General features: G+C 34.0%; 5 protein-coding genes across 11 annotated transcripts; 3 read left to right on the top strand and 2 right to left on the bottom strand.

Moving 5' to 3' along the window:
- The first annotated feature begins 17,492 nt into the window (after positions 1 to 17,492).
- Positions 17,493 to 56,788, top strand: LOC142225634 (uncharacterized). Of its 7 annotated transcripts, none has more exons than XM_075295444.1 (6): positions 17,493 to 17,713; positions 31,501 to 32,960; positions 51,043 to 51,162; positions 54,559 to 55,203; positions 55,831 to 55,875; positions 55,938 to 56,788. In XM_075295444.1, the coding sequence occupies exons 2-6, from the start codon at positions 32,913 to 32,915 to the stop codon at positions 56,466 to 56,468; spliced, it is 1,389 nt and encodes a 462-aa protein (XP_075151559.1). In that variant the 5' UTR covers positions 17,493 to 17,713; positions 31,501 to 32,912; the 3' UTR covers positions 56,469 to 56,788. The 7 variants fall into 7 exon arrangements, with proteins under 7 accessions (XP_075151559.1, XP_075151584.1, XP_075151567.1 ...); XM_075295469.1 differs by lacking the exon at positions 17,493 to 17,713 and adding an exon at positions 24,938 to 25,079; XM_075295452.1 differs by lacking the exon at positions 17,493 to 17,713 and adding an exon at positions 24,938 to 25,083.
- A 5-nt stretch (positions 56,789 to 56,793) lies between these two features.
- On the bottom strand, positions 56,794 to 59,736 carry Hpr1 (THO complex 1-like protein Hpr1). Its single transcript, XM_075295430.1, has 5 exons — positions 59,563 to 59,736; positions 58,820 to 59,488; positions 58,006 to 58,310; positions 57,651 to 57,944; positions 56,794 to 57,579 (listed from the first exon to the last, which is right to left on the bottom strand). The coding sequence occupies exons 1-5, from the start codon at positions 59,605 to 59,607 to the stop codon at positions 56,826 to 56,828; spliced, it is 2,067 nt and encodes a 688-aa protein (XP_075151545.1). The 5' UTR covers positions 59,608 to 59,736; the 3' UTR covers positions 56,794 to 56,825.
- A 2,240-nt stretch (positions 59,737 to 61,976) lies between these two features.
- Positions 61,977 to 63,232, top strand: LOC142225591 (integrator complex subunit 15). Its single transcript, XM_075295388.1, has 2 exons — positions 61,977 to 62,160; positions 62,217 to 63,232. Exons 1-2 carry the CDS (start codon positions 62,082 to 62,084, stop codon positions 63,218 to 63,220), a joined length of 1,083 nt encoding a protein of 360 aa, XP_075151503.1. The 5' UTR covers positions 61,977 to 62,081; the 3' UTR covers positions 63,221 to 63,232.
- A 577-nt stretch (positions 63,233 to 63,809) lies between these two features.
- Positions 63,810 to 64,884, bottom strand: LOC142225597 (ribosomal RNA-processing protein 7 homolog A). The gene is made up of 2 exons (XM_075295401.1): positions 64,751 to 64,884; positions 63,810 to 64,687 (listed from the first exon to the last, which is right to left on the bottom strand). Exons 1-2 carry the CDS (start codon positions 64,773 to 64,775, stop codon positions 63,915 to 63,917), a joined length of 798 nt encoding a protein of 265 aa, XP_075151516.1. The 5' UTR covers positions 64,776 to 64,884; the 3' UTR covers positions 63,810 to 63,914.
- Positions 64,885 to 67,790: 2,906 nt separating this feature from the next.
- On the top strand, positions 67,791 to 71,060 carry LOC142225587 (dipeptidase 3). Its single transcript, XM_075295378.1, has 4 exons — positions 67,791 to 68,614; positions 68,679 to 69,166; positions 70,090 to 70,265; positions 70,328 to 71,060. The coding sequence occupies exons 1-4, from the start codon at positions 68,248 to 68,250 to the stop codon at positions 70,671 to 70,673; spliced, it is 1,377 nt and encodes a 458-aa protein (XP_075151493.1). The 5' UTR covers positions 67,791 to 68,247; the 3' UTR covers positions 70,674 to 71,060.
- The last annotated feature ends 50,836 nt before the right edge of the window (positions 71,061 to 121,896 follow it).

The raw sequence follows: 121,896 nt of genomic DNA, 5'->3' as shown, positions 1-121,896 counted from the left end.
TATTGATTCCGAGCCAAAGAAGCTTTATTTTCCAAATTAGGACTCGACTTCCAGTAGAAATTATGCTATGTTTGAAGTAAAAAACTTCTTTAAAATAAAGTTTTGAAAAACATGTCCTATATTTGAACGATTTTTTGCTTTGTAGTCAAGATGCAAAAAGACAACAAATTTAAAGACAATTTCATTAAATTTAAAGAATTTTTCTGAATTATTAAAGTCAAGTTGACCTTAGCCTATAAATTATTTCTTTCATGTTAAGATACCCATTTTTAAGTGAAATCACTTAATTATAAGGACAATACGACTTCATTGAAAAGTTTATCGACTTTTGGACAAGGAAAATAACTTTATTTTAGAGAAATGCGTCTTCTATGCTAAGCAAAATTTGTATTCGTATTTTAAAGACATGAAATCTTTGACCTCACGACAATATTTTTTTTCAGTGCATAAATCATTTGAAGGCTTAAGAAAAAATTAATTTACATGTCGATGTCTCCATTTCAAAGTACGCTAAGTCTTAAAAGGGAATTTTGCAGGAAACAAGATCAAAGTTTTTTTTTAGGATTTCTCAAAAACTTTTTTCGATCTAAAAATCACGTTTATTTTACATTTTTTTAGTATGTACTAATTCAAAATAGTGATAATAAAAAATATCGATAAAAATGACTTAGACCACTTTATACCGAACAAAGCCTACTGCCCTTTTTGTATTGGAAATTTTTAAAACTTTATTCACAGGCTACGTACAATATTAACCATAAATTTTGATAAAAGTGTCCAATAAATTCGACCTTTGACAGGATGCAATTCACATCAATCCGAGTTAAAAACAACGAACTCCATGATAAGTCGACTTAGCATACTCTGGAATGAGGACATCGACATTTTATTATTTTTTTTTATATTTAACTTAGTCTGTTCTATATCGATGTGAGTCAAACCTAATTAGAGATAATACGAACCAAGCCCACCAAACTATTCCGATAATCGGAATCCAAAAATTTTCAATTGGCGATATTTTTTAATACTAAACCATTTTAATTTTAAATTTGGATTTATAGTTTTATTTAACGATACGTTGAAATTTAAATTGAATTGAAGTCTAGAAGTATCTCGACTTTTTAACGATGCAGTGAAAGAAGAGCTTTCTTTTCCGAGGAACAACATTTTAGACAAACAAAGTTTTCTTTTGAAGCTAGCAAATTTTCGTTAAAAGCAATCGTTCATCGTTTATTTGCTGTTTATCAGGTTTATTTGCTCTTAAGGTGGGTATTAAGTTCGAGTTTAGCCGCTAAAATCGCCATTTTTTCACGATTACTTTTCTTTAATAATGCATTTTAAGGAATACGAACTTTGTGAACATTTGCTTTAAGATATTCCCCATCAAGTTATAATTAAATCTGCAACAAATATGTATAATTTTATGACTTTTTTTTACTGCTTTAGTTTTCACTTTAGTGAAAATTAGAGGTTAAACTCGAACATAATACTCACCTTTACAGAAAATAATTTATATTAAAAGGGAATTTCGTTCCGGAGGAAAGTATTTTTTCTTTGGGTGGAACAATGCATATTGTTTCCATCTGTTTACATTTTTAATTTTCGTTTCATTTGTGAATGTTTTAATTAAAACAATTGCATATTTTTAGCTTTTCCTTTATGTTATGGCTATGATATTCTGGGGGTCAAGTTAAAAGACCATGTCTGCTATCCCTAAGGAACACGGACATCAGAGAAGAATCGAGTAATCAGTCACACATACATACACTCGCCAATTATTCATTAACAGCAAATTGAGTATCTTAGAAACAACAACAACAACAACAGAAGAAGAAGAAATACGGCCTGTAGTAATTTAGGAGAAATGAGAAAACCACCAAATATTTGTATGTAATTTTGTAAGTTTAGTCATCGTAGAAACATTTGGCACGAAGTCAGTGTCGTCACCGTTCGCCACCGCTGTCCCCTCATAACATCACACACCATTATAGTGGCATTGTAATCGTGTACTTGTTGTTTGTCGTCACCGTCAATGTATTTTTGCATGTCTTTGATATCGCATTATTGTTATGACTTTAAAATATATAAACGTGTAAGTGTGCAAATGTGTGTTTGTGTGTAAATTCTTGCAAATTTCCATACAAATTCACACATACACAATCCACACAATACCACCCCAGTATCTCACCCAAAAAAAAAAAAAAACTAACACTAGACTCGACTACCTTGAACCACCTTAGCTCAGAGTAAAAGAAATAAAAAAAATCAAAGAACAAGGAAACCCCAAAACAAAACAAAAACAAAGTAAATACGCTTATAAAACCAAAAATAGAAAATAGAAGAAAATCAAGCAAAAACACACGAATATTACCGGCCGGCAGCTAAGAGAATATTACACTGAATGTCAAAAGTATTCAAACATTTGTGAACAAGAAACATTTTTGGTGGAATAAATCAAAGTAAAACGTTCAAGATTTTAGTACAACATTCTAATAAACCCTATATGTTAATAACTAGTGAGTAATACACTGAATAAAAGGAGGGAATTTCTCATGTGCCAATAATCAGAATCACAAATCGCAAGGATTAATTTTTCTTATTACGAAAAAAATTATATTCTTTATTGGCCATTTTTATCCGTATATGTTTTATAATTAAGAGAATGTCGACAAACCAAAATTTTGAGATTTGCGATTCCGAATATTGGAACATGGAGAATATAAAATCATTTTAAACATAACATAAAGTTGTTAGAGGGTCATACAGGCTTGTATTATCTACCGAGATTATTGAAGCACATTTGCTATTCTTTTTCGGTTAGCATTTTAAGATGTTCGCAATGTCTTCAAGCCTAGCAATTTCCATCAACCTGATTATTGTTTGTAACTCTCTCATATGATAATCTGGGTAGAACATAAAGAACTCATTTCTTTTCCCATAGTCTGATGTTGGAAAATGTTGAAAAAGAAATAATGATAATACAAAACCATGCGAAAATAGCTGCAATACGAAATGTAGTGGTAATGTTACAAATAAAAAATAAATGCGATTATTTTGTGTTTCATTTAGTGAAAATCGTCGTGGTTTCATTTGCAAATCGTACAAATAAAATGAAAATATTTAAATTTAAACAAAACAACAAACAATTTGACATTTTATTATTGTTATTGTTATTCACATTTAGTTATCTTATGTTTCATTCATTCCTTATTCACACATTTGTGCATTGCATTTTATATGCAAAAATAATAAAAAAAAATAAAATAAATAGAAACGGAAATTAAAATAAGACGAATACCAAAAAATAAAATAAATATTGAAATTATAAAGACAAGAAAAAAATCTCATGTATGTATTGTATGTAATAAAATGTACTACGTATAGCGTTAAGTAGTTAATTTTAAGTAAAAATTGTATTAGTAAATTTGTAATTGATTTTTTTAGAGAATATTTTTTAAATAAATGTTATAGTTTAGTTTGTCATTGATTTATAGTACTTCCCCCCCAAATGAGTTTTATTTCTCTGGTCCAGTTTGGGTTACGAACTATTACTGAGCTAGCAGTAAAAAATGTAGATCATAATTTATAACAAGTTTTGAACTTCAATTTAGCTAATCGCACTTCTACCCAGTTAGTTCAAATTTCAAGAATTATTATTTTGAACTCGTTTGCAGTTCATGCGGCTACTTAAAATTATATAAAAATTTTACTTAAATTGGGGTACTCTGATATAGTTTGAAAAGATTTGGTCAGTTTTTCGTGTCAATAACAAAATTTTTACTTACACATATTACAAAATGATTTCCTACCAGTCAGTTCAATTTTATAAAGGGTGATTTGTTAAGAGCTTGATAACTTTTTTTTTTAAAAAAACGCATAAAATTTGCAAAATCTCATCGGTTCTTTATTTGAAACGTTAGATTGGTCCATGACATTTACTTTTTGAAGATAATTTCATTTAAATGTTGACCGCGGCTGCGTCTTAGGTGGTCCATTCGGAAAGTCCAATTTTGGGCAACTTTTTCGAGCATTTCGGCCGGAATAGCCCGAATTTCTTCGGAAATGTTGTCTTCCAAAGCTGGAATAGTTGCTGGCTTATTTCTGTAGACTTTAGACTTGACGTAGCCCCACAAAAAATAGTCTAAAGGCGTCAAATCGCATGATCTTGGTGGCCAACTTACCGGTCCATTTCTTGAGATGAATTGTTCTCCGAAGTTTTCCCTCAAAATGGCCATAGAATCGCGAGCTGTGTGGCATGTAGCGCCATCTTGTTGAAACCACATGTCAACCAAGTTCAGTTCTTCCATTTTTGGCAACAAAAAGTTTGTTAGCATCGAACGATAGCGATCGCCATTCACCGTAACGTTGCGTCCAACAGCATCTTTGAAAAAATACGGTCCAATGATTCCACCAGCGTACAAACCACACCAAACAGTGCATTTTTCGGGATGCATGCGCAGTTCTTGAACGGCTTCTGGTTGCTCTTCACTCCAAATGCGGCAATTTTGCTTATTTACGTAGCCATTCAACCAGAAATGAGCCTCATCGCTGAACAAAATTTGTCGATAAAAAAGCGGATTTTCTGCCAACTTTTCTAGGGCCCATTCACTGAAAATTCGACGTTGTGGCAGATCGTTCGTCTATTCATGATGAAATGTCAAAGCATACTGAGCATCTTTCTCTTTGACACCATGTCTGAAATCCCACGTGATCTGTCAAATACTAATGCATGAAAATCCTAACCTCAAAAGAATCACCCTTTAATAATTAAATGACTGTTTTTCTTAAATGGTAGTAACAATGACCATGAATTGGCCCTTAAGACAGTTGTACGGTCATTTTTTACTATGGTGCATGAAATGTCTACCAATTTTAAGGAAATTTTCTACGGTTAAGTAAAATCCTTAAAAATGTCCACAACACTTTCCTATTAAATATTATGATCCTGGCCATAACCTTCTGTCTTTTGGCCGTTTTGTTGTTCATACATCAGATGTTGCATAGAGTGGTTCTTTTATAACATCACTTGCCAATTTGAGAGTAGCCTTCAATCAATATTACACGCACAGAAAAAACATGTTTGCCGCATCCATTTAATGCTTATCCAGAGTAGGTAATTGTTGCGAAAACTATATATGTTGTCTTTGTAAAAAAAACTTTCGAGCGGAGAAAAATATATGTTGGCAATAAGCATTTAAATAGTTCTCAAATGCCGTAGATATGTTCTATTATTTAAATGATAGAATTTGAGACCATTACATGGTTGGGAAAATCATGTACCTGACAATTCAATTTGTTTACTTTTTTGCAAAGAAAAAAGTATTTTTATAGGTTACGTATAGACATGTCTAGAACCATTCCATGGCCATAAAGACCATGTACATTGTTTTCGTAACCATAAAATTTTTTAATTTTGTTGCAGCGAAAAGGATTTTATAAAAACATTGATCAGGTACACACGATTTTCATTTTGCGCGTCAGTTGTGTGTTGATTGTTTCTTGGAATGGTCGGAGAATACGGAATTACTGTGTTTTGTGTTAATTTATTTATTTAGAAGTGACACGTGGTTTTACGTCAACACAAAAAAGGAAAGTGTAATTGAAAAAATGTACCTGTTTTTTGTTCTGCATTTTGATATATGGTATAATTTATTATACCCTCCACCATAGGATGGGGGTATATTAACTTTGTCATTCCGTTTGTAACACATCGAAATATTGATCTAAGACCCCATAAAGTATATATATTCTGGGTCGTGGTGAAATTCTGAGTCGATCTGAGTATGTCCGTCCGTCCGTCCGTCCGTCCGTCTGTTGAAATCACGCTAACTTCCGAACGAAACAAGCTATCGACTTGAAACTTGGCACAAGTAGTTGTTATTGATGTAGGTCGGATGGTATTGCAAATGGGCCATATCGGTTCACTTTTACGTATAGCCCCCATATAAACGGACCCCCAAATTTGGCTTGCGAGGCCTCTAAGAGGAGCAAATTTCATCCGATCCGGCTGAACTTTAGTACATGGTGTTAGTATATGGTCTCTAACAACCATGCAAAAATTGGTCCCCATTGGTCCATAATTATATATAGCCCCCATATAAACCGATCCCCCGATTTGGCTTGCTGAGCCTCTAAGAGAAACAAATTTCATCCGATCCGGCTGAAATTTGGTACATGATGGTAGTATATGGTCCCTAACAACCATGCAAAAATTGGTCCACATCGGTTCATAATTATATATAGCCCCCATATAAACCGATCCCCCGATTTGGCTTGCTGAGCCTCTAAGAGAAACAAATTTCATCCGATCCGGCTGAAATTTGGTACATGATGGTAGTATATGGTTTCTAATGACCATGCAAAAATTGGTCCATATCGGTCCATAATTATATATAGCCCCATATAAACCGATCACCAGATTTGACCTCCGGAGCCTCTTGGAAGACCAAAATTCATCTGATTCAGTTGAAATTTGGTACGTGATGTTAATATATGGCCTTAAACACCCATGCAAAAATTGGTCGATATTGGTCCACAATTATATATAGGCCCCATATAAACCGATCCCCAGATTTGACCTCCGGAGCACCTTGGAAGAACAAAATTCTTCCCATTCGGTTGAAATTTGGTACGTGATGTTAGTATATGGTATCCAACAACCATGCAGGAATTGGTTTCTATCAGTCCATAATTATATATAGCTCCCATGTAAACCGATCGCCAGATTTGACCTCCGGTGCCTTTTGGAGAAGCAAAATTCATCCGATCTGGTTGAAATTTGGTACGTGGTGGTAGTATATGATATTTAACAACCATGCCAAAAGTGGTCCATATCAGTCTATAATCATTTATAGCCCCCATATAAAGCGATCCCGAGATTTGGTTTTGGAGACTCTTGGAGGAGCAAATTTCATCCGAGTTAGTTGAAATTTGTGGATGACAATCGGCCTGGCCGAACTTACGCCCGTATATACTTGTTTTTATTTGCAGTTACATGATGTCTGCGTTTGTACATTTGATGAGCACGAAGTAAACATGGAATGATTACTTATTGTTGAAATTGAACCAAAATAGAGTGTGTAAAAATATGTGAAGTTTGCTTGCACGACATTATAAATACAAATAAACAATGAATTAGTTTATAAATAAATAAAAACAAATAAATAAAGTTATTTTTGTGTTTTCTTTTCTCAAGTGGCGTCCATTTTTCGACGACGAAAAAAGTTTTTTTATAAAGATCAAAACATTTTAGGTTGTGACCATATTCTTTTAACTGGAAGAAAAAAACATTATTGACGAATACCATAACATTTTAGATCGTGACCATTGTCTTTTAATGGAAACTAAATTCTTTTTTTGATCAATATAATAATATTTTAGATGAGGACAATTTTATTTTTCTTAGAACCATGTTCATTGATCCAACATGGTTGAAGGTGAAAATGTTACATGGTCGCCGGAAAAATAGCTCCTATAATATTATTTTGCTCTTCGAATATGATTGTGACAATCTTGTTTCTTCTCTGCGTGTTGGGCTGATTACTTTTAGCACTGGGTACCCTAAGCCGTGACCAAAGACAATACACTTTAGAAGATGGGAAATTGGCTGCTGATAATATCAAACCATTGACGGCGCTAGGTCCCTACTTGTCGTTTACGTGTTTGGTTCGACACATTAAAATGCAAATAAAAAGAAATTAAGAGTTGGAAATATCTTGGAACAAATGGGAAAATATATTTTTTAATTTATTGCTCATTTATTACAAACATGTATGGACCTAGCGACGTCAATGCAACATTTGGTATGACGCAAGCCAATTTCCCATCACGTCACTTTATCAAAATGCAATCTGGCAACACCGGCGCGACTTGCGCTGATGAGATGTTCTGGATAGAAAACAGCCCTATTAGTAAAAGTCAGCCCATTCAGAATCTTAAGTAGCATAATGATAAGTACTAACGGCAGCCTAACAATTGTAGAAATGTCATTCCTAAGAAATTGTTCAGTAAATTTTAGTACAAATGTGACCATTTTGAACGTAGTATGACTCTAAAAACATTTTTGCAATTTTGAACTCAAAATTTTTCATTGGAACTACGAACAAAAGTAATTAGATCTATGGAATATGGTCGTGATATCGGCGTTTGTAATACAGTGTAGTTAAATTTAAAAACAAGTGTATACGGCCGTAAGTTCGGCCAGGCCAAAGCTTATGTACCCTCCACCATGGATTGCGTAGTAATTTTTTCTAAACACTGCCATCCACAATCGAATTACTTGGGTTGCGGTAAAGCTTGCCGATGGCAAGGTATCTTAAAACCTCGTAACACCGTCTTCTAAATTATAAGTAAGTCCATACGTGGTATATATTAAATTAAAAAAGACAGTTTGACAAAATTTTCCATAGAAATAAAATTTTGACAAAATTTTCTATGGAAATAAAGTTTTGACAAAATTTTCTGTAGAAATGAAATTTTAAGAAAATTTTCTATAAAAATAAAATTTTAACAAAATTTTCTGTAGAAATAAAGTTTTGACAAAATTTTCTATAGAAATAAAATGTTGACAAAATTTTCTATAGAAATAAAATTTTGGTAGATTATTTTTGGCTCGAGTGGCAACCATGATTATGAACCAATATGGACCAATTTTTGTGTGATTGGGGATTGGGGATATATAACTATAGACCGAAATGGACCCATTTTGGCATGGTTGTTAGCGGCCATTAGCGACCACCATGTACCAAATTTCAACCGGATCGAATGAATTAAGCTCCTCCAAGAGGCTCCGGAGGTCAAATCTGGGGGTCGGTTTATATGGGGGCTATACGTAAAGGCGGTCCGATATGGCCCATTTGAAATACCATCCGACCTACATTAATAACAACTACTTGTGCCAAGTTTCAAGTCGATAGCTTGTTTCGTTCGGAAGTTAGCGTGATTTCAACAGACGGACGGACATTCTTAGATCGACTCAGAATTTCACCACGACCCAGAATATATACTTTATGGGGTCTTAGAGCAATGTTTCGATGTGTTACAAACGGAATGACAAAGTTAATATACCCCCATCCTATGGTGGAGGGTATAAACAAATTAAACTACACTTTCCTCCATGGTGGGTTCACTTTTGTTGAGTTTAACAAATATCGGAAAATATTAGTTTCACTCTAGAAAAGAAAGTATATATTTTTTTCTTTGTGTAGCTTTCATGAGTATAGTTCCCATGGAGGACCCTTGCCTATTTCCAAATAATTAAGAAACTTGGCCTGCATTGACCATGAATCTAACTTTTAAAATTATAAAAAAAATAAGTTGTATTGTAAGTATTTTGAATAGGTATTATCATCTTCCACACCCAGTTAGCATCATATTTTATCACATTTACAACGTAATAGATTAATCCAATTATAATGCTAATCACATTGATCAAAGTTAATCATAGACCAGACCATGGAGACCACAATTCCAAGACAATGAATGCTCTTTGTAGCTCATCTTATAAATTATTATAATCCGTATCAGAGATATTTCTGTCGATGACAGCGATGCTCCACAATCGTTAGCCACCACACTCCAATAATGTGCAGTCAATCTGGTTCGAAAGAAGGTTAAAGAGATACATGAAGCGTAGCAAGTCAAGAAGTGTTCGTATTTCAAAATGAAAGCATTTCTTGTTGAAGTATGCAAATATTTTCACATTTCTATACAAAACGAGATCAAATCACACATATGGCACATTAGAAATGCCAAAGAAACTCACTAATGACAAAGACAAGATGGTTATTGTGATTCCGATATTTATTGATGCTGATCTAGAAAGTAAATATCTATGAATACATGAAGAAGACCCTCAAAAGCATAGGGGAATATATTATTATTTGTTATGCTACTATTGCATGAACATGAAGGAATGTGCTCATCTCAATCATGTTTAATTTTTCATGGACAATATGTGACATGCTTGTCGCAAAAATATTGTGATGATCTTAACATTTTATTGATTCTATTCCGAAGCAATTTACTTTTACGGTTGAATCACATCTAAGCTACTAAAGATGATGGGATCGATTTTCTAGATTGTTAACATATTTCTTATGGGTATACGAAAATTTCACATTAGTCAATTATTACAGTGCGGCTGATATACATTGCAACAAATGATAGCAACCAACTTCAGGTTGCTATCATTTCCAGTGACAGTTCATTTTATTGTTTATAAGATTAAAAATTTGTTTATCCGAGTAAAAATTGAGAGATCTAATTTGATATGATTAAATCCGAGCAGATCTGAAGATATGATATCTAATAGAACTGATCAGATCTTAATATTGGCCTAGATCTAATGTCTTAGATATAAGCTTATATAGATAGCCCTACATGCAAAGAAAAAAACGTTTGGAAAACGTGTACCGAAAACGTTTTTCTTTTGTTAGAGTTTTTTGAATTGCTTCGAAAGTTTTAAACTTTTATCACCAAAAAAATTCGTTTGTTACAAAATTTTTATTTTTTCAATAAAAAAAGTTATTTTTGAAACAACAACACAGTCCATTTCCTTTATATCAAACACTGTTCTTTTCTGACTTTAGGTCTTTAATAAGACACATTTTACAGTTCAAAATTTAATATAGTACAATGTAATGTTGAACATTTTTTCGGAATCTTCCGAACATAACTGGAATATATGTAAAAAAAAAAAAACAAAAAAAACTTGGGCGAAACAGGGATCGAACCCACGACCCTTGGCATGCAAGTCGGACGTAGCAAACACTGCTCCACGGTGCCAAACTAAATGTTTGTTTCTGTTAAATAAACCGTGTTTATTCGGTTCGTGGGCGCCGCAAGCTATGCTATATAAATATAACTTATATGGATAATTATCTATTGATGACCATAACAGGTACATAGCTCAGTGGTTAGTGTGTTGGCTTACAAAGTGCATGGTCCGCGGTTCGATTCTCCGTCCAGGCGAAAGGTAAAAAAAGTTTAAAAATGTATAAAATCGTATAATTTCTTCTACATTGTTGGTATTACAGGAAAAGGTGTTAAGAACTAAAAAACCTCGTGGATGTGAGAAAGATGTGAGGAAAAATGCAATTAGCAAGAAAACAATGTGTTTTTTTTTGAGTTAGTCTTTATGAAATTGTTTTTATATCCTGGAAAAGAATAAACGTTTATCACAAAAAGTATATACTTTTCTTCCAAATACACTTCCTAACAGCGAAAAGCAAATGAGAAACGAACTTTGTTTGTCTAAAATTTCGTTTGGGAGGAAAGAATTATTTTTTTGCGTGTATATGTAGTTAGATTTGATATTAGATCTTACCATATATGGGATTATATTTTATCTAATTATATTTCATCATATCTGGTTAGATCTAAAGGGTCAATTTTGACATCTAATCATATCTAATTAGATCCACCAATTTGTACACGGGTATTGAAACATCTACGGATCTCAATCTGTTTGAAATTTGTGTCGGGACACTTTGGAGAGTAAGGTTGGCACAAAAAATACCTAAGTGTCGATCATCTCTAGACGGCGATTTGCCTAAAATGAGCCAAAATATGGCAGAGCCATTTCGGCTGTTTGAAGGCCATGACTCGGTAGCTAATTCGAAAAATCAGAAATGATTCACAAATACGATTTCAAAAAAATAAAAAAATTGCGCTTTATGCGAAATATGTAGGAATCATATAAAAAATACTACTTGCATATTAATTATTATTCATACACAGAAAAAAATATTGTCGTGAGGTCAAAGATTTCATGTCTTTAAAATACGAATTTAAATTTTGCTTAGCATAGAAGACACATTTCTCTAATACAAAGTTTTTTTCCTTGTCCAAAAGTCGATAAACTTTGCAATGAAGTCGTATTGTCCTTATAATAAAGTGATTTCACTTAGAAATGGGTATCATAACATGAAAGAAAAATGTTTGGGCTAAGGTCAACATGACTTTAATAATTCAGAAAAATTCTTTAGATTTAATGAAATTGTTGTCTTTTTGCATCTTGACTACGAAGCAAAAAATCGTTCAAATGTAGGACATGTTTTTCAACACTTTATTTTAAAGGCGTTTTTTACTTGAAACATAGCATAATTTCTACTGGAAGTCGAGTCTTAATTTGGAAAATAAAGTTGTCGTTAACTCATTTTTGAAGGACTTTGATAGCATATGAAGAAAAAAAGCTGAAAAAGCGAAAAATTAAAATTTGCTTCCTAGAAGCAAGTACACAAAACCCAAATTTAAAAGAGAATTGTGTCTTAAAAGTATCCTTACTTGTATTCTCCGCTTTTTTGGCTCGGAATCAATACCAACATTTTTAAAGTAAAGACAAAATCTTTGGAACCGGGTATGATTTTTTTTCAGTGTAAGAATAAATAAATACGGAGTAAATGTCTATTTCAGATTCATATGTGCCAATTTGCAAATCGTTCCCCTATAAATCAATCGATTAGCGTAGACTGGAGCATCTTCAAAAGCATTAGCACTAGTAAAAGTGTTAATGATGAATATATGAATAAAAATAGCAATAAATAATCGAAAACAACAAAGACAAAATAGCATCAAAACAAAGACAATAACAGCAATGAGTAGTCGTTAAGCAAACAAACCGCAAACGATATTGAAAGACGACTAACGATGACTTTATGTCATTAAGTGAGAGTGACGATACATTCATTATGAGGTTGCCGAATAGCAGTTTATTGCGAAGATTTTAAAGTAGTGGTGCAACCAGTGTTGCCAAAAGAAAAAAATGTATTCCCGAAAATATTGCAAAAACAGCCACAAATTGCGATACTCTGCTAGCTTGGTTATTCCATTTACAATGCAATAATAATATTGTATATTTGAGCATGCTATTCCCAGAATGCAGTCCAAAAATTGGAAATCGTTCCTTTCTGTGCCGAATATAATGACCTGTCAAAGCCGAAAATTCGAAATTGTATTCATATTTTTTATTCTTATTACAATCCCTGTCCAATAAAAGCCTAGCCGCATTCGCGTCACTGGGGAAAATATCACGCTCAGCATACATATCAAGGAGCCCAAAAATTTCAATCTTCAACGCCCGACTACAGTCAGTAATACTTAATGGGAAATGCCGTGGTGCAATGGTTAGCATGCCCGCCTTACATACACTGGGTTCAAACCCAGTTTAGACCAAACACCAAAAAGTTTTTCAGCGGTGGATTACCCCACCTCAGTGGGAGCCACCGTGGTGCAATGGTTAGCATGCCCGTCTTGCATACACAAGGTCGTGGGTTCGATTCCTGATTCGACCAAACACCAAAAAGTTTTTCAGCGGTGGATTATCCCACCTCAGTAATGTTGGTGACATTTCTGAGGTTTTCAAAGCTTCTCTAAGTGGTTTCACTGCAATGTAGAACGGCGTTCGGACTCGGCTATAAAAAGGAAGTCCCTTGTCATTGAGGGACTTCCTTTTTATAGCCGTTCTTCCCTACTAGAGATATTTTAACAAATATTTTAACAAATGTGACAATTTCCGAGGATGTGAATGGCTACCTCGCCATCGAACTTAAAATCGATCAGAACTGAAGAAAGATGCAAAGACATAACAACATTTCAAGGTCCATGCGTGAGTCACGATCGGGTAATTGTGAGTGGAGCATCAGCAGTATCTGCATCATTTCCATTCAGTTTTTAATCTCTGTTGGGGTTTTGGGTACATTGGGGTACTGCCACTCAAATCGAATGACATATATAATCATGTAAGGCGTGTTCTATTAGACAAACTTTGCCAACAGAACACGATCAAAGGTACATTTTTTAACGTTAACGCAACTTTTTTATATTATGTCTGCTTTTCTTCCAGAAATTTAAAAAAATATATTTTGACCTCCTTGGACCTGAAAATTGTGTAGATTTCGCAACTCTTGCTATCTCATGGAGTTTCTTTTGCAGTTCATAAAAGGTTCTAAAGATGACGATGTTTTTTAGGTTAATAGTCAATAAAAATATTAATATGTATTAAAATTAAATACAGACTAAAATTAATTCACCAAATGGTTTCTTTAATTTCTCAAGCATTGGTTGTCCGAAAATAATAAATAGTTGTTTCAACAAACGAATAAAATCTTATTGGTTGGGATTACCAATTAGACTTATAATGTGCCCAAATTTTAGTTATCCAAACAATTTGATATACTGTTGTGCAAGACTTCAGTTGGTTGCTTTGACAAATTTTGTCAGTTATATTCTGGTAGTAGATGGGACCGAATAATTTGGTTGGCAAAAGAATTGGTTGGCACAACAAATTTGTTTTCTGTGTGCAGTAAATATAAAAATGTTGAAGATGGGTCGGCTTAATATTGATCTTCCACCTAATTTTATTACGTGAGTATTTAAAAGAACATTTTCGTTCATTAATATTTATTTATTTATTTACATCTACCGAGCTATGCTCTTACAGATTACATTAAATTTTCATAACAATGTTGAAATATGATTTATACATTGCAAACAAATTATACAAAATTTACGTTATCATTATCAAACAAAATTCTAAGCATTCTCTTGAAAATGTGCCGTTCTGTGTGATAATCTATTCGGTTTGGAATTTTTTATCCCGTAGCTTCACGCAGAGAAGAAACATGATTGTCACAATCATATTCGAAGAGCAAAATAATATGATAGGACCTATTTTTGCGGCGACCATGTAACATTTTAACCTGCAACCATGTTGTTCTAAGAAAAATATAATTGTCCTCATCTAAAATGTTATTATATTGATAAAAAGAATTTTGTTTGAATGAAAAGACAATGGTCACGATTTAAAATGTTATGGTATTCATTCAAAATGTTTTTCTTCTAGTTAAAAGAACATGGTCACAACCTAAAATGTTTTGATCTTTATGAAAAAACTTTTTTCATCGTCGAAAAAAGGACGCCACTTGAGAAAAGAAAACACAAAATTAACTTTATTTATTTGTTTTTATTTATTTATAAACTAATTCATTTTTTGTTTGTATATATAATGTCGTGCAAGCAAACATCACATATTTTTACACACACTATTTTATTTCAATTTCAACAATAAGTAAAATTCCATATTTACATCGTGTGCCCATCAAATGTACAAACGCAGACATCATGTAACTGCAAATAAAAATAAATGATCCATATAGCAAAATTCAGAACAAAAAACAGGTATATTTTTCAATTACACTTTCCTTTTTTGTGTTCACATAAAACCACGTGCCACTTATGAATAAATAAATTAACACAAAACACAGTAAATCCGTATTCTCCGTCCATCCCAAGAAACAATCAGCACATGACTGACGCGCAAAATGAAAATCGTGTGTACCTGCTCAATGTTTTTATAAAATTCTTTTCGCTGCAAAAAAGTTAAAAAACTAAATGGTCACGAAAAAATGTAAATGGTCTTTATGGCCATGTAATGGTTCTAGACATATCTATACTTAACCTATAAAAATACTGTTTTCCCTGTAAAAAAGTAAAAAAAAAATTGAATGGTCAGGTACATGATTTTCCCGACCATTTGGTCAAATTCTATCATTTAAATGATAGAACATGTTTGCGGTATTTGAGAACCATTAAAATGCTTATTGCCACCATACATTTTTCTCCGCTCGAAAACTAGTTTTACAAAGACAAAATACATGGTTTTCGCGGCATTTACATGCTCTAGATAAGCATTAAATGGATGCGGCAACCATGTCCAAACATGGTTTTTCTGTACGTGTTGTTCTATGAAAAGGAATATTAAATAAATGATATTACCTTAAAAATCGATTAGGAACGTTGAATGGCAAGAAAGACAATAAATCTGGGCAATCTATATTCGTATCCATAATATCTTTTATAAAAACAATACCTTGGAGCTTTCTCCTAAAATGAGGTTGCTGAATGCCAAGAATTCTATATCGTTCTATATATGATGGCATACTATCCCACGTATAAAGCATTCTTAAAGCAAATCTTGTAAAACGTTTTTGAACCTTTCATATTCTGTTTATGTCTTCGTTATAAAATGGATCCCAAATAATACACAAATATTCAATATGAGGTCGAACCAAACTCTCATAAAGTGTTTTTAGTGTATTACTGGAGAATTCCTTTGAATTTCTCTTCAAAAATCCAAATTGAGAATTGGATTTTGAGACAATATATTCAATATGATATTTAAATGAAAGTATGGGATCAAAAAATATTCCAAGATCTTTAACTTGATTTACTCGTAAAAATTCATTGCCAAAGTGTCTGCATAATTATATAATATCGGAAAATGCTTGGAAAATCATTGTTTTGCATTTAGATAAATTTAAGATTAATCGATTATCTTGACACCAGTTCATCAAGCAGTTGATGTCGTTTTGAAAGTCAATGCAATCAGAAAATGTAGAAATTTCGTAATAAATTTTTAAATCATCAGCGTATATTAAACACTGCGCGTGTGAAATACAAAGGTTAATATCATTAATGAACAATAGAAACAATAAAGGGCCCAGATGGCTACCCTGAGGAACACCAGATACAACATTGATGGGATCTGACATACATTCGCCAACCTTTACAAAAAGGATTCTACCAGAAATTTATGACGTTATCCAAGATAATAAATTTGAATGAATACCTAACTTTCGAAGTTTAGCAATTAATATATTATGTGGCAAATTATCAAATGCCTTACTAAAATCTGTGTATAGAACGTCTACCTGTTTTCCTCTCTCCAAGGAGTTAGTACAAAAATTAGTGAAAAGGGTTAAATTCGAACAGGATGACCTGCCGTGATAAAACCCGTGTTGATTGGTGGAAATGTAGTTTTTGAACGTACAAGGTAACCAAACTCCCATTTTCATTTGTCGAGAATTTCGAAGACGATCACTAGTCTCGTGGTGTTGTGTTTTGAAATTTTGATCTTATTGTAACTTGCAAAGTGGCATAACAACAGTTTTTTATCATTTTCATTTTTTTTAATTATTATTGATTTTCTACAGTAGAGTTCACATGTTTATTTTTTCACAAAAACTTGTCAAAACTGTATTGGTGGTTTGTGTGGGGAACTTTAATTTAAATTGCGGATTTTTGGGGAGGAAAGAGTACTAATTTGGAGACAAATGCCAGTAAATCACTGGTAACACTGACTCAAACCAAAAATTGTGGTAAACAAAGAAGAAGGCACACCAAACGACCTTTCCAGTGTATTTGTGGTAAAAACAATTCATTCATACACTTCCATTTCTCCCTACTTCTATTCATGCTACTCCCCTGACAATTGTCTACTGTAGTAAATTGGCTAGCTAGGGGTTAGAGGGAATGCTAGCTAGCCCTAACACTTGAAAGCTAAATACAAAACTGAACGCAACAACTGTAAGATACTCCTCGCGCTCTCCTCCGGGCAATGGTGTTGGTGTGAGCTGATGGTTGGTTGCCGACAATGGTTGTGGTTAGAGAGTCTGGTGTGATACGAAACGTTTTTGAACTTCAGTGTTAGTCTGCTAAGAAACTTCTTACAAAACGGCCGTTGGTTTCTTTTTAGCGCTAAGTTCAGGCAAATACGAGATTGTTAGTGTAAAAATAAAAACAATAACTCGCATGTCGTAAATTAGCAATAATACAGCAAACAGCAACAAAAAGCAAGAAAATCCCACACCACATCAATTCCTTAAGAACTAACTGGATGACCACTGTATTCAATAATGGTCAGCTGTTAACAAAGGTATGTCTTATACTCACAACCAAGTTCCTTGTATGTTTGGCCCATAAAAACAAAAACAAAAACGGATGTAAGGATAAATAAGTGTTTCCTGCAAGGAGGTGGATACAACATTTTTGGTGGTATAATAATAATGACGGGTCCTTTAGCTTGCGGTCAAAGGAATTCCATTTAAAAAAGGGATCGTCTCATTTGTGATGACCAGCTGGGACTTTTCTCTATGCTACGCCACACTAAGACAACACAGAAGTCGTTAAACTTGCAAGCAGTTGCCTTGGCCGGTGGGGCCATTAACGTCGGCAAGAATTTCAAATTTCACAGCACAAAACACACCCGCTTCGAATTCCTTTTCTGTCATGTCTTTCTGTTCTCCTCAAATGTTAGGCCATTCGAAGGCGCAGCCCTACTTTGGATATTCGCTGGCCCCAGAACACAGACTTGTATATTGACTCAAGAGCAAAACAAAAACCAAAACTGCTCAGGAATTCGTCATAGTCGACTGAAGTAATAGACACACCAGAGAGAGAGAACGGTTGGTTGGTGGTATCTAGATACAAAAATTTCAAAGATTTGTATGAACCCAACGAGAAACAAAAAAAAAAACTAAAGGAATGTGGCTTAAACACACACACTTAACCTCCCTCAGCTTTGGAATGTGCTATATGTGTCAGTGCGAATCAGCGTTGCCAATTTAGCTTTTTTCCCGCTAGATTTGGCTTTTTTTGAAGACGTTTAGCGGGAAAAAAATGCATTTAGCTTTTAGCTTTTTTTCTGGCTTTTTTTCATGACCCTTTTAGCTATTTTTGGCTTTTTTTATTTTCGACATGTTTCTATTGAAATATGGATAAATCGGCGTTTTTATCTAAGCCTTGCTGCAAGTATAAGGGTTTCCACATATTTCAAAGCTCAGTTGAAACATTAATAATGAGTCCAGCCATTATGCGGGCATTTTTGTAGCAAATACACCTTGTTGTAAAGTTTTTTCATTATATACATAAAAGTTATCGTAAACTTTAAATCTACTATTACCATACAAATTTGTTAGATAAACTGTCAGTAAATTATTGGGAATATTATCATTTGACTCGTTTATCCTTTTTATGTTGTTATAATATTCTAAAGTTATTACGATATTACTAAATTAAAATAGTAGATGTGAATAGCTTTGTGCACTGAAAAAATATTGTCGTCTCCTTAAAATACGAACGCGAATTTTGGTTATAATAGCATTTGTGAATTTCTTTTATATAAACTGTTTTCCTTGTCCAAAAGACGATAAAGTCGTTTTGTCCTTATAATTAAGTGATTCAACTTGAAAATGGGTATGTTTTCATGAAAGAAGGAAGAATTAATGAAATAGTCTTTAAATGTGAAGAGTTTTTGCATCTTAACCACAAACCAAAATAGCGTTCAAAAATAGAAGATGTTTTTCAACACTTTATTTTAAAAACGTATATATACAATAATTTCTACTTGAAGTCGAGTCTGAATTTGGAAATTTAAGTTGGCGTTAGCACGTTTTTAAAGCACTTTGATAGCTCATGAAGAAAAGGAAAATGTTTTTACTGGGAAATGTAAACTATAGGAATTTTCTACAATTTAAATAAAAGTAATGTATTTCGAATTTTTCACAATTGCAAAACCAAACTAAAATTTTATTTAAAAAAATGACAAATCATTTTTTTACCAAATCCAAAGCATACTTAGATCATTTAATATTTTAAAATAACGAGTAAATAAAATAGAGGTGTTGGGAAGGTAGCTCCCACAAAACGAAGGACTTCCAGTAAAAAATTTGTGATAGTAATCAAAATGTATCGAATACGCAAACAGAGCTAATATGCCTTAGATATTGTTACAGTCTCACAGAAGTGGAATTAAAATGAAAATAATATGCATTGTAAGTGAAATAAAGCCTTTAAGTTTGTTAAATTTCAATCAAAAATGTGACTTTTGATACAAAAAAATTTAGCTTTTTTTCTAGCTATTTTTTAGAATTTTTTAGCTTTTTTTAGCTATTTTTTTGGGCAAATCTAGCGGTTTTTGGTGAAACAATTCTGGCAACGCTGGTGCGAATATCTGCAATTTGTGTCAAACGTGGAATTGTGCAATACTCCTATCAGCTTTGAGATCACATGAATTAATAAACGTCCAGTGGGAATTATAGGTCTAAAAACAATCTTGTTTTCTCAATTAAATTGTATGGAATTTATTATACCCTCCACCATTAGATGGGGGGGGGGGGGGGTATATTAATTTTGTTATTCCTTTTTGTAACACATCGAAATATTGGTAACAGACTCCATAAGGTATATATATCTGTACCGTGGTGAAATTATGAGTCGATCTAGAGATGTCCGTCCGTCTGTTGAAATTACGCTAATCTTCGAACGAAACAAGCTATTGACTTGAAACTTGACACAAGTAGTTGTTATTGATGTGGTGGACAGGTGGTGTTGCAAATGGACCATATCGGAACACGTTTAGGTATCACACTCCTATAAACCGACCCCCAGATTTGTCTTACGGAACCTCTAGGATCCGGTTGAAATTTGGTACGTGGTGTTAGTATTTGGCCTCTGCTAATCGTTAAAAAATTGGTCCATATCGGTCCATAATTATTTATAGCCTATAAAAGAAACCGATCCCCAAATTTTACTTATTGAACCTCCTGGGAATGAAAATTTCGTTTGCCACAGTTGGTAGAATTCCACCAAAAATGTTTTAGATTTTTTACTGTTTGGTAGGATTTTTGATGTTTTGGTAGATTTTTTTCTCCTAGAAATAAAATTTTGATAAAATTTCTCCTTGAAATTAAATTTTAACAAAATTTCTATAGAGATAAAATTTTGATAAAATTTTCTCTAGAAATAAAATTATAAGAAAATTTTCTATAGATATAAAATGTTGACCAAACTTTTGGTAGAATTTTTGATATTTTGGTAGATTTTGCATATTTGCCCTAGAAATAAAATTTTGATAAAATTTCCTCAAGAAATAAAATTTTGACAAAATTTTCTATAGAGATAAAATGTTGACCAAACTTTTGGTAGGATTTTTGATGTTTTGGTCGATTTTGCAAATTTCCCCTAGAAATAAAATTTTGATAAAATATCCTCTATAGAGTCATCACAAAATTTGAAAAATTTTCTGTGGACTTTTGGTAGATTATTTTTGGCTCTAATAGCAACCGTGTACGTAATATCAGCATATACTTTTTACTAATTATGCAAAAATTGGTCCATATCGGTTCATAATTTGTATATAGGAGCCACCGTGGTGCAACCCAGCAAAAAATGGAGCACTATTTCAGCAAGATTGTAAGGGAGAGGGGCAGTGCCATCTGCTTCCAAAAAAACCGAATCAGCGCTTATTTCCCGATTTAGAGCATCTTCTACATAGCGCTGATATAATTGATCGTTTTAATAGAAATATTGCTCAGAAGTGATATATAATCTTGAGTGTAGCATTGTTGGCGTGAAGGAAAACTGGACCGAGCCTGAAATAACCTAGCCCCCAAATAAACCAATCCCAAATTTTGACACTGTCAAGAAGTTTTAAGGCACCTTGACATCGGTAAATGCTACCACAACCCATGTAATTGGATTGTGGATGATAATCTTTAGTATAACTTTCTACTTTCTTTCCTTCCATGGTGGAAGGTACACAGGATTCAGACTGGTCGAACCTACGGCATTATATACTTGTTTTTATAAATATTTTCGAAATTATTGTATCTTCATTTAAATATTCGTGCAAACGATCAATAACGCATACATAACGTAGAGTGTAATAGAATATGCGTGAACAACTGATCATGCAAGCAGGATTATCTATGTTTGATTTCCCAAAAAATTTAAAAAAACAACACTTTTTTCTTCTTCATATGGGGCCATTTTGCCGCGATTTCGACCTTCAAACGCTCCAATAACGCCATATATGGTCAAATGTGAGCTCGCACGGCACCCATTTTGCACAGAGCTTCCGCATATCCAAATATTGATGAATGATATGATCAACACGTTCCTTTGATATCTTTAAGGCCTCTGCTATCTCGATCAACTTCATTTTACGGTCATTCAAAATCATTTTGTGGATTTGTTTGATGTTTTCGTCGGTAACCACCTCTTTCGGGCGTCCACTGCGTTCACCGTCCTCCGTGCTTATTTCACCACGCTTGAATTTTGCATACCAATCAATTATTGTTGATTTCCCTGGGGCAAGGTCAGAAAACTCATTATCAAGCCAAGTTTTTGCTTCCACCGTATTTTTTCCCTTCAGAAAACAGTATTTTATCAAATCACGAAATTCCTTTTTTTCCATTTTTTTCACAATAACAAAAGTTGCTTCACAAAAAACGCTCTATCTGACAAACTAATTGACTTACAAACGTCAAATTTTGACACGAATCATTGAATATGCATTTAATACTAGCGACGCCATCTATGTGTCAGACCGGGGACTTATCAGCCAACCTGTTATTCTTTCTTTACATAAATTTTCTTGTCATTTTTTAACATTGAAGAATAGTTTTATCATCGGTACAGTATTTGCAGGACAAACTCTTAATATTTTCTAAATTATAATGGGAACCGTATATAATAGTTTATAGGAAATCATTGATAACCATCGTATTTGACGGTAGTATGATTAAAAATAAATTAATAATCGAAACATCGGAAGAGATACACATCGATTCGAGTCAATCAAAATGAATCATTGTGTAGATTAATAAAACGCTAACAATGAAATTATATATGATTTAATTATTATTTTTACACACATTATTCTTGTCTTATATGTTGTAATGATGCCAACGATACACTCATACAAAATGCTCTGCTAATAATAGCAAATAACCACCTTTTTCCAACATTCGAATTATTGCTATATTGAATGCTAGGAAAGAAAATTACAAATGATGTATTGTTGATCTTATGCTAAAATAAGAAATAATAATAATAAAACATATGCCACTAAAACACTTTAGCTAAAGTGTCATCTTTTTCTAAACAAATCGGAACAAATTAAAATTTAATTAATTTACTCTGCTATAGTCTTTCAATTCAGACGTTATGAATCAGCAGTTTTTCGAAGATAAAATAGTATAATAGCAAATAATTATAAAATACAAAAATTCTGTAAAAAGTTACTTTTTTCCTGTTAAGATTTATTTGGTTGTTGGGAAAATATTTGTAAATACAGCAGAAAATTCTCAAAACGTCTACTGAAAAATGTATAGTAGCAGTTCTATTTATAGATCACATTGTTGGGCACACAAGCAGATGTAAAGAAACTTTATTAAAAAAAAACTTTCTTACAAACCATGTACAAGTTTTGAAAATGTAAATATTCTAATTTCACACATATTTCAAAATGTTTCACAAGATTAGAAGGATGTTGTCATGTGTATCAATTTAATAGACTAATAGACATAGTTAGGCTTTCTCCTTGGGTTTTGTAAGGAGAAACTATATTACTTTGTAAAATATAATATCTCGCTGAAGACGATCACCAAAGGTGCATCGAAAAAAAAATTTGTCTATAAAAAATGTTTTCAAAATTTTATTTCTGTAAACATTTTTGTCAAAATTGTATTTCTATAAAAAATTTTTTCAAAATTGTATTTCGTTTTTGTTTCGTTTTGTTTTTTTATTGTTGGTTTGTACTTCAATAATATTTGTTATTTTGATCTCAACTTTAAAACCATTGCGTTGACTAAACTACAAGAGTATCTTAACCAACAGAAGAAAAGAATGTTTGTCAAATTTATTTGGGCAAAGCCCTATAGACTGCAAGATGGTTGGATGGACGCACGTTTCGGAATTACCACATTCCTCATCAGCATCCTCTACTTGTATTTCTATAAAAAATTTTGTGAACATTTTATTTGTATAGAAAATTTTTTAACATATTATTTCTATAGAATATTTTGTGAAAATTTTATTTCCATAGAAAATGTTGTGAAAGTTTCATTTCTATAGAAAATTTTTGCAAATTTTATCTCTATAAAAAATTTTGTCAAAATTTTATTTCTTTAGAAAATGTTGTAAAAAATTTCTAAAAAATCTACCATCTTTGGTAGAAGTCTACCAACTGTGGCAACCGTGTTCCCAACCCAATTTGCTTTGCACCTCCAAAAAACTTTAACGATTTCTTTGTGCCTCACATATTCCAGTTAGCCAAACTAAAACAAATTTTATACAATTATTTTTCGAGCTTTATGGACAGATATAGATTAAGGAACATGGTTAATAGAGCCATTGAAAAGAAAACGCCAGATACAAATCTATACACGCCTGGACTGTACATGTTTCGGTTCGGGCGAATGAACCTTTCCACAGCCTTTAGAATAGATCTGGCTGGGAGAGATAACTCAATTTTGGGCCCTTTATGCTAACTCCTTATGGAGAAAACATTTGGGAATTTTCCTCTTACAAATTGAATCATCTTTTCTCCTACTGTACATCATCTTTTCATATAACTTACAAGTCCCTTAATCTTATTTTTATTTCGTTTTGTTACATAGTAATGCAACAACACGAAATTTTAGAAGGCTAATTTGTTAGAATTCACCTAAGTGGTGAACAGTCGAACAATGCTTATTTTTTTACGCAAACAAACTGATAAAGTACATCTCAAATCAGGTTTAACATGAGAACAAGACCAATATTCTGACTTTGGTTTGGAAAAGCTTTTTTTGCATAGAATTGACGAAAATTGAATCAAAATTTGTAAAATGTGTTAAGACAAATGTGGATACAAGTCCCATATATAAGCCAAAAATTTAGCGTCTTCACCCTTTTGGTAAGCGTTAAAGGCTATACATGGTATGTAATTCCACCTTAAGTGGTGGTAGTGGATACAAGTCCCATATATAAGCCAAAAATTTAGCGTCTTCACCCTTTTGGTAAGCTTTAAAGGCTATACAAAGTGATTAAAATTTACAGAATGAAGTCCGTAATTATGTAAGAATTTTACTTGATCACGAAAATATATCCTTTATGAACAGTTTCAAACCGAATAACTAATTTATGATGTGAAGAATTTTAAGTATATTCTTTTCAATACTCCTGTATATATTCATACGAATTTCGAACGATATTGAAATACCCACACGAACCATACATAATATTAGCAATCATTTGTCATTTAATTGATTTGGAAATTTTGTCAAAGATATTTCAATTGTTTATGTCAGTATTCAATTTAAATGAAATTAAATTTTTATTTCTTCTGCGACTTCGACGATCACAGTCATTGTGGAGACGCCAAGATATTTTTGTAAAAAATACGAAAAGAAATTCACAGTGTATACGAATATTGGTGCAAATTTAAAACATTTTTTGGGAGTAAAGAAACAGCGTGTGTAAGTAAGTAAGTGGTGGTAGTGGAGGTGGTATTAAATAACGTTCCATCTAAATGAGTGACTGTGTGTTAAATGATTCTTGCCATTCGATTGAAATTGGACATTTATTTCAACGATAATATCAGCTAAACCGCCACAAATGTTGTTATAGTTTCCATTACACCTTTTTTGGTTGGACCAATGTCGTCAATGTTCTGCTTATTTATTAGGGGGCCATACCGGTGTCATTGGATAATTTCGATTGGTTTTGCTTGCCAACAGAGCCAGCGTTGGTTGATTCGTAATCATCGAAATCGTCGACGCCGTCGTCATGAATCAACCTCTTTTGATTGTTGTGGAAATGGGTGAGTTTACCGGCCCACATTGAAATGTCATATCAATTGTCGTGCAATTTCATTCCAAATGGGAGATGGATAATTAAGTTCATATTTTAAGCAGATTGCTGATGATGTCGCGTTGTGGTGTGTGCTTATTTCTGGACTTGTCCGTGGGTCGATACAATTTTCACCTTTATTTCAAAAACATCATAACGCGATTAAAAAGGATTTACGTAACGTTTATAAACAAAACATTTATTTGGCGTTAAGCCTCGTAATCTCTTTCCAAATTAGGATGAGTGTGTACAATGGACATGGTCATACCTATTTATCGTAGTATTTATACGAAGAGCACTAAAGGCTACGAGAATATTGAAAAGTTAAATTTATCCAGCGTGGGTATCACTTATGAGATGAGATCTTATCGTTTCTTTTATAAATTATTTCTATTCAATATTATTTTGAAATTAGTAATTATTATGCAAGTTAGGGTATACAAAATCGATCATAGTTAACCAGGTTAACAAATATTTAGGCGAAAATTAAAAAACCAAAAAATTATGCAGAAAAGAATATTACCAAAATATTTCTAATCAAAAAGTTGATGGAAGTTGAAAACGTAATTAATTAAAAAATTAACTTGAAGGGTGATACGGTCAAAATTTGGTCAATATAAACTTGACGTATTTCTTTCAATTTTGCATTTAAAAAACCTGAACACCCCTCATTTTGAAGGTGTGTGTGTAGAATGTTGCTCCTATTTTGATTTTGGAATTCACTCTTCAGTTGTCAAAATGCCGTCCAAGCAAGAAGAGCAGCGCATCAAAATTTTGCTCACGCATCGCGAAAATCCGAGCTACTCGCACGCAAAGCTGGCAAAATCGCTAAAAGTTGCCAAATCAACCGTTACAAATGCAATTAAAGTGTTTGGGGAACGTTTGTCGACAGCCAGGAAGTCTGGATCGGGAGGAAATCGAAAACCGGAAGCCGCTGGGACGACAAAGAGAGTTGCCGGTAGTTTCAAGCGAAACCCTAACCTCTCTCTCCGAGATGCCGCAAATAAGCTGGGTGTATCGTCTACAACCGTGCATCGAGCCAAAAAACGAGCCGGACTATCGACTTACAAGAAGGTAGTGACTCCAAATCGCGATGATAAACAAAATACGACGTCCAAAGCGCGATCCCGGAGGCTGTACACGACGATGCTGACGAAGTTTGACTGCGTGGTAATGGACGACGAAACCTACGTCAAAGCCGACTACAAGCAGCTTCCGGGACAGGAGTTTTATACGGCAAAAGGAAGGGGAAAGGTAGCAGATATTTTCAAGCACATAAAACTATCAAAGTTCGCAAAGAAATATCTGGTTTGGCAAGCCATCTGTACCTGTGGCTTGAAAAACAGCATTTTCATAGCTTCCGAGACCGTCAACCAAGAAATTTACGTGAAAGAGTGTTTGAATAAACGTCTGCTGCCTTTCCTGAAGAAACACGATTGTTCCGTACTGTTTTGGCCGGATTTGGCATCTTGCCATTACGGTAAAAAGTCATGTAGTGGTACGCCGCCAACAACCTGCACGGTGGTTCCTCCCAACATGCCAGATCTCCGCCCAATTGAGAAATACTGGGCTATAGTCAAGCGGAACTTAAAGAAGACCAAAAAACTGCTAAGGACGAGCAGCAGTTCAAGGCAAACTGGCTTTCTGCGGCGAAGAAGGTGAACAAGGCGGCTGTACAAAATCTGATGGCAGGTGTCAAGCGTGAGGCCCGGCAATTCGGATTTGGAAAAGCGAAAGCCTAACTGAATATTTTTCCTGAATTTTATACTAATTGAACTTGAAAAAGAAATTTAATTTGATTTTTTAAATAAACGATTTCACTGATTTACACGCGTTTTCCCTTGACCAAATTTTGACCGTATCACCCTTTACACAATTCAATGTTTAATTAAATTAAAAAAATAGAAAATTATAGAGAATATTTAAGTTTTTAATTAATTTTATTATTATAACTTAATTAAATGAAAATATATTTAGAAATAAAATCATAACATTATTTTAAATAGTTTCTACATTATTTTCGTTATTGAAACACCTTCTATTTAAAAAATAATTGGACTAATTAGTTTTATGATTGAATTGAAAACAAACAATTTCTGTATACTTCATATAAATGAAATTGGACTAAAAGATATGACGAAACATGTTAAAAATGTTAATAGCATGAAATACTTTATTATTTAGCACAAACTATTAAATCATAATTGAATTAAATTTTGGTATGCACTATTATAGAAAAGGGAATATTATGTCGACTTTTTACCGTCTCATGGTAAGAAATAATTGTTCCTCACCTTCGGCAAAAAAAAAATACTTTCCACAGGAACGAAATTTTAGACAAACGGAATTCCCCTTTGTTATAAAGTATTTTCTTAAAGAGCAAATAAACTCGAATGTGTGTTGCAATGATTTTTATTTACGTCAATCGAAAATGTTTTAGCACTGTTTAGTTTGTCTCTAATTCATCTAATTTGTTCGTTTTATTCTTGTTTTTTTTTTTTAATTTCTTTAATTATAGTTAATTCCTATTTAGTAAGTTATTAAAATTATTTATTTTGGCTTGGATTCGGAACGGAATAATACATTAAATTAATTACATTAATCGTATAAAAAATATTTGATCTACACGCAAAAACAAATCTTCCCTCCCAAACGAAATTTTAGACAACCAAATATCGTTTCCCATTTGGTTTTCGTTCTAACGAAGGTTGTTTGGAAGTACTCTTTGTGATAAACGTTTATTCCTTCACAGGATGTACAAACAATTTCATAAATACTAACTCGATTTTTTTTTTTTTATTTTGCATCTTTCCTCATATTTTTCTCACTTCCACAAGGTTTATTTAGTTCTTAGCACCTTTTTCTGCAATACAAACAATGTAGAAGAAATTATTTGATTTTATAGATTTCCGAGAGGTTAAAATTTCCGACAGGTTCAACGTTCAGCAGAATATAGATTTTTTTTAGCAAAACGTATACTCTATAAAAATTGCTCCATTTTTTATATTAATCATACGCATATGATTCCTTTTTTAAAGAAATTTCCATTGCTTGTATAGGTTAAAATTTCCGACAGGTTCAACGTTCAGCAGAATGTAGATTTTTTTAGCAAAATGTATACTCTATAAAAATTGCTCCATTTTTATATTAATCATACGCATATGATTCCTTTTTTAAAGAAATTTCCATTGCTTGTATAGGTTAATGCTATAATTCAGCTAGACTAACAGCTTACTTTAGGTATATGAAGGCGTGTTGTAAACAAAAAAACCAAATGTACCTATGGCACGCAAGGATATGCGACCTACACTCGTGTCCATTTATACTTATAACTGTGTTGTGCAAAAATATCTATTGCATTTTGGTACATATATCACACTGATAAGGAAACTATATAAATGGGTTACGTACGTAACTTTACAACGTGAAGTGAATACATGAAATCAGAAAAAAAAACAAATTGCCCAACGAAATAAGTCATTTTGCTAAAAGTGAAAACTAGGAAAATATGTGATAAAAATTTTGTATTAGCCATAACTATGCCAAACAACATGCATATTTCTTTTTGGCAACATTTTTCGAAAAAAAATATATGACATTAACAACTATATTAAGATAATCAAAAATTGTTTGCCCTTTTTGTCTACGAACAATTTGATCTGGATGAAAATATGAACCAAAAATATTGGCGATTTCAAGTCCAATAAAAAGTGAAACATAGAAAATTCTCTTGAGCCCCACATAGGGCTATAGACTTTTAACTGCAATTTACGAAATATAAAAATACAAAAATTTTATTAAACAACAGAAAAATATTATTATTAATAAATCTCCTTAAATTAAAAGTTTTTTGGTTGTAATATTAATTTTATAGATACAATGTTAGGTTACGTTAAGTATAGTGACAGTCCGTTAATTTTGGGGCAAAAAAGTGCTACAAACCATAAAAGGTGGTACACTTTTTCATAAAGAAAATTCAAAAATTAATTGCATTTATATCAGTGTATTATATATCGTAGTACAATAACTTTTTATACCCTCCACCATAGGATGGGGGTATATTAACTTTGTCATTACGTTTGTAACACATCGAAATATTGCTCTAAGATCCCATAAAGTATATATATTCTGGATCGTGGTGAAATTCTGAGTCGATTTAAGCATGTCCGTCCGTCTGTTGAAATCACGCTAACTTCCGAACGAAACAAGCAACCGACTTGAAACTTGGGACAAGTAGTTGTTATTGATGTAGGTCGGATGGTATTGCAAATGGGCCATATCGGTCCACTTTTAGATTTGGCTTGCGGAGCCTCTAAGAGAAGCATATTTCATCCGATCCGGCTGAAATTTGGTACGTGTTATTGGTATATGGTATCTAACAACCACGGAAAAATTGGTCCACATCGGTCCATAATTATATATAGCCCCTATATAAACCGATTCCCAGATTTGGCTTGCGGAGCCTCAAAGAGAAGCAAGTTTCATCCGATCCTGTTAAAATTTGGTATATGGTGTTCGTATATGGTCTCTCAAACCATGCAAAAACTGGTGCACATCGGTCCATAATTATATATAGCCCCCATATAAACCGATCCCCAGATTTGGCTTGCGGAGCCTGAAAGAGAAGCAAATTTAGTCCGATCCGGCTGAAATTTGGTACATGGTTTTGGTCTATGGTCTCTAACAACCATGCAAAAATTGGTCCACATCGGTTCATAATTATATATAGCCCCCATATAAACCGATCCCCAGATTTGGCTTGCGGAGCCTCTAAGAGAAGCAAATTTCATTCGATCCGGTTGAAATTTGGAACATGGTGTTAGTATATGGTCTCTAACAACCGTGCCAGAATTGGTCCATAATTATACATATCGGTCCATAATTATATATAGCCCCCATATTAACCGTTCTCCAGATTTGACCTCCGGAGCCACTTGGAGGAGCAAAATTCATCCGATCAGGTTCAAATTTGGAACGTGGTGTTACTATATGGCCGCTAACAACCATTCCAAAAGTGGTCCATATCGGTATATAGTTATATATAGCCGATCCCCAATCACACAAAAATTGGTCCATATCGGTTCATAATCATGGTTGCCACTCGAGCCAAAAATAATCTACCAACATTTGATTTCTATAGAAAATTTTGTCAAAATTTTTTTTCTATAGAAAATTTTGTTAAAATTTCATTTCTATAGAAAATTTTGTCAAAACTTTATTTCTATAGAAAATTTTGTCAAAATTTTATTTCAATAGAAAATTTTATTAAAATCTATCGAAAATTTTGTCAAACTGAATTATATACGAATTTAATCGGTCTTTTTTAATTTAATATATACCACGTATGGACTTACTTATAATTTAGAAGACGGTGTTAGGAGGTTTTAAGATAACTTGCCGCAACCCAAGTAATTCGATTGTGGATGGCAGTGTTTAGAAGAAGTTACTACGCAATCCATGGTGGAGGGTACATAAGCTTCGGCCTGGCCGAACTTACGGCCGTATATAACATTAATTTCCATTTAAATAAAAATCTTTGAAATGCTGATTGTCCTTATCCCATTACACGCCAAGACAATTTAAAATAAAAGAAAAATGTTAAATTCATTTATATATTTACACTGAACTTCAGTTAAAAATATAAAAAACTTCAGTTAAAAATATATAAAAACAAAAAAACATAAAAGAAACGTTGCCTAATTTCATTTATAAACAAAATGTTGCGATATTATATGTTTTCAATTTTCTGTACTCAAGCGAGTATAATGGCAGGAAATGGGTTAAGCGACAATCTATCTATATCTTGGAATATATGTACACAGTTTTTTTCAGTGTAAGTTCCATCTCAAGAACTTAAAATATCTATATTACGGCAGACCTCAATTTGTTGTACTATGTGGAAACTTTCAATTTGAAATATAAAAAATCAATAGATGAAAAACGTAAATCATTCCATGGAAATTCCTTAATTGAAATCAATTAATAAAGTTTTGCATACTTGCGGCCATTGTCTCATCATTTCCCCTTTTTTGCCTTTTGTTTTTCCAGATCATTTCAATAAATTACTCCACTTGAGAGCAAACTTCAAAAACAGTGCCACAAAACACAACGAAAACATTGTTCCTATTCATGCAAATTATCTGGAAGCTGCACTCAAACACAACCCCATAACCACCAGACAACATCTTCCTCAAGAGCATCAGGGGAACAAAACAAACAAAAAATGCTTATGAAACCACCAAAGAGTCACTTGAATGGTCTTTGAAACCAATGATAAATAATTGCCATAAACTTCACAAATTTGTTGAAGAATAACCAACACTGAGTGAACCAAAGGGGGTGAATGGTGGAGAAGAGTCATTCAGTCCCATTCAGACAACAACAACTACAACAAATTATAGAACTATCTAAACACAAAGCAGAACCCTCATTTCCAAGACAATTGACAGTGGTTAACGAACGAGTGAGCACGTTCCAGCGATAGCAAAGCGCAAAGAAGAGCATCAGTCTCAACTTCAGCATCATCATCATCAGTATTTCAGATAAAAAGTCGCTTAGTCGTCGTGATCATCGACCAGATCGGAAAGATTGCCAAGCAGACAGATATTCTGGCTCTAACGAACTGAAAACACTGCGAACGCCAATAACAAAGAAGTGTTGTCATCTTTGTATTTTTGGTGGGGAAGACAACAGATTAACGACTCATAAGTCAAGCCATCATAACAAAAGGCGTGTTTAGAGCCAAACAATCGTCGAATGATTCATTCCATAACCAAATCAAAATATAAGCAGATCAGTGAAATAAAAACAAAACCTGAAGACAATAAATAAAATTAACTTTGATTTGGAAAAAGTTGTTAAGTAGCCAGCCAGTCCATAGCAGAAGCAGCAGCTGCAGCAACAACAGACGTCGTAGACCACCGTTGTTCTCTCTTTCATTGATTTTTTGGGGGCCAATTCAATTTGAATTTGCGGCGGCTATTCCATTCCTGGTTAGCTTATCGATCCGACACTCACGTTTGCTATTTTTATCGAAACGCGTAAGAAGCCTCGCACACACCCCCACGCAATCAAACGACTGCGGTCTCTAGAAGGAGACTTAGTCAACTACAGATCGCCTTAGCAAACGGTCGATTTTTATTTTTTTTTTTTTTTGCAATAAACCGAACGCTACTACCTACGTTTCGATAAAGACGGACGTGTGCGCAAGCGTAACAACGGGCATTAGTCACACACCACGACTTGACTTCATGATTTAACTTCAATTGAGCTGGTGCCAAAGAAAATAATTCGCGTTACCATCGGTTTTTGTTACATCAACTTTACACGGCTGATTTGGTAGAACTTATTCAACTGACTGGCGTTTATACAAATTAAAATAACAACAACAACAAGAACAATATCATCTGATACTTCAACCATTGTCTCAGTCTTCTTCCAGACTTCGTTCATATTTGGCGATGGCGTCACAAGGTGTCGCTGCCACCTCAAGGCTAGCTGAAATGCAGGTGAGTCTGCGCAGTTTTCTTGATATCGCTAAAACAGCAATAGCAACGTATTTCCCCTTGCAAATTTGCTTATTATTTAGTTAAGTGATGTTTGTTTTGATTATAGTTTGCTAAAATGATTAAGAGAAATTCATATATCAGCTGACGTACGACAAGACTAGCATAATAATATTTGTACCCTATACCCGAAAATGATGGAAATATAGTAACAAAATTAAATAAGAATTTTTAAATTGGTAGATTATTTTCAAATCACATGACAACCATTATCCCTATTGTAAACACTGTTGCCTCTTGAGTTAAAAATGATCTACCAAAGTTTTAGTAAAATTCTACCAAAAATGTACCACATAAAAAAAAAAACAAAAAAAATTTTGATCAGAAAAATTTTCAGTTAAGGAAATATGTTATTCTTTTTTTATAATTTCATTCCGTTAACTTGAACATTTAAACCTATGTAGCCGACGTCGTAGTCTGACAGGCACCGCAAATCGTGCATATCTTCCTAAAGGTTGAGTTACATACCATGCGTTGATTTGAATTTTCCGAAGAGTTGAATTTTCTCTTTTAAAGCAACATTTTTGTAAAAGTGCTTCACACCGAAAAATATAAAATTCTACCAAAAATGTACCAAATTAAAAAAAACAACAAAGTGCGAAATTTTTGATCAGAAAAAATTTCCTGTTAAGGAAAATTTTATTCTTTTTTATAATTTCATTTCGTTAACTTGAACATTTAAACCTATGTAGCTGACGTCGTAGTCTGACAGACACCGCTTGATTTGAATTTTCCGAAGAGTTGAATTTTCTCTATGAAAGCAACATTTTTGTAAAAGTGCTTCACACCGAAAAATATCAACCAACGCACAGATAAAAGCATGATATGTAACTCAACCTTAAAGTACGAAGCATCGCTCTCAGTACCTTTTCTCTTTTCGCACATCGGTCAGTGTTTGCTTAACCCTCTGTATCATAGTGTAGACTGTAGGCAACATACCATTCGAATGCCTCAAAATTAATAGAAATAACTTCTTTAGCTCAATCACGCACTGTATCCCGTGGTTTACATACTGAGCTAATAAACTTGTAAAAATAGAACAATTAGGTGGCCCTACTTGCTGGAAATTGACATTTCTTTATTGAGCTATATTGCTAAATTAGACCACCTCAGCTACAGAGGGCTAAATTGCATATTAGAAGATAACTATCACTTCTAATAGCGGCCACCAAGGTAAATCAATGAATTTGACATGGGTGTACGTATACTTTTTGGTCAAAATTTATATTTCCAAAGTTTATTTATCATGTTCACGATACTTACACTTGTAGGAAAGTCTTCATTATATTAACAAAATGTGTCATTGAATTGAGCCGATGCAACAAACTCATTGATACGACGAATTTTTTGATAATCAACGAAATGTTTCGTAATATTAATAAATATTTTCATTAGCTCAATTTTAATGTGAGTTTTCTTAGTGTGTACGGTAGTGACTGATGATTGTCCTCTCTCGGTGTTATCTTAATGCGGGTAATTTTTCTAACACTTGTGTCTAACATTTCATAAAAAAATCTATTAATGCTATTATGTCACGCAAAGAAAACTTCATTAAAATTGAGCCAACGAATTTTTTTCATTGATATAACGAAACATTATCATTAAGACAATGGCAATATTCGATATTAGTACGAAACGCTTCGTTAATTAATAGAAAATTCATTATAATAACGAGAAATTTTGTTATATCAACAAGTTTGCTTCATTGGCTTAAATTTAATGACACATTTCGTTAATATAACGAAGGTTTTTTTCTTCCACTAAAGTAAATCTCTTCAAAGTTTAATATATAGCCACGAATTTGTTTAATTTATCGATTTAAACATGTATTTGAAACATACACCCAGTGGCCACCGTGGACCAATGCATTGGACCTAACCTAACCTAACCATTGCAATGGTTAGCATGCCCGCCTTGCATACAAGGTTATGTTATGTTAGGTTAGGTTAGGTTAGGTTAGGTTAGGTTAGGTTAGGTTAGGTTAGGTTAGGTTAGGTTATGTGGCAGCCCGATGTATCAGGCTCACTTAGACTATTCAGTCCATTGTGATACCACAGTGGTGAACTTCTCTCTTATCACTGGGTGCTGCCCGATTCCATGTTAAGCTCAATGACAAGGGACCTCCTTTTTATAGCCGAGTCGGAACGGCGTTCCACATTGCAGTGAAACCACTTTGAGAACCTTTGAAACCCTCAGAAATGTCACCAGCATTACTGAGGTGGGATAATCCACCGCTGAAAAACTTTTTGGTGTTCGGTCGTAACAGGAATCGAACCCACGACCTTGTGTATGCAAGGCGGGCATGCTAACCATTGCACCACGGTGGTTTGCATACAAAGGATAGTGAGTTCAATCTCTGCACTTATGAAAGACTTAAAGTCGGAAAAGAACAGCGGTTTATGTAAAGGAAATGGACTGTATTTTTGGATCAAAAATTATTTTTTTTATTGCAAAAATAAATATTTTGTAACAAAAAAATTTTTTGGTGATAAAAACGTTTTCGATTTTCTCCAAATGGTTCTTTTTTCTTTGCGAGTACTCTCAACATATCGTAGTGAATAATCGGCTGCAAATATCAATCAACATCTGATACATTATGGGACAAAACATGTTTGCTGTTGAATGCCTCATATACAAGCTAAGTTTTAACGCATGTTAATTAATTTTAAAAATCATTGACTAAACACTTTGTCAACAAAGAATTAGCGAACATACTTTAACCGGTTCGTTATGTATTTCAATTTGCCTATAGCGTAGTTATACTGCAGGCCAAGTGGGAGCTACTTATATGCCCCCTCAGATAAGAGTGGATGAATATCGTGTCTAAATATATGGGTTCCGACACAATAAAGTAAAGAAAGTTGACACGATGATTCAAATGCTAAAAGGTTTACTACTACTACTCGGAGTCCGTCCCGTTTATGATCGTCGCTAATTATTTGCCAAATTTCATAAAAGCATCAATTCGAATTTATATATAGCTTCCATATATATTTGAAGATCAAATATCTCCCAGAATTCCTTAACAAAGTACGATTTATTGCAAATAACAATTTATGACACAGAATCCTAATACAATCAATGAATCTATTTATCCATTCACTAATTATACATCAATTTTAATTTCAAACCAATTAATGGAACCCGCTTTATTTGATTTTTGACGCCAAGTTAATTCCATTTAATATCAGCTCATATTTAAACGCTAATATATTTGTCACTTGAACACTTGTTACTTGATCGATATATTGTTTTTAAATGTTTGCATATTAACTGAACAAAGAGCCAGTAATGTAGACTATGTGACTAATGGAAGTTCCAGAGGTCACTGTTATTCTGTGAACAGGAAAATATTTTAAACGGTTTTTGTACATCCACAGAAATAGTAGATACAGTAGAAAAGTCTGTGGAAAAATTGTTTGCTGAAATAGAAAATTCAGCTATACTACCAAAGGGTCCAAATAAATTACTTCAACTCAAAGATTTATACACCACTGCCAATACGATTTTAATATTTACATTTTTTACAATATTTCTACCGTTATCCATGATAAATGATATCTCCATCTAAGCTCCCACATTCGGACCACATTAGCTTTTAGAATGACTCACATGTTTCCAATTGCATGGTATTGCAATGCAACACGTAACTATACCGCAAATACCAATTAGCCATAAACGTTTGTCAACGTTACAATGAGCCAATTACCTCATATATAAACTGCTGCCTACAACCAATATTAAAATTTAATAATTTCATTAACTGTGGGAATATTTTATTTTAATTTCTCTTTAAAACAAACCTAAGAACGCAGTATAATGGAAATATACTAACTTCTCTTCAGAGAAACAGACACTTGGCTTTTGTCACTAAGACACCATCTGAATAAATCGAATGGACATAGTAAACGACATGTGTCCGTCCATTTTCAGTGGGGAAAGATAATTGGACTATTGGCCGAAGGCAGAATATACGCTTATATTAGACAATTCCACATGCCTTAAAAGGGATTTAGAATGTGGACAAACTTCAGGCCTTTTGTTGCAGTTTTTTTTTCACACTGACGCACCTACAAGGTTAATGGTATTTTTCTACCCTTTATGGATAAATAGTCTAAACTGGTCGTCAATCAAACAATTTATTGCACAGTGCTATTGATTTTCGATACTGGAATATTTTTGATTGACTACAATCTTAATAAACTTGGCTTCTAAAATATATACTTCCATACCAAAAATTGTCGTTAAAAGAACAAAATTTGTATTTGTTAAAAAAAAAAACTTTCATGAATTTTCTATACAAACAAAATGTGGACAAAATTTTCCATAAAAATAAAATTTTGACAAAATTTGCTACAGAAATAAAATGTGGACAAAATTTTCTATAGAAATAAAATTTTGACAAAATTTGCTACAGAAATACAATGTGGACAAAATTTTCTATAGAAATAAAACTTTGACAAAATTATCTACAGAAATAAAATTTTGACAACATTTTCTATAAAAATAAAATTTTGACAAAATTTTCTATAGAAATAAAATGTTAACAATATTTTCTATAGAAATACAATGTTGACAACATTTTCTATAAAAATAAAATTTTGACAAAATTTTCTATAGAAATAAAATTTTGAAAAAATTTTCTATAGAAATAAAATTTTGACAAAATTTTCTATAGAAATAAACTTTTTACAAAATTTTCTATAGAAATAAAATTTTGAAAAAATTTTCTATAGAAATAAAATTTTGACAAAAATTTCTGTAGAAATAACATTTTGACGGAATTTTCTATAGAAATAACATTTTGACAAAATTTTCTATAGAAATAAAGTTTTGACAAAATTTTCTATAGAAATAAACTTTTGACAAAAATTTCTGTAGAAATAACATTTTGACACAATTTTCTATAGAAATAAACTTTTGACAAAATTTTCTATAGAAATAAATTTTTGACAAAATTTTCTATAGAAATAAACTTTTTACAAAAATTTCTATAGAAATAAACTTTTTACAAAATTTTCTATAGAAATAAAATGTGAACAAAATTTTCTATAGAAATAAACTTTTGACAAAATTTTCTATAGAAATAAAATTTTGACAAAATTTTCTATAGAAATAAATTTTTAACAAAATTTTCTATAGAAATAAAGTTTTGACAAAATTTTCTATAGAAATAAACTTTTGTCAAAAATTTCTGTAGAAATAACATTTTGACAGAATTTTCTATAGAAATAAACTTTTGACAAAATTTTCTATATAAATAAAATTTTAACAAAATTTTCTATAGAAATATTTTTTTTATTGTTGGTTTTGTTGTTTTGATCTCAACTTTAAAACCATTGTGTTAACTAAACTACAAGAGTAACCAACAGAGGAAAAGAATGTTTGTCAAATTTATTTGGGCAAAGCCCTATAGACTGCAAGATGGTTGGATGGACGCACGTTTCGGAATTACCACATTCCTCATCAGAATCCTCTACTTGCATCAAAACTATCAACCAATTATCGGAACAAATTCTGGAAGTTCACCAAACCCAAAGTGAACAACACTTGAACCTTCCGAAAAAAGGTTTATGATAGACGGCTTTTGGCGAAATAAATCTTTGTACAAACATTTCTCTTTTCTTTTGCCAATTTCCAATCATCGATTTCAGTGCAGTTGGCTGGGTTTATTTCGAGGGTGCTTCTTCTTACTTCATTCGTTTTGTTTTGTTATTGTTGGTTTGTACTTCAATCATATTTATTGTTTTGATCTCAGCTTAAAACCATTGCATTGACTAAACTACAAGAGTAACTTAACCAACAGAGGAAAAGAATATTTGTCAAATTTTGATAAAATGTCTTATATAAATAAAAATTTGACAAAATTTTCTATAGAAATAAAATTTTGGCAAAATTTTCTATAGAATTTTGACAAAATTTTCCTAGAAATAAAATTTTGACAAAATTTTCATAGGGATAAAATTTTGACAGAATTTTATATGGAGATAAAATTTTGACAAAATGTTCTATAGAAATAAAATTTTGACAAAATTTTCTATAGACATTTTGACAAAATTTTTTATAGAAATAAAATTTTGGTAAAATTTTCTATAGAAATAAAGTTTTGACAAAATTTTCTATAGAAATAAAATTTTGAATTTTCTATAGAGAAAAGATTTTCTATAGAGATAAAATTTTGACAAAATGTTCTATAGAAATAAAATTTTGACAAAATTTTCTATAGAAATAAAATTTTGAAAAAAAAAATCTATAAAGATAAAATTTTTAACAAAATTTTCTATAGGGATAATATGATCATATCGGTGTTTGTAGCACAGTTTAGTTAAAAATGTCTAAACATAACTTTCCTTGTGTTTTAACTTTTTTCGGAGTAAATTTATCCAATGTAGTTACTATGGCCATTATTTCGGTTTTAACTGAACTTAAGAAAAATACATGTTTCGTTACACTGTGCTTGTTTTGCGTCTAGGTCGTCTGGTGATTTTCTTGTAGTTATGTTTGCTGTGGTTGTTGCCGTTGTTACAATGCCGGCAGGGGGTATTTGTTCCAACCACAACCATGACAACGAGGTTTTCCTTCATTGCAATCCTTAAGCTATTAAAGGATTCAAAACAACAACAATAATAACAACGAGCAAATTCGATAAGTTCAATACAAGAAATTGGTTTCCAAACACAACAAAGCCCAAAGCCAAGGAACAGAAGAAGTCCTTTTTCCAATACCAATTAAAGGTTTTCAATTTGACTTTTGGCTTTCTTTACAAACGGTTCGATTTTCAAAGGTCGCAAAACGAACGCAATATTCTCGACCCCAACCCCAGGGATCCTGGTCCTGGTTCGATTATTTAAAACGATTAAATTGCAAAAAAGAACAAAGTTCTTAGGAAACCTAGGAAATTTATCATTCTCAAGGATAACAAAAAGTTTCGAGGATAAAAAGTGAAATGTGTTTAACAAAGTTCACATATGAGTATTGTGTATAAGTGCTGTAGAACTCATCACCCAAGGTTTACACCAAAGTAGAAAATCGTATAGTGAGAGTATTGGGGCATTTAAGAAACTTCTTCTCATAACAGCTATCGAATGTTTAAAATATATGTTAAAAATATAAGCTTGACAAATTAAAAAACAAAAATAATTTTAAGTGTATCCACAGAAAGAAAAATGTCATTAACATGGGGTCAAAAACCAAAGTAGTGTTGATCGTAGTGACTAAAACCATATATAAAAATTCAAATTAGCTATAGAATCATAATTCAGAGAGTATAATAAAGTCATTAAATTGTTGTTCTATTGTGGAAACTTCAACTTCAACTAAAGGATATATTCTTCAACACCCAATATCCATGTATGGAAGACATGTAAGTTGGCTGTTTGTTATATTCAAATGTATTATTATGTTTGTCTATTTATTCCAAACAAATCAAATGATTAATGACTAATAAATCTATACAATAGCCTACGTAAAAAAAATATTACATTGTTAGTCTGATTGTGTATTAAAATTTCCCAGGCTACAGCCATATTGACAGGAATACAATTAATTAACGAACTCTCGGGGGAATTTCTTAACGTGTTAAAATATTTTTCTTATTTACGATTTGCCAAAAGCATAAAGCAAAGAAACATTTTTTATTGGTTGTAACTACTCAAAAAATAATATTTTCCTCCCAAACGAATTTTTGACAAACGAAGGTCGACTTGTCTCTTGAGAACAACAAGTCCATTATAATACCATGGACACTTATTCATATTATTATTATAATTTTTATTATATTATATTTTTAAAATCTGAGATAAATCAATCCATAAGCAAAGCAGTATGTTTGGAAAATATCTGAAAACCCCTCACTTATGTTAAGCGTTGATTTTTGGTTCTTCTTCAAACAATTCATCAGAAGTCACTCCCAAAGAAAAACTACTTTCTTCCAGAACGAAATTTTAGATAAACGAAATTACCTTAATCATACAGTATATTCTTTTTCATTTGCTTTTAAAGAAACTTTTGTAACCACAAAAGAAAACTTTGTTTCTCTAAAATTTTGGCCCTCAGAAAAGAAAACGCTTTTTTTTAAATATTTACTCTATGAGAGCGGTTCGTAAACTTCTTAGTCTATCAATGAAAGAGAATAGTTAGTTTTTCAAAAGTATTTTTATTTTTCAATATAATTTCCTGAAACTTCAATACACTTAGTCCAACGCTTTTCTAGCAATTCCATCCCTTGATTAAAATAGTTTTCCTCAAGGTCTTCAAAATAGTGGTTTACAACTGTAATTGCATCTTCATTTGAGGTAAAACGCTTGCCAGCAAGGATTTTTTTTAGATTTGGGAACAAGTAAAAGTCACTGTCGTCGATCATTTAATACCATATCATGCACTTTGGCTACAATTTCTGTTGTTGTTGCTGTTTTTGGACGCCCACTACGTGGTTCATCTTCAATGCTTGTACGACCACGTTTAAATTCAGCACCCCAATGTTTTACTGTTGCATCACCTAACACATATCATTATGAATTTCTTAACCCGATATTTTATGTAAATATTTACTGACAGCACGCATTTCTAATTTTTCCATTGTAAAAAAATTGCTCATACATCTTTTTTGAACACCTGTTTCTATATGAAGGAGTTGCCAGATCGAAACAAAATTTAACATGTGTTCATAACAGAGATGGAAGTTTCCAAAACACTTAACTTTTTTCTGTTTACACCGCACTTTTTTTGCTAGGCTAAGAAGTTCCCGAACTGCCCTCGTAGTCGCTTCACAAACTATCAAAATCACTCTTTTTAACCATCGTGATGTCAAACTATTTTTTACCATTTGTTGGTCTATTTCATCCCATCATAATTGACGATTGTTTTAGTGACACTATGGTAAAGGGTGATACGGTCAAAATTTGGTCAATATAAACTTGACGTATTTCTTTCAATTTTGCATTTAAAAAACCTGAACACCCCTCATTTTGAAGGTGTGTATGTGTAGAATGTTTCTCCTATTTTGATTTTGGAATTCACTCTTCAGTTGTCAAAATGCCGTCCAAGCAAGAAGAGCAGCGTATCAACATTTTGCTCGCGAATCGAGAAAATACGAGCTACTCGCACGCAAAGCTGGCAAAATCGCTAAAAGTTGCCAAATCAACCGTTACAAATGTAATTAAAGTGTTTGGGGAACGTTTGTCGACAGCCAGGAAGTCTGGATTGGGGGGAAATCGAAAACTGGAAGCCGCTGAGACGACAAAGAGAGTTGCCCGTAGTTTCAAGCGAAACCCTAACCTCTCTCTCCGAGATGCCGCAAATAAGCTGGGTGTATCGTCTACAACCGTGCATCGAGCCAAAAAACGAGCCGGACTATCGACTTACAAGAAGGTAGTGACTCCAAATCGCGAAGATAAACAAAATACGACGGCCAAAGCGCGATCCCGGAGGCTGTACACGACGATGCTGACGAAGTTTGACTGCGTGGTAATGGACGACGAAACCTACAAGCAGCTTCCGGGACAGGAGTTTTATACGGCAAAAGGGGAAAAGTAGCAGATATTTTCAAGCACATAAAACTGTCAAAGTTCGCAAAGAAATATCTGGTTTGGCTTGAAAAGCAGCATTTTCATAGCTTCCGGGACTGTCAACCAAGAAATTTACGTGAAAGAGTGTTTGAATAAACGTCTGCTTCCTTTCCTGAAGAAACACCGTTGTTCCGTACTGTTTTGGCCGGATTTGTCATCTTGCCATTACGGTAAAAAGGCCATGGAGTGGTACGCCGCCAACAACGTGCAGGTGGTTCCCAAGGACAAGAACCCTCCCAACACGCCAGAGCTCCGCCCAATTGAGAAATACTGGGCTATTGTCAAGCGGAACCTAAAGAAGACCAAAAAAACTGCTAAGGACGAGCAGCAGTTCAAGGCAAACTGGCTTTCTGCGGCGAAGAAGGTGGTGCGGTGAAGGTGGCTGTACAAAATCTGACGGCAGGTGTCAAGCGTGAGGCCCGGCAATTCGGATTTGGAAAAGCGAAAGCCTAACCGAATATTTTTCCTGAATTTTATACTAATTGAACTTGAAAAAGAAATTTAATAAATAAACGATTTCACCGATTTACACGCGTTTTCCCTTGACCAAATTTTGACCGTATCACCCTTTATCGATGGGTACACTGAAAAAAGAGTTTTCTTTTCTAAGGAACGAAAGTTTAGACAAACGAAGTTTTCTTTTGATGCAAAACAATTACTTTATATCTAACTTAATCAAATTTGAGACAATTAATGCAAAGCTTGTCATAAATTCGGGTTTATTTGTTTTAACAAAGGGAAAATTTTCGTTTCTTTGGGTGTATGAACTAAAATTTTCAAATGGTTAATTCCATATTGTACGTATTGCCCTTACGTAATATTAGGTCTGATTGCTTGCTTGTCCAGTAAAAACTAGCAAGAGAGTAAGAATGGGCGCTATTTATGTTGTTTACAACAACTTAAAAGTTTTATCTCAGCCAAAAAATGGAATTAAATCGTAAACATTTTCGTGCGATTATGTTGTACAACTCAACGACAGTGTATCCATGAACTTAATTCAATTTTTGGCGATGAATCTCCGTCAAGGACCAGTGTTTATCGATGCTATGGAAAATTTAGCCGAGGTGTTACTTCACTCCAAGCCGAATTTCCTGAAACAACTGCATTTTTGAACACTCATCGTTGGATGGGTTATTCGCTGACTCGTATGTATACTTGTACGTAATAAATAAAATCATAGGTCAATGTTTATCGAAACCTGAAGAATGTTTTGAAGATACCTCAATTAATGGGGAATTTTTTTCAAAAACAATAAAGCTATTTTCGAGAATAAATATTTCTTTTTGTTCTTTTAATTGAGGCAACCCTCAATTCCGACATAACGCATAAATAACGCAATGACATAAATTCATTAATACCACTTTGATATTTAAACATTTTTACAACGAATAAAAAGATAACGAATAAATTCGATTTAGTTTTTATTTGGAATAACAAATAATTTTTTTATTCGTTTATTTGTGAAAACAAATAACTTCAATTTATTTGTTATCTTTTTATTTGTTATTCGAAAGTTTCAAATAAAATTTCAAATAATATACGTATGTGAAAAAAAAAAAATTTTCTCAAAAATGTATTAAAAAACAAAGTCAAAATGTAAATCTATTTTAAAACGAAGTTAATTTAACGCATTTTGCTCATGTTAGATTTTAACACAACACGCTTTGCAAATAATTCGTCCGATAGTCTATGTGATCGTGGTAAATTAACCATAGTAGCGTAAGAAAATAAACGCTATACAGGAGCAGATGAAGGTAACGGCGTGTTAAATTTTATAAAAGTTTCTTTGACAGCTGTATATTTCGACAGACATTCCATTGTTGTATCCTTATCTGCTAGAAAATTGAGTACACGTAGGCCTCGCTTTGCGTCGTTTCGTTTTGCGTTGTTTCGAAGTTGCGTCGCTGCTGAATTAGTACTAGTTTTCACTTTGCGTCGTTAGATTTTCGAAGTTGCGTTGTTATCGTAGTTATCTGTCTCCAATCTTTGCATGATTTGCCATAGAAACTCATAATTCACTTTGCTTCGTTTCAGTTTGCGTCTTGTTTTTTTGGAACGTATCTGCGACGCGAAGCGAGGTCTAGGTGTACATGAAAAATAAGTTATGAAAAATTATAGTTTATACTAGTTAGCACGTTTTACCTCGAGGTCAGCATTAGGAGGTGATAATATGTCTGTAGTACTTGATAAGAAATCAAAAAAGTTGTATTTATTGTCAAGAGGCTTGTCTTCTTCTACGCTTTCTCTATTTTCCACCGATGCATTTATGGAGTTGTACAAACAAACTTGCTCTCTTTAAGTTTTAGCTTAGTTTCCACCACATGGCTCTGATTTTTTTTATCTATTTCACGGCGCCTTGAAATTATTTGTCCTGAGGTACATCCTTCACATATTTTTTTTGAAGTATTGATTTTCTACTACTCGAGGCACCAATGAATCAATTACAAATTTTGTAACCACTTCGTTCAATTCGAAGAGACTCAGATGCTTCCCTTGTTTGTCTCTTGCACACTTGTTTCTCATTACCTCCTTCGCTTGAGAACGTTTTAGGCGTTTATAAAGGGTGATTTGTTAAGAGCTTGATAACTTTTTAAAAAAAAAAACGCATAAAATTTGCAAAATCTCATCGGTTCTTTATTTGAAACGTTAGATTGGTCCATGACATTTACTTTTTGAAGATAATTTCATTTAAATGTTGACCGCGGCTGCGTCTTAGGTGGTCCATTCGGAAAGTCCAATTTTGGGCAACTTTTTCGAGCATTTCGGCCGGAATAGCCCGAATTTCTTCGGAAATGTTGTCTTCCAAAGCTGGAATAGTTGCTGGCTTATTTCTGTAGACTTTAGACTTGACGTAGCCCCACAAAAAATAGTCTAAAGGCGTCAAATCGCATGATCTTGGTGGCCAACTTACCGGTCCATTTCTTGAGATGAATTGTTCTCCGAAGTTTTCCCTCAAAATGGCCATAGAATCGCGAGCTGTGTGGCATGTAGCGCCATCTTGTTGAAACCACATGTCAACCAAGTTCAGTTCTTCCATTTTTGGCAACAAAAAGTTTGTTAGCATCGAACGATAGCGATCGCCATTCACCGTAACGTTGCGTCCAACAGCATCTTTGAAAAAATACGGTCCAATGATTCCACCAGCGTACAAACCACACCAAACAGTGCATTTTTCGGGATGCATGGGCAGTTCTTGAACGGCTTCTGGTTGCTCTTCACTCCAAATGCGGCAATTTTGCATATTTACGTAGCCATTCAACCAGAAATGAGCCTCATCGCTGAACAAAATTTGTCGATAAAAAAGCGGATTTTCTGCCAACTTTTCTAGGGCCCATTCACTGAAAATTCGACGTTGTGGCAGATCGTAAGTCTATTCATGATGAAATGTCAAAGCATACTGAGCATCTTTCTCTTTGACACCATGTCTGAAATCCCACGTGATCTGTCAAATACTAATGCATGAAAATCCTAACCTCAAAAGAATCACCCTTTAGCTCTGGTACTCTTCAAACGAATCCTTACCATGTCGCCTCTTAAGGTGAGATATGAAGTTTGATGTTGAATTTTTCTCTCCTTTTATCTTAACAAAATCAGGCTCACATTTCACGCACACAGCACTGATATTCTTTACTCCGTCTTCTAAAATTCTGTAGAATTTTCCATCAAAAATGGAAAAACCAGATTCACTTGAATCACTATTTTTGGATGTTGTACCTTCCGGTTCCATTCCTAGTTATAAAGACAATTATCGCTCCTCAAAAAAAGATTATTTTATCAGAAGAATTCAATAAATTCAATTTATTTATTTATTATTTTTTTTTTTTTGATTCATAAAAATTATTATTTGTATGACAAATAACAACTAACGAATGACGAATAATTATTTGTGACAGATAACAATTGAAATTTGATTTCAAAAAATTCCAAATGAAAAATAACGAATAAAAAATTATTTGTTATTTATTATTTGAATAAAAATTTATTGAATAACGCCCAACACTGGCATAAATAAATAATTCAGGATAAGAACGACTGCTGTAGGTTAGTTTAGGTGAAGTATAATGACGGCGCGTTATCCCATTGGTGAACTTCATTCTTATCAAAGAGGACCGCTTTCTTTCTATTTGTAACTGATGAGACTTTTTTTCTAGGGTCCCGGGTCCTAACGAAGCAGAAAACATTCAAAATCCTCCACGGTATAATAAAATGTATGATTGTTTGGCAAATCTTTTTTTCTCCATGACTTTCTCAGAAAAACCTAAAATAATCTCGAGCTTGAATTCGTCTATCACATGTTTCGATTCAGGATATCAAAATTATGCAGAAAAACTTTATTGAAACTTTAGAGCTTTGTTATACTCGAACACACTGACACACTCACTGTGGTATTCATTATTACTCTTTAAATTGTTTCCCAAAATCATGTAATATAAGGGAATAAAAAGAATTTCCTTCCTTCCTTGATTGTTGGCCAAAACTAAAGTACAATAAACCTTTGAACAACGTCATAATTACACTCCACTTTTATTAATAATCCCAACTTTTGTATTGTGCAGAAAAAAACATTGAAGCAATTGAAGTGCTTTGGTTTATGCATAATAACGTGAGGTTGTGTTTGCTTAAACTCTTGGAGAAATGATAATAATACAACAACACCAACTCATGCACTGTGAATACAAAATAACCCCACATAAGGACACATGAACTTTGGTATCGAAGAATTTTCATTTTCACGCACACATACTAACTTACAAACTCACTATAGGTTTTTTTTTGTTTTGTTAACTTCCATGTAAAAATGCATGTTTACATTTATACATATCCACATGAGTCAATCCATTAGGATATACATATACATTAGGTTGGCCGTGTATTCTAGACTTTAAATATAGAAGTTGTATATGTTGGTGCAATTGTTCACAGAAAAATAACTTAATTGTTAAACTTATGCAAAATTTAACTTATTTTCATGGGAAAAAATATTTGGTTTTAGTTTAATTTTTTTATTATTTTTATTATCTTTTATGAAATTTACCAGAGCCCAATGCAATTTTCCTTTTCCCAAGGATGTCTCATAATGTTTATTAAAAATGCAATGGCTTTATAAATATATTCAATGTAAACTAAATTAAAACTTTTCGTCATTACATTTTCCTTCCTTTAACAGCACATAGTGGAAATTTTAAAAAAATGGAGTACAATTTCTCTTCGAAGTGGTTAATTTTTTCCCATAAAACTCTTTATTTTTTTTTGTGTATTTAAAATGCAGTAAGAAAAGTTTAAAATAGGGCAGGCTGACTACATAATACCCTAAACCATTCTATAGACCAACACACATTGGTCATCACATTTCCTAAAATGCAGTTTTTTATAAATGGGAGTTATATCTTCTCCGATTTCAGGGAATATATGAAAAATACCAGAAATTGGGGCCCAAAGAAAAAATATCCCACTCAAGAACGAAATTCAAGACAAACGAATTTTTCCTCGGCAATTAAGAACAATCAAACCCGAATAAGCATTGCAACGATTGTCTCGAATCTGTTTTTTTTTGCTTTTGAATACAATTTTGTTGCGTCAAATGAAAACTTCGTTTGTCTAAATTTTCGTCCCTCTGAAAAGAAAACTTTTCTTTCAGTGTATTTGTATGTATATGCGAGCTATATCAGAAAAAAATTTCACGAAAATTTTTCCAATTAAAATTTTAATTGAGTTTTAAAAAATATTCAATTAAAAATTTAATTGATTCAACAAATTTTTTAATTGAAACAAAAATCAATCACAAAAATTAATAGTATCAATTAATTTTTTAATTGGATCAATTAATTTTTTTAATTGGATCAATTAATTTTTCAATTGACCTTCAATTAATTTTTTAATTGATACTATCATTTCTGTGATTGAAGACATTTCAATTAAAAAATTAATTGGATCAATTAATTTCGCGATTGAACCAGAAAAAATTTTTTTTGTGTGTATTATGGCGATTTCGATTGGGAAAAAGGTGCAATATTCTCCAATTTGATTGCAGGACACTGTCATAGATTTTGGATCCTGTATCCCTCACAATATTATGAATTTACAATAACTTTGGAATGACACTATCATTTGGGCGAAAATAGTATAACACGAAGGCAAAATATTTTTTTGCGAAACGCCCTATGATAGTGTCTTTTATATTTTGCAATCAATTTCGAGAATGTTGCACCTTTTTTCCTAATCGAAATCGCCGTAAGTTTATAGTTTCTGTCTGCAAATACAATGCATTGTTTACATTTTTCGATCAGAAGTCCGTAAGAAGTGTGGGTCAGAACAATTAACTTTTTGAGAGGTGTAGAATGTGGTGAGACCAATAACAAGCAAGAATACGTTCTGTTTTGATCCGATAGTGGGGGCAAAATTGGCGCAGAAGTAATTTAACATGGACTTGTTATAGGCCGCGTGTCGACCATTTTAACAGCCGTTACCTTGATAATTTGATACTTTCAAAAATTCGTAATTTTCTAGAAGTGGCTGTAGAATATTTTTAGTATACATACCCAGCAAAAAACTTTGAAAGTTCTTCCAAAGGCACAACTTTAAAAGCACTTCCCGATGTATTCCCAATGATGTTCTTTACACAGGATGTTCTTTTCATTCAATTTTTTATAACATGCTTTTTTTCATATTTTTAATGGGTAATTTTAACTTTCTTATTTCAAATTGGTTAAAAACAGTTTAAGAATTCATAAAATGATACAAATTATTTAAATTTTGTCGAAAAAATGCTAAATCCAAAATTGTGAATTTTTGAAAATATTTGAGGTCAAACGTTTCAAACAAGCGTTACAATCCATTAAAAATTATACAAATTGTTTATTTGACAAAATATCAAAGAATTTTTTAATTTACATCCAAAACATTGAATTCGGATCACACCTAAAGAAGTGATACAAATTCAGTGCACCGGCTGTTGAAATGGAGGACTTCTGTCCTATGACAAGCCTATGTTAAATTCATCGCTTCTGCGTAAATTTTGCACCACTTCCGGATCCAAAAAGAACATTTTCATTACTTTTTTGGCGACGCTTTTTTTGTTGGGTAGTTATATGGGTATGAAATTCCATTTATTGAACTAGCAAATTTTCTTTGAGGTTAACTGGCAGTTCGAGCCTAACGGAGCTACATGAAAATGGCTGTAAAATATTAATTGCACCAATTAATATTTTAATTGATTAAATTCAATCAATTTTATAATAAGAAAAATTTTTTTAATTTAATTTTTTTTTTTGTGTAATTGTAAAATAAAATGCCGCCCTAATGTCTAGACACATAGACATGTTTGTATGTAATCGTAAAATAGCGATTAACATTAAAATACTTCTAACGGTTATTAACATTTACAGTTTGCCTCCCCGTCCATTCCATTTGTTGTCTTTTGGTGTTGGGTTTTGTAGCAAGAGTGGCGGTACATGTCCTTCTATCTGACCATCACATTAACCATTGATATGTACTACAAGTGGAAGGTAAAAACAACACACGCGCCCCCATGCCAGACTCTAAAAAAATTGTGTCCTGAGGTTTATTTTTGTCTATGGCAAAAGTCATATGGCAGACACGTTTCTCTATTTTCCATTGCGAGGCAGTTATCAGTCACCAGTCTTACCTTAAGCGTCACAAAGTCCAAACGCTAAAACTCTCAACAGACTTCCGAGCAAATAGAACTCTGATTAGTTATTAAAATTTAATGAGACTCCGAGTTGTCTTGCCATTTTTGTAAAATAAATATTATTAACGAATTAGTTAAACAATTCGACACACACACTCACAACCGCAAATAAAAATCTGATCGCTATTGAGAAGAGGAGAAGTAGGAGGAGGAAAGTAATACCACATCGTTATGTACGAAGACTTCCAACTACGGCCCCGGCAGCGTCCAACAAACGATGAATTCTATAGAGAAAATGTTGTGCCCATAAAGTTAAACGAATCGTGGGCCGGTAGACGTCTCATAGAGGCGCTGAGTCACTTGCCACCACAAAGACTGAGTTCATCATTAGATGTGAGTTGATTAAGATTTTTCCATATGCGCTACCATACACACTAGCGCGGCAAATACCACTAAAATCATACAGACTTGAACGAGTCTAACGGAAATCGATATTCCAAATGTTTGTTGTAATATGAACGCTAGTGTATGCGATTCTCGACGACAATAACCCCTACATAAAGTTCTTCTATTGTAGTTTCTGGTTTTAATTGGCGCTCTTTCATTCACACAAATTGGGCGTTCAATAATTACAAGACTTGATTTAGCTTGGCGTTGGTGTCAACCACTATTGTGTGCGCCGTCTAAAGAAATTAATTTAGCGAAACTAACAAACTGTTAATTGTTTCAGTTCGAATAGGTTTTTCGTCGGTGATTGGTGTTATTCGAAAGAAATTCATTGCGGTTTTTCTCTTGTCTTTTAATCTTCCAGATGAGGTTCCAGAGAAAACAGTTATTGGAACGTGAACAGAAGAAATTGGCTTTAACAGCAGGTGACGGAATTAGTGAAACATCACCGATAGCCTCCAAAAATGCCATTGGTAATGGAAAGGTAAGTGTTATATATTCGATTCTTTTCTATAAGTTGAATTAAAATATTAAGGACCAACTCAAATTCAACAGCGTGAAATCTTATTTGGGAATGAGAAAACAAAATTTTCTTGAGTTGATAATATAATAAAATAGAAAGTCAATAATAACTAAGTGAATATATCAAACCGAAATTGTAACGGACATTATGCAAAGTCGATCGAATCTCTCGGGCTGTAAATTCATTAAACATTTTTCGTGGTGATATGATCTTTTACAATGAGGAGCCCCATGTTCTTGTTTACGATTTCGCAAAACGTAAAATTAAATTAAAAACAAGTACCTAATATAATTCGAAATTTTAAGTCCCTATTCTATGAGACGAGATATTATTATTAATTAATGGGAATAATAATTGAAAGAAAAACATGGAATTATTTACGAACTTTTGCTTTTCGTTCTAGTAACGAGTGTTTCTTCTTTAATAAGCCTCAAGCAACTTTGATTGCCTTCATATAAAACAGTTGGTGATGTTCGACTGATTTGTATGATATTTCGAGCTTCGGATAGGGAAATAAACTCAGCTTCATTGTTGATGACATATGTGATCGATTAAATATCTACTTACTGATCTTAACAGTTATTTCAGAAATTTGAAGATATCCGCCACCTCAGCCACACTATACGCTGCATGGACGGCATAAAGTGTGATACGGTCAAAATTTGGTCAATATAAACTTGACGTATTTCTTTCAATTTTGCATTTAAAAAACCTGAACACCCCTCATTTTGAAGGTGTGTGTGTGTAGAATGTTGCTCCTATTTTGATTCACTCTTCAGTTGTCAAAATGCCGTCCAAGCAAGTGAGCAGCGTATCAAAATTTTGCTCGCGCATCGCGAAAATCCGAGCTACTCGCACGCAAAGCTGGCAAAATTGCTAAAAGTTGCCAAATCAACCGTTACAAATGTAATTAAAGTGTTTGGGGATCGTTTGTCGACAGCCAGGAAGTCTGGATCGGGGGGAAATCGAAAACCGGAAGCCACTGAGACGACAAAGAGAGTTGCCGATAGTTTCAAGCGAAACCTTAACCTCATTCTCCGAGATGCCGCAAATAAGCTGGGTGTATCGTTTACAACCGTGCATCGAGCCAAAAAACGAGCCGGACTATCGACTTACAAGAAGGTAGTGACTCCAAATCGTGATGATAAACAATATACGACGGCCAAAGCGCGATCCCGGAGGCTGTACACGACGATGCTGACGAAGTTTGACTGCGTGGTAATGGACGACGAAACCTACGTCAAAGCCGACTACAAGCAGCTTCCGGGACAGGAGTTTTATACGGCAAAAGGAAGGAGAAAGGTAGCAGATATTTTCAAGCACATAAAACTGTCAAAGTTCGCAAAGAAATATCTGGTTTGGCAAGCCATATGTACCTGTGGCTTGAAAAGAAGCATTTTCATAGCTTCCGGGACTGTCAACCAAGAAATTTACGTGAAAGAGTGTTTGAATAAACGTCTGCTGCCTTTCCTGAAGAAACACGATTGTTCCGTACTGTTTTGGCCGGATTTGGCATCTTGCCATTACCTAAAGAAGACCAAAAAAACTGCTAAGGACGAACAGCAGTTCAATGCAAACTGGCTTTCTGCAGCGAAGAAGGTGGACAAGTTGGCTGTATAAAATCTGTGGCAGGTATCAAGCGTGAGACCCGGCAATTCGGATTTGGAAAAGCGAAAACCTAACTGAATATTTTTCCTGAATTTTATACTAATTGAACTTGAAAAAGAAATTTAATTTGATTTTTTAAATAAGCGATTTCACCGATTTACACGCGTTTTCCCTTGACCAAATTTTGACCGTATCACCCTTTAAGTACGCAAGCAATTGGCCTATAAATTTTATACTATACAGAGCCTATATTATACGATATGATATGATAATATACAGACCTGTCCGAACGCTGCCCTTAGAACTGCGGTAGGATGTCTCCGCAGTACGCCTCTGAATCACCTTTATTATCCAAGATCATCCCTGTGCGAAGACACAATTGCATATTTTCAAAGCAGTATCGCCATACAAATTACTAGATTGTGGATAGGCAACCATCAGGAATGTTAGCATTGATCTTTATCTTCTAGAGCGTGAGATCCAGCATTGCAAAAAAGAGCCTCTATAGGAGGTAGCATACCGGACGATGATAAGCTACAGGGTTAATCCTGTTCTCGGAGCACCGCAGGAAAGAAACCTCTCGTGGCAAACCAGGTTAGTTTTGGTCAACTAAGATCATGCAAGCGCAGCCGCCACAATTCCTACCTGTCAGCAATTAATAGCTACTGTAGTTAACGTGTGTCCCATCTGCAACCAAAGGCCATATGACACGCGTCACCTTTTGGCTTGTCCAGCTAAACCTACCCGACTCACCACCATATCACTCTGGACACATCCCATCCTAGTCGCAGATTTTCTTGATGTGGATAGTAGCTGATGTACCAAAGCATAGAACAAAAAAATGGATGAAATCACAAAAAGCTCTTACAGAACAACTCAGCATTTTTAGAGAAGAGATGCATGTTTGTTTTCTGCATGCCCAGATTATTGAACCACCATTTGGAGCACGTATCCGAAATTTAACTTCCTATCAACCTTGTCCTCAGCCCAATTCGCATATCCAGTCAATGTATTATCCCCAGAATTGTTGTTGCTTCGCTTTAGAAAGGGGGTTAATTGTGCGCCTTAAGATACATCAGGAACCACTTCAACTCTACTCAATCTTCCTTAGTAGGACAGTTCACTTTTCTTTCTATAGAAACACTCGCAGCAATGATAAGCATTGAATAAACACTGAGATATAAAACGACCCCGTCAATTGTTGTTATTTGGTGTTGTCCACAAAAAGATTACACTCCAATTTCCCGTAACCGGAATCTAAAGGAAATTTCGATTATTTTGCCTTTTCCATTTCGTATTCTTTAAGCATAACAGAAATGTATTTTCGTTGGCTTTTGCATTTCGAATTCCTGTCTTTAAAAACGTCGAGACCCAAATAGTAGTTTGCATCTCCAAGATTACTTATTCCACCTGGTTGGAAATTAATGCCAAGTCACACAGTAATCGGCGCGAAATTCGTCTGATAACATAAACTACAATGTAAATTATTTATTTCCATTTACTTAAGCAATTTAAATCCTTTACTATTTTAAGAGAAGCCTTCTGTTTCCTTTACATTAAAACTTCTTTGTTGCCGTTTTGTGAATCTCGTGAGAATTCCTTTTGGAATGTTTGTTGGAAAAGATTTGGAAATAATAATGATATATTGCAATAACTAACGATTAGTACAGATTTCTACTCGACATAAATATATATTTTTAAAAATCTATTGTTTTGAAAAAACAAAAAATCATTTAAAATTTTTTTCAGGTTCGCCAAATGTTTGAACAGCGTCGTGGCGTTGGCATTGATCGTAGTCACCCGTTAAAACCTATTGCCTCTACTACGTCCACCATGACTAGAACTACAACGCAACAGAATGGATCGGTGAAACGTTTTCCTGGAGGAACAAACACCATGACCACATCCCGGCGAACAGTTATTAACACAAAACAAACTTCGACGACCATGAAAAATTCCCATTCACATCCAAATACATTTTCATCGAACGGTAACTTATTCGGTGAAGATTTGGATGAGGTTGATAATTTAGAGAGTGAAACATTCCCCAAAGAATTTTCATCACTAAGTTTGGATAATACACGAGTCATGGGTCCAATTGTAAGTGATAATAACAATAATAGCAGAAGTACGAATGGCATACGTAAAGATATTATGGACACAACGATAACAATGGGTAAAAAATCGCCAACCTCTACGAATGGTATTCGACTCAATCCAGTGATAACAAAAAAATCGCCAAGTATCACAGCGCCCAGAACGACAGCTCAACCGAGAACACCAAGTAGTGCGAGTCGAACATCAACGATGTCACGAACGTCAACCATAACAAATGGATCAACAAAATCGCCGTCAAAAACAACTGCGAGCCCTTCGTCAACAAAGAATCCTAAGGTAAGAAAAAATATACGTAGTCATACAACTCAACAAAAAATTCTGGCAGACAAAGCAGTGAGATATTCTAAAACTTCAAATAAATCTACTGAAGAAAGGAAAATTGGTGATAGTTGTTAAAATTGTAAAGTTTGTTTCCTTTTTTACCACCATAGAATGGTGATAGGGGTAAAATAAGTTTGTCGTTCGTTTTGTAACATATCTAAATATCCATTTCCGACAAGGAATTTCCAAATCTAGAGGTATTTTAGGTTCACAAATAGATGTTCCGAATACCTGGTTGTAGGTTTTTTTTTCAACAAATCCTACGTCTTTCTTTGAGACATTAAAACCAACAGCCTTTGTTATTTTATTTATTCATTACAAATTCAAGCCAAAAGACCAAGCATGACTGCGTCTTTTCAGTTTAAACAATATTCTCTGCTGTGTCTATCAACAAATTTATTTTAGTGTGTAAACAAATATATATTTGATATCAAATATTTGTGAATTTACAATACACTCGTACGAAAAAAACTGAAGTGTTTGCAAACATGTTGAGCAAAATATTTGTGGGTTTTATAATTTTTAAGAATTTTGAAAAATTGGCTACGTAAAATAATAATAAAAACTTTCTTTTTTTTCTAGACCACTACAAAAGCCGTTAATGGAAAACCAGCCACATTTGTTATGGTTAGTAAAATACTGCTACCCCTAAGAAAATCTCTAATTTCCTATCCTCACTCCAATTTTAGGCTGTAAAACCTCCTCCTCGTATAAAAACTCCACCACCTGGAATGGCAACTTGCCACTATTGTCAGAGGAACTTTAACGAAGATCGCTTACAGAAACATGAAGATGTGTGCGGTAAAATGACAACGAAAAAACGTAAAATATTCGATGCATCCAAACACAGAGTCAAAGGTACTGAGGCGGAAAAATATGTGGCCAAGAAGGGTAAAACTTCTACAGCTCCTAAAGTATCACCAGCTATTGCTGCTGTCAAACCTACCCAAACGACGGATTCTTCTAAGAAAAGTAATTGGCGAAAAAAACACGAAGAATTCATAAATGCCATACGTGAAGCAAAAAAGGTGCAGGCATATTTGGCCAAAGGTGGAAAATTGAGTGATCTGCCACCACCCCCTCCATCGGAGAATCCCGATTACATTCAATGCCCACATTGCAATCGCCGTTTCAACGAATCTGCTGCAGAACGCCATATACCCAAATGTGCTAATATGCAACACAATAAACCCAAACCCGTGCAGAAGAAACGCTTCTGAACTATGAATAGATCATTGTTCTATTCTAAATGTGGATATAAATGCCACATTTAGTTTTTGTTTACATGTTTTACGTTCAAGAAGAATATTGTATAGAAAATTCATATTTTTTACTAATCATTTACACTAACTAAGCGCTATGCATAAAAAAGAAAAACTAAATTTTTACAAAAACAAAATGCGTTCTACATACTATACTCTGTACATGTGATAAATTATTTGTGAACCCATTATATTTGTTTAGTTTATAGATGCTCGAATGAAACACAATAACGAGTTGACCATTTAATAATAATAAAAAAAGAAAATATGAACAACAACGGTCTGTAGATGATTTCTTTTTTGTTTATTTTAATTTCATTCTACTTTCTCTTCGTCATCCACATCACCTTGAGTATATTTTGATGCACGATCTATAATGGCCTTGACAGCTTTGGCAGCTGTATTGATTTCTAGACCCTCCATGGTGTAGGCCAAATTATCTAAACTGGCATCATCATCATCGGCAAACCAATTGACCAGCATTGCAACGCATCCACCTTCTCGATCTACACCTTCAGTTTCGAAATAAAGCAACTCATCGGCAGTATAGCCCAATTTCTTACCCAATTTTTTCCAATCGTCTCCAATTAGGGGAGCCAATTCTTCTATTTGTTCTTTGGATGCTGTAAGCGGCTTCGAATGGGTGTTGTTATCCTCTTCGGCTTTATCCAAATCGTTTGTTTCTTCTTCGCCTTCAAGAACCCCTTCGTCGTTACCTTCGGTTTCAGTTTCCTGCAAAGTTTCCACTGTTTCTCCAGACGGCACTGCTGCAGATGTACCATTGGATATTGCAGCTGCTTGTTTGGCAGCATCAATGCGTTCTTTATTTAAACGTTTGCGTACGGCTTCTAAGTAGTCAGACGTTTTACATGATGGCGAATTAATGTATGTAAAGAAATGAGGTGATTGGCGGGCGAGTAGGCGTAATGCACGCCATTCAAATGATGTATCATTTTTATCACGAGAACTTTCCAAATAGGTTTCAACTTGAGGTAAAAAGTTACGCTCTTCGCTTTTACATGCTTGTAAATTATCTGGACAATAGTTCCAGAGACGTGTAAGAACATCGCTAAAAGTGAACAAAGGGAGGGAGAGAGAGAGAATTAAATTGTTGCCACTTTGATTCTACTTTACACTTACTTTCCCAAAAAGAATTTTCCTTGCCTATTTGCATCTTTTAGACACTCTCCTAATGTTTTGCGTTCCCGTTTGGCTGGGGGAGGTTTATCATCAGATGTACCCTCTTCGGGTTTCTTAAACTCTTTGCATCCATCATTTTTCCAATTGTTCCACATTTCTTCACGCAGTAACATATGTCTAACAGTACGGGAATACCGTTTTCCATTTGGTGGGGTCTCTTCAAGCAATTGGTACACTTTTGTTTCAGTCTCTTTGATGAAATCCGATTGGGCCTGTGTCAAGGTATTCGATTCCCTATTTAAAAAAAAAGAGAATTTCATTATATTTAATTACTTAATAGAAATCCATTACTTACGCTTTAAATTTTACCGTCAATTGCAAATATTGAAAGAGTATAAGAAATTGCACCAGTACCGCTCGTCGAAAATTTGCATCTGATAATTGTAAAGCCAATAGCTTAGGGTTTGTTAGAAATTTAGCAAAGAAATGGTCGACTTTCTGTACAGATTGATCAATTTCCATTTTCAAATCCATGGCATAACACATATCCACATCCATTTTTTCGTTGATATCATCATTGTTATCTTCCTGCTGTGCAGAAGCTGATCTCAGATCTTCCAGTTTAAAACTGGCAAATGATTCCAAAACAGTTGTCGCATGCTGAAAATTGAAAATTTGTATGGAAATATATGGAGATATTAACAAATCAGCATTTTGCATATCGAATTATAGGGGTATTCACAAAAACTGGATATATTTAATATACAATTATTAACGGAAATAATACTAAATAAGCTTATAGCTCCGTTCCGAACCAATGTCCATTCCAATTACAGCATGTGCTTCTTCTACACAAAACTTTTAAACATCTGCAAAAAATCGACTCTTACTACCCTAACGACAAATCATCAAAAAGAATATCACAGCCAAAGTCAAAAACTTTCCATTGTAATGGACGTAAGGCGAGTTTTCAATTTTAAACAAATTAGGTCGTGTAAGCACATTATCTCAACTACTCGATTAGCCAAATCAATGTTTAATATTTTGGGAAGCAATGCAAAATGTGATCCGACATTGTATCCGTTGACTCATTTCCAGACATAGTATCAAAAGCCAATTATTGACGGTAACAATTTCTCTGAATTCCATGATACTTGCTATTTACTTACGATTTGAAACATTTTCCATGATGCTTTGCTGTAACACTGATTTGGATTGCGAAAGAAATCTTGCAAGGACCAAAATTTACAATATAAATTGTAATCGATCTTTATGGGTATGTCTTCTATATCCTCCAATGTGTCATCCAAATCTTTGCCGTCCACTCCATAATCTGTGACATTTTCCAAATTAAATTCCGATACTATATTCAAACCAGACCTCTCAGAGAAGGGGAAAAACTTGGAGAGGAAAAGTAAAATGCGACCACAGAACACAGTATTTTGGGCGCGACTAAGTCTTCTCAACAAATCGTTGCACATTCTTAGAATGTTATTTTTGCAGGAGGAAAAGAATATCTCCTCCTTCCACACTTCCACCATTTCCTCAACATAGTTGAATATTTTTTCACATTTGTCCAATGTAACCGTTTCAAATATATCTCCCAAGAGGACCACGGGTATGGTAACGGAGACTATTTCTTCTCGCACCGCTTCTACAGATAGCTTCACCAATTTGCCTATCAAATCGACATCACCACTTAGCTTGAACAACAGTATTTCCCGGAATGCTTGATCCATCGGAGATTTCTTGTCATGATCAGAGTTGTTGTTATAGCTGTCATAGGATTTCCTCAATATTTGGACATCGTTCTTCTCAAAAGCATCTTTTAGAGATTTCTGGATAAGGTAGATAGGAGGAATGAATGTACAAATAAACTGCATTTTAATATACATATACACAATGTACATACGGAAAAAGCTGCATGGAGTCCCGTAAAATCTGTGCACTTGCTCATTTTAACTCCAAAGGCCGCTTGCCGGTAAATTCCCAATTGATATTTCCACTAAAATTTGTTGATATTTCGGAATCGACAATGTTTACCGACAGTGTTGTCGTACAACGGATATTTCCATATGTTGGGTATTGTTTGACCAACATTGGGGTTGTCATGGTGGGCTAATGATGTGAACAGTTATCGAAGATACTCAACATTTATCGATATTTGTTACGGGCTTGCCAAGCTGTTTTTATAGAGAAGATAGACGATGAAATGATAGAGGCATCACTGAAAGACACGATACCATATAAGGCGCTTTATGCGCTTTACAGAATATCAGTTATTCCGGACGACAGTGCTCGTGTCGAACATATCCCATATATTGTGCACATTATAAGTTAAGTCCGAAGGCATAATCGATACTGCTGCATGTTTATGGGATCGATAACACATTTACCGATTATTTAGTCATCGCCAACATGTCGTATCGATCCGACACAAACACCGACATTCCGTCCGGAATAACTGATAGTGTGTAAAGCGCATTATGCGCTTTACAGATGATCAGTTATTCCGGACGACAGTGCTCGTGTCGAATATATCCCATATATGCTGCATGTTTATGGGATCGATAACACATTTACCGATTATTTAGTCATCGCCGACAAGTCGTATCGATCCGACACACTGTACGATTCTTTACAAACACCGACATTCCGTCCGGTATAACTGATAGTCTGTAAAGCGCATAAATTGTAAATTAGCATTATTTTTCTGTATGTCGAACGAGCTCATCGATCGGCTAAAATGCATAGAAACAACAGATTTTTGGTTATAAGTTCAGCTGGTTGTTTCCATTTCAGTCGATCGATCGCAATTTGAAAAGTTTTCATATCAATAATACCCTGATTTATTATATTATTGTATTTGTTTCCGTATTTCATTGTAGGATTAATGACTAAAAAATTTAAAATTACGTAATTTTTGAAATACGGAAATGACATTAGAATATTATTATGAAGAAGAGAATTTGGAATGAACCAAGTTTATTTTGTATAATGTTTGAATAGGTCTTTCATAAATCAACAAAAGCTTGTAATCAATCAGTCAATCAATTCAATCCACATCCCTGCCAGCATTTCAAAGTTCCATTTCCTCCTCATCGCCACCACAGACTCGTAAATGTCACTACAACAATCGCCAACTGTGATGGGGGAAGCATATCAAACAATAAAAAATGCACATGAAAATATTTTGCCATCAGAGAGCCATTTTATATTTTGCGCAAGCGCAACTAGTTTCTTATAATTTATTTAAATAAAATTGATAATGAAGTGCTGGAAACATAGTTATTTCGCTTAAAGTTGTGAACGGTATATTGGCAAAAATTTGTTTACTTTCCAAATGGAATAAAGTGATAGTTTTTCAGATATTTTTCCAGACACGCTGCCTCTATTCAGAATAAAAACACTGGCTGATAGACGCTGCAACATGTAACTTTCTACTTGTAACTCAACATTATTCTTTTATTAATGCAAACAATTATATTAAAGTTGATGTGATAGTCGTATAAATGTTATATTTATAAGAATTTATAAATGTTTAATCAAATTAATAAACATCTAAACAATCGTGTTTTACTTGATCACAATTATTCTTTTACTATCTTAAAATTCACTTTTTCTGATTGTTTGAAGGGGCTCTTATTGGCGTCGTTCTAAATTTATTAAAAAAGGCACCTAATAATTCCACTCGTGCGTTCCTTTTTTGTAGTAACTTGGCGTGGTACAGTTTCTCAATAGTGACGGCGCTTTTCCGACGAGTTTTGGATGTCGTATACAATTGTTTTCGACGTGGTGGGGATTCTCAGAAGCGCCGTCAAATTCAAAAAATGTTGGCATGGATAGAGCCACAATTTACAAAGTCAATTTATAGTGTTTTCTTTTCTCAATAAAAGTGTTTTTTCTTCATTTTGTCTGCAACCTAAAAAAATGCTATCATTTCAGTGGGCAGGAAAGAATTCAAAGGAAGAAACAGGGCAGTCGCAGCACTCACGTTTGTCGGCAGTGCTGAACATGCTCGCAATTTGCGTCTATGCGTGTCATTATTTTTTTCTCAAAATAATTCGAAGCCTTTTCGCACTTTTGCGGGTTTTCTGGAAAAGAACCAAAAAAGTACCTTTTTCTGGCAAAATGCAACAAATTGCGCATTTTTTACAAGAAAAGAAAACACCTTAAGGTATTTCGTATCATTCCCATGGGAAAAGTCTGGATGTCTCTTTTGCGAATTGTTACTGAATAATCTTCGGGGCAAAAAAACGCAAACAGGCCTAATATTTCTGCCTGCTTTGATTCTTTGAATCTGGCAACTACTGAATTGACTGTCAGCTGTCATACGATAAATAGTTTTGCTTATTTTTTCGTTATTTAGTTGCGGTTCCAATTTTTTTAATATTAAAGCTATTCTCAAAAAGTTTTTTTTGTGTTCCAAAGATGAGTCAATCTGATATTAAGCATGCCTTAAGGAAATTGGAATTTCCCGCATGTGTCAAAGAAGCTCTTCCACGTATAGGTGATTTCAATACTTCATTCAACAACAATTTATAATTTATACAAATTTCTTTGTAGAAAATCTAATAATTGGAAGAGGCAAGCAGAATTTCACCATGGTACTCATCTCAGAATTTGTGTTCTTGGAAAAGAATAAAGACGTGGACGTAAGACGAGGACAGTCTCCCCAGAATTATCCAAATATGCAAATGAATAAAATACAGGAGTTTCAATTGATTCTTGTACTTATCGAATACTTTTCACAGCCTGGTCCTGATTCCACACGAAATGCTGTATTTTTGTCATTATTCGGTAGTAATCTGACACCACAACGTTCCAAGATTTTGTGTAAACTTATTAGCACCTCGGTGTCGGGTTCTGTAGCTCCACTTCTATCATCTGCCGGAACCTGGATGCAACAAGTAGGCTGTACAACTCCGCCGAGTTTAGAGGTGGCGCAGAGTTTAGTGAGCGATTTCATAATTTTTTCACGAAAAACTTCAGAACAGTTGAAACAATTGCCACTGGTTGCCCCACACTTCGCAGCGAATTTGATGACAGCTGTTGCCGAATTATATTTAAATGATCAGCGAGGACCCCTAATACCTCCTCCCGATGCCTTGTTGGATGTATTCTGTGAATGGGTTACAGAAAATCCGTCATTATGTTTAGCATCTCAACAACCCTTGGCTTTGCCAGCAGGAGCCATTGTAATGCCGGTAGTGACACCCCTGGCAGGTCTCATTCGATGGTCTGTACTGTCTCCCATTGTTTCGAATCGTGTATCCTACAGCACATTGCATTTATCCTTACTACAAACTTTGCTGGAAGTCGTGAACAATGGGCCGCCAAGTGCATTAAATGCTCAACATTTAGCCATGCTTTGTGTACGATTAGTTATGGAAAATGGTGATGCGAATGATGCTAATTTCCAAAAGAGTATGGAACGACTTGCACAAGCAGTACAGGTTGGTCTTTCATCGAACTGTATCTACGGCAATATTCCGCAGTTACTATGTGCAATGGAAAAGTTGCCACCTCATCCTTTAATGAAAATTGTAATAGCAGCAAATAAAACATAGTAATTTTTAAAATGTTTAGTTCATTTTTGCAAAGAACAGCAATGAATATGGGATTTTGTTACACTTACATGTGCTCTATTCAAGTCTTCACTTAAAATAGATTCCTATTCCGCACTAGGTTTAGAGCCTACACCGGGGTTCATTTGAAAAGAAAAATCATCAGAATAGGAAGTATTTACTTCGAGGTTAATTTGGTTGTTAAAGTACAAAAATAAGTGAATAAAAACAATAATTTGTAAGAATTGGTTTTTAAACTTTTTTTGTCGAGAGGCCTATTTTTGTTTTTATAGATCTTCAATGAAATCCAACGAAGGTAGAGGAACGTTGTAATATTTTAGTTATCGCACGTGGTCTTATAGCACCACAACTAACCTTGCCTCATCTGAGGAGACATTCGTGTTAATGTTCTATATGGGATCTTTCTTCAATTTAGTTTCATTGGAATCATTAGAAATCTTCCTCATAACCATTCTCCACACAAGGTTTATTTTATATTCCGTTAACACAGACATCATAGGTTACCCTAGTCCTTAAATTACACGTACTTTCAATTTATGTGGAAAGTATGTTACGGAATTTAAACATATAATTTGTTAAGAAAATTTTATTCTGTCGTAAAACCATACTTTGTCGATGTGCAAAAAGTCTATTACGAATACATTTCAATTAAACTTAAACTGCCTTTGTACTAGATTTAAAACGGTCTAAATCTTCTTGTTTGTTTTAAAGTCTCTATTTTTTTCTTGTCCTCTTCGAATTTCTTGCGGAGCTCCACAATGTTTTTCATTTTTGATTCCCTTATTTGGAATGTGTAGAAATTTGTAAGCTCTTTCTTTTTTCTACCTCTTTCCATTTTCTCTTCCAATTTGCCAATGTTTGATTCCGTCTGTTCGAAACCAGAATTGTTGCCCTGTTTACCCACTGTTACCCAACCGTCAGCATCGGCTTCTGTAGTTTTAGCTGCTTCAGCAGCTTCTTTCTCCCTCTCATCATAAGCAGCCATGTATTCGTCAATATATGTCTGTGTTTTCTCCATATCTAGGATTTTGTCCGTATACTGGCTATGCCATAATTGCATGCCGGTTACAACATAGGACTCTTTGGATGTGGGACTAAATAAATCAACACTTTTAACTTCCAAGGCTCTGCTTACACTGTTGGTAGTTTTAAATACAACATAGGCTACCTTAAAAGTGAATGGGGCTTCTATATTGCTAAATTCTGTAACTTTTTCTTGCCATTTTTGATCCTCGTCGCGACCAGCTTTTTGGGCAAATGTTACAGATACTACTGGTCCGATTTGTTTGAAGAAGGTTTCCAAACTATTTTCGGTAACGTAAGGGGGTACATTTAACAAGAAAAGTGTTCTTCCCTTTGGTTTGTTGGGATCCATAAGGCGTATAAAATGTTCTTTCATGTAAATACTGTGACAATGCTCGGAATCTGGCGAAACCCTTAATGGGACCACTGCAACAGAAATATGTAGACAATGAAGATAATTCTTTGGGGGTATTAATTTGCAAGTCTTACCTTTGTAGCCTTCAATTTCGGGCATTTCAAGTGGGATTTGTATATCGATTGATTCTCAAAATTAAAGGAAATATTCCGCACGTGTTTTGTTTTTGTTTACATTTGATTTTGAGAAACACAGGGTGACATCAAAAAATGTTTCGAAATACGCGTAACGTTTTGACTAATTAAACGATTTAGAATGTTAGTGGAATGTTATCACTTAAAGATATCTCAGTAAACACAAACATTTGAGAATTTTGATCATTTCATCAATACATTTCAAAAAACTAGCTTTGAATGCATAGTGAGAAATTTTTTAGTGGAATCCCGGTTCTCAATATAATTCAAACCCACAACAACAACTTTATCTAATACCTCATTCATATCAGGTTCGAGATCTACCTAAAAGTGGATTTGAAATAGCTCTTTTTACAAATGACAGTTGAAAACTAAACTCATAGAAAAAAGTCTGCTAAAAACATCAGTCGATGTCTGTCGATGTTATATTTTTGTACTTCAGGGCCTAATGAACAACAATTTATAAAATTTTTAGGTTATAAAATTTCCCCAAAGCATATTTAAGAACCAAAAGTTGTTTTTGGTATATTTTTGCACTGTAATATACTTACAAGCTCCTAAATACGATCAGCAAACATTTTGTTTGCTGTTATGCCTTAATTCGTCAAATATTCAGATTTTTGGTCAAATACTATTGATATACATAAAATATTGTGTTAATTATGTTAGGATAGCACCTAAAGGCCGGTACTATGTTCATTCTTGCGAAAAACTTTTATGGAAACCATTATTTCGCACATAGAAAGCGGCGTTTTTTTAGGTAGCTTGGAGCGCTATTTTACAGGGAGCGATATTGGATTAAGTTGGTGGTGTTACTTGTTTTTACAAAATAACATTTTATTTTTCCTTGGGCAATTGATCTGCTATTCCTTTGATCCTTTGTATAGTTTCGGAACAAAAATATGGTCCGTGTTTGATTTATAAACCCGCAGAAATAGTTTTTAATAAATAAATTATTTCTTAATTCACATTGCAAATGGCGCCGTGCTATAAACGTCAGTTTTTCAACACGAAAAAACAAAGTATCACAAATGGAAAAAATTTCGCAAATTTTTCGCATTTTTTGGTTTTGTATGGAGTTTCCACGCGAAAACCGAACAGAGTACCGGCCTTAAGTTGACATTTTTTTTGTTTTAGCCAAAATAAAACATGTTGTAGTGTAATTGAGCTTAAAAAAAGCAGGAAATGTTTGCTATTTCAGCAAACAATGACTTCTGTCCCTTTTTCAGCTGACTTTCTGCTGTTTTAGCAGACTTTTCTACTGTCCCTACTAACAAATTTCTTTGGGTGTAGTTAAAGTGGATTTTGTCATTAAAAAGTTCTAAAACGGTGAACAAACTTCATAATTGACAAAACTTTATGAATTTAATTTAAATTGTATAATGTGATTGATTAATGAACTGTAAATTGATGAATTAATGATATATATATATATATATATATATATATATATATATATATATATATATATATATATATATTATATATATATATATATATATATATATATATATATATATATATATATATATATATATATATATATATATATATATATATATATATATATATATATATATATATATATATATATATATATATATATATATATATATATATATATATATATATATATATATATATATATATATATATATATATTATAAAGTTTTTTCTATTATTTTTTTTTTTATTATAAAATTGAGTAATTTTGAATTACGTTTAGCAAAAGTCTCTACAGTGGAAAAAACTACATTGGAAACTATTTGTCAAATTGAAATTTATTTCCATGTATCAAAATTTTAATTTAATCTAGAGATTAGCAATCATTTTTCTTTTTATGAATAACAAAATTCTTTGAGTGTAACCCACTTTTAAGTGACAGTCAATAGCAAATGATTTAATGGTTTTATATTTCTTTTATTATCGAAAAAGGAGAATGGCATACATTCAAAAATGTTCTTTCGGTTATTAGATGAGGTTGCATCAACAGTTCCGGTGCCTGAATGATGATTAAAATTGACTCATGGTCGGAATTGGATGGTGTTGATCTGGACTAAGTAAACGGTGTCTTTCTGGTTTAGAAAAAACTGCTAAAACAGAAGATTTTTGTCTGCTGAAAAACAGTTGTCAGTGTTTGCTATTAACATCAGCCTTTTTTTTATGAGTGTATATAATGAGAACATACAGAGTGGTGGTTACTAAGTTCGAGTTTAGCTGCTAAAATCAAAAATAAATCTGGAAAAGCAGAATAAAGTTATTATTTTTATATATAAATTTTATTATAACTTGAAGAAGAATCGTCTTAAGCAACATTTTAAAATGGTTATTTTCCTCAAAATAAATTATTAAAGAAAAGAAAAAAGATAATTTAGCGTGATAGTGTGAACTTAATACTGACTTTAACTGAAATGGAATTTTTGGATTTTGTATTTCCTGGATTTTTTTTTATGTTTTCCAGTAAGCAGCATTATTTTGGGGCATTCAAAGATATTCTTAGTAGTCCATAATTATGGCGGCCAAACCGATTAATGTGTTCTTATTTGTTTTGCATTAAATTTTTTAGTCTTAAGGTAAGTACTATGTTCGCTTTTCGAGTTGAAATTTTCGCGGTTACTTTATTAAAACAGTTCAATATGAAGCAGACAAATTAACTCAATTGATGCGCCGTTTCTTGTTCCCCTAGATTTCGGCAAGACTTTACAGGAATATTTTGGTTTTAATTTATAATTTTGATTATTTCAGGAAAAGTAATCGCGAAAATAAAGTGATTTTCAACTCGAAAACCGAACATAGTACCCACCTTTAATTTTAAAATATATCCGTTACATAGAAAAATTTAGTGCAATTGGTATAACCTTTTAAAACTTAAGGAACAAGCTAAATTAAAACAAAATTAACTGTCCTCTCAAACTACATTAGAACAATATTGTAGCATATCTTTAGGCAAAATATTCTCCAACCTAAATGTGACTTAGCTTCAGGAGCTTGTATTTCATAAATAAGTCATTAAATTTTAAATCAAACATTGAGCGACATTTAGTTGTACATAACGTCAAAATTCTCTACCTCAGGGAACATCCCTTTTGCACTGCGCCGAATCCTGTCATCAGAACCAAGTCCTGCAGGGACTGTCAAATGTGTTGGTATTTGTTGTGTACTAAAAACTGACAAAGAAATTCCTATAGTACAATCAATAAAAGCTTTGCTTTTGCCTACGACCTACACCTGAACGATAGTGGACGCGAAGAAGTAGCACAAGAAATAAGAGAGAAAAAAGGGCAATAATTACCTCCGTGGAGTTTTCTTTTCCGTTCACTTGTTGGTTTTAGCCCAAGAAAAACCACACAACAAATAATAAATGCATTTCTATTAATCGTGGAGAAAGACCAAAATCGGAAATCATCGAATCGACAACCACCACATTAGGAATCACAATGAATACAGTGCCAAATCATCCTTTTATTGAGGTGCATGCCATGCATCCTCACCATCAACATCAACCCCATTGCAAGCAACAGTGCTTTGTTTTCACCGAGATAGCAGAAATTGTTGAACTACCCCCCGAGATAACCAAAATTGGTAGTGAGAAAATGCAGAATGGCGTTGTTATATCGCCATACACCAGCAGCAGCAAGGATCCATGTGGTGGTTCCTCGGGAGGCCTGGATTCGCCCATAGACTCAGAGACGAAGTCATCACGAAGTAGGCGGGTATTGATAGTCTTGGCGATTATGATGATTTGTATAGCCATGGCTGGAGGAATACCATTGGCCTTACAGCTAAGGCAGTCATCTCTTCTGGGTAATGATTGAGGTTTTAGTGTCGATTGTTCGCATAGTACTGAATGAATTTTGTTGTGTTACAGAGGCTCGCCTTGGTTTCATACGCCGCTTGCTTAGCGAGGCGCCACTTATAGAGGGATCTTGGAGCCCAAGCAAAGAAATGAACTACAGTACTAGCATGCAAGAAATGCGACAAAAGTATGTAGGAGCAGTTCTCTGGCCCATTGCAGTACCTTGTGGCGCTCAATATCTGGATGCAGTCCAATTAGCCTTGGAAGGAATTGACAAAGCCAAACGTATTACCGCAGTAACCGATTCAATGCATATTGTCGAGTCCGCCGACGAAATGGAACAGACACATATCAGAGGTGAGGTGGCTGTGCTCATGGGACTTGGCGGTGGTCACACCCTCGGCACCAGCTTAGCCGTGTTGAGGTCAATGTATTTGTTGGGTGCTCGTTTTGTGTCCATCACTAGTTTGGAGTGCAACACCGCGTGGGCAGCTTCTACAAAAAATATGGACTATTTGATAGAAACGAATGCTACGAATTCCATAAATGATTTTGGAAAGGTAAGCAATGTGTGGGAAATATCTTGGTGAAAGCCATTTTTGATATGGGTGATGGCACTTTCTTAAAAAATGTAACATCCAGAGCGAAGCGGAAATCGTATAGAAATAGAAAAGTCGGTGCTATCCCGAGGCATTTTTCAGTGAATAATTTACACAGAAGTCGAAAATCGATTTTTTGGTATTTTACAAAATCCACTCAAATCTTAGTCTTTGGATTAAAATGGGAATACGTTTTAACCACAAATCAAAAATGTTAAAAAAAGGCGGAAAGTCCACTTTTTTAAGTTTTCACAATTCGAAAACTCGAACTTTTTTCTTTTTCTGTATGCACATATTCAGAATATATTTTCAGTTAAAATTCTATTTTAATTTGAAAGAATATTGAATAAATAAATTAATTGATTTAATCAGTTAATTACATTTTTAATTAAATCAATAATTTACATTGGTATTATAATTTTATGATATTTTTCTGATTCCCATAAAAAAAACTATTTCAAGGTTCGGCGGAATAGGACTTTCGGTATTGTTTTCTTTCAAATCTGTTTCACAGTTAGAAAATCTAACAATATTAAAGGGTCGAATTTACAAACTATTTTTGATTCATATATTAGTTATTTATTCAGACATTGTCTTTATAATCCTTTGAGTAACATTTTAAAGACTACACTCAAAACACAGTGAAACCACCAGGATGGAAAATTGCCCCCTTTTAAGTTAACTAACGTACTATAAAAATGATTAAGGTCAACAAAACTTTCTTCGTTGACCATGAACTAAAATATAATTAAATTTGCTTTAGTGCCCTGGAGGGTTCACTTTTTTGGTGTATGTTTTATAAAAATAACCAATTAAAAGTTTTATTAAGAAATCATTAATATTTTTATACTTAATATTTTTTTCATGGAATATATTATTTTCAGACTATGCTCTTCGAAATGAACCGCATTGGGATGTTAGTGGAAATATCCCATTTATCGGAAGCGGGTATGGTGGCAGCCCTTAAAACATCAAAAGCACCTGTGCTCCTGACAAACTCAGCACCTGCAACCTTCTGTAATGGCACAAATGTTGCCTCAATACCAGATCGAGTGTTAAGGTTCAGTTCATATAATTTCCTTAACCAAAGGTTATCCACTAACTCTTTTATCTACTTTACAGCCTTCTTCCTGACAATGGTGGTGTTATTATGCTAAATCTCGAGCGTTGTGGTGAACGTTTGTTGGGTGTGAGAGAAGCCATAAATGCAATTAATTTCGTACGCAAAGTAGCAGGTGTTGATCACATCGGTTTGAGTGGAGCTCCCAAAGGATACGCCTTTCTTTTGGCTGAATTAGCACGCGATCGTGTTTGGGGTAATGCCGCCATAAAAAAATTGATTGGTGGAAATGTGGTACGCATCCTACGTGAAGTGGAGACCCTGAAGAATCGGTTACCTCTATACGAGGAGTGGATACCAAATGAGTTGGTGGAGAGTAATTCGTATTGTCGTTATCCCGAATCCTAAACGGATGACCGTTATGAGAGTTTTCACACACCCCCAATGCCCCAATGCCCCATAGTCATATCGGCATTTTTTTAGTGATCTCTCTTGTTTAAAAAGAGTGATAAGATTATCGTATTTGATATTGTGACGGCCGGAAAAGCCAACAACAATTGTATTTAGCAATATTTTTAAATAAATGATATTGAAGTTGTTATTTAGTTGACGAATTTTTTCAAAATGAAATTCTTATCAAAAGATGTATATTATATTAAATAAATGACAAAGAAAAATTATTAATAAAAAATAAAAATTAAATAACTCGCAAACGAATTCAAAAAAAAAAAAAAGCAAACAATAAAGAACCAATTTTCATTATAAAGTTCAAATAAAAATTGAAAATGATTTAAATGATTTGTTCTTATTTCCGTGGACTTCAAAAATGTGAATATTTTGCCTATTAGTTGACACTCTGTGTGAGATTTCATAAAAAATCAATCAGCATTCAATCATCCATGTCCGAAAAGTGATATTGAATACATAGTTTTTATACCCTAAATATATAATATTTAAGTTTGTTAATATATAAGTTTGATCTGCCAAAAAATGTGCATATCAGAAATATTGAAATATATACCGATCGACTCAGAATCACCTCCTGAGTCGATCTAGCGCTTGGTATCCGTCCGTATGTCCATGTATTTCTTGCTCACAGGATTCCGGTCGCAATTATTAACCGATTTTTATCAAATTTGGTACAGGGAGTTTTTTGAGCACAAGGACGATCGCTATTGAATTTAGAAGAAATCGGATCAAATTTACATATAGCTCCCATATATATGTATCGCCCGATTTTCCCAAATTTGGCCACAAAGCCCTTATTTATCAACCGATCTTACTCAAAGTTGGCTAAATGTAATCTTCTATAGCACTAACTGTATGTGCAAAATTTCATCGAAATCGGTTCAGATTTAGCTATAGCTCCCATATATATATGTACCGCCCGATTTTTCAAAATTTGGCTATAAAATCCTTATTTATCAACCGATAGTACTCAAAGCTGGCCAAATGTAATTTTCTATAGCACTAGCCATTAGCGTAGCTAGACAATTTTCCTAGGGGAGGCTATAGCCCCCCTAGCTAAAACTTTATAGACTGAACTTATAGGTTCAACTAATGTTTTATTTCATAAAATTGAATAAAAAATAGACATCAAAATAACTCGAGAATCAATTTATAATAAAGCAACTAAAAGTACCCTACGGGAAATTGGTGCAAATTGCCACTGACGGACCTATCACAGAACTGGTACCTGTGCTCCAGTTAGTTGCAATTTTCACATTTAGTGAAATAAAATTATCAGAATAACCTTTTGTTCGACATATTTCAAAAACATTTTTTTTCATTTCGGGTTTAAATAGGAGCCCAAATTGAAAGAGATTTCTAAGAGTTTGTCCGAGACTGGTTCCTGAGGACCTGTTTATGGGTTGCTCCTGCTAAATTGTCCCAGGACGTGTCCTTTGGGGTGAGTCCAAAGGACACGTCCTAAAATGTAAGTTTACTCCGTCAATGACAAATGACAAGTTCATATTACATTCATCGCTTCTCCGCCAATTTTGTACCACTTCCAGACCCAAAAAGAACATTTTCACTTCTTTTTTGGCGACGCTTTTTTGCAGCATTATTAAGATATTAATTTATGAAAGAATAGTTTTAATATCAATTACTATTTTTTATTCAACTAAATCATAAGTTCAACCACAGCTTTATTTCATAAATATCAGACTTCTACCACAACCCAAGTAATTCGATTGTGCATGAAAGTCTATAGTGGAGCTTTGTGCGTTGTACGAGTATATACTTGTTTAATTTTTATAAAAATGTAAAATCGTAAATAGGTTTTCAAATCCTGGGGGGCTAAAATTTTTCTGGGGGGGTCTAAGCCCCCTCCCCAGAGGCCTTCCTACGCTTATGGCATTAGCTGTATGTGCAAAATTTCATCGAAATCGGTTCAGATTTAGATATAGCTCCCATATATGTATAGCCCGATTTTCCCAAATTTGACCTTATGGCTAGATTCAGTCTTCTATAGTACTAATACTATGTGCAAAATTTCATCGAAATCGGTTCAGATGTTCAGATATATGTTCAGATATATGTATCGGTTCAGATATATGTATCGCCCGATTTTGAAAAATTTGCCCCTAAAGACTTATGTTTGACCATAGAGGCATTATTTCTTAACTGATCTTACTCAAATTGTGCACAAGGTAACCTTTTGTGGTATTAATCAAACCCGCAAAATATTATGCAAATTCAGATTTACATATAGCTTCCATAAATATGCATCGCTCGATTTTCCCAAATTTGGCCATAATACTTTTATTTATTAACCAATGTTACTCAAATTTCAAATTTTGATGTACTAGCCGATCGTATTTATGCGTACTTGTAGCTCTAACATGAGAATATTGCTCGATTTTTACAAATTTGGATTTATTACCAACACTAATTGAGCGATTTTCTCTTTTTTAATAATGGGCTCAATATTAGTGGCATACTAACCCCGTAGGTGCAATATCAACTACAGCCAGTGTTGCTAGAAGTAGGGGAAATTCCCTATATGTAAGGTTTTTCTAATATATAGCGTCTTGTAGGGACGTAGGGCCACAATGTAGGGACATTTTCACTCAACACAATTTGTAATATTTTTTACATTTTGGTGGCTCTAGAGGAGGAAATTAGAAGCCGGCAAGGCTTGATCTTTAACAATGTGTGGTAGCAACAGTTACCACTCGTGCAAAAAAAAAATCTAACAAAATTTGAAGATTACCATAAATTACCACAAATCTACCAAACAAATATTTCTATAGAAATTTTTGTTAAAACTTTATTCCTGTAGAAAATTTTGTAAACATTTTATTTCTATAGAAAATTTTGTCAAAATTGTATTACTATAGATTTTTTTTTTCAAAATATTATTTCTATAAAAAATTTTTTCAAAATTTTATTTCTATAGAATATATTATCAAAATTTTATTTCTACAGAAAAGTTTCTCCAAAAATTATTGTAGAAACTTTTTCCAAAATTTTATTTCTAAAGGGTGATACGGTCAAAATTTAATCAAGGGAAAACGCGTGTAAATCGGTGAAATCGTTTCAGGAAAAATATCCAGTTTGCCTTGAACTGCTGCTCGTCCTTAGCAGTTTTTTTGGTCTTCTTTAGGTTCCGCTTGACAATAGCCCAGTATTTCTCAATTGGGCGGAGCTCTGGCGTGTTGGGAGGGTACTTGTCCTTGGGAACCACCGATACGTTGTTGGCGGCGTACCACTACATGGCCTTTTTACCGTAATGGCAAGATGCCAAATCCGGCCAAAACAGTAGTTTTTCTTTATTTTAAGGAACATTTGCCATACTTCAAAGATCCACAACTTCAACAGAGGGACGCAAAATTTAAAAATTTGTGTCCTAAATTTAATGAAAAATTTTTTGAAGCAAGAAATTTTTTAAAGAATTTTGTCCTTAGCATTGCGTAAATTTCGAGTCCTAAAATTTAAGTTGCATAATCTTCCATATTAGGCCAACATTTTTTTCAGTGTAGAAATACAAGTTTGCAAAATAAGATTTTTTTGTTTGATTATTTTTGGCTTGAGTGGCAACCGTTCTTCCAATGCGTTAATGAGGCACGTCTGTATAAACATGAGCTTTATACAGACGTGCTCTCCTCTCAATAAGTCCATTGTTACACGTGCACCCACACCCTCAAACAAAATCGCCTCTGTAACATATACCCCAAACACATTTTGCTTCAAGCATATATATTTTCAGAATTGGTGCAAACCAAATATTGTTTGCATTGTTCAAACATATTATGTTTCACCTTAGGGTAGTAAAAAATTTTAATGAAATTTTCTTTATGTGGATATATTTTTAAGGCGCCAACTGATTACTTCCATTATTTTACTTGTAGCATACTCTCTAGGTCTCACTTTCTAAACACATATATGTTTATAGGCTTTTTCCAAATTAATATATATTTGCACCTAAGCATATTATAGTTACAAACATTTTATGTCCTAAACATAACATGTTCTAATATATTAATATATATGTCCCAAACATGTTATGCTAGTTATTAACATTATATGCTTGCACTTAAAAATATTGTGTTAAAAAATTTGAGTTGCAAACATTTAATTTTTACACCCAAACATATGAAAAACAGTCTTTTTCGTTCGGGCTGAGAAGGAATATGATCACCTGAAAGTAAATTGCAAGTATAAAGTGGCTAATGCTATGGTATCATGGGTCTTAAACTTTTGCGTTTGTTTTAATATTTTTATATAGCTGTAAATTTTTTTGGACAGCTCTGTTCGCAAGGGAACTATATTTATATTTCATCCGATGTACATAATATTTTGCTGGATACGCTTTTGCAGGTTTCGATTAGTAATGCGAAGAGGCAAATTGAGATGAGATCGGTAAGTAAATGGGGACCATATGCACATAGGTAAAATTCAAACGTCAATACGAGGACACATATGGATGGCCCTCATCTTCAATACTGTTGAAATCGTTCCAAAAATTTGATGACCCATCTTGACTATAAAGCTAAAACGTATTTACAAATAGGAGGTGTCATTCATGACTTTATTTTAAAGGCTCTTTTTACTTGGAACATGACATAATTTATAATTGAGTCTTATTGAGTCGAGTCTATTTGTGTTTTGTATTCTGAACAAAGTGCTTTGCCTTCATTGCGCATTTTTAAAATGTTGCTAGTAACCTAAACCATGCTATCATTTCAGCGGGCAGAAAAGAATTAAAAGGAGCAAACAGCATATCTGCTTCTGAGGGCAATCGCACCACTCTCTTTTTTCACAACAGAATTCGAAGCCTTTTCGCACTTTTGTCTGTGTTTTTAGAAAAGAACCTAAAAAGGTAATTTTCAGGGCAAAATGCAAAAAAGTGCGAATTTTTAACAAGAAAAGAAAACACATACAGTGGGGAGCAAAACCGATTGCTTGTTGACCACATAGAAGTATGCCGTATTTGCTTAATATAAAAACCATCTATTGAGTCCAATTGCTACAAAATTTATTTCATTTATACTTTATTTCCTGATAAACAAAACTATACATTGAGATAAGTTATATACATATACTAATGCATTTATTAAAAAAGTAAGTCTGAATGCAGTTTTGCATTTTATGTCAAATGTCTTAGTATTTAGCCCATAGTCTTTTGTTTCTAATTATGATTTTAACACTTCTTGACATACTTCTACTAAGTTTTTATACCCTCCACCATAGGATGGGGGTATATTAACTTTATCATTTCGTTTGTAACACATCGAAATATTGCTCTAAGACCCCAGGTTAGGTTAGGTTAGGTGGCAGCCCGATGTATCAGGCTCACTTAGACTATTCAGTCCATTGTGATACCACATTGGTGAACTTCTCTCTTATCCCTGAGTGCTGCCCGATTCCATGTTAAGCTCAATGACAAGGGACCTCCTTTTTATAGTCCGAGTCCGAACGGCGTTCCACCTTGCAGTGAAACCACTTAGAGAAGGTTTGAAATGTCACCAGCATTACTGAGGGGGGATAATCCACCGGTGAAAAACTTGTTGGTGTTTGGTCGAAGCAGGAATCGAACCCACGACCTTGTGTATGCAAGGCGGGCATGCTAACCACTGCACCACGGTGGCTCCCCATAAACCCCATAAAGTATATATATTCTGGGTCGTGGTGAAATTCTGAGTCGATCTGAGCATGTCCGTCCGTCCGTCTGGTGAAATCACGCTAACTTCCAAACGAAACAAGCTATCGACTTGAAACTTGGCACAAGTTGTTGTTATTGATATAGGTCGGATGGTATTGCAAATGGGCCATAACGGTCCACTTTTACGTATAGCCCCCATATAAACGGACCCCCAAATTTGGCTTGCAGACCCTCTAAGAGAAGCAAATTTCATCCGATCCGGCTGAAATTTGGTACATGGTGTTAGTATATGATCTCTAACAACCCTGCAAAAATTGGTCCACATCGGTCCATAATTATATATAGCCCCCATATAAACCGATCCCCCGATTTGGCTTGCGGAGCCTTTAAGAGAAGTAAATGTCATCCGATCAGCCTGAAATTTGGTACATGGTGTCAGTATATGGTCTCTAATAAATATGCAAAAATTGGTCCACATCGGTCCATAATTATATATAGCCTCCATATAAACCGATCCCAAGATTTGACCTCCAGAACCTCTTGGAAGACCAAAATTCATCTGATTCAGTTGAAATTTGGTACGTGGTGTTAATATATGGCCTCAAACACCCACGCAAAAATTGGTCGAAATCGGTCCATAATTATATATAGCCCCCATAAAATCCGATCCTTAGATTTGATCTCCGGAGCCCCTTGGAAGAGCAAAATTCATCTAATTCAGTTGAAATTTGGTACGTGGTGTTAATATATGGTATCCAACAATCATGCAGGAATTCGTTCATGTCAATCCATAATTATATATAGCCCCATATAAACCGATCCCCAAATTTGACCTCTGGTGCCTTTTGGAGAAGCAAAATTCATCCGATCTGGTTGAAAGTTGGTACGTTGTGGTAGTATATGATATTTAACAACCATGCCAAAAGTGGTCCATATCAGTCCATAATTATATATAGCCCCCATATGAATCGATCCCGAGATTTGGTTTTGGAGCCTCTTGGAGGAGCAAATTTCATCCGAGTCAGTTATATATAGCCCTCAGATAAATCGATCCCACACCCTCACAAAAAATCGCTTCTGTAACATATACTCCCAAACATATTTTGCTTCAAGCATATACATTTTTGGGTATTGCCCAAACATTTATATGTTTGATCTCTACCAATATATAATATGTTTGAAAGCATATTGGTCTAAACAATATATGTTTGGGTAGTCTAAGTTCCAAACATTTTGTATTTTTGCATCCAAATTCAATAATGTTGTCTTCCAAAAAACAATATGTTATTATGTGACCATATAATATGTTTGGAAGCATTTTGCACCCAAAAATATTATATGCTTAAAAAAAATTCTCCCAAACAATATTGTGCTCAAAATTTTATTTATTTATTTATATATTTACAATCATAATGAATTATGAAAATAAACAGGTAATATAGGTGCTAACAACATAGGTTTTCGACCTGAATGCTCAAAATTTTGTTTCTGCCCAATTGTATATTCCCCGACATCTTTCTCACTTCCACGAGATTTTTTAGTTCTTAGCACCTTTTTCTGTAATACAAACATTGTAGAAGAAATTATTAAATTTTATGATTTTTTTTATTTTAATTTTACCTTTTGCCGGACGGGGATTCGAACAGCGGACCACACAGTTTGTAAGGATCAAAGAAGTAGCTGATCAATTGCCCAAGGAAAAATAAAATGTTAATTTTGTAATAACAAGCAACATCCACCAACTTAATTCAATATCGCTCCCTGTTAAATAGCGCTCCAAGCTACTAAACACATATATGTTTATAGGCTATTTCTAAATTAATATATGTTTGCATCCAATATTATATTTACAAACATTTTATGTCCCAAACATAATATGTTCTAACATATTAACATATATGTCCCAAACATGTTATGCTAGTTTATGAACATTATATGCTTGCACTCAAAAATATTGTGTTTAAAAATTTGTGTTCCAAACATATAATGTTTAAGCCAAACATATGAAAAACAGTCTTTTTCATCCGTGCAATCACACATAAATTGGTCCATACCAAGTTCATAATTGTAGCCCTCATACAAGCGACCCCCATATTTCAATTCTGGCTCTCCACGTACCGCGCAAAAGTGCGTATCGATTCGTAATTATTTGTAGACTTACCTATACATAACTTGTTTGTCTAATATATACCACGTATGGACTAACTCACAATTTAGAAAACGATGTTAAGAAGTGTTAAGATACCTTGCCATCGGTAAGTATTACCACAACGCAAGTAATTCGATTGTGGATGACAGTCTTTCGCAGAAGTTTCTACGCAATACATGGTGGAGGGTACATAAGATTCGGCCTGGCCGAACTTACGGCCGTATATACTTCTACTTTCTTTTGGAATATCCGACTAATTGTGCTGAAGTTGGCTCTAGGTCTTATTGCGATTTTTTGGTGCTCTTTGGTGTAATCTCAAGCGCCTTTTAATCAGAGACCATAAATCTCAATAAGATTGAAATCAGGGCTTTGTGGTGGCCTTTCTTAAATACTGTGCTCTAACACCATCAAGTATGTAAAATCAAATTTAAAAGAGATTAGCATTTTGAATTCATCTTTAGTGGAGTTATTCGCTTCTTTGGCTCGGAATCAAAACCAAAAGAAAAACAAAATCTATGGAACCGGGCAAGCATTTTCTCAGATAATTTGGTGAAAAAAAGTTCATAGTTCGATCCAATTGAATTTACTTTCGTATTTAAATATTTTGAATTATTAAACTTTATAGCAGGCTGCTAACTTAAAACCATTTGCCTGAGATGAAATTTATGATAAGTATAAAAGGATAGTGGAATATTGGGCCTGAATTTAATTATTTATTTATTATAACATTTTGTATCATTTATCGTCTCTCACGGCAATAAATTTGTCGCAATTTGGGATTTGTAGGTCATAGGTAAACATTCGAGCAATAAAACCATGCACCTTCGGTGTTATACTACCCATGCCATTACCCAAAACAAGCCAATCCGCCACACGAGAAAAACAAATCTTCAATGTAGAAGAGATTTCCCATAAAAATTATTCTTAATGCAGACATTTACGAGTGCATTTGTGTGTGATCATAAATACTTAAACACACAAAAATTTCATACTCAACGGATAAACATTTATGTTAAGGTAGTATGATATTATTACAGTATGTAGTTTGGTACATAAATACCCACACACACATATATATGAATGTTGGCTTATGGCCGTGTGGATCACCGCCCATTCACATACTCACATAATGCATACCGAAATACTTTTACCGTTTGTGACACTTTATCGTCTCGAAATTTATATCCGGCCAGTGGCACTTTAACTCAAGTGTTTCGAATTTCCGTTTCCGTTCTCGAATTTGTTTTGTTGACATTCGTGTGAGTGTGAGTGGTGACATTAAGTGCAGACTGAAGTGGTAACAAGGCCAAGGTTTGAATGTATTCCAACCTATTCAGGGCTATTGTGGAATGTTTGGTAAGTAACCTCTTGAATTAATCAACAATTTATTATATTAACGCAACATAATTAATGTGTCAAATACACTCAATTGAACACGTAAACTTAAACTCAAACACTCACAGTCACAGTCACATCCAATTCAATACACAACCACACCAGCCATTGTATGCGTGTAAATGCATTTGTAAAGAGCAAAAGATATTCTCCTAGCTACTAATGCATATTTATTGTGCTGTACTGTGGTCTCGATAACAATTTTATGGTTCCAATGTAGGGGCTACACATTACAAATCGCACACTTGTTGCTAAATTATTTATTTAGTGAATTGAGAGATATACATTTTCAATTGGAAATTATTGCGTGCTGAGAAGAACCATGATTGTACAAGGGATGTCATTTATTTGGCGGGATTGGACAATCTGCCAACTAACAGATCTTTTAAAAAACTTGACACTTTGAGATTAAACGCATTCAGAACGTTTTGAAATACGAGCTCTTTTTTTGATACCCACCACCATAGAATGGTGACGGGGGTATAATAAGTTTGTCATTCCGTTTGTAACATATCGAAATATCGATTTCCGACTATATAAAGTATATATATTCTTGATCAGGGAGAAATTCTAAGACGATATAACGATGTCTGTCTGTCTGTTGTAATCACGTTACAGTCTTCAATAATGGAGGAATCGTGCTGAAATTTTGCACAAACCAGGTTTTGATATAGTCCCCATATAAACCGACCTCCCGATTTGCGGTCTTGGGCTTATAGAAATCGTAGTTTTTATCCAATTTGCCTGAAATTTGAAATCTACAGGTATTTTATGACCATAAAGAGGAGTGCTAAAAATGGTGAGTATCGGTCCATGTTTTGGTATAGGCCCCATATAGACCGACCGCAGTTTTTATTCAATTTACCTGAAATTGGAAATCTAGAGGTATTGTAGGACCACAAATACGTGTGCAAAAATTGTGAGTATCGGTTCATGTTTTGGTATGGTCCCCATATAAAACGACCTCCCGATTTTGGGTCTTGGGCTTATAGAAATCGTAGTTTTTATCCAATTTGTCTGAAATTGGAAATCTAGAGGTATTTTAGGACCATAAAGAGGTGTGCCGAAAATGGTGAGTATCGGTCCATATTTTGGCATAGCCCCCATATAGACCGATTTCCGGATTTTACTTCTTGGGCTTCTAGAATCCGAAGTTTCTATCCTATTTGCCTGAAATTGGAAATCTAGAGGTATTTTCGGGTCATAAAGAGGTGTGCCGAAAACGGTGAGTATCGGTCCATATTTTAGTATAGCCCCCATAAGAACGATCTCCCGATTTAACTCCTAGGGTTTCTAGAAACCGTAGTTTTTATCTGATTTGCCAGAAATTGTAAATATTCTGGTATTTTAGGCTCAAAAAAACGTGTATCGGATTAAGTTTTTATCGGTCCATTTGGTAATACCTCCATTTGGTAATACCTCCATATAGTGTAGAAGGCGCACTGATCATGAAAATTGCTTGAAACTCAATGTAAAATTTCCAGATTTTACTTCTACAGATTTAAGATTTCAAATCACGACGTTATTTTATAATTTTCTTGCACACTTACAAGAGATGTTAATGATTCCTCTAAAACTCAAACAATAATGGTTCTTATAAATCCAGAATCTGATATAGTCCTTATAGGTGAAATCTTTAAATTTATCTTCGGGAAGTGTCCTCAAGTCCTCAGGCCCTCCTGAAATTTCAAAGGAAACCCTAATATTTGGTTCATGCTGGTGGTTATTTAAGATTCGGCCCAGCCAAACTTAGTGCTGTATATACTTGTTGTGCAACTTATAAGATTCATCTCGTCCAAAAGCTAGTACTAAATCGTTAATATTCTCATGAGACTAGTAGCAGTAATAGTGTCTTTATTTCATAATTTTGGTAAGTTAAAATTTTAGTTAGTTGTTTTTACAAAAACAAAATTTCAACAAAGTAAATCGAAACAAAGATTTAGTGTTATGACATGATGTCGTTATATAGATGCTCTAAGTGGTTTCATTGCAAATTGAAATGCCGCTCGGACTCGGCTTCAAAAAGAAGGTTTCTTGCCATTGAGCTAAACATAGAATCAGGCCATCATTCATTGATAAGAAAGAAGTTATCCACTTATGGCATCACAATGGACTGATAAGTCTACACCCCCAAAAAAAAGTGAACCCAAAATTAACGAAGGTGTATGTTTATTTTAGAAAATTTGAACTAATATTTAATTGCAACATGTTACATATAAGTTAATTCTTTTTGTCAAATTGAGGAAAATTTATTAAAAATATTTTTTTTTCTATTATTTAAGAAAATTGTATATATATTGTAGGAAAAACTTGGATTTAAAAAATTGTTAAAATGTCATTAGCAATGTACAAATTTCAAGACTGGTACAATTTTAGTAAAATTTACTATTTGAGAGACTTATTAACTCAATTTAACCCAAATGCTCCCATTTTAGAAAAATATGAACTATTTTATTATTTAGTAAAATTGAGCACTATATTTTTATAAAATTTATTTGTCTTATTTTAGTTCACGTCATTATTCAAATAAGGAGCATTTACTCACATTGGGCAAAATTTAACAAAAATCAACTAATCTTCATTAACTAAAATAAAGTTCAATTGTCTATGGTATGTAGCGTCTATGTAATTTGTACATATAAATGGTGGTTAAATTGTAAGGGCCGATGTTGAATGTGAACCACACCTAAACGCCAAGTTTTTTTCCGAATTTAATGTAACATTTCTCTATTTCAGACTTACTCAATTTGAACCATGGAGAGATACACAATCCAACAACGTGTTAATTGGTTCCAAGAAATGGCAACAGTGGATGATTAATTTTCGAAGAAAATCATCTTCAGTGATGAGGCACATTTTCACCTCAGTGGATTCGTCAATAAACAGAATTGCCGCATTTGGGCGAATGAGAATCCAAGAGTGATTGTCGAAAAACCAATGCACCCACAAAGAGTGACTGTTTGGTGCGGTTTATGGGCTGGCGGCATCATCGTATTTTCCAAAATGAGGCCGGTCAGGCAGTTACTGTGAATGGTGTTCGCTATCGTGAGATGATAACGAACTTTTTATGGCCCGAATTGGAAGATATGGATGTGGACGATATGTGGTTTCAGCAGGACGGTGCCACTTGCCACACAGCTAACGAAACAATGGCTCTTTTGCGCAACAAATTCAATGGACGTGTTATCTCACGTAATGGCAATGTCAATTGGCCGCCAACATCATGTGATTTGACATCGTTGGACTTTTTTCTTTGGGATTATTTGAAAGAAAAGGTGTACGTCGATAAGCCAGCAACAATTCAAGAGCTAAATGATGAGATAATTCGGCACATTAACGGCATATGCCTCAGCGTCATCGAAAATTTGGACCATCGGATGAAGCTGTGCCACCGAGGTCGCGGCGACCATTTGGCCGATATTTTGTTTCATACATAATTGAGTAATATCAATATATCATAGTAAAATAAAATTACAATAATTTCCTAAATAGTTTGTGTTTTATTCAAAATCAACATCGGCCCTTGAAATTTTAACCACCCTTTACATGTAAGCATGGTAATAAGCACATGAGTGTGCGTCTTGAAAAACAAACGGTAAAAAGTTAAACTGAAAACTTGTCTGACGGGCAAACCTTAACAACATTTACGTTCTTTTCGCTGAAGAGTGCACAGGCTCATTACAGTTTCGTTGTGAATAATAAACATAGATGGTGGGTGCGTTAAATTGGTGTTTTTTTTGTATATTCGCAAGAAATTTAGTGTAAATTTTTAATCTTTAGTGAAAATGCTCCGGGGAAGTAAACTTTCAGATGAAGAAGGCGGAACAATTACCGTAATGAACCTTGGTTGCAAAAAAAATGGATGACTGGATACGGCGACACGACTATCATTCTTTTGGTCTTAGAAACAAGAGACTTTTTTTCTTAAGTGAAAGTCACAATATATGATTATTAAATTACTTAATTTAACAATAAATATTATTTTCTACTGTATATATTTCAAAGATCTTAAAAAAAATGATAATAAATAATACACTACCAATGACTACACACAAATGCAATAATTGGTTGGCTTTCATTAATATAACGTTTGTGTTCTTTTATACAACGCTCGCCTTTCATTCATACAACGTATAAGCTGCATCCATACAATGAATAAATTTCATTCATACAACAAATAATATTCATTAATACAACGAAAAGGCTACGTAATAGCAACGTAATTATTGGTTAGTACTACGAAATGTATTCCATAAAGGGTTTCATAAATATAACGTAAAATTACGTTGTTATAACGAAATGCTACATTGGCTCACTTTTAATGAAGAATTTCGTTAATACTCGTAGAAGTTCATCGTATTAACGAAACTTTTTCTACCAGTGCAGAGAAGTTTTGAAACCCTCAGAAATGTCACCAGCATTACTGAGGTGGGATAATCCACCGCTGAAAAACTTTTTGGTATTCGCTCGAAGCAGGAATCGAACCCACGACCTAGTGTATGCAAGGCAGGCATGCTAACCCTTGCACCACGGTGGCTCCCAACCACTGTGTTTGATAATGCCATAAAATGCAGATAGCAGGTTGTAAGTGTTCCCAAATTTCTCACTGACACCATCGCCCACCTAGCCAAAGGCTACAACTACAGGTGACATTATGTTTTTGGCAATTTATGGCTGCATAATGTATACGAAAATACACGAACACACACACTAACGAAAGCTTCTGAAGAGCAGTAAAAGTATGTGTGTATTAAATGTCTTCATACACATTTAAGAATATTAAGAGAGCACGCACTCACCATATATCTAAGGACATAATTTTATGTTTGCTTCTAATGAATATTCGAATATACTCGTACAGACCAATGAACACACAAATGGCACCCACACAAATCGACCATCCACAAAATTATAGAACTCTGAGACATATGGAAGACAAGCTCATGCCGGTTGGTGGTAAACAGTTTTATCTATGTCACATGACATGCTAAATATATTTATTATTATGTTATTTGCTGTATGCTTAATACATTCGCCTTTGCATTTGCATTCTCACATATTCATTTGCATTTGTGGTCAATTACATAGTCCCTCTACATTAAAATTACACTTGATTTGCCATACGGTACGCAAGGATGTCTACTATTGGGAAGGCCTTTAAAAGGACTAAAATCTATGCTAAATATACTCTTTTAAGTTTTTCTACTTCCATGTTTTCATGCTACTTATTTTGCAGTTATAGGAAAATTAATTGTTTTATACCCACCACTATAGAATGGGTTTGCCATTCCATTTGTAGTAAATTTGTTGCAATCTGCCAACTGAAAGCTCTATCGTAAAGCTTGACATTTTTGAGGTTAAAAGTACTCAGAACGTTTTGATATACGAGCGTTATTTGTGTTGTTTACAGGGGCTATATCATAATCTGGACCGATGTGCTATCTTCGAACTTGACCTGCCTGCAGACGAGTTTGTGCAAAATTTCAGCATGCTAGACAGACATACAGAAGGACAGACGGACATGGTTATATCGTCTTAGAATTTCTCCCTGATCAAGAATATATATATATACTTTATGTAGTCGGAAATCGATATTTTAATGTGTTACAAACGGAATGACAACTTATTATTCTATGGTGGTGGGTATAAAAACTGAGAGGTAAACGTTTTTCGACACCTGGAGAAGCGAGAAGAAGTTTTCTAATCCCGAAATATATAGAAGGCTGCCCTTGTATTTTAAGAAACAAATCGTATTCGTATATTTGAGCTCGCAAAACTATTTTTTCAGTGCATCATCGTTTACACAATTTCATTCTTTTTTATAAAAAAATTTCAAAATATAGCGAATTTCTCCATTATGTTCATGTATTTTTTAACAGTTGTAAACTTTTTTCAACTACAACGCCCTCAACGACATCTATTGACAAAAGAATGAAAAAAAAACATTTTATAAAAAGTGGCACCAAAAAGCCACTCGTCATAAAAATAGACATTGAAAATTACTCATTGAAATTTAAAATTCAGGAGATTAACTCGGTTAGGTTAGGTGGCAGCCCGATGTATCAGGCTCACTTAGACTATTCAGTCCATTGTGATACCACATTGGTGAACTTCTCTCTTACCACTGAGTGCTGCCCGATTCCATGTTAAGCTCAATGACAATGAAGGAGGTCCCTTTTTATAGCCGTGTCCGAACGGCGTTCCACATTGCAGTGAAACCCTAACCGTGGAGCCACCGTGGTGCAATGGTTAGCATGCCCGCCTTGCATACACAAGGTCGTGGGTTCGATTCCTGCTTCGACCGAACACCAAAAAGTTTTCCAGCGGTGGATTATCCCACCTCATTAATGCTGGTGACATTTCTGAGTGTTTCAAAGCTTCTATAAGTGGATTCCCTGCAAAGTGGAACGCCGTTCGGACTCGGCTATAGAAAGGAGGTCCTTTTCATTGAGCTTAACATAGAATCGTTAAGCTCTCAGTGATAAGAAAGAAGTTCACTACTGTGGTATTACAATGTAGAGGTGTGCACGTGAGTAACAGTTTACTCACGCACACTCACGACGGAAAAATCTTACTCACGCACGATATTGTTTGGGAGGACTCACGCACACTTACGAAAAGAAAATTTGTACTCACGCACACTCACGCACGAACATGTCGTGACTCACATAAAATACCGTGACTCACGAAAAATATCGTGACTCAAGAAAAATGTCGTGACTCACCAACAATTTTTTGAGTAATTTACCTTAGCGACGTGTCTGAAAACATGAGCATTATTAAAATCGAGAGCGTTATTACACTCTTAACATCCCAGGTGTAACTAAAATTGTAAATGAATTCAACTCTTAAACGTTTTATGTTGGTGAGCGGGATTATTTTCGTGAGCACAAATCTTTACTCACGCACGCTCACGAAGATAATATTTTCGTGACTCACGCTCACGCACGACATTTTAGTTTGTTAATCACACTCGCGCACACTCACGCCGTTGCCATGAGCGTGACTCACGCGTGAGTCTCGGGTTGCCACTATACCTAACCTAACCTAACTCGGTTAGTATAGAAAATTGTCTATGCACTCTAGGACACATTGCGTTAAAGAAGGAAAAATTGCTGATAAATATCATATTCGAGTCATAAATTCCATTATTTGTGAAGACACTGATCATTTCCGTAATTTGGGACACTGATCATTTCCGTAATAACGGGATTTGGGATCAAATTGTATTAAAAATATGACAGTAAAAGTGAATGTAAAAAACAAGTGGCACTGAATGACAAAAAGTTGGCACAAAAATTGAAAAAGTATGGCATTAAGTGGCACAAAAATATCACCAATTGAAAATGTAGCAAATTTGTCACTAAAGTGACACAATGGAAACGGTGCTCTCAAATATTTGTTGATATCGCCCTTAATTTCATTGGGCCTCATATATGCCCTTAATGCCACTCTACAAAATTCTCTACACATATTCTTCATTACTCACATTGAGAGCGTATTTAAATATTCGTCGTCTTGTGGACTTGGATGTTGTAAAATGTGAACTGTCGAGACTATAATTTAACATTGCCACATGCTATTCACATGAATACATGGATCTTTACTAGCCACCGGACTACCACACGAGACAAGAGAACAAGGCGTCGTCGTCGCTGTATTTGCAACCATGTCCACATGTTCCATAGGGGTTACGATGAGAGTGCGTACAAGGACATTCAGAATGAGTGTCGGTAGGTTTGTGTGAACGAATGTCTTTCCAACAGCCATTCAGTGATGGTGTGAATGTGAAATTCTTTTGTAATGAAAGGCACAACACCCCAAGTGCAGCAGGACCACTGAACATTTGGTCATTACGCAGTATTCCTCCACACACACACACACACACACACACTCACACATACTGGAGACACACTAAATTGAACACATACTGACTATGCTAGGCATTTGCATTATTATTGGCTTTTCAGAGACTATAGGATAGTTACAGTCTTTGTTTTTGTTGTTACTGGGGCTGATGGGACTCTTTTGCTTGGTCTCCTTATTGGACTTGAGAGTTGGTAACAACAAAGCAATAAATTTTAAATTGTTTTCCTGCAGTCTGGTCAAAAACTGAACTCCACAGGACATACGATATATCTCCACATATAATTCATTATGGTGATGATACGATGGTAGGTATATAAAGGAGAGGAGAGTTTTACGCTAGGATAGGTAAGTTATAGTGGTAGCTCGGTATGTCAGGGTATTCATTCCATTGCACATCCTTTTTATACCCGGGTCCGAACAGTATTTCACATTACGGGGAAATCACTTAGAGAAGGTTTAGAACACTCAAAAATGTCACCAGCATTAGCGAGAGAGGCTAACTCACCGCTGAAAAACTCTTTGATGTTCGGTCTAAACGGTGGTTGAACCAACGAATTTTTCATAATTGGAAAAATCGACTTTCGATTTTTTTTACATCTGCAAAAGTCGACTTTTGAACCAAAAAAGTAGTCCATCTTTGTTTGTTCAAAACAGTTTGGCTTGGAACTTTTTAATATTAAAATATTTTGTTCTTATATGTCGATCAAAAAGTAAAACGCGATATTTCTTCATCTTTTTTAATGTTATTGTTCAAAAGCAAAAATATATTAAAACAAGTAAGTAAAGTAGAAAGTCGGGCGGGGCCGACTATATCATACCCTAAACCACCATTACAGAATTAGTAATCATAAGCATTTGTGGGGTAACATATAGGTCTGGGAGATAAACCGCAGTTACATATTTAAGAAAATTAAGGGGTACATGTCTATGGGTGCTTTGTGTCAATCTGACTATAGCTCATAGACAATGTTGCCAGGGAAAATGTTCGGTTTACCCTACAAGGACAAAAAAAGTTCCCTACTTTCCCATACATTCCCAAACAATTTGCCCTACTATATTTTTCGTTAAATTTAAAAAAAAAAAATTACAAAACAAAAATGGTTCTAAGTACCTTATTATCTTAAAACATGAATATGCAACGTATATAACTTAGAATATAAATTTGTATTACCACCACGGTTGCCACAGTTGGTAGAATTCTACCCAAATTAGTAACCTTTTTTGTGAAATCTCTATAAAAATAAAATTTTGGAAAAAGTCTCTATAAACAAATTTTTGTGAGAGATTTTTCTATAGAAATAAAATTTTGACAATAAATTCTATAGAAATAAAATATAGAAATTTTCTACAGGAATAAAGTTTACCACACATTATTAAAGATCAAGCCTTGCCGGCTTCTAATTTCCTCCTCTAGAGCCACCAAAATGTAAAAATTAGTACAAATTATGTTGAGACGCTAAATATTAGAAAAACCCTACATATAAGGAATTTCCCCTACTTCTAGCAACACTGGCTGTAGTTGATATTGCACCTACGGAGTTAGTATGCCACTAATATTGAGCCCATTATTAAAAAAAGGGCTATACATATATATGGGAGCTATATCTAAATCTGAACCGATTTCGATGATTTTTTGCACATATAGTTAGTGCTATAGAATACTACATTTAGCCAAATTTGGATAAGATCGGTTGATAAATAAGGGGTTTATGGCCAAATTTAGAAAAATCGGGCGGTACATATATATGGGAGCTATAGCTAAATCTGAACCGATTTCGATGATTTTTTGCACATATAGTTAGTGCTATAGAAGATTATATTTAGCCAACTTTGAGTAAGATCGGTTGATAAATAAAGGTTTTGTGGCCAAATTCGGAAAATCGGGCGATACATATATATGAGAGCTATATCTAAATCTGAACCGATTTGCATGACATTTTGCAGACTTGAAGGGCGATGGAAAAGATAACCTTCTGCCAAATTTGGTGACGATCCGTTTGAAAAAACGCGCATCGTGACCTCATTTGTCGAAATCGGGCGATACATATATATGGGAGCTATATCTAAATTTGATCCGATTTCTTCCAAATTCAATAGCGTTCGTCCTTGTGCCCAAAAAATTCTCTGTACCAAATTTCATCAAAATCGGTTAATAATTGCGACCGGAATCCTGTGAACAACAAATACATGGACAGACGGACGGACGGACGTTCACCAAGCGCTAGATCGACTCAGGAGGTGATTCTGAGTCGATCGGTATATATTTTATGGGGTCTAAAATCAATATTTCTGGTAGGCACATTTTTTGGCCGATCAAACTTATCATACCCAAACCACTATGTGGTTTAGGGTATAAAAATAAAATAAAAGAGACCCGAGACATTTTAGTTTTGATTTTTTTCATATGAGTCGATTAACCGATTTTTGTCACTACACTGAAAAAACAGTGAACCCACCAGGAAGAAAAATTTCGGTTAATTGTAGAAAATTTTGAATATTTTTAGAAAATTTTAACTAAACAGTATTACAAACGCTGGCATCACGACCGTATCACAAAAATAAGTAAATATTTTTCGACAAATTCAAGAAAATTTATTAGACATAATTAAGTTTTTTTTTTCACTTGTTAAAGAAAAATGTTTAGTTTCAAGGAAAAATTTGTAGTTCAAAATTGCAAGAATGTCTTTAATGACATATGAAGTTAATGATGAACGCATTTGTAGTAAAATTTTCAAATTTAAAGAAATACTGAACTATGTTGTGGGAGACTCGAATTTAGTTAATCTTTATGCTTCATTTGTGTATATTTTTTCCTCGATTTTAGTTAATTTAACTAACGTACACAAAAAATTATTATTAGAGTAAAGAAAACTTTCTCCAAACATAATAATTCCTTGAACTAAAATAAAGTTAAATTGGCTTTAGTGAAATAGAGAGTTCACTTTTTTTTGAATTTATCAAAAGTCGATAAGTTGGTTTGTTACAATTTTTTAAAAGATCAAGATGAAGTTGAAGATTACAAAAAGTCAAGATTAACTTTCCGATATTGTTTGACAAAATGCCGATTAGTCGAGGAATCGATTTTCGATTTTTACTGTGTGGCTGGTAGGAAATGCATGCAGAAAAGTAATGCCCCTTATTTTTAATTTTTCAATGTGAAAGCAAAAATGTCGGAAATAACATAAAATATTAGAATCAATTTAGATTTGTTCATATTGGCTACCTTTGGCAGGAATTATGGCCGACAAAGCTATCACATGCTGCAGTATTTTGGCCCTTTCCATCTTGAGATGATCGACACATTGGTATTTAACATTTGCACCTGTCTAAAGGTCCTATGGCTTGAAATGGGGAGATTTTGGTGGTCATTGTGCGGTATATAATTTTTAATCCATTTTTGCTGAGTCCTATTGTCCATGGCCTGCGGACGAAATGTTTGTCTGCCCAGTGCTTCAATATTGTCTTTAGAAAACTTTCCCGATAATATTCGGCCTTTGTTTTGAACCCGCGGTCGAGTGGCGATGAGAAGCCATTTTTCCTTCCTTGGCTCTTTCCAATTTAACTTTTCAGTGCGCCGGTTTGCTTTTGCACTTTTTGGAACTTTAATGACTTAATTTTTTGATATTGGCTTGTAATCCTAGATTAGTTAAAATTTTCTAATATTAACTAAAATTTTCTGTTTCTTCTTGGTTCACTGTTTTCTGAGTGCAGTTGTGACCGGGAGGCCTATTCAGTTTTAGTTCTCTTTATTCATTTATACTCACCTCGTGAGTCGACTGCCAAATGTATATCGCAAATACTCATTTTCATAGCTTCGAGGAGACATATTTTAAAGGTAAGAGTTATTATATTAGTAGAAAACAATAAATTTCGAAATGAAAGCTCCCAAAGATGGATGCTACTAATATTGGTAAAATACCACTCAGTGGTTGACCAAGACCATGAGCAGGCCATTGTAATATCTGCATACACTTAAAGGTAAATAATGATGACATTTCATCCTATTCAGTCCAATGGATAGACGGTCGGTGCTTTTGTCTGACTTGGTGATGTGTGATATGATTGATGACATCACATGAATTAAATGCAAGGATTGCTTTAATTACTTTCATAAATCTATTAAGGTTTACTCTGTCTCTTTCTACCTCTCTCGCCGTCTCCCTTTTGGCAAGGGTGTACATTTCACTAGCCTATAGTAATCTCATTTCATTGCATCACCAATAAAAGTTTTCACCATAAACTTCATTGCAAATTTAAACTGGCACATCCTATAAGCAAGCAACAGGCGTCCTTTGAAGTCTTTATCTTCACTTTCGATTCACATATCATTTTTGCGGACATGGTTGTGTGGCTGAGAGGCTCGATAAAAGTTCGTTAAACGACCATATCCTCATTGAAAAACTAAACAACAAAAAGTCATTGGACCAGTCAGTCTAAAATGTCTGGGAGGTCTGGCAGGCAACATTTCGCCATTGTCTGCTATAGCTATGGGCCCATGAACACAGTCATAGCAGAGTAGCCATCATTGCAAATGAGTCGCCAACTTTGTTAGGAACTTTTAGGCGGAAATAGGCTATGTAACCTAATGAATTACCGACACTCATGCATTCATGCACAAAGCCGTCATTGACTAGACGTACATATGAGGCGGGCGTGGTAAGTCTGAAGGAAGTGACCTACATCCGGTTATAACAATATTATGTTTCAAAGGATAAATATTCTTCGAATACTTAATACAAGGCTATTAAATTTTTGGTGGGCAAAATATTTGATGTAGTGGTATTAAGGCAAAAGTTAGGAAGTTCATAATGGTATACCTGCGAAATTACAAATGTCGGCACATGATATTTATTTTTTTTTATAGCTCATTGTATTGTCTTTAAGCCCCCAAAAGCATTTGCATCTGAGTTTATATTAAAAGAAATTTAGTGGTGGAAGTTACAAGTTTAATATGTTTGGAAATTTGGCTGCAAAAACACAACCGAGTAAATTGGCTGCAAAAACACAACCGAGTAAATTTCAAGGTTCGCCACCATTTGTTTTATTGCTATTGCCAAACTAAAAATGTATAGGTTAAAGATCTGACAAATTCCCGCAAAAGGAGTGCAATGTACAGTGCTGTTCTAAGCATTTGTGCCAATTTTAACGATTTTAGAGAATAAGGATGCTATGTGCATTGCAAAAAAGTGATCAAGTGCTTTTTTGAAAAAAATTCATAATTAAGGTATTTGTAACAAGTAAGGAAAGTCTAAAGTCGGGCGGGGCCGACTATATTATACCCTGCACCACTTTGTAGATCTAAATTTTCGATACCATATCACATCCGCCAAATGTGTTGGGTGCTATATATAAAGGTTTGTCCCAAATACATACATTTAAATATCACTCGATTTGGACAGAATTTGATAGACTTTTACAAAATCTATAGACTCAAAATTTAAGTTGGCTAATGCACTAGGGTTGAACACAATTTTAGTAAAAAAATATTGGAAACATTTAAATCTGAAGCAATTTTAAAGAAACTTCGCAAAAGTTTATTTATGATTTATCGCTTGATATATATATGCATTAGAAGTTTAGGAAAATTAGAGTAATTTTTACAACTTTTCGACTAAGCAGTAGTGATTTAACAAGGAAAATGTTGGTATTTTGACCATTTTTGTCGAAATCAGAAAAACATATATATGGGAGCTATATCTAAATCTGAACCGATTTCAATCAAATTTGGCACACATGACTATATTACTAATTATACTCCTAGTGCAAAATTTCAACCAAATTGGACCAAAACTCTGGCGTCTGGGGCCATATCACCCCATATCGGGCGAAAAATATATATGGAAGCTATATCGAAATCTGAACCGATTTCAATCAAATTTGGCACACATGACTATACTACCAATTGTACTCCTTGTGCAAAATTTCAAGCTAATCGGGATAAAACTCTGGCTTCTGGGTCCATATAAGTGCACATCGGGCGAAACATATATATGGGAGCTATATCTAAATCTGAATCGATTTCAACCAAATTTGGCACGCATAGCTACAATGCTAAATTTACTCCCTGTGCAAAATTTCAACCAAATTGGGCCAAAACTCTTGCTTTGAGGACCATATTAGTCCATATCGGGCGAAAGAGATATATGAGAGCTATTTCTAAATCTGAACCGATTTCAATCGAATTTTGCACACTTGACTATACTACAAATTATACTCCTAATGCCAAATTTCAACCAAATTTGGCCAAAAATCTGGCTTCTGGGGCCATATAACTTCATATCGGGCGAAAGATATATATGGGAGCTATATCTAAATCTGAACCGATTTCAATAAAACTTTGCACACTTGACTATACGACTAAGTGTTATATTTGTACAAAATTTCAAGCAAATCGGTATAAAACTCTGGCTGCTGGGTCCATATTAGTGCATATCGGGCGAAAGATATATATGGAAATCTGAACCGATTTCTTACAAAATCAATAGGGTTCTATTCTGACCCAAATTAGGAACATGTGCCAAATTTGAAGGCGATTGGACTTAAATTGCGACCTAGACTTTGATCACAAAAATGTGTTCACAGACAGACGGACGGACGGACGGACGGACGGACAGACGGATATGGTTATATTGACTCAGGGACCCACCATGAGACACCATGTTTCTATTTTGTCTCCTTCTGGGTGTTACAAACATATGCACTAACTTATAATACCCTGTTCCACAGTGTGGCGCAGGGTATAAAAATAGGTTTGCTTAACCTAGTACACGAACGAGAATGTGAACCTGTCCGCCCAATGTAACAGGTTTAAAGTCGGACAGCTATCGTTCACAGGGAGTAGAATTGGATTTGTAGCAATGCGTGCCAAATTTGGTTGAAATCGGTTCGGATTTAGATATAGGTCCCATATATATGTTTTTCTGATTTCGACAAAAATGGTCAAAATACCAAAATTTTCCTTGTAAAATCGCCACTGCTTAGTCGAAAAGTTGTAAAAATGACTCTAATTGTCCTAAACTTCTAATACATACACAGATAAAAATAAGTTTGAGAACCAATAACTTTTGTTGGAAAACCATTAACAAAATTTGTTAATTTTCCTGCAACAAACTAATTTGTACTTTTAATAACCATTATTACAAATAAGTTGTTAGCAATCGTCACCATCAGAAGGCAACAAATATATTGTGTTCTCAATAACATAATTTGTAAGTAATTTGTTGAGTACAAAATATTTGTTGTAGAACGTTGCGTTTAATCCTCAACAAATGTTTTTGAATTTGAAAGAAAAAATTTGTATGTGGTCTGTTGGAGTCTATCAATGACCTGTAACAAATTTATTGGTGTATTGACAAAAAATTAAATTGAAATTGACAGAATTATTGCACCAAAATTGCCTGGAGATTTTTTTGGAGATTTTTTGTTAAGTACACAGAGAGAAGGAATATGACCAAAATGCTATTTTTGGACGGGAACATTTTTGTGTCGAATATCCTATACTCACTTTTGTAAATGTATGACGATTTTAAATTTGAGTAGTCTAGGGTGTAGCAAGCATTTTGACAAGAATTGTAATAACTCTAATCCCGATATTAATATGGGTTTATCAATTATCTCATACAACAAACACATTTAAGAAACTATCAAACTAAAAAATATAAATTTTTCACAGACATTTATAAATGCTTTTCTGTATACTCTGATGAGTGAGCTCTTTGCTTGCTATTATACACGTGCATGTACTCATACTCATTTTGTTCTAACGGTATTCTTCGCATGCTTCTTTTAGCTTTCGTACATTTTCTCAGCGATGTGCGCGTAACTAGTCTTGTATTTTTGTTTTTGTTTTCATATCGAAAGCAGTCAACTATTTTCGCATACAAAACAATTTGTTGAAAATTCAGAATATTTCTATTATTTCCTCTGTCAAGCATCTACAAACACATTTCAACAACAAATTCCTCATATTCAATAGACAAATTTGTTGAGCATCAGCAGATTTTACATACAAATAAAGTTGTTAATATTTATTTGCAGTTATTTTTTTGTGTGCATATATCGAGCGATAAATCATAAATAAACTTTTGCGAAGTTTCCTTAAAATTGCTTCAGATTTAAATGTTACCCATATTTTTTTTTTACTAACAATGTGTTCCACCCTAGTGCATTAGCCGACTTAAATTTTGGGTCTATAGATTTTGTAGAAGTCTATCAAATTCTGACCAGATCGAGTGATATTTAAATGTATGTATTTGGGACAAACCTTTATAACATATATAGCCCCCAACACATTTGACGGATGTGATATGGTATCGAAAATTTATTATTATTTTAGGGTACAATATAGTCGGCCCCGCCCGACTTTAGACTTTCCTTACTAGTTTTATTAACAACTTGTTCGATTTTTTTCTAATCTGATTACGTAGTATTTTCGAAAATCCGCGAATGACAGTGACGACACACATTTTCGTTTGGATTTTGTATTACCAATGTTAGTATGTTTGTGAGATCAATAACTAAAATGAAATGGATATGAATGACGATGGTTGTGATGATTGCATAAACTATGTACCCACAAAAAGTGCTTAGAAAATTTAGTAACTCAGAAGTACGGAACGGAACTAAACTCCCAGCAAAAAATACTTCAGCAGTAAGAGTTTAGTTGCGCTTTTTGGTATACAATAAAGTAGGCAGTGCATCCACACTGCATGAATCGATGGCAATAACGTAAACGAGTAATCAAACTAGTTTATGATCATTCGTTTACGTTATTGCAACTAATTCATGCAGTATAGATGCATGAAAGGCAGTGCTGTTTTCCTTCACACCAACAATGCTATACTCAAGATTATATCCCAGCAAAAAATATTTCAGCAGTAAAATTTAGTTGCGCTTTTTGGTATACAATAAAGTAGGCAATGCATCCACACTGCATGTATCGGCGGCAATAACGTAAACGAGTAATCAAACTAGTTTATGATCATTCGTTTACGTTATTGCAACCAATTCATGCAGTATAGATGCGCGAAAGGTAGTGCTGTTTTCCTTCATACCAATAACAATATTGCTCACATCTGAGCAATATTTATATTAAAATGAGCAATTATATCAGCGCTATATAGAAGCTGCTCTAAATCGGGACATCGCCCACAAAAATCAGCGCTGATTCGGTTGTTTTGTAAGCAGTTGGTACTGCCTCTCTCCCTTACAATCCTGCTGAAATAGTGCTCCATTTTTTGCTGGGATATCACTTCTGAGCAATAATGCTATTGAAATGAGCAATTATATCAGCGCTATGTAGAAGTTGCTCTAAATCGGGACATCGCCCACAAAAATCAGCGCTGATTCGGTTGTTTTGTAAGCAGTTGGTACTGCCTCTCTCCCTTACAATCCTGCTGAAATAGTGCTCCATTTTTTGCTGGGCTCTTACTGCTGAAGTATTTTTTGCTGGGAAGGTACTGGAAATTGGTATTAGAAATTTCTTAGCGTATATTTTTTTTATATCCATATGTAAAGGAACGTTTTTCTTATAAACAAGCATATAGCCTTTTTCCTTTCTTATATCCGATATCTACTGTATACCTCTATAATTTTCCGCACACTCGTTTCTTTAATAATCATGCCTGTGCTGGGTCTTATAGCACATATCCCGAAAAGTTAATTGTTCTGACTCGCGGATTTTTTATCGAAAAATTTAAACAGCTGATTTTTTCTGCAATGCATTTTATTTTATAGAATTACAAACTAAAATTACGGTGTACAATGTAGCCCTGAACATCTCTTAAGTGTGGCACATCAAGGATACCTTCGAAAAATATTCAGCAACGCAATGCTCAACGCAATTTTTTGCATAGACGTTCCTGATTTTACCGTTTTATATCCTATCTCGAATATTTTTCTAAAAATGTTTTCATATGGAAATATAAAATTGTGAGTTAAGTTGTTTAGCAATATAACGAACACTGTCACACACACACACATAACATAGTTACTATGATTAGTATGATGTATCCCCTATTATCCGCTAAGTGAACAACTCGAATCGTGCGATCTCCGTAAATGTAAATGAGCACTTTCATTTAATTAAAACCATTTTCATAATTCAAATTTAATGCCAAACATATTTATGAGGTTTTTGTGTATTAGTATGTCGGTTTGCATGAGGTCCATGATGGCAGCAGTCATAATTATGTTATGCCACAATACAGGGCTTTAATACGAAAAACTAAGCCAAATATGAAAATAACGAGCAAAATCTATTTTATAACTAATTAAGATTTTCAATGGGCTACACAACAACAAAAACAACAACAATGCTATTAGTGACATTGCACTCCGAGTGTCATGTAATTCACTTAAATAATAGTCCCCCAGTAGAGTAGATTTCAATTTGTTTTATAAAGGAAAGGGTGTTATTAGAGAAAATTATAAAATTAGGCCAAGTTAAGGCTTACAATCTGGCTATGATCCACTGCACAATAAAACCTGACAACTGGTTAATAGCAATATGGGTTTGTAAGGTATGCTCAACAGTCTGTGTATTCGAATTGATTACTTGAATGGAAAGAATTTGAAGATAGCTTCGTTCGAGAACCTGATAATTTTTGATAATTATCACATTATCACATGGAGAGGATCTACATTTTTTGCTACACCCAGAAAATGTTGCCTTCGAAACTAAAGGAAAAAATATTTATCAATTTAGTTTAGCCATTTTATTTCCATTAAGTTAAATTTTTGTGCGAAATAATATAATTTACTTGTTTCCGTAAAAAAATCCTAAACCGAAAGCAGTTAGGAATAGTTCATTAACTAGAATAAGGCGTGGAATTTTACTAATACTGTTTTCTTCACTGGGTATAAGAATTTACTACTGAACAAAAAAATTTTATTCACTGAAAACAAAGCATTCGTAAAAATAAACAAAAAACCGAACTAAAACCAAGTTTCCTCAAATTTAGTAAAATTTCTTATAAAGCGATAACACTGAATTCCTTTATTATAGAAAGCTTATCAAACATACGAATAACACTTGGCATAGAAAAATATTGTAGTTCATTCGTACTAAGAAGTATTCTATCCTTTCAAAACACACACAACACAAGAAGACACACTTGTTAGAATATAGGGAATTTTCCTATATTTCTTTTATCTACCTGTAATCGATACCTGTCATCGATGTAATCGATATGTTTGCGCGTGGGTTGTTTTTTAGTTGGAATCGCGTTGTTGTATACCATATACAGAGATATTGTTAATAAATAATAAAGTAAAATAATATAATAAATAACAAATAAAATATTTGTTATTTTTAATTAGTGAAAAAAATTTTCGTTTTTTTTTTCAAAATTATTGAACATAAATAACAAACAATAAGTCTATCAATGTTCGTGATGGTGTATAAAGAAAGAAAACAGCAACAGAATAACAACCCCTTCATTCGTCTTCATTTTGGAATCTTCAATTATCAGGTAACATTCATACAGTGACGCCAACCTTTTGTGAAAAAATTGAACTTATTATACGCTGTACCACAGTAGTGGCGAAGGGTATAAAAATTATAAAAACTATGATTTTAACACCGAAAATAAGGGTATTTCTATCTTATACGGATTTTGAGAAATTTCAAAAAACAAAACTTGTTTCTTGTTTCCTGTAAAATTCACTTTTTAAAGGGTGATCCGGTCAAAATTTGGTCAAGGGAAAACGCGTGTAAATCGGTGAAATCGATTATTTAAAAAATCAAATTAAATTTCTTTTTCAAGTTCAATTAGTATAAAATTCAGGAAAAATATTCAGTTAGGCTTTCGCTTTTCCAAATCCGAATTGCCGGGCCTCACGCCTGACACCTGCCATCAGATTTTGTACAGCCACCTTGTCCACCTTCTTCGCCGCAGAAAGCCAGTTTGCCTTGAACTGCTGCTCGTCCTTAGCAGTTTTTTGGTCTTCTTTAGCCCAGTATTTCTCAATTGGGCGGAGCTCTGTCGTGTTGGGAGGGTGCTTGTCCTTGGGAACCACCTGCACGTTGTTGGCGGCGTACCACTCCATGGCCTTTTTACCGTAATGGCAAGATGCCAAATCCGGCCAAAATAGTACGGAACAACCGTGTTTCTTCAGGAAAGGCAGCAGACGTTTATTCAAAAACTCTTTCACGTAAATTTCTTGGTTGACAGTCCCGGAAGCTATGAAAATGCTGTTTTTCAAGCCACAGGTACAGATGGCTTGCCAAACCAGATATTTCTTTGCGAACTTTGACAGTTTTATGTGCTTGAAAATATCTGCTACACCCTCAAAAAAAATCGCTTCTTTAACATATGTTCCAAACATATTTTGCAGGAAGCACATATATTATTGGATACTGCCGAAACATTAATATGTTTGTTTTATGTGAACATATTATATGTTTGGAAGCATATTGAGCCCAAAAATATTATATGCTTGGAAGAATTTTTCGCAAAGACGATTGTGTTCATTCCCTAACATACTCGTAATTTTCACTTTCACGAAATATTTTAGTTCTTGGCACCTTTTTCTGTAATACAAATAATGTTGAAGAAATTATTCACTTTTATAAATTTTACCTTTCGCCTGCACGGAGAATCGAACCGAGGACCATACAGTTTGTAAGCCAACACACTATCCACTGGGCTACGTAGCAGTTATAGTCACCAGTAGATAATTATCGTTATAAGTTACATTTATATAGCATAGTTTGCAGCGCCCACGAGCCCATGCAAACATAACATTATTTAACAGAAACATACATTTGTTTGCTACGTGGAGCAGTGGTTAGCATGTCTGCCTTGCATGCAAAGGGTCGTGGGTTCAATCCCTACTCCGACCGAACACTTTTTTGTTTTTAATTTACACATTTATATTTATACTATATTAAATTTTTATAATGAAACTTCGAAATGTGGGTTATTAAAAATTTATAGTCAGTAACAGTGCTTGGTATAAACGAAATTGACTGATTTTTGGATAAAATATTATTTTTTTATTGCAAAAATAACAATTTTGTAACAAAAACTGTTGGAAGGAATTCAAAAACTCTAACAAAAGAGAACGTGGAGTCGAGTATAAACATACATAAACAATTTTATAATATAATCATAAATTTATTTAGGCGTGAACAGTTGTTTACTAGCATTTAACAACATCGTTATAAAATGCCTTTTATTTTTCTTTAATAATTCATTTTAAAGAAAATAAACTTTTTAAATTGTTTTAGCTGCAAAACTCGAACTTAATGCCCGCTTTTATATTTGAAGGTGTCCGTCAACTCCTCGTGGACTACTTATTAATAAGGAGGAACTAAACTTTGCTTTTATACATTTTACTTTGTAATTTTTCACTATTTCCTCCTTATTTTATTTTACTGTCCCAACTCTAAAAAGTGTATAGTGCCCTTTCGTTATTTTTATGAAGACCCCTGATTTCTTTTAACGAACCAAGAAAAAAATTGTGCCCATAATGCCAAAATGATAAACAAAACACATGTTCACACATACATAAAATGCTGCTCCCAAGGCGAAAACATATGCTGTTTGTTTTTCAAATGTCTATTCTCTTGGTTCCGAATGTCCATTCTCTTTATTCAAATTAAATAATATTTAGACTTAAGCATATCAAATTTTTGGCCTGATCATAAAACAGTTTTCCGAAACAACATACAAGCGGTTTCACAGAAATTGTTCTCTTTTGATTCTTTTGCTGTGTTATGTTGATATCTTTCGTCAACTCTCCCTGTTTCCATCTCTATTTCTTTCTCTATACTCTCTCTCTGTCGCTCTCTGAAAAAAATATCACAACATATGTATGTTTAGTCGAAATTTGTAAATTTATATATGTTTGCATTCACACATATGATTTTTATGAAACATGCATGCCCCAAACATAATTTATTCTAACATATTAACATAGATGTCCCAAACATTTAGTGTTAGTTTAGGAACATTACATGTTTGCACTTAAATATATTGTGTTTCAAAATTGTGCCCGAAACACATTTTGTTTATATCGGAACATATGAAAAACATATTTTTCTAACAGTGTACCTTTCCCCTTCCTTTTGCCGTATAAAACTCCTGTCCCGGAAGCTGCTTGTAGTCGGCTTTGACGTAGGTTTCGTCGTCCATTACCACGCAGTCAAACTTCGTCAGCATCGTCGTGTACAGCCTCCGGGATTTGATTTTGTTTATCATCGCGATTTGGAGTCACTACCTTCTTGTAAGTCGATAGTCTGGCTCGTTTTTTGGCTCGATGCACGGTTGTAGACGATACACCCAGCTTATTTGCGCCATCTCGGAGAGAGAGGTTAGGGTTTCGCTTGAAACTACCGGCAACTCTCTTTGTCGTCTCAGCGGCTTCCGGTTTTCGATTTCCCCCCGATCCAGACTTTCTGGCTGTCGACAAACGTTCCCCAAACACTTTAATTACATTTGTAACGGTTGATTTGGCAACTTTTAGCGATTTTGCCAGCTTTGCGTGCGAGTAGCTCGGATTTCCGCGATGCGCGAACAAAAATTTTGATACGCTGCTCTTCTTGCTTGGACGGCATTTTGACAACTGAAGAGCGAATTCCAAAATCAAAATAGGAGCAACATTCTACACACATTCACCTTCAAAATGAGGGGTGTTCAGGTTTTTTAAATGCAAAATTGAAAGAAATACGTCAAGTTTATATTGACCAAATTTTGACCGTATCACCCTTTATAAAGCAATATCAGCCATGGGATTCATAGAAATTCATTTTGAAAAGCTACACTCAAAAAAAAGTTTACTTGGAAAGATGCGGGTTCTTTAAAATAAGGAAATTTTTTTGCGACCTATCTGGCTTTAAATCTAGGATCTATAAAATTAAAATTAGGATACAGAACTCATTTATCGAATTGTCATTCTATTTTTCCTATATATAGAAATTAAGCTATTCACGTACAAACACATGCCAGTTTAAAAATCCAAATTATGACGGATACTTTGAAGTAAAAAATATTTTCTTAATTCCAAAAAAACTTTAAACCAAAGATGCTAAATCCTCAAAATAAGTATTTGTCTATATTTGAAGCACTATTTCAGTTAATATAGGGACGATTTCTTTAAATCAAAAATGTGTTTCTTTACTTTAAGGAAATTTTGCCTAAGTTTAGAGATATGTAACTTTAACGAAGGGATGCAAATTTCCAAAATGTGTGTCCTAAATTTAATGGAAACAATTTTTGATTAGTTCTTTTAACTAAAATTTCATTATTTTAAAGAAATTTGTCCTTAATAGTGTGTAAATTGCACATCCTAAAATTGAGGCGGCAATTAAACTTTTTTAAAGTCGATAGGTGTTTAAGTTCTCTTTTTCTTCGTCTCGTAAGATAGGAGCCTAGGCTAAAAACAAATTTGTAATAATATTATAATATTATGTATTCGTTCGTCAATTTTATTGTGATTAGTAAAATCCTATGGCACTGGCAAACAAGAACTGTCTATGTATATATTTTTGTTCGCATGAAAGAGCTCGAAATTCCAAAGTTGCATATATTTGTAATTATTTTATTTTCAACACATAAGAAAAACTAAAAAAAAAAAAACAAAAACATTTGCAAATTTAAATTTTTGCAGTTTCCGTCTTTGGTTGTGTATGCAATATCATTTCTATTATATTTGGACACATTCATATAAATTAAATGTTTTCTAAGAATGACAGTGAACACAGCATATGCGCCACTAAGTCCACACAAACAAACACACTTGTATTGACACCAACACAGAGCTACATTAATATTTCATGGACCGTAATTTAGGCACATAATATATAAATTGTTGCATAAGTGCTACGAACAAACAAACCAACAAACATTGGCATGAATAATTACTCCATATGTATGAGAGAGAGAGAGAGAGAGAGTGTGTGTGTGTATGTGTCCGGCTTATACATATGTGTATAGTTTATGGATACATATGTGCTAAAATATGTGTTTAAAATTCATATTAAATTCAAAGCTGTTTTTGCTGTTGTTGTTTGTATTTGATTCACATAAATTTGCCTTTAAAAAGGGAAGCGTTACATTGTCGAATAGATTTATATACTCGCAAATACACACACACGCACATATTATTCTTTTCATGCAAGGATAATCCAAGAAAATCCTTTTGTATCGTTTTTTCCCCAAAAGTTTTTCCCATAAATCACATTTCTTCATAAAATCTGTGTCTCGCACAAGTTATTTATGGCAATATTCGTAGAAAAAATACTTCATACTCCATTTTATTATAAAAGTGAAATGATATAGGGGATAATTTAAATATGGAATAAAATGCATTTATTTCTATAAAAATTCATTGGCAACCATTTTATTATTTTGTGTGTACAAAAAGGATAAGCAAGAGGTTTAAAGATGTCATATGTCATATTATCATAATCTGGATATTGTCCTTATTTATTTGAACTGAAGATGAATAGGCTTAAGAACATTTTTCAAGGTTACTTAAGGCTTTCAATTAATGGATCTATTTGAAAACTAAAGCATGTCACAATGTTTTTGTTTTTTCGAATCGAATCTTCTCATAAAGGGGGTAAAATAAATGAAGCAATACATTTTGAATTGGAATCGAATACGACGTGGGTTTGTGGTAAAAGTTGCCCATGACCAGGAATCTTAAAACTTTTTAATATTTCAGTCTATCTATTCTAGGTAATAAAAGTATGTCAGTCACGTCCCTGCCAGCATTTCAAAGTTCCATTTCATCCTCATCGCTACCACAGACTCGTAAGTGACACTGCAACAATCGCCAACTGTGATATTATTTTGCCATCACTATTCGCATAATAGTATTTTGCCATCACTATTGTTGCAAGAGCCATTTTATATTTTGTGAAACACCAAGCACAACTAGCTTCTTATAATTTATTTAAATAAAAACGGTAATGAAGTGCTGAAAACATAGTTATTTCGCTTAAAATTGTAAAAGGTATATTGGTGAACAATTTTTGACTTTCCAAATGGAATAAAGTGATAGTTTTTCAAATATTTTTCCAGACACGCTGCCTCCATTGGGAATAAATGCGCTGGCTGATAGACGCTACAACATGTAACTTGCAACTTGTAACTCAACATCAATCTTTTATTAATGCATAAAAATATGTTAAATGTGATGTGATAGTCGTATAAATGTTATATTTATGAGAATTTGTAAATGTTTAATAAAATTAATAAACATCTATAAAATCGTGTTTTACTTGACCACAATGATTCTTTTACAACTATCTTAAAATGCACTTTCTCTGATTGTTTGAAGGGGCTCTTATTGGCGCCCTTATAAATGTTTCTAAAGGGTGATTCTTTTGAGGTTAGGATTTTCATGCATTAGTATTTGACAGATCACGTGGGATTTCAGACATGGTGTCAAAGAGAAAGATGCTCAGTATGCTTTGACATTTCATCATGAATAGACTTACTAACGAGCAACGCTTGCAAATCATTGAATTTTATTACCAAAATCAGTGTTCGGTTCGAAATGTGTTTCCGCTTTTTTATCGACAAATTTTGTTCAGCGATGAGGCTCATTTCTGGTTGAATGGCTACGTAAATAAGCAAAATTGCCGCATTTGGAGTGAAGAGCAACCAGAAGCCGTTCAAGAACTGCCCATGCATCCCGAAAAATGCACTGTTTGGTGTGGTTTGTACGCTGGTGGAATCATTGGACCGTATTTTTTCAAAGATGCTGTTGGACGCAACGTTACGGTGAATGGCGATCGCTATCGTTCGATGCTAACAAACTTTTTGTTGCCAAAAATGGAAGAACTGAACTTGGTTGACATGTGGTTTCAACAAGATGGCGCTACATGCCACACAGCTCGCGATTCTATGGCCATTTTGAGGGAAAACTTCGGAGAACAATTCATCTCAAGAAATGGACCGGTAAGTTGGCCACCAAGATCATGCGATTTGACGCCTTTAGACTATTTTTTGTGGAGCTACGTCAAGTCTAAAGTCTACAGAAATAAGCCAGCAACTATTCCAGCTTTGGAAGACAACATTTCCGAAGAAATTCGGGCTATTCCGGCCGAAATGCTCGAAAAAGTTGCCCAAAATTGGACTTTCCGAATGGACCACCTAAGACGCAGCCGCGGTCAACATTTAAATAAAATTATCTTCAAAAAGTAAATGTCATGGACCAATCTAACGTTTCAAATAAAGAACCGATGAGATTTTGCAAATTTTATGCGTTTTTTTTTTTTAAAAAGTTATCAAGCTCTTAACAAATCACCCTTTAGAAGGGCACCTAATAATTGCACTCATGCGATACTTTTTTGTAGTAACTTGGCGTGGTACAACTTCTCAATAGTGACGGCGCTTTTCCGAGGAGTTTTGGATATCGTATACGACTGTTTTCGACGTAGTGGGGATTCTCAGAAGCGCCCCCATATTCAAAAAATGTTGGCAGGGGTTGGGTATTGATTACAATTGGATGTCATAACAACCATCATGTATACTTCTGAGTTCATAAAACTAAATCGATGTAGCCCTGGTTGTCCATCCATCTATCCATTCTGAGTCGATCCAGCCACGTCCGTCCGTCTGTTGAAATAACGCTAACTTCCGAACGAAATAAGCTATCAAGTTGAAACTTGGCACAAGTAGTTTTTATTAATGTAGGTCGGATGGTATTTCAAATGGGCCATATCGGACCACCTTTACGTATAGCCCCCATATAAACCGACCCCCAGATTTGGCCTCCGGAGCCTCTTGGAGGAGCATAATTCATCCGATCCGGTTGAAATTTGGTACGTGGTGGCCACTAATGGCCGCTAACAACCATGCCCAAAATGGGTTCATGTCGGTCTATAGTTATATATCCCCAATCCCCAATCACACAAAAATTGGTCCATATCGGTTCATAATCATGGTTGCCATTCGAGCCAAAAATAATCTACCAAAATTTTACTTCTATAGAAAATTTTGTCAAAATGTTATTTCTATAGGTTTTATCAAAATTTTATTTCTGTAGAAGATTTTGTCAACATTTTATTTCTATAGAAGATTTTGTCAAAATGTGGTAATTCCGAAACAGCTGTACATCCAACCATCATGCAGTCTATAGGGCTTTGCCCAAATAAATTTGACAAGCATACTTTTCCTCTATTGGTTAAGCTACACTTGTAGTTTAGTCAATGCATGGCTTTAAGCTGAGATCAAAAACAACAATAATGATTGAAGAGAAGCCAACAATAACAAACAAAACGGAAATTTTATTTCTATAAAAAATTTATGAAGTACCTCTTAGTTGGAATATTTTGCAAAATCTACAAAAACGTCAAGAATTCTGCCAAACTACCAAACAGTAAAAAATCTGTCATCTTGTAGATCTTTCTGGTAGAATTTTATCAACTGTGGCAACCGTGTTCATAATTGTATATCTATAGCCCCCATATAAAACTATGGTTGTCGCTTTATATGGGGGCAATATATATTCAATTCTGCCTCTCTAATTACCGCGCAAAAGTTCATATCAGTTGGTAATTATTTGTAGACTTTCCTATATATACCGGTCAAGAACTGAATTATATACGTGATTAATCGGCCTGTTTTTGTTTAATATATACCCCGTATGGACTAACTTACAATTTAGAAGACGATGTTAAGAAGTTTTAAGATACCTTGCCATCGCAAGTGTTACCGCAACCCAAGTAATTCGATTGTGGATAACCGCCTTTAGTAGAAGTTTCTACGCAGTCCATGGTGGAGGGTACATAAGATTTGACCTGGCCGAACTTACGGCCGTATTTTCTTGTTTCACTCCCTTATTCAAATTTGGCATCTGCATAATAGAATTTATTTCGATTTTTCAACTTACATAAAATTCCTTCAACTAAATCTAGCAGAATAATACATTTGGTAATAGAACATAATTAAATTAACCGAGAACATTCAAATTAAAGGATCTTTGTTTGGAAGTAGTGTACATTTATTATTAGCATACACAAAGGATATTTTATAGATTCTTGTCATAATGGCCCACTATATTCGTTCTAACTATTTTAAAATTCCAAATAAAAATGACTACACAAAAAGGATATTAATTGAAGAAGCAATTGATGAGAAGAATTAATTTCCAATCATAAGGAATTTGCTCATGAATAACTTTTAGGTATTTTATTATTTAATAAGACAATGATTTTCCCTTTGATGATGTAGATATTTACATTCCCTTGGAAGGAATTGATTTCTTATTACATGGCTTTATTGTGTCATACCAGAATAGAAAGTCAATGTGGTAGACTGCATATGGATGTATCCTGGGGTCGTTATAAAATATAGGCAATTAAAAGTAAAACTCAATTATTACTGAGTGGTTAATAGTAAGTAAGTGACTTTAGATTATTTCAAGTCATTATTTGTTTGTGTTTGTATGTACGCAGGAAAGGAATATGATCACCTCAAATCTGTCCAGGAAAAAAATTTTATTTTGGACGAGGAACATGGAAACGTATGTGGGAAACTTGTACTTTTGCTTGCCGTAGTCAGATATACATATACACGCAGAGAAGGAATATGATCACCTCAAACATGTTTCAAGAGCAAAATGTTATTTTTGTATGGTGACCATGTAACATGTTTGTCACTAAAATGTTATTTTCTCGTCAAATATAACCTGCTTGCCGAAATCAGATACATGATTTCCGAAAAAATAGCTTGGTTGCGAAAACCATGTTACATGGTCACCACCCAAAAATAACATTTTGCTCTTAAAACATGTTTGAGGTGATCATATTCCTTCTCTGGGTGTAGTTTCCAAGAACATGTTACATGTCCTCCTTTCAAAATTAAAACTTAAAACTTGCTTGGGGTGACCATATTCTTTCTCGGGATGTGAAGCTAGATATGTTTACAAAATTCGGAGGGAAGCGAGATTTGAAAAAAAAGTATTCGTCGATTTAATGATTCAATCAGTTCGGATCACAACACACGCAGAGAAGAAACATGATTGTCACAATCATATTCGAAGAGCAAAATAATATGATAGCAGCTATTTTTGCGGCGACCATGTAACATTTTAGCCTGCAACCATGTTGGCGCAGTGAACATGGTTCTAAGAAAAATACAATTGTCTTCATCTAAAATGTTATTATATTGATAAAAAGAATTTTGTTTCCATTAAAAGACAATGGTCACGATCTAAAATGTTATGTTATTCGTCAAAAATGTTTTTCTTTTAGTTAAAAGAACATGGTCACAACCTAAAATGTTTTGATTTTTATGAAAAAACTTTTTTCGTCGTCGAAAAAAGGACGCCACTCGAGAAAAGAAAACACAAAATCAACTTTATTTATTTGTTTTTATTTATTTATAAACTAATTCATTGTTTATTTGTATTTATAATGTCGTGCAAGCAAACATCACATATTTTTACACACTCTAGTTTGGTTCAATTTCAACAATAAGTAATCATCCCATATTTACTTCGTGCCCACCAAATGTACAAACGAAGACATCATGTACCTGCAAATAAAAATAAATGATACCATATAGCAAAATGCAGAACAAAAAATAGGTACATTTTTTCAATTACACTTTCCTTTTTTGTGTTCACATAAAACCACGTGTCACTTCTGAATAAATAAATTAACACAAAACACAGTAAATCCGTATTCTCCGTCCATTCCAAGAAACAACACACGACTGACGCGCAAAATGAAAATCGTGTGTACCTTCTCAATTTTTTTATAAAATTCTTTTCGCTGCAAACAAGTTAAAAAATTAAATGGTCATGAAAAAAATGTAAATGGTCTTTATGACCATGTAATGGTTCTAGACATGTCTATACTTAACCTATAAAAATACTTTTTTCCTTGTAAAAAAGTAAAAAAAATTGAATGGTCAGGTACATGATTTTCCCGACCATTTAATGGTCTCAAATTCTATCATTTAAATGATAGAACATGTTTGCGGTATTTGAGAACCATTCAAATGCTTATTGCCACCATAAATTTTTCTCTGCTCGAAAACTATTTTTACAAAGACAAAATACATGGTTTTCGCGGCAATTACATGCTCTAGATAAGCATTAAATGGATGCGGCAACCATGTCCAAACATGGTTATTCTGTGCGTGCAGACTCAAATTCATTTATTATTATAAAGGACACCTTCAATTTCCTCTTCAGATGGATATTCAATGGAATTTCCATCGCATCCTAATATGAATTTTACGTACGAGTATAGCGGGGAATATGAAGAGGACCAATCACATTCGCTTTCTCAATGCAAAGAATTCAATGAAATGTGATTTACGTTTATTGGTGTTGTATTAATTTATTACATAAATTAATCATAATTACGTTTCATTTTGTTACGTTGCGTTGCGTGAGCTATACGCGTAATACTGTGAGTATGCATGTATGTGTGTGCGTATGTGTGAGCTCGAGTTTATTCGTTCGTTCGTTTGTTTATTATCGAATGCATCTGAAGTATTGACACAATAATTAATGGTTATTATTATTGCTTGTGTTGTTGTCGTTGTTGTTGCTGTTGTTTTGGTTATTGTTGCTATTCACGTTTTATTGAGGCATGTAAGTGTCACAGATGTATTAAGAAAATATATACGCGTGTATGTGTATGTGAGTGGATGTATACGATTTGTGTGAGTGTGTTGTTGTTTATATAACAAACATTCGATAAATGTTTAACTCGATTACTTGGTTTTCGTATTGTTTGAAAAGGAAAGGAACCGATTGAGAGAAACCAAAAACCATTGCAATGTACATCAAATGCAAATTCATTTGGTGTTAATAATTATGTCATAATAAAATAATAAAATATTAAAATGTTAATTGGATAATTGCTAAGTATATATGCATGTTTGTTTATTACCTTTAATAATAGGGTCGTCATGTCAAGTTATCTGAAATCTGGTTTAGCCATTAATCTGATTAATGTTCAGGCATTTGGCCATACCGATTACTGTTATGGGTGATTTAGTCGTTAATACTTGTTTGACACATTGTTATTGCCATCTGTCAGTGTGATAGATATTTTTGGGAGTTACGACATATTTGTAGTCTGTAGTTTAGTGTCTGAGCTGAATTGGAAAATGAAATTAAATACAATTTTGCTTTTTGAAAAGATTGAGTTACGAACTCTAACGTTTTCTATTCTGTCAAGGCGTTAACCCTACTGCTACACGCAGAGAAGAAACGTGATTGTCACAATCATATTCCAAGAGCAAAATAATATGATAACAGCTATTTTTGCGGCGACCATGTAACATTTTCACCTGCAACCATGTTGGCTCACTGAACATGGTTCTAAGAAAAATATAATTGTCGTCATCTAAAATATTATTAAATTGATCAAAAGAATTTTGTATGAATGAAAAGGCAATGGTCACGATTTAAAATGTTATGGTATTCATTCAAAATGTTTTTCTCCTAGTTAAAAGAACATGGTCACAACCTAAAATGGACGCCACTTGGGAAAAGAAAACACAAAATTAACTTTATTTATTTGTTTTTATTTATTTATAAACTAATTCATTGTTTATTTGTATTTATAATGCCGTTCAAGCAAACATCATATATTTTTACACACTCTATTTTATTTCAATTTCAACAATCAGTAATTATTCCATATTTACATCGTGCCCATCAAATGTACAAATGCAGTAACTGCAAATAAAAATATACAATCATTTATTTTGGGTTTTTCTTCATTTTTTCCAATCACAAAAATTCCCATTTTTTTTTTGGTGGAAAATAATTTTTGATATTGCTTTCAATGAATGTGGTCACAAATTTTAAATTGTTTTTACAAAAATTTATTTCTATTTCCGATCATTGACAAATTTATTAATTTTAATTTTACAACATTGAATTATTAATTTTTTGGCGTAGAGTACAGACGTAATAAAAGTGATCAATACCCAAAATATCACATAAAAGTGAATCCACACCCTCAAAAAAAATCGCTTATTTAACATATGTTCCAAACGTATTTTGCAGGAAACACATATATTATTGGATACTGCCGAAACATTAATATGTTTGTTTTATGTGAACATATTATATGTTTGGAAGCATTTTGAGCCCAAAAATATTATATGCTTGGAAGAATTTTTCCCAAAGACGATTGTTCTCATTGCCTAACATTTTCACTTCCACGAAATATTTTAGTTCTTGGCACCTTTTTCTGTAATACAAATAATGTTGAAGAAATTATTCACTTTTATAAATTTTTTAAATTTTACCTTTCGCCTGCACGGAGAATCGAACCGAGTACCATACAGTTTGTAAGCCAACACACTATCCACTGGGCTACGTAGCTGTTATGGTCACCAGCAGATAATTATCGTTATAAGTTACATTTATATAGCATAGTTTGCAGCGCCCACGAGCCCATGCAAACATAACATTATTTAACAGAAATATACATTTGTTTGCCACGTGGAACAGTGGTTAGCATGTCTGACTTGCATGCAAAGGGTCGTGGGTTCAATCCCTGCTCCGACCGAAAACTTGTTTTTTTTTAATTTGCACATTTATATTTATACTATATTAAATTTTTATAATGAAACTTCGATTTCATTCAAATTTTTGGCCTTATCATAAAACAGTTTTCCGAAACAACATACCAGCGGTTTCACAGAAATTGTTCTTTTGATTCTTTCGCTGTGTTATGTTGATATCTTTCGTCAACTCTCCCGGTTTCCATCTCTATTTCTTTCTCTATACTCTCTCTGTCGCTTTGGATAAAATATCACAACATATGTATGTTTAGTCGAAATGTGTAAATTTATATATGTTTGCATTCACACATATGATTTTTGTGAAACATTTATGCCCCAAACATAATATATTCCAACATATTAACATAGATGTCCCAAACATTTAGTGTTAGTTTAGGAACATTACATGTTTGCACTTAAATATATTGTGTTTTAAAATTGTGCCCGAAACACACTTTGTTTACATCGGAACATATGAAAAACATATTTTTCTAAGAGTGCATAAAAGTTCAAATTAATTGAGAATTTTCAGTGTAATCAACGCAGCAGTACTCTACAAAGATTCTTTAATTAGTGTTTTTATTAACAAAAAGGTAATACGCCAATGTATTTTTGTGAACTTCTGTGAAAATCGGAAAATTTGAGATTTGTAATATTTCATACATTTTGTATTTAATTTTTCCATAGAAAATTGGATATTACCAAAGGCCAAAAGATCCAGTCCAAATGCCACGTAAATTATTTTGTGTTCTGAAGGAAGAATTTTGCAAAGCAATATAAAAAGATTTTGCAGTTGCCTCATTGTGGTCAAGCACATTTTTTCTCTTCACCCTCCTCCTGATTGCCAAATTCTCCTCCTGATTGCCAAATTCCCCTACGGGGTTCTACGGGCAGAGAGGAGGGAAGGCTATTTTTTTGCAATTGTTGAAAGAAAACCCATTAACCCTAGTTTGACCAATTTCTGCACTCGATATAAATTGCCATAATGTAAGAAGTTATGCCGTACAAAATTCATTTACAATAAAACCCAAATCAAGATCCTCATCATAAAATTTCAAACCCGTAATAGAAGCAGAAATTATATGACAGAAATGTCTCCATAAGGAAAAGTCAAATTATTCACTATGGTCAAAAAAAAAAAAAAAAATAAAAATTTCTTAAGTAAGTATATATTAATTTTTTTGCACGATTTTCTTGTTTGCTTTAAAAAAAAAACTAATTTAATTATTTTTTTTTGATAAGGCAATTCGATTTCATAAAGAGTGAAACCAGCCCCATTTGAAATGCAATAGTTTTTAAGAACCACCCTAATACATTTCATTCTCAACAAAAATCATCAAAAAACTCAATTTATAAGTGCATTGAAATGCTCAGTAAGGCAATCGATCGTATTAATGATAATTAACCGCATACCAAACCTGCGCATCATCGAACATCTACGTTGCAACATAAAATAATCACCTCTCCCCCGCATCAAACATTCCTGAAGGCCTTCATCGAATATTTGCATGACCGGTGAGTAAACAAAAAGAATAAAAAACAAGTAAAGGGTGATTCTTTTGAGGTTAGGATTTTCATGCATTAGTATTTGACAGATCACGTGGGATTTCAGACATGGTGTCAAAGAGAAAGATGCTCAGTATGCTTTGACATTTCATCATGAATAGACTTACTAACGAGCAACGCTTGCAAATCATTGAATTTTATTACCAAAATCAGTGGCAGAAAATCCGCTTTTTTATCGACAAATTTTGTTCAGCGATGAGGCTCATTTCTGGTTGAATGGCTACGTAAATAAGCAAAATTGCCGCATTTGGAGTGAAGAGCAACCAGAAGCCGTTCAAGAACTGCCCATGCATCCCGAAAAATGCACTGTTTGGTGTGGTTTGTACGCTGGTGGAATCATTGGACCGTATTTTTTCAAAGATGCTGTTGGACGCAACGTTACGGTGAATGGCGATCGCTATCGTTCGATGCTAACAAACTTTTTGTTGCCAAAAATGGAAGAACTGAACTTGGTTGACATGTGGTTTCAACAAGATGGCGCTACATGCCACACAGCTCGCGATTCTATGGCCATTTTGAGGGAAAACTTCGGAGAACAATTCATCTCAAGAAATGGACCGGTAAGTTGGCCACCAAGATCATGCGATTTGACGCCTTTAGACTATTTTTTGTGGGGCTACGTCAAGTCTAAAGTCTACAGAAATAAGCCAGCAACTATTCCAGCTTTGGAAGACAACATTTCCGAAGAAATTCGGGCTATTCCGGCCGAAATGCTCGAAAAAGTTGCCCAAAATTGGACTTTCCGAATGGACCACCTAAGACGCAGCCGCGGTCAACATTTAAATGAAATTATCTTCAAAAAGTAAATGTCATGGACCAATCTAACGTTTCAAATAAAGAACCGATGAGATTTTGCAAATTTTATGCGTTTTTTTTTTAAAAAAAAAGTTATCAAGCTCTTAACAAATCACCCTTTATATACGGCCGTAAGTTCGGCCAGGCGGAAGCTTATGTACCCTCCATCATGGATTGCGTAGAAACTTCTTCTAAACACTGCCATCCAGAATCGAATTACTTAAGTTGCGGTAACGCTTGCCGATGGCAAGGTTTATATGGGGGCTATATATAATTATGGACCGATGTGAACCAATTTTTGCACGGTTGTTAGAGACCATATACCAATACCATGTACCAAATTTCAGCCGGATCGGAAGCAATTTGCTTCTCTTTGAGGCTCCGCAACCCAAATCTGGGGATCGGTTTATATGGGCGCTATATATAATTATGGACCGATGTGAACCAATTTTTGCACGGTTGTTAGAGACCATATACCAATACCATGTACCAAATTTCAGCCGGATCGGATACAATTTGCTTCTCTTTGAGGCTTCGCAAGCCAAATTTGGAGATCGGTTTATATGGGGTCTATATATAATTATAGACCGATGTGGACCAATTTTTGCATGGTTGTTAGAGACCATATACCAACATCATGTACCAAATTTCAGCCGGATCGGATGAAAATTGCTTCTCTTTGAGGCTCCGCAAGCCAAATCTGGGGATCGGTTTATATGGGGGCTATATATAATTATGGACCGATGTGGACCAATTTTTGCATGGTTGTTAGAGACCAAACACCAACATCATGTACCAAATTTCAGCCGGATCGGATGAAATTTGCTTCTTTTAGAGGCTCCGCAAGCCAAATCTGGGGATCGGTTTATATGGGGGCTATATATAATTAAGGACCGATATGGACCAATTTTTGCACGGTTGTTAGAGACCATATACCAACACCATGTAGCAAATTTCGGCCGGATCGGATGAAATTTGCTTCTCTTTTAGGCTCCGCAAGCCAAATCTGGGGATCGGTTTATATGGGGGCTATATATAATTATGAACCGATGTGGACCAATTTTTGCATGGTTGTTAGAGACCATATACCAACACCATGTACCAAATTTCGGCCGGATCGGATGAAATTTGCTTCTCTTTTAGGCTCCGCAAGCCAAATCTGGGGATCGGTTTATATGGGGGCTATATATAATTATGAACCGATGTGGAACAATTTTTGCATGGTTGTTAGAGACCATATACCAACACCATATACCAAATTTCAGCCGGATCGGATGAAATATGCTTCTGTTAGAGGCTCCACAAGCCAAATCTGAGGGTCCCTTTATATGGGGGCTATACGTAAAAGTGGACCGATATGGCCCATTTTCAATACCATCCGACCTACATCGATAACAACTACTTGTGCCAAGTTTCAAGTCGATAGCTTGTTTCGTTCGGAAGTTAGCGTGATTTCAACAGACGGACGGACGGACGGACGGACGGACGGACATGCTTAGATCGACTCAGAATTTCACCACGACCCAGAATATATATACTTTATGGGGTCTTAGAGCAATATTTCGATGTGTTACAAACGGAATGACAAAGTTAATATACCCCCATCCTATGATGGAGGGTATAAAAACTTTTGAATGCAGTTTTGTGTTATTTTTAAGAAGTTGGAATTTGTGAAACATCTCGAATCAAGTGTGGCTAGTTTTTTCTCACGATTTAGTTCCGGATTGCATTCTCATTTTAATTGAGATTCATAGAGTTGCCATTGTTTAATATATCGTTTTGTTCATGTTATAATTTGATATTTTCGGATTTTTTCTTAATACTTATAAATCTAAATTTTCATGACTAAATTTACATTTTTCTGAATTCGATCTTCAAACAAAGAAAATGTAAAATCGTAAACTTTTTATCTACAATTTATATCTCCGTTTAAAATGTCAATTATTTCATATCGCTATTTCTCGAAATAAATTTTATATACTATTTGAATATACTCCAATAATTTAAATTTCGTTGTTAAATAATTATTAATATACACTAGGATAATGATTTGAATAAATATATATATAATTTAAAATGAATTGGTGAGCTAAAATTTTGCGTTTTCGTACAAATGTGGTAATGTGTGACTAAGGTAAAGTCGTATGGGGTTCTGATATAGAGCGCGATCAGGACAATAGGATGGGGATCGCAGATCTCATAATATCTGAGATCACATTGTATGGAGGGGAATACAATTTTTTGATTTAGTTTTGATCCCATAGCCCGGTATGATTTATAAGAAAGGGAGTCTAAAATAATTTTCTGTTAAGACTGTTTTGTGTGGAATGGTCAAGAACCCCCCATTACCCGACTGAAGTTAGCTTTCAAAGGCTCCCACAGTCCATAGCCACAAAATCAATTATGGTTAAACACCCTACCATAGGCAGCATACATAAACATCTCATATAACACCTTTTGAGAACATAATTACAAAAGATTGCTGCAAGCTTAAGCGAGGTTTTATTACATGATACCATATAGCAAAATGCAGAAAAAAACAGGTACATTTTTTCAATTACACTTTCCTTTTTTGTGTTCACATAAAACCACGTGTCACTTCTGAATAGTAAATTAACACAAAACACAGTAATTCCGTATTCTACGTCCATTCCAAAAAACAATCAACACACGACTGACGCGCAAAATGAAAATCGTGTGTACCTGCTCAAAGTTTTTATAAAATTCTTTTCGCTGCAAAAAAATTAAAAAATTAAATGGTCACGGAAACAATGTCTTTATGGCCATGTAATGGTTCTAGATATGTCTATACTTTCCCTGTAAAAAAGTAAAAAAATTGAATGGTCAGGTACATGATTTTCCCGACCATTTAATGGTCTCAAATTCTATCATTTAAATGATAGAACATGTTTGCGGTTTTGGGAACCATTCAAATGCTTATTGCCACCATCGTCCGCTCGAAAACTTTTTTTACAACTACAAAATACATGGTTTTCGCGGCAATTACATGCTCTAGATAAGCATTAAATGGATGCGGCAACCATGTCCAAACATGGGTTTTCTGTGCGTGTACACAGAAAAAAGTTAAACAGTTTCATAGCAAGAATTAACTACATACGTCGTGCTTAAATTGAAATAAATTATACTCCATATTTTGAGATGTCCACAAAGCGTTGTTAAAAGCAGGAAAATTTAATGCCCTGGTGTAATTTTTAACTATAACTTTCAGATATTGTCTTGATACTTTAAGTTACCGAAATAACAAACCCCCCAAATTTGTCCTTTTATACACCTGTATTTATTGGGAAGCATCAAAATATTCGTCGGAGATCACAAAATGTCATATACGATGGTGGTGAGATAAGTATTTAGCGGGAGATCCATGTTAGGAGCTTTATTAAACTATTTCTTAAGGATTGAAAAGTATATCTACACTCACAAAAAAAAGTATCTTGGATCAAAAGATTTTGATCTTTCTAAACAATTTTGTTGTTGAATCCGAGCCAAAGATGCGGCGTTTTTAAAATAAAGACATTTTGTAGCGACCTAACTGGTTTAAATCTGGGAGCAATCAAATTTATATTAGCATACATATTATTAACATAAAGAATGTTCATTCTTTTTTGCGGTATATTAATAATTAGGTTAGGTAAGGTAAGGTGGCAGCCCGACTATTCAGTCCATTGTGATACCACAACAGTGGGCTTCTCTCTTATCATTGAGTGCTACCCGATTCCATGTTAAGACCTCCTTTTTATAGCCGAGTCCGAACGGCGTTCCACATTGCAGTGAAACCACTTAGAGAAACTTTGAAACATTCAGAAATGTCACCAGCATTACTGAGGTGGGATAATCCACCGCTGGAAAACCTTTTGGTGTTCGGTCGAAGCAGGAATCGAATCCACTACCTTGTGTTTGCAAGGCAGGCATGCTATTGCCATTGCACCACGGTGGCTCCCCATATTAATAATACTATTAACGTACAAACAAAGGTCAGTTTAAAAATCCATATTTGATTCCGAGCTACAGAAGCGAGGAATTAAACTAACGATGCATTACAGACGCAATTCACTTTTAAACTTAGATTTTATCTTCTTCATACTAGAACACAAATCTTAATTTAGTCGTTTTTCTAACGTCTTGTTTCCGTCATGTAATAGCAAAGTCCTTTTTAGAAGAATTAACTTCATTTTAAAATTCAAAATACAAAAATTTGTTCATATGTTTGACTAATACAAGGACGATTTCTTCAATTTTGAAGAGTTTTTCGAAACCAGATAAGGTCATCTAACAAAATTTTCGTTCATGTGTAAATACCCATTTTTAAGTAGAATCCCTTAACTATGATGACAAAACGCCTTCAATTAAATGTTTATCAACTTTTGATCAGGTAAAACATCTTAGTGTCTGAGAGAAAGTCATCTGCTAATGACAATAATTTTTGCAGTGTACTCAAAATAAAAACGTATATTTTTATCCAAAAATGTTGACCTTCCCTTGAGATTTTTGGTATTAATTCTGGCTTCTTTAAAATAAAAACTTTCTTTAGGAATCTATCTATCTTTGAGTTTAGACTCTATAAAATTAAGATTTGCATACAGCTCTCATTTATCGAATTTTCATTCTCTATTTGCGGTATATTAACAAACCAATTTACATACAAATAACAGTCAATTTAAATCTCCAAATTATAACAAATCTTCAAAGCGATTAGTTTTATTAAAAAAATATGAAAAATCTTTATAGTAAGTCTTAAATCCTCAGATTATAAAAAATCTCAAATCTCTAAATTATAACATATCTTCAAAGTATATTTTTTTTATTTAAAAGATGGATGAAAAAATTCCATAGTAAGTGTTAGCGTATATTTTAAGTATTTTTTGTTTCAATCCAAACATTCAATATTTCTGCCAATTTCACGAAAAAAATAACAAAAAATCAAAGCAAATATTATGATTATTCTTTTAATTAAAATTTCTTTACTCTATATAAAATTGTTCTTAATCCCAGCAAAAAAATTTGGAAGTTCTTTTTAAGGCACAACTTTAAAAGCACTTCCAAAAATGTCCTCCCAAAGATGTTCTTTATTTTAACTGCACAGGAAGTTCATTTGAGTAAATTTTTTATAATTCGCTTTTTTCATATTTTTAACGGGAAATCTAAATTTTTATTACAGATTAAAAATTAATAAAATAGTGCAAATTATTTAAATTTTGCACAAAAAAATGCTAAATCCTTTCTAGAAAAATTGCGAATTTTTGAAAATATTTGATGTCAAACGTTCCAGACAAGCGTTATGTTATAATGCATTAAAAATCATAAAAAATTTAAAATATTATTTATTCGGCAAAATATCACAAAATTTCTTTATTCACATCCAAATCACTGGATTCGCATCACAGCTTAAGATGCAATTTCAGTGCAACATCTGTTGAAGTGGTGGACAAGCCCATGCTAAAATCATCGCTTCTGCACCAATTTTGCACCACTTCCGGATCCAACAAAAATAACTTTAGCACTACTTTATTGGCGACGCTTTTTTTGATGGGATATTATGTGATTTGTCAACAAATTTTATATTCTTTATTAATCGGTGGTGCATCTCGTATTAAATCTGTGGAAAATAATGGGTAATTTATCTATATTTTTGTAGAAATGGGCAATACCTAAAGGGTGATACGGTCAAAATTTGGTCAAGGGAAAACGCGTGTAAATCGGTGAAATCGTTTATTTAAAAAATCAAATTAAATTTCTTTTTCAAGTTCAATTAGTATAAAATTCAGTTAGGCTTTCGTTTTTCCAAATCCGAATTGCAGGGCCTCACGCTTGACACCTGCCATCAGATTTTGTACAGCCACCTTGTCCATCTTCTTCGCCGCAGAAAGCCAGTTTGCCTTGAACTGCTGCTCGTCCTTAGCAGTTTTTTCGGTCTTCTTTAGGTTCCGCTTGACAATAGCCCAGTATTTCTCAATTGGGCGGAGCTCTGGCGTGTTGGGAGGGTTCTTGTCCTTGGGAACCACCTGCACGTTGTTGGCGGCGTACCACTCCATGGCCTTTTTACCGTAATGGCAAGATGCCAAATCCGGCCAAAACAGTACGGAACAACCGTGTTTCTTCAGGAAAGGCAGCAGACGTTTATTCAAACACACTTTCACGTAAATTTCTTGGTTGACTGTCCCGGAAACTATGAAAATGCTGCTTTTCAAGCCACAGGTACAGATGGCTTGCCAAACCAGATATTTCTTTTCGAACTTTGACAGTTTTATGTGCTTGAAAATATCTGCTACCTTTCCCCTTCCTTTTGCCGTATAAAACTCCTGTCCCGGAAGCTGCTTGTAGTCGCTTTGACGTAGGTTTCGTCGTCCATTACCACGCAGTCAAACTTCGTCAGCATCGTCGTGTACAGCCTCCGGGATCGCGCTTTGGCCTTCGTATTTTGTTTATCATCGCGATTTGGAGTCACTACCTTCTTATAAGTCGATAGTCCGGCTCGTTTTTTGGCTCGATGCACAGTTGTAGACGATACACCCAGCTTATTTGCGGCATCTGGAGAGAGAGGATAGGGTTTCGCTTGAAACTACCGGCAACTCTCTTTGTCGTCTCAGCGGCTTCCGGTTTTCGATTTCCCCCCGATCCAGACTTCCTGGCTGTCGACAAACGTTCCCCAAACACTTTAATTACATTTGTAACGGTTGATTTGGCAACTTTTAGCGATTTTGCCAGCATGGCGTGCGAGTAGCTCGTATTTTCGCGATGTGCGAGCAAAATTTTGATACGCTGCTCTTCTTGCTTGGACGGCATTTTGACAGCTCAAGAGTGAATTGCAAAATCAAAATAGGAGCAACATTCTACACACACACACCTTCAAAATGAGGGGTGGTCAGGTTTTTTAAATGCAAAATTGAAAGAAATACGTCAAGTTTATATTGACCAAATTTTGACCGTATCACCCTTTACTAACAAATCAATTTACATACAAATAACAGTCAGTTTAAATATCCAAATTATAATAAATCTTCAAAGTAATTAGTTTTATGAAAAAATATGAAAAATCTTTATAGTAAAATCTTCAAAAAAATCTATATAGTAAATCTTCAGATTATAAAAAATCTCACATCTCTAAATTATAACAAATCTTCAAAGTATATTTTTATATATGAAAAAATTTCATCTTAGTCTTAGCGTATATTTTAAGTATTTTTAGTTTCAATCCAAACATTCAATATTTCTGCCAATTTCACGAAAAAAACAAAA

This window comes from Haematobia irritans, chromosome 1, assembly GCF_050003625.1.
Source record: "Haematobia irritans isolate KBUSLIRL chromosome 1, ASM5000362v1, whole genome shotgun sequence".
Taxonomy (NCBI): Eukaryota; Metazoa; Arthropoda; class Insecta; order Diptera; family Muscidae; genus Haematobia; species Haematobia irritans.
Note: the sequence above shows the minus strand (reverse complement) of the source record. Positions and strands in the feature narration are given on the sequence as shown.

Coding starts and splice junctions, on each gene's coding strand:
- LOC142225634 (XM_075295438.1), top strand. CDS start 50,463: ATGTACGAAGACTTCCAACTACGGCCCCGGCAGCGTCCAACAAACGAT. Junction 55,204..55,830: donor CGTCAACAAAGAATCCTAAG/GTAAGAAAAAAT, acceptor TTTTTTTTCTAG/ACCACTACAAAAGCCGTTAA. Junction 55,876..55,937: donor AACCAGCCACATTTGTTATG/GTTAGTAAAATA, acceptor CTCCAATTTTAG/GCTGTAAAACCTCCTCCTCG.
- Hpr1 (XM_075295430.1), bottom strand. CDS start 59,607: ATGAGCAAGTGCACAGATTTTACGGGACTCCATGCAGCTTTTTCC. Junction 59,489..59,562: donor GACTCCATGCAGCTTTTTCC/GTATGTACATTG, acceptor TACCTTATCCAG/AAATCTCTAAAAGATGCTTT. Junction 58,311..58,819: donor CATGGAAAATGTTTCAAATC/GTAAGTAAATAG, acceptor TTCAATTTTCAG/CATGCGACAACTGTTTTGGA.
- LOC142225591 (XM_075295388.1), top strand. CDS start 62,082: ATGAGTCAATCTGATATTAAGCATGCCTTAAGGAAATTGGAATTTCCC. Junction 62,161..62,216: donor AGAAGCTCTTCCACGTATAG/GTGATTTCAATA, acceptor ATTTCTTTGTAG/AAAATCTAATAATTGGAAGA.
- LOC142225597 (XM_075295401.1), bottom strand. CDS start 64,775: ATGCCCGAAATTGAAGGCTACAAAG. Junction 64,688..64,750: donor CGAAATTGAAGGCTACAAAG/GTAAGACTTGCA, acceptor TTTCTGTTGCAG/TGGTCCCATTAAGGGTTTCG.
- LOC142225587 (XM_075295378.1), top strand. CDS start 68,248: ATGAATACAGTGCCAAATCATCCTTTTATTGAGGTGCATGCCATGCAT. Junction 68,615..68,678: donor AAGGCAGTCATCTCTTCTGG/GTAATGATTGAG, acceptor GTTGTGTTACAG/AGGCTCGCCTTGGTTTCATA. Junction 70,266..70,327: donor ATACCAGATCGAGTGTTAAG/GTTCAGTTCATA, acceptor TCTACTTTACAG/CCTTCTTCCTGACAATGGTG.